The 142,979-nt window shown below is 36.3% G+C and overlaps 1 protein-coding gene across 7 annotated transcripts; it reads right to left on the reverse strand.

The window, feature by feature from the left end:
- Nucleotides 1-2,713: 2,713 nt before the first annotated feature.
- Nucleotides 2,714-121,399, reverse strand: LOC149807105 (uncharacterized). Of its 7 annotated transcripts, none has more exons than XM_089962048.1 (12): nucleotides 121,243-121,399; nucleotides 64,437-64,588; nucleotides 63,811-63,891; nucleotides 62,695-62,912; nucleotides 57,653-57,787; nucleotides 38,787-38,948; nucleotides 30,474-30,515; nucleotides 22,834-22,923; nucleotides 19,598-19,957; nucleotides 13,119-13,463; nucleotides 10,145-10,183; nucleotides 2,714-4,128 (listed from the first exon to the last, which is right to left on the reverse strand). In XM_089962048.1, exons 2-12 carry the CDS (start codon nucleotides 64,558-64,560, stop codon nucleotides 4,090-4,092), a joined length of 1,635 nt encoding a protein of 544 aa, XP_089818174.1. In that variant the 5' UTR covers nucleotides 64,561-64,588; nucleotides 121,243-121,399; the 3' UTR covers nucleotides 2,714-4,089. The 7 variants fall into 7 exon arrangements, with proteins under 7 accessions (XP_089818174.1, XP_089818126.1, XP_089818140.1 ...); XM_089962000.1 differs by having other exon boundaries at nucleotides 12,056-13,463; XM_089962014.1 differs by lacking the exon at nucleotides 121,243-121,399 and adding an exon at nucleotides 120,859-120,986 and having other exon boundaries at nucleotides 12,056-13,463.
- Nucleotides 121,400-142,979: the final 21,580 nt, after the last annotated feature.

Below are 142,979 nucleotides of genomic sequence, written 5' to 3' on the forward strand. Positions count from 1 at the left end.
GTATCCAGCTTAACTTGTCACTGTTTCATCTGCTGTACATCTTTTACCTTTATTATGACAGATTCAGTTTGAAGGAAATGTCTCTGTTGAATATATCTGACAATTTCTGTTGAACATCCACAGGAATGATGTGAAATGGTTTTGTGCCAATATATATATATATATATATATATATATATATATATATATATATATATATATTGGTAGAAAAAGATGTACATTTCAACCCGAGATACTGCCTGGACATGTGAACTGGCTTATACCAGATGAAGGGTTGGTTGTTTTTTTGTTGTTGCCATACATATTTATTGGCAGTAAACTAAACCAACCCATTTACATGTGTAGATGTTGGAACATTAGTAACATCTGAAATGTGACAAATATCCTGAAATTTTTTTCCATTACAAAATCCATTAAATGTTAAAATGTCTTCTTTGTTGATATAAGGTATGCATGATTAATCTTCAAGCCCTTTAAAATGTTTCTATTACTGAAAGCAAATGAAAACAAACATGTGTCAAGAAACAACATGTACAAATAGATAAATGGTAGTGACTGACAAAAATTGGGAATAATAAATAAAGCCCCAGATGCTGTGAATGAAAAAAAGTTCCAATTTTCAATCTCTAATGTTCATTATTATAACAAAATGTTTTTGAGTATTATAATATCTGGCATTTTCAGCATGTTGCAGCATTTTTTAAAATGAAATACCAGAAAAAAATATTTAGTACCATAAAAACACGATTCTTAAATGTAAACCCTACCCCCCCCCCCCCCCCCCCCGAGTGTTATCTGCTAATATTGGCTATTTAATGTAACCATCTACACATATGTACATGGCATGTTCAACAAATCAAACTGAAAGAACTTGAGTAACAAACAACCTGTCATCTTGTATGTTTGTATTTTAAAAGACTCCTGTAAAACAGAACAAAATGAATCTTGCATAATTATTTTGGGGGGTAAAAAAAGACAAAGGAATGTGCAACATACATGCCATAATTTGGTCACACAAAGTGGATAGCAATTTAAAAAAAATTAGATCTGATTTAAGATCAAACCAAGCTTCATATAACAAAGTATTTTTTAAAAAATTTCTGCACACAAAAATAGATCCTAAAAAAGTTCACAATACTGAAAATAGCTTTATATTTTCCTTGAGCTTGTAAATGCAACTTTTTAAAGCATTAAAAATGTTAAATTGTTAATTAGTTATATAAAAGTGCACATGTAAAGGGACATAAATGATGCATAATTTGTTCATCTCTATTTATAATCCTTTGCTGCATTAGTTGTTGTTGTTGTTGTGGGGTTTAACGCCATTTTTCAGCACGCGATAGGCTATACATGGCGGCCAGTATTAATGGTGGTGCTGCATTAGTCTGAACATTGTTCGATTTTTTGAGCTCACACTGATGGCAAGCAATTTTAAAGAATAAAGTTTTTTAAAAATAGTACTGTAGTATCAATAATTTTGTGAGTCTCATCTTTTGTGGTTCTGTATAAAAAAAATATAAAAAAAATTGTGGGCAATTTGCCCATAAAAGTTTGCATATTTGTAAGCATTTAATTTGTGGACAAACCTGTACAAATACCAAAATAAAGATACAAAAGAATAAAAATTATACTGACAGTCACCCGAATGCTTAAAACAATATTATCACATGTACAAACACGAATCAAGATCTAACATAGTGTTTTCATCAATGGAAGCTGATGCAACCAACACTAAAATAATACTGCACCTGTATGAGCAAAATCAAACACTTTGTCAAGATCAATGGCAGTCACCAATACTAAGCCAATCGGCTATTAAAGTAAATCTGTATGATCACTTATTTAACTAGTTCATAAAACTGCATCGTCAGTACTTAGATGATTTTGGTGTCAACACAATAGCTTCAGAGTGATAAAATTCAATCTATGATTTGTTATGTGGCTAATTAACTATTTCATATGTGAACCAAACATCTAGCTGCTCATTGCCTAATGCAATCAACAGGCAGTGGCATTATCTTATGTCTTAAATGCCAATCAAAGTGTGAAGCTGCTTTTAAACTGAAAGACAAAGAAATCACTCAACTGTTTGTGTCTGCCTATGTATAGACCAACTTCAACCATTAGACTTGACAGTGAAAAAAGGAAGACATCACTGATGACAGTGTGCTGTATTAGTGGACCTTGGAAATTCATTAGTCAAGCCAATTCATGCTGAATGGATTACTGCTGCTCACATAAAAATGAGTGACAGATTAGGCCCAATAATCAGTTGAGAAAATAATTTAGGATTATTTACCTGACAAGCATCTCTGTGTATAGATCAGAGTATATAAATTTCATTAATTATTGTGCTTCAAGCAATAGTTCTATTTTTTAGTTGTTTTTAGATTAAGCATGCACGGATAAAATGAGATGTGCTTTTGCACATTTTTCAACAACAGTTTCACCTCAATGAAGAATCGGTCTGAATAAATATTAAATACAGGTTTCATGTACTGATATTATTTATTATTCTTTCATTTATAGTAATACAACTGCTTGAATACATTTTGTCTCATTTCTCTTTATCCTCACTCATCTAACAACATATCAATTTAAGTCAGTGGGGGAGGGGGAGAATTACAACTACAAGACACCACACAGAAACATGTGCATGAAACAGTATCAAAAGCTTTATAATTCTTTTTTCAAAATAAAACAAACACATGCATAAGCTAATACTTTATTATTAACAATGCTGATTTATCAAACGTCTTTATAGATCTCCAACAGTGATTCACAGAATAAAAAATGGGGGCAGGGGTTCATCATATGTGGACAATTTTTTAAAATCTTTAAATTCATGGTTCATTATAACAGCAAAATCCACAAAAATTAGTGATACTACAGTAGGTTTGTACAATATATTAGTAGCATGGACAAAGCTTAAATACAGCATGTGTGCACAAAACAAAGGTAACAATGACTAAGCTTATGGGGTAAATGTTTTGTTGCCTTAAGCTTGACCATGATCACATGAACAGGTTGAAATTTCACTTCATATTTCTAGAATTTATCATCTTGTGCCAAAACATCTTGCTCTCAAGTCTTTAACAATGGAATATAAATATTCAGAGAATAACACAAATTGCAGTATTTGGTTTCAAATAAGACAGCATCTTTGTTTTTGTCTATTAGACTATCTTCTGTGTCAATATATTAACATACTGGCTTCACTTCAATAAATTACAATACAAAGTGTCCATGATAATTATTGGATTTAAACAAATCATCAAGAACTGAAGAAGAGATGTATTTTATCTGCAGACTGAAAGAACAGGATCCAAAACATTGCTGAGTCTTCATGAAATAGTTTTGGTGCTGGTGTCCAAAGAAAAAAAAACTTGATGCCACTTTTACTAGGATCACATAAACAAAAAACTTTTTCTATTTTGTTAATGATGAATTATTTTGTTCTTTATTCATTTACTAAACCCAAACAGCACATACCTGTCCATGAAGAGACTTGGTGAGTCACTCTCATGGCTGTATTTTTTTGCCATGGTTGAAGAAACTCAAAACATTTAAAATGAAGTGATATCCACTTTTGAAATACTAAAAAGTCAAAACACTGGAGAATTTTTTGGCACAAATTACTCAGTCAATTCAAAACATCATAGAAGAAAGACACATTGATGAAATGTTTGAAAAAAAAAGAGATACAAGACAGACACTGCATTGATTTCTACATATTATGTGAAAATACATAATATCTATATTCCTTCATGCTTTAAATCATATTTTGGCATGTAAAATGTATCACTGAATTTCACATAAATTCTGATGTAAATAAAAAAAATTACAACACAAAATCATGGCGGTAATTTGCATAATCACTTATGCATGAAGCTTTCAAAGATATACTGCTGTTATCCTGTGAACAAAGATTAACAGTGTTAAATCCTGCTATGAATAAAGAATCTTTTTGTTCTTCCTTTCTTTTCATCTTTCTCTTTTCCTTTCATTTCAAAGCATATAACTGTATAATTCACCAGTGCAGCATCTAATACTATCCCTCCAATCTCAATGCTGGTTTCCTCACTGGTATTACTTCTTTGGTTTGATAATAACAGAATACAGTGGATCCTGAAATTAAAAACATCAACTGTTAGAAGAGGTTTACATTTGTTGCTCTAACTTCAAGACAGACAAGAAATTCTTCCCAATGGCATGGATTCCCCTGGCAATATAATGTAATTGACAGGTGAAGGGTGAAGTCAAAAAGGGGTCATAAACGAATTAAAGTCTTTTTGGAAAAATGTTGAAAACAACTGCCTTCATAAAGATACAATGTCTGTATTTTGCATAAGTTCAGAACTTGCTGAAATCAACACTTTTTAATGGGTTTTTCACAAGTTTGTAAAGAAATAAATGTAGTAATTTACTGATTTATGCTCATGAAATTTTACTACTTTTCAATCACTTGAGTTTATTTGGTGATTTCCAAATATGCATTTAGTTGCATAGAAATGAGGGAAAAAATAAAAGCAAATACATGTTTTCAAGATATATAGCATTCTTCTGTTATAACCTGTTATTGCTATGTATCTTGCAGCCACAATTATGACTTTAAATATAAACCAATGTACTTGATTTTAATACTGCCATGAGGTGTTTTTTGCAATTTGCATTTATCTTTATTGGCCACTATTGTATATAATGTCATATAATTCCACTCCTAATGGACTATAGCACACCTGAAATTGCCCATATCTCTAATATCTCAATAGTGTAATTGGCCTGTGTTGAATATTGCATCTGGTAACAGTAAATGAGACAGTCATATTTCCTTTAGCACTAAAGCCTCTCCTGCCGATCAGTGATTTAATCCACGTAAACACACCTTGTCAATCACACAAAAGACCATCTTACTGTAGGTCATTGTGTATTACTCCTTGGATGACTGCAGATTGCAGAAAGGATAGGCAGTATGTTTTATGTACAAGCAGGTGCTTTCTGCCATCTGTTGCTCTCCAAATGTCAATAAAAAATGGCCTACAATAATTCTGTCTTTCATACTTGTCATGCAAAACTAGTGACTCATGTGCTTCAATGCTGACAGAATGTATTATGCAATCACAAGAGTGAAAGTGACAGTCACTGATAGCTACTAGTTTATGTGTAGCTAAAAATAAGGTCCATTACAACAGTTAAGTGTCACTTCGTTGTGAAATAAAATAGATTCAAGAGTGAATCAGTGTTACCTGTATTTATGAGTAAAGTAAGTCAGAACACTGTTCATTTAAATCATTTGGTTAAATAGTGAATTGCAGCATTTACTCTCTCAGTGGAGACATCCATGCGAAGAAAAGTGCATTCTTTGAAGTTTGATGTTTTAAAGCAACTTAAATCTGCCAAAATACAAAGATGCTAAGAACCAAAATTGTGAACATCTGAAATCAATTGATGATGTTCAGCACTGGATCAACTCTAATGAGGACTGCACTGCTGTTACAGATCCTGAAATCATTCAGTTTTTCTAAGGCAACATAAAGAAAATAGCAGTCCAGATAAGATTCTACAACTGACAATGATGAGGACCTGCTGGAAGCGATTTCAAAAGCCATATTTGGTTTAGAGAAAGACTGGTGTGGCTACAAAGCCATAATGGATTGGAGAAAGAACTGATGTGTCTACAAAGCCATACTAGATTGGAGAAAGGACTGATGTTGTCTACAAAGCCATATTGCATAGGAGAAAGAACTGATGTTGTTTACAAAGCCATATTTGATTGGAGAAAGGACTGATGTTATCTATAAAGCCATACTGAATTAAAGAAAGGACTGGTGTGGCTACAAAGCCATACTGGACTGAAGAAAGGACTGATGTTGTCTACAAAGCCAAACTGGATTGGAGAAAGGACTGATGTTGTCTACAAAGCCATACTGGATTGGAGAAAAGACTGATGTGGCTACACAGCCATACTGGATTTAAGAAAGGACTGATGTTGTCTACAAAGCCAAACTGGATTGGAGAAAGGACTGATGCATCTACAAAGCCATTATTGTATTGGAGAAAGGACTGATGTGAGTACACAGCCATACTGGATTAAAGAAAGGACTGATGCGGCTACACAGCCAGAATGTTGAGCTTCTAAAGATTATGTGGTTGAGAAACACCATCAACTTTGCAAAAAGCAATAATGACCAGGTCTCAATCAAAACAAACTCACAAAATACCTCAAGTAGGAAATACATATTATGCAAGTGAATAGTGATTATTATATTCAGATCAGCACTTTTTTGAACAAATGTACTTATTTCAAACAACACTGGATTTCAAATGGATTACATACCTGTATTTAAGTTTGTTATTTCTGTTATTGTTTTAAAATTGCCAAAATTGTGCTGCACATGGTGTGACCTCACTAATCAGCATATGCAACTGATGTTTTGAACTGAAGATTAGAGATTTAATTGACAAAAATTAAATGACTTTACTCATTGCCCTTTTTTTATTTTTTATTTTATTTCTTTTACAAATTGTTCATTTATTTAACTGCAAAATGTGTTTAGAGGTAGTAAAGATGCAGGGGGATGGGGGGGGGAGAAGCTAATTTTAATTATTTAATACTTTCCTATGGTATTATTTAGCTAACTTTTTCTGCAAAGGAAAATCTCATCCACACTAGATGACCATCCTCCTGTTCTAGAATTCTTAAAACATGTGCACTGACACTGTCTGACCTATATCAATGGCCCATGTGCGAAAGCACATCCTTGTTCTTTTTAAGGGATGTCTGGTAATGAGTGACATATAAGCAAGTTGGAAGGGTATCCAGTAATGACAGATAAGTGTTACATAATCAAAATTAATTTTACTTAAAACCCTTAATTTTAATATCAGTAACATGTTACCTGTCACAAATGTTAAGATGAATCTGTCAGTAAGGAGGGATGATGCTGGACTGTGAGGGAGTATAAAGTTGCTTGACTTATAGTCCATCCTCTCAACTGCTGGATCACTGTTTTTGTCATAAAAATTGGAGAAAAAATGCCTCAACTCTGGTTTGACAAGGACTGATTGTAAAATGAAATGGTTGTGTATGATCACCAAAAACTCAACCTTCCATCAATGAATAATTGAAAAAGTTCCATGAAGTAGCCTTAACTTCACGCTCTTCTATCCTCATGAATGAGAGGTTTCTCTCATTGAGAGACTGATAAGCTCTCTTTAAAGTACAAGTGAATTCCATATCAAGAAAAAAAGCTTTTTATACCTTCCTTCTATCTCAACAACTGCTAAATAAAACTTCAGTGCTCTAACAGGGTATACAGATTGTGAAATCTAATCAAGGTTACATCTGAACACACATCAGTTGTGCAGCAAAATCAAATAACCACCCTCGGTTACTTGCCACTGTACCACGCTTGCAGCTCAATCAAAGAGTTATCACGTGGGAAAACAAGCAACAGGATTATGATAAATTATTTACCGGAAGGAGCAGACCTCTGAAAATGTACATGTATTGCAGCTCAAGCAAAAGAACTGTCAAGTTGAAAACAAAGTGATTGCTGCCTTTACAAACCCTAGCATAAACCTTGTATACAGTAAATGTACACTACATTGTAATACCCAGGTTATCATTAACGGGCAGGTACCAGAGTGCCCAGATACCCATTGTCAGCTTTACATAATCTTTGGCTTATATTTAAAAATTTCACTAAATGTAGATTTAGCTTTTGTTCTTGATGCTCAATGCATGATCACCGGTGGTCTTTACCTGGTGATTGGTGTCTGGTCAATAAGTGACCACCTAAAATCAATGGTGATCTAGATCTATGTAAAAAAAACTTTACCCAGAACTAAACAAGGTAGAATGATGCATTACCCTTTTTGGGTTGCAGGAACTGCTAATTGTCTATGTTAAGTATATTTAATTTATACCGTGTGCTTGACCATTTTCCATGATTAAGGATAGAGTTTTTGCGTACCTGAGTTTAGTAATGTTTGTAAGTTATAATAAATAAGTTGTTTACTGATATCCAAGTTCAAGGTCTAGCCTTATTTACAAACTTAGAATCTTCTAGTTGTTAACTTATGACCCACATCCTGGTATTATTTTACTGTCTTAGGTTTTATATAAGTTTGTGGTAAACAAAATTATTCATTTCCATTTACTGTTATATTCAGATATAATTTGAGAGAAATCAGTTATTTAAAATGTTTAATGATTGGAATTACAAAGTCCTCATCAACATTTTGGACTAAACCACTATTTTAGGATTATTGTGAATTTATTCAAAGACATTTTGGATTATATCATTGTGAGATATCAACCTATTCTAGACTAATGATACATCAGCACATTCAATATTGGAATTCATTTGGAACATTACACTTTTGGACTTGTGACAGAACTTCTACGATTATTTGGGATTTAATTCAGAGTAATTTAAGTTCCCCATACATTTTCACTTTGTAGGTTAGAGAAAGGAATTGTTAATTTTACTTAACTTGCTGGTTTTGCTTCTTGCTGTCGGAACACCAGACCTTGGGTACCTATGTTGACCCACTGCTGAATGGGGGGAGGAGTAAACCATACTCCATAACAGGGCTCAGTTATATCCTCACCAGAGGTAAGACTGCGATTGTACTTCCTGGATAGCACGTCCCCTCCCAATTATAGCTTGGAGTGTGTGTGTGTGTGTGTTTGGATTTTTAACGTAGCTTTAACAATTTTTCAGTCATACTGCTATGATGTCTGCAGTGTGACAGTTTATAGCGATGTCTAGCACTGGGGCATCATACCGAAGACATGTAGCATGATGTCTCACCCAGTCACATTATCCTGAAACCAGGCCGACCAGTCCTAACACTAACCTCCTAATGCTGAATACCAAGCGAGGCAGCTGTTAGTACCATTTTTATAAGTCTTTGGTATGAGTCGGCCGGGAATCGAACCCATGAGCTCCAGGATCCGAGGCAGACACTCTAACCACTAGGCCACCAGAGGGGTGGGGGCCACTTTATACCAGTAAGCATATAGCCATAAATAAAACATACTGCCCTCTTCTAAGAAGACATACTTTCTTATCGGGGATGACGCTTCTCCTCTAGAAGGGCGAGTTCTTTCCTTGAAGATTGTGTTTCTCCAGCTATTGTATGTACACTTCAAGATCTAAGGGATCCAGAGGGAGAGGCTTTCATTCCTTTTATTACATACGATTGTATTGTCAGAACATGACAACCAATTGGACATCTGTCCATTTATGTACATTCTGTACATAAAATATGTGTGGTGCGAGTGTCCCATGAGGCTTTTTTTTATTTATTCCTATACTTAACTAATAACTGTGACATCTGAATAGAAACTGATCAATTTTCCAAACGATCATGTAAAATAACAACATAGGTTATGTCAGCCTCACATTTATCTATACTACTTATTCATAAAAAAACATCTTTTAATTTTGGTTACTAAACAAGTTGTAAACAGAGAACATCATCTATGAACCATATCAATGCAACAAATGTGCTCTACTAAAGTTGCTAGAGATTAATTAGATGTAAAAAAATGCACACTGCATTAAATAACAGTAATTAAAATATTATACAAAAACTACCACAAAACATGTAGAAGAAAAAAAGTGAAAATACTTTAATGACAAATTTTGATAACCTGTTAAAAATTTATACACTGATCACAATTACCGAACCCACAACAAGAAGGGAGGTAGGTTAAGTACTGAAATGTTATCACTGGACTAATAAAATGAACCTATTGATATCTAAGGACTGAGGGGCAATGTTCTGCTGATCAAGAAATATGAATATCGGCTTCTGATGCAGCATAATCATCTCTCTGGTATTTAAAAAAAAATGGATGAGCATTTTCCCCCCCCCCCCCATCCTGACATAAGATGTCATTCAGAAAATAATGAGGATGCATTAATATACATCGACTGATAAGGGAAAGTCAGACAAGTTCAATGCTCATGTTCTAAGAATTTCTAGAACAGAGGGATGGTGCATCTAATGTGGACAAGGTTTTTTCATTGTGGAAAGAGAAAGATAATAGTGACAAGTAACATATAACTAGTGTTTTATTAAAGTTTCTCTACAAAAAAATCAGTGCAATTCAACATGCAGAAGGTCTTACCTCAGGACCTATGGGTGCCATATTAAAGGGATCATTGCCCTGCAATAAAAACATTGTAAAATGTGAAGAAAAAAACATGCCATAATTTATATTTTCAGTGACACTGACATATGAAAGGTGAAACATAGTAACATAAACATATTAAAGGCTTTTGCAATTCTGTAATGTGAATATTCTGCTGAAGAGATAAAAATGTGACAAGAATATGTATGTCTCTCTCTCTCTGTATGTATGTATCTATGTATGCATGCATGCATATATTTCTTTTAATGGTATGTTAGCACAATCCTATTTATATAGTGCCAATTAAAAGGTCTAAACATAAAAAGGTCACAAGAGTCTCTCAAAGAGACTAATAATACTGATAAAAAATAATTTCCAGGAATCTAAGATAAAACTTTAACTTCTTTTTAAATGACGAGTGCGGAAACAATTTCTTCAGCGATAACAAGATTTTCAAACTGCTGCTGTGGTGGCCATATTCAACATCAGATTGACACCTTTTTCACTGAGTAATAAATACACATCATTAGAAGTTTTTGGGTCAGCCCTTTCTCATATCAAGATGACCATTTATTTAGGAGTAGTAAAAAGATTTTCTCAATGACCATCATAGAAGCCATACTGAACAGAAGAATGACACCAGTTTCATTTATGACCAATAAGATACTAAGTGTTCTGGTGAATCCTCCATGTCAATGACTGAGAGGATTAGCAACAGAATTTTTCAAGATGGCTACTGTGGTGGCCATATTGAATTTTGAGGGACAGTAATTTCATTTAGGAACAACTAGATAACAAAAGCAGACTTCTGGTAAACTCCATGTTGATAAAACCCTTCCATTAAGAGAAGTAGCAATAACAAGATTTTCAATATGGCTACTATGGTGGCCTTAGCTGAAGTCAGATCAGCACCATCTTTATTTTGGAACAACTGGATGCCATCAAAAGTCTTCTGGTGAAACCAAATGCTGATATGATTCTGTTTAGGAGTAGCGATATACATATTTGAGGTCAGATCAGCAAGAACTTCATCTAGGACAACTAGACATCATACAAAGTCCTTTGGTGAAAACACCATGTCAATAGGACCATCAGTCAAGGAGGATTACCAGGTCTGATTATAGGAATTAGTAAATTTGGTGACAGCCCCTGCCCCCCACCCTTTAAAGTTGAAAAACTGATGGGACAAATCTGGTTGAACTTGGTGCCTCTCAAGGGCATAAAAATAGGACCACAATATGGAAGGAGTAAAAGATCTCTCTTTTTAACTGCTGTCAAAATATGAAAATGAAAATTCATATTCTTTCTCTTATGGACCAAATATTTCTCAATACATTATATATACTTAATGGTTTCAGAGTTTTTTCCTGAAATGAATAAGAAAAAGACGGATGGACAGATTGATGGACAAAAAGATATATTATTCTAAAAATGAAGAATTCATACTAGCAAAACGTACATACAGACACTTCTCATGTGTATAAAGTTTATCAAAATCTCCCGAATGAGTTTAGAGTCTTGCTCTGAAAACTAAAGTGCGAAGTATGGCTGGCTGGCTAAATAGACAAATGGATGGAATGGTAAAAATATTGAAACTGAAGAATATTGAATAGCAAAAGGCACATACACCATCATCTAATAAATGTATGAAATTTCTGAGCTATCTTCAATGGTTTTGAAGTTTTACCTAAAACATGACCGTATGGAAGATAGAAGGATGGATAAACAAATGGCCAACAAGAGTACCATAAACAGAACAGTATACGTCTCTCCCGTGTTGAATAGTCCTCTATGTAGGCACTACTAGGAACCCAAATGTAAAGCCAATGAAACAATAAAATAAAAGGTAGTAAACAGTATTGATACAGAAACACTGAAAATGTGAGAAACAATGATATTGTTACTTACCACTTGGAGGTTTTAACTTTACTTTATTTGACTTTGACGAAGAAACCTTTTCAAAGTTGAAAGGGTCTGCATTACTAAATGCTTTGTCAAAGACTGTAAAAGGATCAACATCAGCAGAGGTCCCGTTATGCTTAGGTGTGGAGGGTTGATTAGTAGATGTGCTTATAAATGGGTCATTGGTGTTTTGGGAAGATAAAGCACTTTTTGGTGAAAAAGGATCTGAAGCAAAAGGGTCACCGGCGAAAGGGTCACTGGAAGAAAAGGGATCAACTGAAGCAAAAGGATCCGAGGCTTGAAAAGGGTCATGAATTACACATGATGATAAAGTTCTTTCTTGATGAGTGCTCTTTGTCTTGACAGCATTAAGCTCAAGCTTAAGAGGAAAGTCATTTTCTGTTCTTCCAACATTTTCATCACTGGTGTCTTTACTTGATGAAGGCACTGATTTTCTGGGTCGTGGGCGTGGCACATATGAAGGACTAGAGGACTGATTATTTTGGCATGGTGGAAGAGTGGGAGTGCTACAGTTAAATTCTGCTGAATCTGCTCGAGATTCTGAACTTGAATTCACTTGAGATTCAGAACTCCTTTGAGAACTAACTGTTTCATAAGTTACAGAAAATGTCTTGGAGCGAGGTGGAGGTGCAGGAGGAATATTTTGTATAACAGGTGGAGTGAGCTCTGTGCTTGGTCTAGGAGGAGGTGATGGTGCTTTATACAGATTGTCACTGACCAGATTACATGATGGGAGTGGTGGTGGTGGTTCATCTGGGGATGGAAGATCAAAACTGTCATCACCAAAAACATCTGCTCTTGAAAATTTTGAGGTTGTTTTTTGTGCTTTCACATCAAATGGATCTGTAGTGACAAAATCTCTGCACCAGGGCAAAGGAGGAGTTGCAGGGTTATTATTGGAAACAGCTGTGCTGTTGGTGCAAACAAATGTACTTGTAATGCCTGGATTGTGCTTTTCAAAGGATGTGTTGAAAGGATCGTCTGAACTTCTACCAAAAAGGGAAGAAAAGTCAGCTTCACTTTCTGTCGATTGAAAAGGATCACTTGCCTGTTGCTGTAGTGCCCCTTTGGCTGGGGCCGGCTCTGTTACTTTGTTTATTTTTAACTCATTTAGTGACCTCTTTGAAGGTTGCTTCATTTCAGCAAACAAATCTTTTGGAGTTTTGCTAACTTTATTTGTGGTTCCAATATCAACTAGGTCATCAAAAATATCTTTGGGCTTATTCTGGGCTTCCTGTTTGGCTTCTTGCTGCTTGGTTACTGATGGCATCAAGACGTCTCCAAATCCTAGTCCTACATTCTGCTGTGCTGGAAGGGCGAAAGGATCATCAGCAAACGGATCACTGGTTACTGGCAAAATTGATGACTTCTGTTGGTTTTGCTGAGCTGGAACCTGAAAATTGAATGTAAACTGTGTCAGTCAGGATAGGCAAAGATTTTGTCAACTTATTACATGTCTGAGATTAACGATTATTCGGTAATATTGATGAAATATTGGAAAGTAGATCACAGTGACTAGTTTTGACTAGAAACAGTTTAATCTGAAGACGTACTTGCACTCCAATTTTTGTGATAATAGTTACAGGTGTGCAATGCATCTTTATTTCAAGAACCTCTATACAGAAGGTTGGTCATGGTGACCCTGTTTTTGTGTGTAATGCATCTTTATTTCAAGAACCTCTATACAGAAGGTTGGTCATGGTGACCCTGTTTTTGTGTGTAATGCATCTTTATTTCAAGAACCTCTATACAGAAGGTTGGTCATGGTGACCCTGTTTTTGTGTGTAATGCATCTTTATTTCAAGAACCTCTATACAGAAGGTTGGTCATGGTGACCCTGTTTTTGTGTGTAATGCATCTTTATTTCAAGAACCTCTATACAGAAGGTTGGTCATGGTGACCCTGTTTTTGTGTGTAATGCATCTTTATTTCAAGAACCTCTATACAGAACGTTGGTCATGGTGACCCTGTTTTTGTGTGTAATGCATCTTTATTTCAAAGAACTTCTATACAAAAGGCTGTTCATGGTGACCATGTTTTTGTGCATAATGCATCTTCATTCCAAGAAACCTCTATACAGTAAGTTTAGTTTCATCAGTGGTGTATTGGTAAATGAAGACAGAATGACTGTTGGAAGTGACAGAATTAATTACGTACAGGGTCCACTTTTTGAAGCAGGGATACAATTAACTAAAAGAAAAAGTATGACAGTCATGAATTAAATTCCATACACAACTTTAGAAAATGAAAGAAACAAAAGTACTTGATTTTTGTCTGCCAAGTTCAAAAATATTTTAACAAAATGGGAAATTACTTTTGTGGCACCAAAAGCTGATCAGGTTATGCATGCAAATATTCCTAACAAATTTCATTTGTCTATATCAAGTATTTTCTCCATAACTGCACTTGCGATGTTTTCACCAACACAACTGAAGTCCAAAAAATTTAATAGGTTATTTTCGTATCCTAAGTGCAAGCCATGCACAAAGCATTATCAAGTTACTCGGTTTTGAACTAAAAGTTGTTATGCTAAAACCATTTTCTTCCTTCAGTCACACTGAGCCTGACCGGTGATCTTTTGACCCCAAAATAAAAAAGGATTTACTTTTACCCAAAGCCTAAGCCATCCACAAACTTCGGTGACAGTACATGGTTAAGAACTAAATATTTTGGCAGAAACCATTTTTCAGCCGTAGTGACCTTGACCTTCAAACCACCAAATCAATAGGCTTTTAACTTACTCCAAATGCAAGCAGTTTAGGTCTGCAATACAGAACAAATGTTTTTGTCCAAAAACAATTTGTCTTCTGTCTGTCAGTCACCTTGAACTTTGGCCCTTGATATTCTTCCTTACCCAAAGTGCAAGCCATCCACAAAGTTTGGTCCTGGGTTGTTACTGTGTGGAAACTATTTTTCTGCCTTAAAACACAGTGGCCTTGACCTTTGGACGACAAAATTGATAGACTTGTTTCTTGCTGTTAATGCAAACTATTTAAAAAGTTTGGTAATGGGAGTAGGAGACATGAGCACACATGGGCAACACTGTATGCTTGTCATGGTGAGGCATGAAAACAAGCAAACAACAATAACTTGAACCATATATAAACAATGTATTTGAGATTCTATGCAAATGTGACTCACTTTTTATATGGGCTGGGTCACATAGTAAAACTTAGTACTTCTAAACACAACACAATTCTAATGGTACTGGAGGCAAATGCAAACAAAATACCTTAGAGGCAAACTTACAACTATTGGCAATTTTACATAAAAATTCATCAAATGGTTTCTGGGCCTGCCGGTTGCAAGGAAACTGGATGTGAAGTAACAGTGATGATCATGACAAGGAAAATGGCAGAACAAAATACAAAAAAGGCAAACATAAAGGTGATGTATATAATCAGTACAATTGCTGTAATCCTTGGAGGAAGGAAAACAAGAGGCCCCGATATTGCTCGCATGGTTTACTTAACTTAACAGCTGACCATTCCATAAAGCAGGCTTATATATGTGTGTATGTGTGAGTGTGATTAGGATTTGTAATGTAGCTTTAACAATTTTTCAGTCATATTGCTAAGATGTCTGCAACGTGGCAGTTTAGTGATGTCTAGCGCTGGGGCATCATGCCGAAGACATGTTGCATGATGTCACACCCAGTCACATTATCCTGACACCAGGCCGACCAGTCATAACACTAACCTCTTAATGCTGAGCGCCTAGTGAGGCAGCTATTAGTACCATTTTTGTAAGTCTTTGGTATGACTCGGCCAGGGTTTGAACCCACAGCCTCCCACTTCTGAGGCGGACACTCTAACTGCAAGGCCACATCATATCTTTCTCCCAAACAATATCATGATACTTTGACCTATTTTAAAATATCCTGATAAAAATTCGTATTAAAGATGAAGGTATGATTAGTATGTACTGTCTCTTGCTCATAACCAAAATAATCCAAAATTTTAATGATAATAAACCAAACAGATAAAAAATATTGCTTTAAGACCATACTTAAAAGTACACCAGTTCTTTTAGCTCCAGATTTCAATCTACCATTCAAACATCTGATAATACAAGTGATGTTGGGGTTAGTGACATTAATTCAAGAAGACAAAAATGGTATGGATCATCCAGCATGTTATTTCTCTAAAAACTTGAACAAGCACCAGAAAACACACTTGAACAAACTCCACTATCAAGGAAAATTTTGCTTTAAGTCTGGCTTAACAAGATTTTCAAATGCATATAAAAATCTATTCATCTCTGATTAGTGCGCTCAGTGATCACAACCCTCATACTTTCATCATTAAATTGAAAAATAAAAATCAGAGATTGCTGAATGGACTTTGATGTTGCAAGAATACATCAACATTCGTCACATCAAGGGAAAAGAAAATTGAATTGTAAATGCACTTTCATGTCTAAAGTTTTAATTTTTGTACATTCATTATTTATCTTACTGTGTAATTTCATTATTATTATCCTTTATGTGTTTGATTATTATGGAAAAAGAAAGCTGTACTACATAAATCTATCTTTTCATTATGAAGGGAGGTGTTATATATATATATCTATATTTTTTAAAACTTCTGATATGTGATTTTGTCTAATTTTCAATATTTTTATTCATGATTTTTATCTATAGCTGGATTTCATATGTGCATAGGGTAAATTTAAGATATTAGAAAACATAAAATTGCATAGGATTTATAAACAAACGCTTACGTACATGCTGACATTTACTAATACTACAATTATTAGTAAATATGTTTACAAGATTCTGTCTTTTTCCAACTGGACAGATTGGTCAGGGCTATCTTAGCAGTGTTAAATTAATTCCTATTGGATGAGTTAGGTCACCTTAATAGTTATTTTGAAACATTATACCGAGTAGTAGAATCTGTCACAGAGGGTATACTGTGATATAGCTGTAATAAACTCTTAAACGTATATATCAGGAGAGAGCTGAGCAATCAGATTCATTCCTATTTTGGGGTCATTCTTATTTCTTGTGTTGTTGTAACATCAAGTCTGCAGACATATTTTAGGTAGAATTTAGATAGTATTTGAGAGGAAAAACATTTGTTTGGATTATTCAGTGGAAATAGAATGGGATAATTGGAATATAATATTATTTTGGAACTACTGTGAATTATTCAAAGGAGTTCTGGACACCATTTTGACGTCACCATTCTTGGCATACAAGTACATTTCCTGTCCTGAAGATTATACACAAGTTTTCATTCTTTTAGACTTTAACAGAACTTTTTCAGGATTATTTTGGATTCACTTCACAATACTGTAAGTTCTTCACACATTTTAATTTACAACTCTGAATATGAAATTATTTCTTATGTTTCATAAAACTTGTTGGTTTTGCTTCTTTCTGATACGTTTATGACCATAGTCATAACACTCATACATAGCAACACTATTTCTCTCATGGAAGATGTCATCTCTGCCTTTTTTACTAGGGGAGATGCAGTCAAGTCCAATGTCTAAGGAAGGTGCCACTCCTTGCTCTTTTGTTTGGGGAAGTGTACTCATCCATTAGAATTATCTATTACTACCTCACAGGTAGCACCAAAATCTTTTTTCGTTGTGAGATTTAATTAACCTAGAAGGGGAAGAAAATCCAGTTGTGTGCAATGTGTACACAATAAACAAGTTAATTGAGTGTCCCATGGCCCTTTCCTATTCCCACACTTACCAACTGTTCGAGACATCTGAAAAATTGATGTTCTGAAAAAAGAAACTTTAGTCTGACAATAACAGAGAAATGATAATATAATGACACAAGTTCAATGTTGTGCTGCAGTAATGTTTTATATAAAAATATACACAAACACTTAACTTAAGGGGCCTAGAATCTATTAATACACTACTTTTATGAGATTCAATATCATGACCAAATTATTGCATTAATAAACAGTAATCACAGTAATTTTCAGACCCCCGTATTATAATTGGACAATTTTCTAGAACCTAAATTAGTGAGTAATTAATGCTACTACAATGTGCCACACCCTTTATGCTCGAAGGTGAAAGGATAGGTGGCACATCGTGTGAACACTGCATGAATGAAAATTACCAAGGTAAATGTTATCAATTTCTTTCACAAATTAGACCAATAAGGATTAGATCTGAAAGTTCACTATTAGAGAAAGATTAATGACAAGTTCTGGTTCTTAGCAAGAAACCACAGCATTTGTAGACATTTTCTCTTCATAGTGTTCCCATGTGTGGACTCAATGGTGATCTGAAGACACTCTCCTGAGCACTGGCTTATAATGTAGATCAGTTTGGTTGATGTACATGTTCTAAGAAATCTCTAGAACAGCGAGTACGTGCATCTAGCATGGATAAGGTCCATCCATGTGGAAAGGTAAAGCTAACAATAATAGTGACAGATAACCTATTACTAACTGTTCTTTATGGTTGTTATTTATTATTTTCAGGTATTGTCTGTGGATATCCCTGTGTTAAAGCAAGATTTTTCACTAACATCAGCTCTGGCAAAGTTTCATTTTCTTGAATCAGTTCTTTACTGACTATAATGCCAGATTTCCTATCTGTTCCATAGTAATGTATTAGGGTTTTAAGTCCATCAGTACCACAGTCTACTTGTTTAGACAGAGGTATTTTGATGAAATAATTAACCTAACTTTTTCATTTCTTTTTTTTATTTTTATTTACTAAATTTCTCTGAACCTTTAGAGTGCTATATGGTTTCTAGCACAAGATCCCTCTGGACTGAATTGCTTGAGAAATGAAATTAAAATTGCAATCTACTTTTAAATTAATTAATTAGGTCTGGTATTCTGCCTTTTCAACATTCTGAAATACCATATTCAACATCTTTTTCAGATTCTATTACACTGGTGTTTCCAGTAACGCTTTCCAAATTCTGATAATCTATTATACTCAAAACTTGAAAAATCCTCAATGTCACTATCATCAAGCAGTATTTAGTGAACAAAATCGTCAACTACAGAATAATGGCCATGTTGGGAGTCAATTTGTTTGAGTTTTCTAGGTAGTACATACTTTAAACATGCATCTGTAAAACTTCCATGATGAATACAGGGTTAAAACTACAACAAAATGCTTATTCCATGGCCCAATGTGCCAATCAAATTTAGTTCAACAACAATTCATGTCAAACTGAAGTACCCGGATCTGTAAACAGTCACAGACCTGACAAACAAGACAGGTCACAACAAGTGCTAAGACACCTCTATCTGGCAGCATCTCGACATTAATATGCGTGGATCTTGCTCATTATCAAACCAGTTAGAGGTTTTGATTTTTAAAACTCACATTCCAAGTCTGACTGAAATCAGATCAGATCAGAAATATGGACACCAGAGGGGTAACAAGCAAATGTTGATGGACAGGTACACAACACACAACACACAACACATGCAGGGCCGTACCAAAAGCTGTCTTAGTAATACACAGACATGTGAACTAATAAAATGATAATGTGAGTTAATAAAATAATGAACAGCAGTAACAGTAACAGATTACCCCTGGAAAAGCAGAGAAACCAGTCTGGGCTGCAAGGAAAGGCAAACCAGTTCTTGGGGGAACAGTGGGGAATGGGAAAGGTGGAGCTGCAGCAGATGCTGGAAATGGTGTGAACATTCCCACAGGCTGTGGCTGGCTGAATGCAGGCTGGCCAAATGGCATCTGGTTGACAGCAGCTGGTGCAGCAAAAGGATCCCCAATGCTGAAGAGGACTGAAGAGGAGCTTGATGTGGTTTCTGCTTGTGTCTGCAGACCAGATGCACCCCAAGGGTCTGAGGTAGGCAATGACTGGCTAGATGACACATGGTCTACCTTTAAATCATCAAACATACCCTCTAGTGTGTTCATCTGCTCTATTCCCTGAAAAAAAGGCAACATATGCTCTCAGTAACTTTATAGAAAAAAGGAATACTTACTTCATGAAAAGGGTGTCAAGTTTTGGACAAAAATAGCTGTACCTTGAATGAATGGAAAAAGACAAGAAAATATTAAAGAGTACATATTACTTACTGAACTGATTTAAAATGCTTATTATCCTGAAAAACAAAATGGGCTGTGTAAGCTCAAGAGTAGACATATAAGAAACAGTTTGTAACAGCTGGTTAAACCTGACTGTTGTTAAGAAACTGCATTTAATCCCCTTTGCCATGGTTTTCAACCAATGCACAACAGAGATTCCAATGGACCACATACCAGTTTTAATGACAACTGTATGTGAAGCATGACATAACTGGGTGGACAGACAAAAGCTTGCCCAACTAAGTACAGCAAATTGATAGAAGTTATTATATAGCATACACAAATCTGAGTCCTTATAATGATGACATAGGACAAAATTTCAAGAAGGTTTCACAAGAGTCTTAATTCCCTGACTGGGAAACTTTTCCAATTAAAAAATTCCAACTTGAACCCTTTTCTGCACATCAGCTTGGAGGTTGATGCCAGCTTTAAATCTTTAGTGACATAAGATTATTTCTCCTATAGTAAAAATCACATGGGTCATGCATGAGCATTTACTGATATAAATTTAAAAATTATTTTAGTTTTAAAATTTATTCACGATATAGTTTTAACAAAGTTTATTAATTGTGATCACACACACACACACACACAAACACATGAAACCTCAGTATACCAAACTCTGCCAAGACCATAATTGCTTCAAGTCCTGAATTTTGCTTCTTCAATATCATTATTTTTACCCAGTAACCTGAAACCCCTCAACTATAAATACCAAATCAACTTTCAATCCCAAATTTTGTTTTATTTCAATAAACACTCCATAAAACTGGAACTCACTTTCAAACTTGGAAATGTATTTTAGCTCCTAAATTCCTGATATATGCTGTGTTGACATTTGTCATCATTTACATGCCAAGATGTCAAATGACCAGCTAAGTATCATGGAATTCAACTATCCTTACAGGAACCTGTGCCTAAACAGTATGGGACAAATTCGGCAAAGGAGCATTAACAGTCTCATAAAAAGCGGTCCTCCCTTCCTATTATCATGTTAACTATGTCTTTTGAATCAAATAAAAGAGGTGGAAAAAATAATTTTTTTAAAAGGCATGCAAATCCTACATGCTTAAGAAACAGCAGCCCCAATCGTATGTCAGGTAGTTTATTTCAGTTGATCAATCGAACACTGTTATAAATGTAATTGTATAAGTAATCTAATTATACTACCTTAAATTAACCTATTCAATCATAACTGTGATTAAAAATAGCAAGGCAATCAAGCAAAATGAGTACTTCGTAAAATAAAGAGCTCTGTTTCACAGATATGGACTATTGTGGGAAAATGAGTTTCAGAGAATTTCTGAATTCGCACGTAGAGATATTCCCAAGGATGATAAGAAGTTTCACTATTACTTGCAATCAAATGACAGCATCAACATTTTACTAATTGAACAATACAAAATTTGAGTTTCGACGTAGATGGTTGTCTCATGAAAAAAATGTTGCGCATTTGTGATAAAAAAGGAATCTTGTTTAGTAGTGTATCAACAGTTAGTCTGGTTCCCTGTGTCACAGTCTCCTTGTTTCACATGATACTATTATACATCACTCCATGAACCAAACTAGTCAACAAAACAAAAAGCCGTGACGTAATACATGAACGTTTCTGCATGCCATGTTGGTTGTTGAAACCAGTTGGAATTGTGTTATCGATCTTTCAGATGTTTGGACATTTTGAAAATAAATTTAATTTATAGTGAATAATGAACAACTTCATTAGAAAAAGCAAGCGCTTTATTGACAATTATTCTCCCCCCATCCCTCCAACATGCAGTTCTTTGGATGTCTAACAGATTTTTTTTAGGTCCCTCTGTAACTTGCACCCTCCCTTATAGTGCAGTCTGTGTTTTTGGACCCCGACGTGAATGAGTTATCAAGGATGAGGTATATATATAAAAGCTAAAAATTAAACTGCTTAACATATATCTGATACAGCAAAGTATCTCGTAAAGTATGATTGTCTTCGCATAGCAGATATTGCCTGAAATAGTAGAATAAAATACCATCTTCCTTTCAGAAAATGCCTGGATGACAACCCTTACCGATTTGTTCTGCAAATTGTTCATTATTTAAATTAGGCATTACAATTCACTGAAACAAGAATATTAGGCTGCTACAAAAACAACTTTGACCTACACTGTGTGCCAGATAATGCTATAGAGATTTCCAAAAAAACCAGCAATTTACCCCTTGAATTGCTTCATGATGCTTCTTCTACTAGTACTATATATATATACACTCACAAGTCAGATAAAACTACAAACAACATAAGCCCAGATCTGATATTGTTTAATTCACAGGCAGATTAGAGTCTATGTTGTTTTAATGCTATTAGTCCTAACAAACTGCACAAACCCAGACCTACTGGTGCATTATGTGATGCAAACTGCATTTGTAACTGACTTATAAATGAATATATATGGTACTAATGGAATAATAATAATAACAATAACAATAATAATGAGGACTTTGTATAGCGCCTAATCTTTAGAAGCTCTAAGCGCTTTACAACATTAGACAATACCTATAACATATAAAAACCCTTATATAATGATATTATTACACACACAAAAAAAAAAAACACCATGAAATTGAAAAACATAAAAAACATGCTAAAAATATTTAAGGTAGGGAACATTATTAGGTCTTGAAGTTTGTTTTTACAGTCGAAATAAGTGAGTGGATAACGAGAAATTCTGTGAATTTCATTATACTTGTTCAATGGTTTCCAGTTCATTTTCCAAGTCTACAAGATTACTGGAGGGTGCTTCTTCTGGCTTAACGGCGGCATCGTTACTTGGAACCTGACAAGAGAAAGTGCACAGTCATTACTTAAATGTAACCAGAGCCATGCACAGGGAACAAAATATAAATATTAAACATAAATGAGAATGATAAAGCTTTATTCCCTGTTCAACAAAGATGCCAATCCATGAGGATGCTATCAAAAATCTTTGCATCAATTTTTAAGAATCAAGGCAGCACATCTGGAACAAAATAACATATTCATTAAAAATAACAAGCCTATACATTTATGTTGCATCTAACCGAGTTATACAGGTTTACAGTCAAAACATAGCCAAGTCAAAATGTACCCAAACTGAAATGTACCAAAGTCAAAATGTACCAAGACCAAAACGTAACCAAGTCAAAATGTACTCAAGTTAAAATGTACCCAAGTTACTAGTGTATTGTGTTTATTTTGATAGTGACTGGCCTGATGAGCAATGGAAATTGGCAGACATAATGGAACTATCTTATGATGTAGTTCCAATGCACATTAAGAAATACATTTTTAAGTTAAGAAGTATTGTTCGAATATACTTACGTTGTGTTTTCCCATGGAGAAAATTCAACCAACTGAGCTGAGCCATGCTTGATGACTGCTTCACATGTTAACCATTACTCAAACATACACGTTTCATACAACTATTAGCATCAGTTTTGAAAATTAATTCCATTTTCTATTTCACAATAGAAACATATATGTATATATCTAATGGCTAAAAATGTTTGACATTTTATAACTAAAAGTTGAAAAACACAAAAATAATTTCCATCACATCTTTATTTGCATTATGTTCCATTTTTCCGTTTCGTATTTTATTTCCATCTGTGTAGTATGTTGGTGGATCAGGTACACTCAAAGATCTCTCTCTATCGAAGAAAATTTGAGATGCCTAGTGAAACCAGGACCTGAGTTCAAACTGTTTGCATTTAGACTGACAGTATATAAAAAAAGTCATTACAGTACATTCTCTCATCAAATTTGACCTTTGCAATAATGATTTTATGAATATATTTCTCATGCAATGCTATTACTGGTAATACATTTTTGTGTTGTTTCCAACTAATTTTATCAAGAGGATATTATGTTTGTATTTTTGTGGAATGCAGCTTTAATAGCTATATTTAACTTGACCTGGCTACTATATTGCCATATTCTTCTACCCAAAATGTACCATGTAAACAAATATGCAACAAATCTGATTTCACAGATGTTGCAGTCTTTGCATTAAGGATCAATAAAAGTTTTGTCACTTTGTCTTGTGTTTTGATGCAAATTGGTCTCATTAACTCCTTGTTCTCACAATAATGCATCTTTCGTGACCACATTTGTTTACATTTGTAAACACTAATCCACATGTACAGAAAATGTGTGGAAAATCCTATCATTAAAACAAAAAGCAAAGATGCATACTGTGAAGATAATACAATTTGATTAATTCACTATTTTCCAACCATTAGGTCATCATAAAAATCTTTATTAACTATTTCTCAGGACAAATCAACTTCCTGCCAAAACTGGCATTCAGTCAGCTAATGAGCACATGATAGAATACAGACTGATCTGAACACTCACACACCGTAACAGCATCTCCACACAAGTTCCAACTGCTTTACTGTATCTATCCCCTGTACAAACTGTATCCAACAACAAAACTTATAGACCTAAATCAGTCTGCTTTACTGTATCTACTTCCTGTACAAACTGCATGCAACTACAACAAGAATACAGATAAATCAATCTGCTTGCTGTATAATGTGCTGTTTGATTCGTATTCACACTGTCCGTCTGAAATTTCAAGATGATAAAACAGCATTTACCCTGATCTGCTAACAATATTATGTGATGTCAGGTCTGGGTGTATGCTAGTAATAATACAAGCAAATATTATATCAACAAGGAGACCAAAGCCTGATATTGCTCACCTAACATAAATTGGTTTAAATGGCAAATATTGTAATAATAATAATAATAATAATAATAATAATAATAATATTAAGACAGGTGCCTGGTTTAAAGACACCCATAACAGGAGAAGTTCTAGCTCTCTAGTTGAAACTGATAGCATCTGACATGTTGTTTAACTGCACACAATGAGTAACTTCAGGTACACTAGATGACATACTGGTATTTTTCGCATTAATATGAACAGTGTTCATGCTACATGACTTGAAAGATCAAAGTTTGGTAGTTTTGAACAGAAAATCATTCTATGATAAGTTTTTTTAAATTATATCTTAGCAACAAGAGCAAGGCAGTTCTTAAGAGATATAGTATGTACATCATGGATTATGGAAAATTAACATTCCCACAATGGAACTTCATTCTTTCACACTGTTTCCATCATGAACTAGATATGGTCATATGGCTTGTCAATGTCATGGATTGTAGCGGACAGGTAAGATTTATTGCCCCAATTATAAAGTCACAGCAATATAATTATGCATAGTGGATGTCTACTACATTACTTGAAACTTAACTTTTGGCACAACTACATTACACAGTGCAGAATGCTTATCTTAAGATGCACAAAATACCATTTAATATTCTGACTGGCCAACTAAAATACTTTCGCATTATGTGTATTGCGAGAGATGAAAGATACATTTCTGAGCAAAGAATCCCGAGACTTTTTAGGTGCTTAATAAAATATACCATGTTAAATGGGGGGGGGGGGATTGTGCATTTAAACAAACAAAAGGAAAATGAAATCACATGTCATCATTAGCAGGCTTTGTTTCATTAGTCAAATAAAAATTATGAGAAATGCTGTGATTTATTTTTCATTCTTCCACCCCCACCCTTCTTAACATAGTTTGCCTAATATTTTCAACACAACAGAATATACACAGAATTATCCAGCGGGGCCCCGAATGGTCTAAAGCACTTTCCGTTACGGATCACTGCCATCTCACCTCTATCTGCGAGGGTTCGAGTCTAGGATTCGGCCAATGTGGGTATGTGAGAAAGCTTACCAGTAGCTTCTCATGGGCCGGTGGATCTTCCTCCACCATTAATATTGGCCGCCATGCATAGCCTATCGTGTGCTGAAAAATGGCGTTAAACCCCACACATTTTCTCAGGAACTGGACATTTGTTAACTCATCGACCTACCATTTTCACACAGACCCTATGAAGAATTTATCTTACATTCGATAACCAAGAGCTTCAATGAAATAAACTTAGGATTACTAGTTTGGCAACATGTAAACCTCCCACCAGGGAGGGCTTTCTCCCGAGTTTAGGAGTGTCTCCCATCCATCCCCCAATTCAATAAAATCTCCTGCAATGCAAAATTATCACTTAAAATTTAATTTTTTCCATGTTTTTCACATTTGGGTTCCCTTGTAGTATATTTATGGTAATACTGTCTGTGACTGTGAACTGCTTAAGCAGGGAAAGATAATGTAGTTGCTAATTTCACCCTTTGATCCTGTCTGCATGGTTGACTGGCTTCACTGTTTTAAGTTTGCTGAGGTTGATTAACCCATTTTATCCTGAATATGACTATGGTCGTACTACCTCATTCTATCCTGAATAAGCCTCTGGTTGTAGTATCTCATTTTATCCTGATTATGACTATGGTTGTACTCTACAATGTGTGTAGTGTCTATAGAAATATGTTATACATCACAAAATATTTGTGTACATGTACTTCTTCATCAACAGAGGAAGTGGTTAAAGCACACATGCGCAGTGAAATTTCTAAAAAAATGTGGTTGGAAAAGAAATTGTTGGCCTGATAATTGATCGATAAAATGATGGACAACAACTCAGATGTAAACATGGATGCTGATAGCAAGGGTAGTGGCACTGAAATTGATGATTTGGATGATTTTGATGATAATATTGACTTAAATGATGGGTCTCAATTGAATCAAGTTGATGAAAGAGATGATGCATGGCTTCATGCACTTTTCGAGAGTGATTCAGAGAATGAAGCTGACTTTGAAGTCTTTCAAGTTGGAATGGGTCCAGGACGATTTTTCACCTCAGTTAAATTGATAGAAGGGGCAATTGTTCAACACCCAGAAGAAACCGATGCACAACATTACTTTGAGTTATTTTGGGATGATTTAATCTGGAAAAAATGTGATGAAACAAACCATTACGCTGAACCGGAGCGTAGAAAAAAAACTCTGATGATGATGCTCTGTTTTACCACAATGTATTTAGAACTGCTTCTCAGGAATCAGACAATGCAGTTGAAATTGGTAAACAGGATAAAATGGGTTAATCTATGTGTGAGCAGAAGTAATCTGAAAATGATTAAAGACATTGATTTTGGTTGGGTCACTGAAGAGACCAATCAGCATAAAACAATAAACGTTACTTGGACTCTTTCTGTAGGGTAGGTTGAGATTGATTAAAGTCTACACTATGTGTGATCAAAAGTAATACGGACTCGATTCAAGATGTTAAGTGGTTATGGCTGGATAACTAAAGAGCTCAAGTGAAACAAAACTGGATCGGTTTGACTTCAGTGTCTAAAGTTTACTGAAATGTCAAAGTGTACCAGTGCCAAAACACCAAAATCTAAGCAATAAAATATCACATGAAATTCAATGATACTGGAATTTAAATGATTTCAGTCAAGTTCAAAGGGACATGAATATTCATTCTGCCCTTCCATTAAAGCTAACTTTGAAGTCATATGATGGCAAGATTGACCTCATGCATTATGCAGAAATTCCATCTCAAAAAAACCATATTAACTGAGCCAACAAATATTTTCATTTAACAGTTACTGTGCATTTTGAAACGTCAATGTACGACTGAATGGTAGCTAGTATTAATGATCCTGACTGACTGCTGTCGACTCACGGTAGGAAGCTCTAGTAACAGGCATAGTGGCTGACTTCTAAGTAAGAATGCAACTCCTCAGCCAGGCAGATTCACATAGTCATTCATACAGCACATGAGTCATTACAGTGTACACAATTCAGTGCATTTTTCAATAATGTGTCATACTCGCTGATACACAATATTTATTTTCAATGTCAAATGGTATAGCTACAGAAGAATCTTTCTGTATAATAGGTCCTGTTTTTAATTTCAATATACAATATCAAATTACACTTGCCGAATAAACTTTGGAAAATTTATGACATATGTCATGATGTTTCAGTGTTCTTGATCATATAAATAGTATGCGATTTGTTTGTAATCCATTTCAAGTTTTATCTGTATTACTGCTTTCAGTAATTTCTTCAAAATGGGTCTTGGATGACATAAATAATAACCAGTACACAAAAGACTTTCATGAAATATCACTTACTGAGAAAGAACATCGAAGTTACCACTTGATGCAGAAAAGTATGCAAGTTACGACATATATATGCTAGCAGGTACATGTACATGTAATCAATCAACAAGGATGTATGTTGTAGCAAGGAAAATTTTCTCTCATGGAAAGACATCCATGAAATATTTTACAACTTGATCGGATGTAAATAGTCATGCGATTTTGTGGACTACTTTTGGTTCCATTTCCAGGTCATTTTATGTGAAGTTTTATCTAATCAATGCTAATAACAACAACAATCCCCCCTCCCCATGTTTCCGGTCGAAATTTACCAACTCCAGATTAAAATCTTCCATTAGAAATTAAAACCATGTACCGGTACTTGCATAAACCTTCCTGTGCTCCAATACTCTCTCCTTTTGCCAAAGAAGGCACATGGCAGGCTTCACAAGCCAATCTTTAGAATTTATTGCATTCTGCATCGGTAACATGTTCCTGCAGCCATTAAAGGTTAGGGTCATATAACGAGTTGGGTATCTCACTAAAATGGACACAAGTTTACTTTTGAACGATCGAAATGCACAGAAAGCTGGAACAATGAATGCTATAACAACACTGGCCACACACAAGTGTGTTGTTAAAAACAGCTGGAACAATGAATGCTATAACAACTCTGGCCACACACAAGTGTATTATTAAAAACAGGAATAGCCTGGCTTAAACAGCATCAACCATTTGTTTTTAATTTTTAAAAAAAAGATTATAAAAGCTCCTTAGATAACTGGGATGACCTGTTCTGACACTCTACCATATATTACTACATAAAAATCAACCACTCTAGGATAACAAAGATGGGGCTGTGTATTCTGTCGCAGTGAAGAGGGTAATGAAAGAAAACTTAGATCAGCAAAAGAGTGAATTCTTCATTAATGAAATCTGCTGATATGACAGAATTTAAATTAGAATTATAAGGATTAAATGACCATGGTTGGGTATTTATCAGTGTGTAAATTTTACCTAATCACTCACAAAGTAAACAAAGTCCCAAGGAATTTATGTTAACTTTGTGAGTGATTAGGTAATCACTCACAAAGCTAACTGAAGTCCTTTGGACTTTATTTACTTGTGAGTGATTAGGTAAAGCTGACACATTGATAACTACCCAACCATGAACATTAAAATCCTATAGTACTTTTTATGTTTTATGCACATTTGTCTGTATGTATTTCTTGTGAGGACACTAATAAATATCAAAAGAAATGTTACACTGTATTGATTGTACATGTAAAGGTCGGGCCCTAGGTGGCTGAATAGTCTAAAGCGCTTGCCTTTATCAATCACCTTTGTCTGTGTTTGAGTCTCTGGCTTGGCATATGTGGGTATGTGAGAAAGCTTGCCAGTAGTTTCCTGTAGGTCAGCGGTTCTTGCTGTGGTTTTCCCAGGTTCTCTCCCCCCCCCCCGTTATACTAGCCGCCATGTTTAGCCTATCTTGAGCTGAGAAATGGCGTTAAATCCAAAACAACAACGACAACATGTAAAGGTATGAAATTGACACCCACCGTTGTCAGATTTACCACATCAGGGTTTCTCACATCTGCTTGTCAGTGTGTTGATTCACAGAGTGAATACAATAAAATGATCAAGGGGTGCCATAAAATCCACTATGGCTCCAATAATATCCATGAGGGATTCCCACTAGACTTGGGGGATATCCAACAGACTGAGTGGACATCCACTACTTGTGAAGAACACTTAATCCCTTGTCATTGTGTTCATGTCTACTAGACTGAATGGGCAAACTGTAATCCATGATGTGTGTAAAGTAATAAAAGCAATATCTGATAGTAGAGGATTATAATCAGTAGGTTTGTCCTAGTTGATTACAGAACCCACATATCAATGGGGAAAAGTCCTATATAGCATATTATAACAATCAAAATAGGCTGAGCAATTCTGGAGAAAAAATCAAAATGGGTTTTCTACCTGGCTGCTATGCAAGCTGCACAACTTGGGAAGCCACCCTAAACATAATTTTCGTACAGCATGTCCTGAGGAACATTCACATCTGCTTTAAACTGGCTAAGCAGCTGAGAAGAAATTTTAAAAGCTATGGTGATGGATGACACACAATGATGGCAAGTCCCTACCATAAACGTTTGGCCCGATAGCCTGCAGAGCTAAAAACCAATCAATATATGTCACATCTTTATATAACGGTGCTAGAAACCAATTAATATGAAGTCATATCTTTTTACTATCTGCCAAGGTAATCAGATTTTTTTTAAAAATTAGCAAAATTAATTACACCTGAATTTACTTACTGGGTTGGTCTGATCACCAGTTTGTTTTTTTTTCATTGGTACCTGTGAAAAAAAGGCATACATTTTGCATCAGATACAGAACACAAAATGACAATATTAACTTGTACATAGATGGCTCTATACCAGTGATTCCCAAAGTGGGCAGTACCACCCCCTGGAGGGCAATGGGATTACTGGGGGAGGGGCGCAAATGCTGAATAAAGCTTCTTACAGGGTAAGGTAGGGGGCCCCTAGGATAACCAAGGGGGCAGAGGCCCTAAAAAAGTTTGGGAACCACTGCTCAATACTGTCTATATACTTTATTTACTTGGATACAGTCAAAACTGTCACAGGTCACGTGTACATAGTGGTTACAATAGCCATTTCTAATTACCCTCTTGTACATTTCCTACATAAATGTCCTGTGTGTAATGATCACCTGTTTTCTGCGATCAGGCAGCCAGGTGTTTAATAATGCCTAAAGCAGGCACTACAGCAGATCACAAGTGACCCCTCTAAGTATGCAAATTAAGTTTTTGCTTGATGAGCAAGGTATTGTTTAAATGTGTGTGTGTGTGTATGTATATGATTTTTACATAGCTTTAACAATTTTTCAGTCATATCGCTACGATGTCTGCAGTGTGGCAGTTTATAGTGATGTCTAGCACTGGGGCATCATGCTGCAGACATGTAGCATGCTGTCCCACCAAGTCACATTATTCCTGACACCAGGCTGACCAATCCCAACACTAACCTCTCAATGCTGAGTGCCTAGCATGGACTGTTAGTATAATTTTTTATAAGTCTTTGGCATGACTTGGCCAGTGTTCGAACCCACAACCTCCTGCATCCGAGGCGGATGCTCTAACATCTAGGCCACCAGAGTGGTCCATTGTTTAAATAAAGGCATATCATGTAAAATGATGTGTGAACAGTTCATATCTTGCTGGTACCCACCACACTCCAGTCACACTAATTCAAAGGTGTCACTATGTTCAGTTCAAAAGCAAAGCAGTTTTTACTCTTATAGTACAGTCACAGTAATTTATCTGCTGGACAGTGGAAAAGGCAGTTGAAAAGTCACAGAAGAAATGGGAGTTGGACAAACTCAGATCCAATGCATTATAATGCATGAAATATGCAGATGAATTTTGAGAACAATGTTCGTCTCTGAAAAGAGATATGAGCTCTATCCCATTTCATTTAGTTCTGAGGACATTTAATATCTAAAATGTGTCTGTATAGGTAGGAAAAGTTTCAGTTCATGGATCACAAAAGAATAGCCATATATGACTTCTTCAGATTCCCTATTCATCACTGGCCTCTCACATAAGCTGCCTGACTTTTGATCTTGGCAAGTTAAGCAACTTTCAGAATCTAGATATTGCTTCCAAACTGTCCATTTCCAAGTCTAAGGGATCAGTTCTCAGTTGTGGAATTAGTTTTTGTATGAAAATGAGCATGACAGAGTAATCTTGTGTGGAACATAAATTTGAGACAGAACAGTATATATGCATATTTATGATTTTGTTGAATAGTGCACGTAAAACAATCTTCCTATCCTATAATAATAATAATAAGAATAAGAATAAGAATAATAATAGTGAGAGCATAGTAGTTGCTCAAAAACCAATTGTGAAAGGTGAACCTGTGTGCTGAGGTCACCTGTGTACAAAGACTAGTTTTGACTTTTCCCACTTGTCGCTACATGGAAATGCATATGAGAAAATTTTAGCAGTATGAAATTTGTACAGACACGATTCATAGACCCTGGAACATAATGAACCGTACAGGTGCTTCATCTTCCTTAACCTAATTTTGCTGTTAATTTTTCCCATTGAATTCAGACACATAATGATCTGTGACAAAATGGCTGAATAGTTTAAATATGTAAGCAATTTTTGCAATGGAATTACACATATTATGGATTAACTGCATGCCTCAATGGTACAATATCAGACAGCAAGTAAATGGTGTTAATACTCTGTTCATGCTATTCAAATGCAATGATCTGTGACAAAATTATTGAATATTTTAAATCTGTGTGCAATTTTTCAACGGAATTACATGCATTATGGATGAATTGCATGCCCCGATGGCACGAAAGTAAATGGTGTTGATACCCTCCCTATTCATGATATACACTGGACATGAATAAACGTATATGTGCCAATGCGTTGTTCTTTGAAAAAAGTAAAATACTGTAAAATCCTGAATTAACGTGACCCCACTATCAACGCAATCCAATTTTGTGGCCACCAATTACAGCATTATAGGAGGGTTCCACTTTATATGCTGGAGAATGATTTCATAGAGCCCAGTGACTGGAGTTCACCATGCATACTCGTTCCAAGACCAGATAAAACTTTCTGTATGTGCACTAATTATAGGATGGTGATCAGTGTGACAGAAACTGATTCATTTCCATTACCAAGAATCGATAACTGCATTGATAAGATTGGAAATGTCATGTCACCTCATTTTACCTTCTGAAAGGATTTTGGCAAATTCCACTAAAGGAAAGAGCAAAGAAAATTTCAGCATTTGTGACTATAGATGGACTTTAACAATTAAAGTATCGCCATTTGGGATGAAAGGGTCACCAAATACTTTTCAATGTCTCATGAATATGATCACCTCTGGTCTAGACAACTATGATGCTTACATCAATGATGTCATCATCTACAATGACACCTGGAAAGAACATTTAGCAACAATTCGGAAATTCTCTGACAGAATTCCCAGTGCCTTCTTAGTAAAAAGCAAATGATGCAATTCTTAGGTATGGCTGGACACTATCAGATAATTTGTTCCAATTTTTCTATGATTGCTGAATCCCTGACAATTTATTGAGCAAGAAAAGCATGTTCCTTTGGAATGGAAAATGTCAGGAGACTTTTGTTAAGTTAAAGGCCATACTTAAAAGTGTGCCAGTTCTTACTGCTCCAAATTTCAGCCAATCATTTAAACTGTCTGTTGATGCAAGTGATGTTGGGGCCAGAACAGCATTGATTCAAGAAGACAAAAATGGTGTTGATCATCCAGTGTGCTATTTTTCTAAGAAATTAAATAAGCACCAACGAAATTATTCAACAATAGAGAAGGAATGTTGGCTCTGATATTGGCATTACAACATTTTGAAGTTTACATTAGTTCAACTCCTTCGATTATTTTGTTTAGTGACCACAACCCTCTTACTTTCATCGGCAAGATGAAAAATAAAAATCAAAGAATACTAAGGTGGAGTTTGTTGCTACAGGAATATTATATTGACATTAGGCACATCAAGGGAAAAGATAATTTAGTAGCAAATGCACTTTCCCGTGTATAGAAATGTATTATTTCATATACACTGTGTAAAATTCATAAGAGTTCTTATGTTTTTTTTAACCTCATGTATAATTAATCTATGGTAAAAAGAAAGCTTTATTATACAAATCTTTCTTATTTTATATGGTGGAAGTGTGTTATGTATACTTGATTTAATTTACATTTTATTTAATTTATATTTGATTTAATTTAATTATCTGTAAGTTTTTAAAAAAAATTATTACGTGTTAAAGTAATGTAATTTTGTTTACTGGAATTTGATATTTTCCAGAAATTAGCTTGATCTGAATGTTCTCTGGAAAACGTCTAAAAATAGAACTTTGTATCCTTATGCTGACCTAGTTCCTGACCTTGATTGTGAATCAAGTAAACAACTTCATTTTATTATTCATTTGTAACTTTGGATTGTTAATAGTGAAATCGAGGCTGACTGGGACTACATGACTTTGGACGTAAATAGTTTCTATGATGTTCTAGAAATTCTGGTTTTACTAGAAGGTTGACCCTCATCTGGGCATCTGTTTTGCGCAGTATTCAGGCTTTATACCAATGTCTAAAGAGAATTTAGTCAGTTGGGCCTTTAAACACTTGATGTCAAGGTGTTTGTTTTGTTGTGACCAGTTTGGAGTTCCATTTTAATATTTATTCAAATTACTTGGATTCTAAAAGATAATTCGTTTCCCTGGAAATACTGTAGTGCTCATACAGAATTCTTGGACAAAAACATTTCTTTAAATTTTATTTGGAATTCAAACACTGGAATAGTATTGGCTGTGGAACAACAAAGAACTATAGACACAACAGCACTATACTAGCTATACCATACATCATCACCTTCCATTTTGGATTTTCGTTGGGACCCAAACTCAAATTTCATTGCAACATTTTATTATAATTTAATAATTCTTAATAATTTAAATAGTCTTGGATTATTTTTGGATCTGATTCTTAAAACTAAGTTCTTTTCTTCATTTTTACATTGTGCTTCCAGGGAAATAAATTATTTGTTAAATTTTACAAAGCTTGCCGTCTTCACTTTTTCTTTGTTACTGTTTATTAGAGCCTAAACGCATAACAATGGAAATTTGTTTCATATGATGCAGGATTCTCCAGCACTTGAAACGATTCTGGCTTTGGTAAAATGTTTTATATAAGATGCACCACAATGGGTACAAAACTGTCTTTGGAAATTTCTGGAGGCTCCATTGTGTGAGGTCATGGTATGAACAACTGTAACATATTGCTTGTTACATTTCTTTAACAAATCTGGAAAGTCATGTGACAATGTATTATAAAAAAAAAATTGTTTTAGAAAAAATTGGTTTTTCCTATAAATAGATGATAAACTTCTGCTCTAGATGAGTGTGTGTGATTTGGATTTTTTAACGTAGCTTTAACAATTTCTCAGTCATATCACTATGATGTCTGCAGTGTGACAGTTTATAGTGATGTCTAGTACTGGGGCATCATGCCGCAGACATGTAACATGATGTCCCACCCAGTCACATTATTCTGACACCAGGCCGACACTAACCTCTTAATGCTTAGCGCCAAGCGTGGCAGTTGTTAGTGCCATTTTTATAAGTCTTTGGTATGACTCGGCTGGGGATCGAACCCACGACCTCCCGCATCTGAGACAGTCTGCTCTAGATGAAGGTACTCATATTATCTATCAAATGAAAGACACTTAACATTTTATGGTTGCTTATGTATATATCTGACTTCAAATACACTAAATCATTGCTATCTAAAACCATAGCAAGTACAGTTACATTAAGGAACATTCGATGCTATTTATTCAGCCCCTAGTGGTCTGGAATATAACAGGCTTTTACTGCAATTCAACAAGGCTCCAATGATATACCTTATCTGCCATCTCATTCATAGAAGCTTGTATTGTTTGCAAAACTAAACAATTCTGGAAGCTTGTGCTGTCTGCAAAATTAAACAATCTATTGTATATAATGTTCATTTTCGTACTCCCCAGCTAGTATACAGGCATTCATTAATGTAATAGTGTACATGACAAAAGTGGAGTTGATAGAAATTAAAATACAATTTCAACTCCTGAAAAGAACACATTTTAAAAAATACAAAAGTATGAGGCAACCACCCATGTCTAAGAGACCAACTTGTGACACAAGCGTAAAACATTTAAGATCCATCACTAGTGATGAAACTTACATTTGTTTGTGTTGAGCAATAATTGGCAGAATAATTTTACAAGCTTATCATAAAGCAGGCATCTGACAGTCAACTGCAAAAGCCATTGGCAAAATCTATTATAAGCTTATCATAAAGCAGGCATTTGACAGTCAACAGCAAGAAGCCAATGGCACAATCTTATAAGCTTATCATAAAGCAGACATATGACAGTCAACTGCATGAAGCCATTGGCACAATCTTATAAGCTTATCAAAAAGCAAGCATCTGACAGTCAACAGCAAGAAACCATTGGCACAATCTTATAAGCTTATCATAAAGCAGGCATTTGACAGTCAACTGCAAGAAGCCATTGGCACAATCTTATTATAAGCTTATCATAAAGCAGGTATCTGACAGTCAACAGCAAGAAGCCGTAGGCAGAATCATTTTACAAGTTGATCATACAGCAGGCACCTGACAGTCAACAGCAAAAAGCATTTGTAACAATCTTGGAATTTGTAACAATGTGGAATTAGTTCACTAATTTACCATGTACATGCTCATCACAATTCCCTGCTGCACACAAGACTAACCAAACAATTTTAATCCACCAAAGAGACATAACCATACCTGCCATAACGTGTTATGCTAAAATTATGATTTTTGACTCCCAAACCTCCTGACATGACTTTGTTACAAAAAAAAAACAAGATTTTCAGTGATCTTGGAAGAAAATAAAAAGCAATATTTCTTGACCATCTTGATATATACCCGTAACATGTGATATGCATAAAGAGTAAACAGTCCTGCTTAAAGCTTTTGTAAAACTATCCTTGGTGAAGTTTATACAGCTATACGTCAGAGAGGCAAATGAAAGATATGGTGGTCAGTTATCATGAATCACAATTCGACATAACAAAGCTAGTGTGATGTGTCACTGTCATTGAAAACTGCTGTGGGGGAACCAATTTAGGCGAATCTGTATAGGCAAAGAATACAAAGTAGAACAACCCAATACTTTTTTAAGTTAGGTAAATCAAAGAAAGGTGTACTGAAGTTGGAAAGTTATTACACATCATTGCCTTGTTGCTGTTACGGGTTCAATGCCATTTTTTTCAGTGCAAGATAGCTATACATGGCTGCCAGTTTAACTGGCAGAGGAAGAACCAGGGAAAACCCAGTAAGAACAAACGACCCAGGGGAAGCTACTGGCAAGCTTTACTCACATGCCCACATTGGACAAGGCCAAAACTTGAAACTATGTGGACTGAGGTGAGATGGTAGTGATCATTAAAGGCAAGCAATTTGGACCAATTGGCCACCTGGGGCCCCCAACATAACTGCCTTGAAGGAAATTTTTTAATCCATATTTTTAACGATTGGTTGCAAGTTCACAAACAGCTGCAATGTTTCTCTACATCTGATTTTATTCCATATAGAATGCAAAACATTATTTTTTCTAAATAGTTAGAATAATGTACAAGTACTCAAATTTTAAGGCAAAATGTAAAAAAAAAAAAAATTCAGGGAAGGATGCAAAATGACCAATGCCTAGCAGAACTATCATATCTACTTGTTTATAAGTCGAGTCAAACCATAAAAAACAAAGATCCTGATCTGCTGCAGCATAATGCACCTGCAGATCAGGGTCTATCTTGTTTATCCTACTTATTACTCCAAACAAACTGCACATACTTGATCTACCTGTGCATTAAGCAATGTCAGATCTTGATTTGTGCAGTTATCAGATGGTCTCAACTTGTAAATGAGTATATATGGTAAACTTCAGAACTTCTGGTTGACAGAGTCTGACTTTGTGAAGCATGGCATGAAAGGCAAGTATGTAATTCTGTACACATACTGCAAATACCACATCAACATAATTCATTCTAGAGTGTATGGCATTGGTCCACATAGCAACATCATCTGTATGTAATACTGAGACAAGCAGAACATATATGACACACTGAATGGAACATTCAAGCTAGTTTTGTTTATTATTATTCATTTTCTTAATCTTGTTAAAACTACTAAATATTAATCAAACTATGCTTTTCAGGATAATTTCAGTAAAGAAATAGACTGAAAGACTATAATAAGCACATGCTCATGTATACACAGCTGATTTGTGTTGATAAAAAGATCCTTACTGGACAGAAACATTTAGTATATCTGTATTACTTATAAGACACCGTTAAATCTTTAAAATGTGCACCGACCCCTAACTGAACCTCAAAATACTTTTTGAGTCTCAAAAGAAAGCTAGCACTGTCTGGGAATACAGCAGGTGTGCTTATCATCCTTAACTGGAATGCAAGATCCATGCGTGTTAACAGCGTGAACTCGTATATGACTGACAGAAAAAGCGAGATGGGTGAAATATGATGAGCAAGCAGGGATGATGCTTGTGTTTTTGTGCAGACATCAATAGTGCTCATAAAAGAAGCTCTCGTTCCAGGTTTGTTACAGGCACTTGTGTATTTAGATCTGATTCAATCAAATCACACGAATTCAGTACTACTCACAAGTCTTCACAGAAAAAAAATGGCATTCACAGTCTGAAACAGAAGAAGACTATCTACTGTCCTCCCATGGAGAATAATGAATTATCTCTCTAGCCAGCATCGGTAGCTAATCTTGAATGTGCACAAATAGGTCTGAGCAAGAAACAACTTGGTCAGGGAAGATGATTTTGTGAGTATAAAATTAATGTCCAGCCCTGTCTCACACGACTCCATATGTAATTATCTCCAAACATCATATCTCATTGTCCCAACAGTCTTTCTCACTACTGTGTATCATGCATATGTGTGTGGTGATTCATGATGTACAAGAACAAGATTAAATGGTGTTATATACCTGATATACAGGTTCCTCCACATCTTGTGTAGTGGTGTTCTCTGGAGTGGACTCCACAGCTTTCTCATCTTCCTGTTTTTTCTTGGCTTCTGCCATCTCCTCCTTCTTCATTTCAAATACAACTTGGAACAGATCGCGTAGTGACAGCACCAGATTCTCAGCCTAAATGAAGAAAAAATCGTGGTACACTAAGAAGAAAGGAACGTTAGAAAAATGGGTCCTAATAAGTGCCAATAATGGAAACCTTAAACAAATCTCAAATTTCTATTGAGAATTTAATTCCCTAAGAGAACAAAATCAGTACTGAATACCATCCAAGATTATTAGAAAGCAAATTTATAAAGTAAATTATGTTTCTCAGAGAATACTTATGCAATCACATTAAGTTAGGAATATTAGCTTGCTTCCTCGTGAATCTAGTTCTACTAAAAGACAAAAGTTGTCTTATTGCCTATTTTTAGATAAAAACGGACAGTAACTCTTGCTCATTACCTCCCCTTGATACCACAGTTTTTAGATGAGCAAGACATTAACGTGGATGCTCACATGGCAGGGAGGTTGGGAGGGTTTTTAAGTAATGTGATTGGGTAAGTATTCTCAGACAAACATAATTTACTTAAAAATCTCCTTTGAATACATTCCTCAATCATGTTATGTTAGAATAAGTAACAGGAGGAATAGATGCTGAGCATCCGGCCTCTACCTCGGATATTATTCTGTAGATGAGTGGCTGGATTCCCCATATGAAAGATAATCTGTTCTCCTAATGATCCCCTGGTCTGTGACGTGTGTGTGTGAGTGAGTGAGTGCGTGTGTGTGTTTGCATATATATATATATATATATATATATATATATATATATATATATATATATATATATATATATATATATATATATATATATATATAGACACACATACACATGGCTGAGAAGATTTTCACTGGTGAATTTAGCAAAGGTAAAGGTAGCGAAGGCTGTGTTGATGGGTCTAGTTGGGTCTGGTGGCTGTCTGTGCTGCTGCCACTGGCCCTACCAGATCCAGTGTTTGTCTCTGTGACGCTAATCTCTGAGGTAAAACCTTGAGAAGGTTGACTATGCCTGCCAGCCAATGGCTTTTATAATGTCTCATATCAGAATGTTGCATTTGAAAGCAAGGCTCACAGTAATGGCTCTAATCTCATGATCTGTAATCCTCAAGAGGCGACTCTGATCTCGAGATAACTTAAGAGTAAACCCACTTCAACCATGAAGCAAGGGCTTGAGGTGTGATGCCTTGTTTTCTGACCTTGACCAGGAGGAAGGATATTTGCACATCATGACTTGTCTCTGTGTGTATCAAATAGTGCTTGAGGGTGCAGAAGTGAGGCTACTTTGATCTGGTGAGATGTCCAAGTACACCTAGCATATGACCCCTTCAGCCAGGACTAAAGGGTGTGAAGCATGATATACTGTGTTTTGTCTCACTGAGATTACTCAAAACTTCGGAGCAGTAAGCCACACGAGATGAGATGATGCTTGTGCCAAAACTGGTCCCTGCGTGTCTCAAGTACTGCTTGAGTGTGCAGACAGGATCTTGCATGGCTGCCTCTCTAAACTTGTCTACAGACAGCAACTGATTCTTGGCAACTAGGCCTGGTTGTGTAAGGAGGACTACTGAATGATCCGAGCTGAAAAGGAGATAGTTCGGATCGACTGAAAGGGCATGGAGCTCACTGATCTGGCATGTGAAAGCTAAAGCTATCAGAAAGGATGTCTTGTATGATAGAAACTTTAGTGAAGCATGAGCGAGAGGGTCAAATTGCTTGAGTTGAGCCATGTTAAAACCCAATACAAATTCTATTTTGGAAACAATGTTATAGATTTGCATAACAGATCTGAAAGACCTTTATCATGCCCAATGTCACATCTGCCATGATGTCAGAATGTGTCCAGTATCATTGATCTGTGTGGGTACAAACATAATCTTGCATGGCTGCTGTTCTCAACCTGGCTATGGAAAAAGTGAGCAGGGACACTAGTTGACTACCAGTAGATGGTAATCTGTTCTGGGTTGCAAATCCTGATGGTATCTCGAGAACCACAGAACCCTCCAATCTGAATTGAAGAGAATTCTGGTGAACATAAAGGGGGATGCAAACCTCTTACCCTGCATGCTGAAGCTAAATCTATCAGTAAACATTGTATGTTAGTGACTTTAGCTATGTGTAGGCTAGAAGTTTGAAGGGGTTTGAATCTAGCCATGTTAAAAAACCAAGATGGAATCCCCTTTGGAGACAAGTAAGCGATATTGGTCAAGGAGACCAATTATCTTAAAGATCCGATGGGTCTCTATCCCACACAACAAACATGTTGTCATAATGCCGGAATGTGTCCAATATCGTAGGGCAGTAGCCTTTGGTAACAATTGGGGTCCAACTGTTTCTCCTCCAAGAACAGAGCCAGAGTAAGTAAAGTTGGCCGGTTGAGGGATAGAGGCATGCAGAAGGGCGATATAGATGGTTACTCTTGAGATTCTCTCTACAAATGAAGGTTTTAATTGTCTGACTTGCAAGGCTGTACTGGTAAAAGCTCACCATGTAGGAGAGGGCGGTTGATTCAGGTTGGTCGGAATCTTCCTGGGTGTATTATTGTTGGGAAAAATAGATTGGTGATACAGGGTCATCTTGCCATTCTGACCCTGTAATTATAACACCGTAGGAGGGTTGGTAAAGGCCCACAACCCCTCCCAGATGGCTGACAGTGCATCTCACTGCACAAACTGCTGTGTCTGGAATTGGGTGGATGAAGGTGGGTAGCTGTTGATTCCACCTCGTCATCAATCTGGATGCCCTTGAAGTGTGTGAATCTGAGTGACGACCAAGGGATGGAGGGGACATTCTTGTGTTAAGGACATGACCCCTTCTGGATTGATTCTCGGCGAAGCCACTGATGCAGCCAGAAAGTGTCTGAATCTCATGTTGATATGGAGATTGTTACACCCACGTAGAAAAATGCCAAATCAGAACACTGGACAAGTGGTTTGGTACCTCCCTGTTTGAGGATAAAGGTCACCAGCACAGTGTTGTCGAATTGAAAGTGTACAATTTTGCCCCAGGATCAATCTTTACAGAAATGAAAGGTACTGATGAAAGCCTCCCTTTCTAGGATACTGATATTTAGAGGCCATTCCCCAGGTGTCACTAATGGTAATGAAGGTCAGCAACAGGTGGGTACTCTCACCATGTACATTGGCAGTGGTACTTTATGTTATTTCTGCCTGGGGTTCTTCAGCAGGATTCCAATGGTCAGCCAGCATGGATTGCGCCACCGACGTGGGAATGATCAAATTTCAGGTGTGATCATGACTGCTCAATTAAGAGGACATAAAACAGGGAGCTAATGTGCTGGCAAGGCCCACATAACAAGATGGCCGAGCAGGATCAAATCCGCTGCTGTATATTAGGTGAGGAGTTGAAAGAACTCTCCCAATGAAACCCAAGTCTTGATGGAAACAGACTCAATGAGTTCAACGATTCTGGGAGTGTGAACACAAGGGATGCGCCAGATTCCGGTTGGTTAAGAAGTCCATGCCCAAATGGATGAAATTCTGGGATGTACGAAGGTCTGAATTTCCCAGACGTGAAAAGGTCTGGATGATCTAGCAGAGAAGGGAAATCGTTCTGCCTTGGAGTAGGATAGAACTTACCATGTGTTTCTTTCAAGATGCTGCCCTGGTATGCTGCTGTGAATGTAGATGACCTTTGGAATGGGGAGACATCAATACCCCTCTGACTGACCTGGACCAGACCCCTCCCCTTCTGAAAAACAGGGAGGTCCAGTAAGCTCAGATAAGTTTCATACAGCCACAATACTACTGCATGATAGGGGTTGATGTGGGTGCACATGTGACTATCGATGACTCATCACCCTTAATGTGTGCCGTGTTCTCATCTGGCTCAGCTTCAAGTTCAGCATAAGTCATGCCAGGTGGCCTTAACAACTCTGCTCAGTCTTATCTGTGCAAGACAGGAGCTCTCTCTTTAGTATAAACCATAAGTACTCTAAAATGTTCTGACATGTGGAGGCTTACCCCATCTGGGTGGCCTAAAAAAGGGGAATATTCCCCATATGTTTTGCTTAGAGTGAAGAGAGTGTGGCTTCAACTGTTGTACTGAATGACACGTCTTATCCAGTGCCTGATGGTTCCCTCCTTTATCCTCTCCATCCCCTGACATAATGGTATGTGTTGGTGAGGCTGATTTGGGGTGGAGACTAAGGATGTCTGAGGTATCCTGCCGTGACCTCGGATGTCTCTCTTTCCCCTTTGACACTTTCTGAAGTACAGCAGTGCATGTGTTTTCCAACCAAACACTGCATATTTAGCTCCTTTCCTTCAATGACAGAGAGGTCGATCTTTGTGCATGTGCATGTCATGTGTGTAGCAAACATTCCTCCTGAAACGACACAAGATTAGAGAAAACATATTATAGATGCTGTATATCAGAAACAATATATACATAACATAGCAAAGCTGGAGTCATAGCTGACTTCCATGCTTTGAAACTGCATGAAGATCGATTCAATAAATATTCTGCAGAAACGACACAAAATACAACAAACTAAATCAGAAGCTAGTGAAGGGTTGAAATTGTTAGGATGCTAAAACACTGCCAAACAGACCCATAATCATGTCATATCATAAATGTATGTCCTATATTAAGCTTTATTAAGCTTGAGCATGGTAGGCTACCATGCTCTGATACAATAAACACACCAAAGTAGAAAATAGTTATATGCTGAAATTACTAGGTCGTTGAAACAAAACACCGTTGTGACCACATGTTATAGACTTTGCGTAACAGAAACCAAGAATACATAACATAAACAAAACAGAAGTCATGGTGGACTTCCAAGCTCAAGTGGCCTGTGGAAGGCTTAATTGACATATGCTAAAACAACACAAGACACATAAACTAAAGCATAAACTAGTAATGTGTGAAATTATTAGGTCGCTAAAAACACTGATGAAACTAACAGATTGGTGAAGTGTCATATAAAAAGTCTATGGCCCTTTTTAAAACTTATGCTGCCTGCTTGGTTAATAATAATTTTATCAAAACAGCATGAAATACGAGTAAATTAAGTATAATTATCAAGCAGCAATTCAGAATTTGCTATTAGAAGCTCAGTAGCAGGTGGAGTAAGTGAATAAAGTCAAATGTATGCTAACAAATAATGATCTTGCATAAGGTCAACAATAGTGTGGTGGGATGGTGGTCCTACAAGAAAAGTCCCAACAAGTGACAATTCTCTCAAAATATTGGCAGAAATTGTAAAATAAAGCATACAATCTGCAGTAGAGCAGTAAATCTGCATTATAAATGCAAAATGAACATTGGATGGGTCCATATGAACACAAAAAAGGGCTGGCTTGTTAGCAACTATTGCAATGCGAGTGTCTCTGGACACAGCGAATCTAAATACTGATGACACCTGGTGTTATCAAAGGGTAGTAATGGGCAAGAGTTACTGAACTTTGTCTATCTAAAAATAGACAATAAGACAATTTTCATCTTTTAGTAGGGCTGGATTCGCGAGGAAGCAGGCTAGTATTTCTAACGTAATGTGACTGGGGAACGTATTCGAAGGAGAAATCCATGAACTTGAACACAATTACTTTTCTCCATTATCTACAGGTAACAGGCTTACTATTCTCAATTGTATAAAGTTACCATGCCTATTATTCTTCACCATATTACCATATTATCTACAGCTACTAGGTCCATTAAACCCCCAGTTATTATCTACTACAATCAGACTCGCTATTCTCCACTGTATTATCTACAGCTGCCAAGAAAATTATTCTCCAAAGTATACAGCTACCAGGCCAATTATTATGCACTGTATTATCTACAAATAGCAGGCCAATCATTCTCCACTGTATTATTTACATCTACCAGGCCAATTATCCTCCACTGTACTATCTACAGCTACCATGCCTATTATTCTCCACTGTATTATCTACAGCTACCATGCCAATTACCCTCCACTGTATTTTTTTTTTACAGTTACCACGCAAATTATTCTCCACTGTATTATCTTCAGCTATGATGCCCATTATTCTCCACTGTATTATTTACAGCTACCATGCCAATTATTCTCCAATGTATTATCTACAGTTACCATGCCTATTATTCTCCACTATGTTATCTACAGCTAGCAGGCAAATCATTTTCCATTGTATTATTTACAGCTACCATGCCAATTATCCTCCACTGTATTATTTACACCTACCATGCCATACATTCTCCACTGTAGTATCTACAGCTACCATGCCAATTATCCTACAATGTATTATCTACAGCTACTATGCCTATTATTCTCTACTGCATTATCTGCAGCTGCCATGCCAATTATTCTCCACTGTATTATCTACAGCTACCATGCCAATTATCCTCCACTGTATCATCTACAGCTATGATGCCTATTATTCTCCACTGTATTATATACAGCTACCATGCCAGTTATCCTCCACTGTATTATCTACAGCTACCATGCCAATTATTCTCCATGTTATTATCTACAACTATGATGCCAATTATCCTCCACTGTATTATCTACAGCTATGATGCCTATTATTCTCCACTGTATTATCTACAGCTACCAAGCCAATTATTCTCCGCTACCAGGCCAATTATTATCCACTGTATTATCTACAGCTACCAGGCCAATCATTCTCCACTGTATTATTGACAGCTAGCAGGCCAATTATTCTCCACTGTATTATCTACAGCTACCATACCAATTATCCTCCACTGTATTATCTACAGCTACTATGTCTATTATTCTCCACTGTATTATCTACAGCTACCATGCCAATTATTCTCCACTGTATTATCTACAGCTACCAAGCCAATTATTCTCCGCTACCAGGCTAATTATTATCCACTGTATTATCTACAGCTACCAGGCCAATCATTCTCCACTGTATTATCTACAGCCAGCAGGCCAATTATTCTCCACTGTATTATCTACAGCTACCATGCTAATTATTCTCCATGTTATTATCTACAGCTAACATGCCAATTATCCTCCACTGTATTATCTACAGCTACCATACCTATTATTCTCCACTGTATTATCTACATGGTTCCCACACTTTTCTAAAGAAAACTTTATTTCCAAGTCATTTCCAGGGTTTTTCCAGGATGAAATTACTTTCTTAAGTTTCACATATGACCATTACTGAATGGAATTAAAGAACATTTTAGATTACAAAACAGACATTTTCTAAATCTAAAGATGTTTCTCTTTCATGACATTCCAAAAACATCAAAGTCTGAAGAGATGATCATGTACAAAACCACAAAATGTATCAGACAAAACAAATTTGATTATATTCCTATAAACTGGTATGTAGTGTCATTTCAATGTAAAGACTAAAAAGTCTAACTTTAGTTTGCTGCATTATGTTGCTAAGTAGGAACAACAAAATGAACACAACTTATGTTTTGTTTCCTTTCAAACCTTTAATTTTAAAGAGTTCTACTGCAATATATATATATATATATATATATATATATATATATATATATATATATATATATATATATATATATATATATATATATATATATATATATATATATATGATGCATCTCACAGAAAGTAAAATTTCCTATTACAGTACATAATAAAAACTATAAACGCAAATAATTAAATAATCAGAATCAATCTTGTAACGAAAAGTGTTTAACACTAAATTTACCTGAGCTAGTAGAAGCCCCAAAAAGATTTTTCAAAGAACCTAATCTTCTTAAGACAATCTGGTTAAAAATCCATAATTTAAAAAACATTTTCAAATGGGCTGATTTTAATTTTGACAAAACACTTTAAAAACTATATACATATACTGCTGTATAAACAAGGACCGAATTTTTTGTAAAATTAACTTGCTGTCTTGTACTTTGTTAAACCAGTCCCCAAACCTGTACTGATACAGGGGCTCATATCCCTTTTTTAATATGTAATACAAGGGACAACACTTTCTCATTTCAGCTCCGAGATACAAATTTGGCTGAAAACGAATAGCAATTTGACTGAAAACGAATAGCAATCCGTTTTCTGATTTGAGTTTCCTCCGAATATTCCCACCCCATTTGTCATATTTGTACATTTATGTTGGGGTGTGGGGTCACTGCAACTGCATATCGAAAATTTGGAATTCGCCGCCACCGTGCAGTAGTGACATCTGGTAGTCGCTTATTAGCGGGCCTATAAAAATTTAAACTTATTATATATCAACTCATACCTGCATGAAATTGATAAAAAGTGATTTATTTTCTCAGAAATGGCAAATATTATAATCGATATGTCGTTAAGCCCCTGACAGACAAGAGAAAACTACGGAGTAGATGAAACCTGACCCAGTACTCGCCATTTTCATTACTAGTCTCATGACTTCACAAATTTCAAATGACAACATCGGAATTCCAATAGTCACGTGATATCAACAACAAACTCCTTTATAATTTTGTTGTACAGAAATTCAATTATATTAAATGAAAGTCAGATACCTTGTAAAAACCAGCAATCTGTCCAGTCTGATTTATCGAGCACAGAGCATATGTCAACGTGGTAGTCACATGATACAACAAAACTCCAGAAGTTGTTCTCAGAATATATAACTATGGAGAATTTTGTTTTCTTTTGTTTTTGTATTTTTACTACGAGTATACGACTTTCATTTAATATGTTTTTTTTCTTTCTACAACATTTGAAAATGTGGGTTGTTAGATTTGTGTACTCATCATGCAACTAGCAATGGAAATTGAGAGTACCAGGTCACATTTCATCAGTGATGTAGTTTTATCTTCTCTTTCAGCAGATCAAAGACATAATGATTTTAATACTCACAATTTCTTAGAAAATAAGTGATTTTCATATCGATTTCATGCATGCATCACTCAATCTTACAACGTTTAAAGTTTGCAACTCCATCCGGTGACCAGCTAAGCTTTGCCACCACCATGTTGGCCTCTTGTGATGCTAGACTGGTTTTCATACTTTAAATGTAAGGAAAGATAAGGATATCGAGCTGACTTTGAAAATAAAAGTTTTCTAGATGAATCTAATCCACTGGGCGTCTGGATTGACTCAGCATATATGTTTATTGCAAGCTAAATGATTCATACTGCACCCTCCGAATATTCTGGTTAGAACTCGATAAATTTAACTCATGGTCAGTTTTTTTTACGACTCAATTACTTGATTGCTTCAGGCGTCAAGTGGTGGTGGACAGTTCCCGGGTTTTTCCAGACTTTCATCAATATTTGAGAAATTCAAGGACTTGTCACAATCGGGAAATAAATTATAATTTCTCCCGATTTTCTCCTGATAGCGTGGGAACCCTGTATCTACAGCTATCAAGCCAATTATTCTCCACTGTATTATCTACAGCTAGCAGGCCAATCATTCTCCACTGTATTATCAACAGCTAGCAGGCCAATTATTCTCCACTGTATTATCTACAGCTATGATGCCAATTATCCTCCACTGTATCATCTACAGCTATGATGCCTATTATTCTCCACTGTATTATCTACAGCTACCATGCCAATTATCCTCCACTGTATTGTCAGCAGCTACCATGCCAATTATCCTCCACTATTATCTACAGCTACTATGCCTATTATTCTCCACTGTATTATCTACAGCTATGATGCATACTATTCTCCACTGTATTATGTAGTTATGATGTCTATTATTCTCCACTGTATTATCTACAGCTATGATGCCAATTATTCTCCACTGTATTATCTTCAGCTATGATGCTTATTATTCTCCACTGTATTATCTACAGCTACCATGCAAATTATCCTCCACTGTATTATCTACAGCTACCATGCCAATTATCCTCCACTTATTATCTACAGCTACTGGGGCCCTGTGTGGCCAAGTGGTCTAAAGCGCTCTCCGTTACGGATCACTGCCACCTCACCTCTGTCTGCATAGGTTCGAGTCTCGGATTCGGCCAATGCAGATACAGTGGAACCCCGCTATAACGCGCCCCGCCATAACGCGAATTCGAATATAACGCGGTCGTAGCATGGCTCCTGAAATTTCGTATATTCATTCACACATGGAGAAAAAAAATTTGGAGAAAAGTAAAAAAAACAAAACAAGAAATTAACTTCATTTTGGGCATGAGATTAGTTGTGACTTTTAAAATAATATGATCGTGGCATGGTTCCTGAAATTTGAAATTCATTTACGTGTATTTTTATCGGACCGTGAAAATATTTGTTTAACGTACGAGAAATAGTGTGTAAAACGTTTATTATAATTTGGTGGAAGAATTCGCGTATGACTTTTAATAATAAACGATCGGAACTTAATTTATCCAGGTTCTTTAAGTGATTTTGGAGAAGTGATCGTGTATGAATTCTAAAATAATACGATATATATAACGTACGAGAAATAGTGTGTACAACGCTTGGCTTCTGAAATTTATCAATTTGAACAGGTTGTGGTGAAGCTCCGTATTCTACTCTAGAAGAGAAAACTGGTTTCATTAGGTTTTTGAATTGTTAAGCCGAAGTAAACATTATCGGAAGAGTTACCTTTTACGGATCCATGAGTAAAGCCAGTAAATCGTCTTTGTGAGAGACCAAGACTGACAGTCACAAACGAGAAGGTTTCAAGAAGAGGAAGGACAGAGTGACTCTCTTATTTTGTGTTAACAAGTCTGGCAGCCACAAAGTCAGACCTCTGATGATTGGAAAATCGAAAGCTCCCAGATGTTTTCATCATGTAAATATGAAGGCACTTCCATTTCAGTACACTAACAGCAAGAATGCTTGGATGAATAGCTCCATATTTGACGACTGGTTTCACAAAACATTCGTTCCAGATGTTCGGGCTCATTTACGAAAACTCAAGCTGGAGGAAAAAGCTCTCCTCCTGCTGGATAATTGCCCTGCCCACCCCCCAGCGGAAAATCTTGTCAGCAGTGATGGCAAGATCAAAGTTTCGTACCTCCTGAAAAACACTACGTCAGAAATCCAGCCACTTGACCAAGGCATAATTTCCGTATTTAAACAAACTTATCGCCGTCAAATGATAAAGGGAATGGTAGCAGATAATAACGCATCCTTCGACACATCATTGGCATTACTCAACTTAAAAGAAGTATGTCACCTTGGAGGTAAAGCCTGGGATGCTATCACTGCACGCTGCATTGAACGATGCTGGATAAAGGGTCTTGGGCCAGCTTTTACGCCCTCGACACAAAATGATAGTGACGATGAGCTTGAATTTACAGGATTCACTGAAGACGACGTACGTTTAGCAGAAGAAGCACTCAAAAAATACGAGCACAGTCATCATGATATCCTTAACTGGTATTCAGTAGATGACATCTGCCCTATATACGAACACAGATCAGATGACGAAATTGTTACAAATGTCAGCAGGAAGAATGAAGCTGCACAATCAGAACCTGAAACCAGTGACGATAATGATAACGATGACGATGGCACCCCAACTCCCCCACCAAAAGTGTCTGAAGCAGTAGTACATTTAGAAGCAAGTTTAAGGTGGCTGGAAACACAAGATGTTGACAGCGTCAAAGTCCTTCAATTAAGAAACATTCTTGACTTTGCTAGAACCCAACAGTTCGCGGCAAAGAAGCAAACGTCATTGGATATATTTTTCAAGAAATGATGAAATTTAAATTTGGAACCACACTGACTTTGCACTTTGCGCAACGATTAATTTAGCAGTTTTCACATGTTTCTTTTGATGTTCACAAAATCTGAAATAAAAGTTATTTGCACGCTGAAATCATGCGCTGATTGTTAATTATTCTTGCAGTTGTCGCATATGATAAAATTTTAGCGGTATGAAATTTGTACAGACACCGTATGTAGACCCGGGAATAGCTGCATGCAATGATTGTACGATATAAGACGGCAAGTAACTGGTTTCAATATTTTGTTCATCCTATATTTTACACGACGAATTCAGACTATTACAAAATTATTGAATATTTTAAATCTGTACGATTTTCAATGAAATTACATCCATTATGGATGAACTGCATGCCACGACGGCATGGTAGCATACGGTGTTGATACACTTTTCATGATATAGCGATAGTCTGGTATTATCGGTCAATCTGTATTATCGTTCAAACAAATAAAAATTAGTAAATGTTTTTAATGCACAGTAATAACCTATAAATATATTAGCCATCGATTATTTTGAATATATCTTAATTAATGCATTCCAGTTAATATTCATCTGATGATAAGCCGACTTTTGATCATTATACATGTATACACGTATATGTTCTCGGAAAAAAAGTTAAATATTGTAAAACCCCGCATTAACGCGACCCTGCTTTTAACGCGATCCGATTTTACGGACCCCGATCATCGCGTTATAGCGGGGTTCCACTGTATGTGAGAAAGCTTGCCAGTAACTTCTCGAGGGTCAGTGGTTCTTTCCGGGGTTTTCCTGGGTTCTTCCTCCACCATTAATACTGGCTGCCATGTATAGTCTATTGTGTGCTGAAAAATGGCATTAAACCCTACAAGAATAACAACAACAACAAATCTACAGATACCATGCCTATTATCCTCCACGTTATTATCTACAGCTACCATGCCAATTATTCTCCACTGTATTATATACAGCTACAGTGCCAATTATCCTCCACTGTATTATCTACAGCTGTGATGCCTATTATTCTCCACTGTATTATCTCCAGTTATGATGCCTATTATTCTCTACTGTATTATCTACAGCTACCATGCCAATTATTCTCCAATGTATTATCTTCAGCTACCATGCCAATTATTCTCCACTGTATTCTCTACAGCTACGATACCTATTATTCTCCACTGTATTACCAGGCCTATTATTCTCCATTATATTATCTACAGCTCCTATGCCCACTATTCTCCACTACATTATCTACACCTACCTGTTCTCCACTATATTATTGACAGCTACCATTCCTTGTATTATCCTTTGCCTTATCTACTACTTCTAAGTCTAATACCATAATTTTGGATCATCATGGAACTGCTTCATTTACTGAATGTCTTTTGCCTCTTCCTATGACAGGATTCAGTTTGTAGATATTTCTGTGTGGATATATCTTAACTAAGACATCCTAGAATTATAATGTTGTATCTACTACATTAATCAAAAGTTCTGTCAACAGACAAGCTTTACAAATATAACTTAAGTATGTTCTTATCTGCATTATTAGCAAATTGACCTGATGTGTAATGTTGAGTACTGTACACCACAACCAATTCTCTTCATCGCATTTTCTTACTATTGCCACATTCAGTGTTGCATGAAGTGTATTTGAAAAGAACTGAATATTTTGTTAAAACGTTTTGTTTCTCTGAACCTGTCAATCAATCTGATGTTACTCAATACAATACAAGACTGCCTTGATCTCCCTAACTGATAAATGGCTTCAAGCACTTGACCAAGGTAGAATAATAGGAACTGTATTTGTAGATTTCAGGAAAGCTTTTGACATGGTGGATCATGAAATCCTTTTGAAGAAACTGAAAACCTACCAGTGTGATGAAAGAACAATTAGATGGTTTACTTCGTACTTAAATGAGAGAACACAACATGTTTACATAAATAATGTTCTGTCTGAACCTGAAACAATTAGATATGGAGTACCACAAGGCCCAATTCTAGGTCCACTACTATTCATTTTATTTATTAATGACCTACCACTTTTACTAAGAGACTCAATATCATCTACAGATCTCTATGCAGATGACACAACATTGTCAAACATCCAAAACACAAAGTATGAGCTCGAAATTTCTTTACAGAATGCACTAAACAAACTGGAAAACTGGTGCACATGTAATGGCATGGTGGTAAATACTGGTAAAACTAAAATATTACTGATCTCAACATGGCAAAGAAGGACAAATCTTGATAGTGATGAACTATGTCTGACATGGAAGGATACAAATCTGCAAATAGTCTGTCATGATAGGCTACTTGGTGTTCTGGTAGATAATAACCTATCATGGACTCAACATATCAAACATACCAGTAAAAAAGTCAATTCAAGTTTATGCCTTCTCAGTAGGATAAGACATTTTCTCCCTGAAAGGCACAGGAAACTATTTTATAACAGTTACATACAACCCTATTTGGACTACTGTAGTACAGTATGGGGTAATTCAAATGATAAAAACATAGCAAAGCTGGCACATCTTCAAAAAAGAGCATTTGGGCTAATATCAATCCAGAAAGAAAGCAAGGAAAGTTTAGCTGGTAGGTTAGAAATATTACCTATTAAAGACCGAATCTGTTTGAGAAAAGCCAAATTAATGTACAGGATATCTCAGAATAGTGCTCCTGAATATTTACAATCACTATTCCAGTATAGGCTACCTGGTAATACTCCCCACCTGCGATCCATGTCTACCAAACAGTATAAAATTCCCAAACCAAATAAGGAGTTATTTAAAAAAAGTTTCCAATACTCTGGAACTCTGCTCTGGAATAGTATTCCAGTTGAGATTAGAAATGCCCACTCTATTTCCTTCTTCCAATCCCAATATATCCAGTGGCTTCAGAGATGCAGCTTAAATAAATGAATTCCTTTGTATGAGGGCCTCAAGGTAGATTAGTTTTTAGCTAATTGTGTTACCCTCTTCAAATAAGGTCATTATTTATTTATTATTATTTATTATAATACACAAAATAACATTCTACAAAATGATATGCAGACAGAAACACAGCATACTGGACACCTGCTGATATATTATGTGTCTGACATACAGGTAAATGATGTGAACAAAAAGTCAGAGAAAGGAGAACAATTCAGCTACTGAGTAAAAAACACTATAAAATCTGAGCACTCTTAGGTATTCTATGATTGATATCAAGGACAACTTGGATCAAATTTACTGAGCACTCTTAGGTATTCTATGATTGATATCAAGGACAACTTGGATCAAATTCACTGAGAACTCTTAGCGTGCTCTATGACTGGTATAAAGGATGACTTGGATATTGTTACTGGGAACTCTTAGGGTACTCTGATATCAAAACTGACTTGGATAAAGTTTACTGAGCACTCTTAACGCACTCTGATTGATATCAAGGCAAACTTGAATAAAGTTTATTAAACACTCATATGGCACTCCCTGGCTGACATCAAGGCTCACTTCGATCAAGTTTACTTAGCACTCTTATGGCACTCTCTTACTGATATCAAGGAAAACTTGGATAAAGTTTGCTAATGTAATTCTTTGTCACATTTAAAAATTTTGAGGTAGTTTCATTGCTTTAAAGATGATTGCCAAGCCATAGAAAATGATCCACATTCAGGAAGACTGTTGTTTATGACTGGTGAGCAGGAAGTGGATGTTGTTAAGGTGGCAAATGATGAAGATGCTTGATACACAGTGGAAGATATTTCAATTAATTTGTCAGTTGATTTCAGTATATGGAAGAATCATTTGAAGCTCCAAAAGGTTTGTCCAAGATGTGTCCTGAATGTGTTAATGGCTGATCAAAAACATACTTGGGTTGAACAGCTACAGTCCAATTATGATAAGAATGAAAATGACCATAGAATGTAATGAGATTATCATATATGATGACATGGATTTAATTTTCTGAACTGTACTCCAGTTTGACTCTGAGAAATCGAGCAGAGACCACAATCATCGATGTAGTAAAGCTGTTTTATATTCATTATTTTTTTAATGTAAAAAAGATCTGGTCAGCAAGATATCTTTGCTGAATTTTGCTCATGTCACTGGACACTGCTTTGCCTCCAATGTATTGCAAAAACTTGAAGAACAATACCAAAGCCACCTGTAGGCACACATGTACCTGCAGTATCCATGTACTCCATGACAACATGCTAGTGCATAAATCTGCCACCATGATATGCTTCCTGCAGGAGAACAGCATCCAAACTTTCCCACATCCACCTTACAGCTCTGATTAGTTCCAGGTAATGTTTGGCTGAAATCTGTAACCAAAGATTCACTGAATGGCTGATGATTTGAAAGCTTGGAAGTGCAGTTTTCCGGTGTATAAACACGATACCAACAAGAGAACACAAAATGGTATTTAATAATTGGATAATCAGATGAAGAAAGTGTGGATAGGTCAATGGAGAGTACTTTGAGGGAATGCACTGACATGCTGTTCTACTAATCAAGAACTTTGGTGGACAGCGCACTAATATTCAGGGCTTCCTAAAGACTCCTCATACATCGATTAAGAAGTTACTTTAAAATTACACTAAACAGTCCTCTTAAAGAGAGAGATGGGAATAAATAATTCAGCTGAAATCAACAGTTACTAAGTCACTGGAACGTTTGCTAATTTTGTAAACGTTTACAGCAGCTAAATAAACAAAGCTATTTATACACGTACATGTTAACAAGCAGCAATCCAAACAAAGCCATTTACACATTTAAATGTTTACAGGCAGCAAACTAAACAATGCCACTTATACATGTTTACAGGCAGCAAACTAAACAATGCCACTTATACATGTTTACAGGCAGCAAACTAAACAATGCCACTTATACATGTTTACAGGCAGCAAACTAAACAATGCCACTTATACATATAATGTTTACAGGCAGAAAAACCAAACAAAACCATTTATGCACATAAATGTTTACAGGCAGCAAACTAAACAAAGCTATTTATATGTGCAAATATATACAGGCAGCAAACAAAACAAAGCCATTTATACATGTACATGTTGCAGCCTTACTGCATGTACAGCTTCACTATTTCCTTTTGTCTAGCCGCTAGTTTTGTGCAGGTCCATCACTCCAAAAAAGAAAAAAAAAATGCAAAAATTTTGATGAACCATTGTGATGATACAAGCCATGCAAGGCTTTTCATGATCATTATCGAAGATGTATATTTAGTAAACATAATCATTTGATTCAATGAAAAAATATGGAAGATAAAGTAAAACACTGTCATGTTAATATCAAAAGCAGGGTTGGAACCATTTGCTTAGTTTTAACTTGTTATTAGTGGAAATGACAAAAGTTTCATTTGGGCAATAAAGAAATTAGTAAACACAAGCAACAAGATTGTTTTAGTTTATGGATTTCCCTAATAAACTTTCAAGATCATCCAAAATAACCACTCAATAGGGACTGATACTAAACTGAAGTGATGACATGTTGTCCATCATTTCATGCAGAAATGCCAATTCCTACTAATGTCATATAGGAATGTGAGTGTTCAAACATCGGAATCTGAACATAAAATAGAAGCACTTCAAATCTGTATCCAACAATTCTGAAGCATTTAATCTTACTATTCAAATAACATTATTTATCTGAAACAGACTTCTTACAGTCTTCTTTCACTAATGCATCACCTGCTTGGTCACAATACATATGATCATACTTGAGCGGTGATACAAAACATAACACAAAATGTATCATATAGTTTGCAGGCAATACAATACATATGATACTTTGATCATGACATAATAAAGGGATGATTTTGTTACTGCTGTACACCTTTGCAGTTATCTGATCTCTAAAACATATATTTTCAAATGGGAGCCATAAACATACCCAAGAAGTTCAAGATTTTGTCTACCATTAAGCATAACATTACAAGATCTGAGATTTTTTGTCGCGGCATTAAATCTACAAACTATCTTATATGCCTGAATTTGAAACAGGAGCCCCTCGAAGAGATGAACACTCTACTGACTCAAAAAAGCATTTCCAAGATGTCAAGACAAGAACAAGTCTTCCTTTCAACAGCTAGTGTTGAAACCATCCTTGATATTCTTCAGTTATCACATGATTTTCAAATCAGCTGCTGTGGTGGACATATTGGAATTCACCTCTGCACCATTTTCATTTAGAACCAACAAGGCATCATAAAAATTGTTCTGGTGGAAATTCCATGTTGATACGACATTGTTTTTTGAAGGAGCAATGATAAGATTTTCGTGATGGATACCATATTTGATAATAGACTGGCACCATTTCTATTTAGTACAACTAGACATTATAAGAAGTCTTTTGGTCAAAACACAATATCAACATGACAAGCCGTCTATGAGAAGCGATGACAAGATTTTCAAGATGACCATTGTGGCAGTCATATTGTAAGTCAGATCAGCACTAGTTTCATTTATAACAAACTAGACATCACAAAGAGTCCTTCAGTGAAAATGTTGTACTGATATCACCATTAAATCAGGAAAAACAGTGATGACAACATTTTCAAGATGGATACTTGATTGCTTCATTGATTGTGGATTTTACAGTGAACCAGTACTGTAGGGCTATACAATGCCACAAAAAAGTTGATATGATAAAAATGTATGCATCAAATTTTTTAATTACCAATGAATGATACAAGCAAAGCAACACAAAGAGGAGATAATAAAAATATATGAAGGTTCACAGCAACGGAGGCTCTTCCCAAGGCTCTGCCAGTATTTTGAGAGTACATGCTGAAGAAGGAGTCATTTTTAAGAGAGGTGATGTCAGTATCTTTTAAAACAGTTTCCTACAGACACAGCACTGAATATCACTGCAGTTGGTTTTAAGTCCTCAACAATTCCAATGTATGATGATGTTCTTCATTATGAATTAAAACAGTGGTGAAAGCAGTTAGGTTAGACCTATCACAAGGGAGTGCTTTTATGAGCTTAATTATCTGGAGGAAGAAATTTACAATTTTTAAAAACTTTAAATCTGTGACTAAAAATCTTAATGTTGATGCTGTAGTTTCCAGCAAAAAAAGAAATAGGTATGCTTCAGTATGTAATAATGTTGGAAGAATACAATTCAATGATCCTTTCTTTACCAGTACTTACAGCTTTCTCTGTTTTAATGGCAAAGAACTTGTGAGTGCCATCTCCAACACCATAAACATATCCGAAAGCTCGAGAGTCTGTCATATCCCGGGAGATGAAGGAGATTTTATGAACAGCATGAGTGTGTTGGACAGCCTGCATGAGAAAATAAGAAACATCCATTAATTGTTGGATTTAATAAAAATTATGTACTGAGCTGAGACTGGGATAAATTGGCAATTCCACGGTAATGGAATTACATTTTGGAAAAAGTACTGCATCAAATACTATTTCTGCTCTTTGAACTAATACCTTACAAATATAAAATTATTTTTGCAATATTTCCTAGAACCATTGTTTATTTTCACTGGCATATTACTGCCAATTATAATGAAATTAATAACTATGGTAACAGAGTTACGTAAAATGGACAATGATATTGGGACATGTTGAAATTCATAGAAGTTCTCTCAATGTATAGTCTGAGCAATTACAGTGTTGTAGGCAATATATGCATCCAATAATGACCTGTGTAAGTACTTCATAATATTGTGCACAGCTTAACAGATCTGTGCAATATTAAATTTAAACATTGGTAATGGAATTACAATATTCAGTAATGGAATCACATTCACCAATTTAGAAAAAAAAACATGTCAAAACACAATTTTACTGAAAATGTTCATGTTCCAATACAATTTTTACGTTAACCAGGCAAAAATTGTATGTAATTAATATTTTCTATAATGTAATTAATCCCTCTAAATGTTGCATTGACAGTCACATTAAACTGAAAACGTCTTCTGCAAATTATTCAACTTTTCACAAAGACATGGTAGGCCAGAGTGTCAAATGTACAAACTGTGACTGCCTCAGGCAGATATAAACAAAAACTATTCAACAGTGAAAATATATATCAAACTTATGTCAGACACTGAATATAACATTCACAAAATCTATAGCAAACACCAGTCCACAAAGTTTGAGATCAAGTTTGAAAGTGTGTACTGAATATTCTCCTTAGGTACCCAATCCACATTTTTTTTTTTCAGGACAAATAAAGAGGTCACTGCTGGTTTGCTTCTTGACAAACCTGACCCAGACTTCACCTTGGCATTTGTCTAATATCTGGCTAACATAGCATTTCACTGAAAACTTTCCAACATATTTTACAAGTACCCTTGAACCAAACTGTAATTTATACGAAACAGTGTTTTGATTTTCAGGCAGGTCATTTGGGAGGTCTTTATCCTCTCAAGCTTTTAGAATACCAATATTATATAATTCTGCCACATCAGATGATGTGGTTATTCATACTTCAATTTCATTGGCTACAGTGCTCAGACACGATGGATAGACTGTGTCCCAGGAATTCCTTTAATACTGATTCACTAAATGTCACGGATGGTAATGTTCTGCTCTATGAATTCATCTGAGCAATAAATCAGCTGTATCTCTGTGCATTTTTCCCATGCAACCGTCATAAAGTCTTGCGACTTCTGGACTTGAGCTTGACCACAAGTACTTGATGCTATACAATTCTCTTAACTTCACCATCTATGCCATCCACTGCAAATTTGCTGTGAATATTAGCAACAAAATTCCAGCTTATGTTTCTTTTTGTACGTGTCAAGTGACTGAAAACAAACTTCTGCTTAAACTCGATAGCATATCCATCTCAGAACACAACAATTTTTTGAAATATATGCATTTTTCTTCAAGATGTTTCAGAATCATATCCAGGACAGTGCAAACAGCAAACTTAGCATGGGTTAGATGATCAGAAACAATCACAATTGAATGGCACTGTCTCTGCTCCAGGCACATATAGTAAAACAGTGAAATCTGACTGCAAGCCCAATATGCTGACTGGATTTTATTCAGGCTTTCTGTGGTGTAATTCTCAGCAAAATCCACCTGAAGAACCAGTCTGTGTGGCTCGGTCTCAACAGACTCTCCTACTTATCTGATGGCTGCTGTTTGTCATTGCTTGATAAAGTGTACATTAAAAAGAAGGGTACCTGACACTTCAGCTCATTCAGGGAGTCTTCAATATTGTTAAATAATTATGTAATTGGAGTGTTTAGGCCAGTGACATAACAAAAGTGTGTATTAGATCTGTAATTCTGTTACCATAATTCCATTGCTAAAACTTTAATTCCATTACCAGACATTTTTAAAAAATTAAAGCAAAAAGCCATAAATATAAATTTTGTGTCATCTGACATCTTAAGTAGTAGCTAGAAAATATATATTTACTTTTTTTTTAAAATTAGCTCTTTCTGCCTTTTATGTGATGTATCCATTTTTTTTAGTAATGGAATTACAGACCTGACAGGTGCTAATAATTGTTGTAATGTTAATTCTATATGCTACTAAATATGTGTTACAAAAATCACATAAATTATTTTACACATGTTGGTTTTCATGTCTCAAAAATAACTGAAGTATCACTTTTCTTTGAAACTTTCTGTCATTAGAAAATAAATTGAAAGTTTTTCATTAATAAATTATCAATCTGGCAGAGTGTAAAAAACTGATTTTTCATCAACAAATATTAAAATTTAATAAAAATTTACATGATTTTCAGTTGCAGCAAGCTTTTATACATTAGGAATAAGTCTTGAACTAAGAATATTTTCCTGGAACTGCCCAAATCTGCAATTTATTTATGCAAATATTAGTATAAAAACATGATGGTGCAATCAAACTTTAGGGAGAACAGGTTCTTTTCTTTGATTCAAAAGTAACAAGTAGACACTTATTAATTATTGTTGATATGTACTAAAGAAACCTAAACTTATTTTGGTCACAATTCTGCAGCTTTAATACAGTTCTCAGCAATCATCTGAAATTCACTATGCTGGTTTGTTTATAACCATCATGTGCCCAACCTAAAAGTAAGATAACTCAAAGAGGTGTATTGTTTCAATCATCTTCAACATATATCATCAGCAGAACACGATTTTTATAAACTCCTTTAATTAACAATTTATTTCCAAAGTCAGACCAGCCAACCCTCACAACAAGACTGTCTCAGTAAGGCAGATGATTTTATTCCATAAATTTGTTCAGTTTTCAATAAGGTGTAACCAAATATCATGTACTGCTATTGTTAAGTTGGAAAACATGAATTTAAAAAATTCAGTATTCGAAACTGATGAGAAAAAATTAAACAATATGTTCAACTGACATGTTTGAAAAGTACATGTCAACCTTATTACCACATGTACAGCTGCACAAACTTCAGTTGCAAAACCAATGCAACTCAATGGCTTGTTGCTATCTCTTAGCATGACAGAGTTCTTGGATTTTTTTTTTATTTCACATGAAGACGGCAATCATATATCCTGCCACAAATCAATGAAGGTAATTGTGTCCATTTCTGCTTTTATTCACAAGAATCTGAATATTAATTTTTATTTTTTTGTACTGATAATTATCATATTTAAGAGGCCTATTTTCTCATTCATCTTCAACATGTATCGCTTGCAGAACACAATTTTTATAAACTCCTATAATCAAATGTTTTATTATGCTGATGCTCTGCATGAAATAATATGTGCAGTTTAAAGCGTATGAGGTACTACAGTAAAGTTAGTCTGGTTCCCTGACTATGGGATCTGACCATGAATTGAATATTGTAAGCCAATCAATTTATCACTTTCATTTTATTGGAATCTTTTGATCAGTAATATTTCAATCATAGTAACAGCTTTAGTTAATTTAAAGCTGCAGATGATTATAAGCTTTTGTGGGCTCTCAGAACCAAAAAGAAAATGATTGTGTGTGTGTGATTTGGATTTTTAACGTAGCTTTAACAGTATTTCAGTCATATTTCTATGATGTCTGTAGTGCGAGTTTATACTGATATCTAGTACTGGGGCATCATGCCGCAGACATGTCGCACGATGTCGCACCCGGTCACATTATCCTGACACCAGGACAACCATTCCTAACACTAACCTCTTAATGCTGAGCACCCAGTAAGGCAGCTGTTAGTACTATTTTTGTAAGTCTTTGGTATGATTTGGCCGGGGATCAAACCCATGACCTCCCACATCCAAGGCGGACACTCTAACCCCTATGCCATCGGAGCAAACATTAGATATGCCATTAAGTCAGAGGTATCAGAAAAGATGCACTGCAAAGGGCTTAGTCCACAACAATTTGCTCCACACTGCTTTAAATTAAAGAACCTGTATTGGAGGAAACCAAAGTTAAAAGACTGATATTCAGAAGCTGTAACTCCTCTAAATAATGATATGGAAGTCTTGAAATAATGTTCCTTCAAGATTACATAAATACAAGCAAACTTCCCATGTTAAGAAAAATTGTCTAATTGATAGACAAAAGCCAAAATTTAATCCAAAATGGAGATTTGACGCAAAGGCCTATGAAATAATGTTCACATCAAATTACATCAGAATACATTAATGGTTCATAAGCTATGCTGATTATAAACAACATCAGACAGGAAGTAGATTGAAAAGGGCTGCAACTCTGTCCAAAATGATGTGGATGACACAAAACCTATAAAATTCACATTTAGGTCTAAAGGACAATATTTTTACCATATTTAATATTAAAAAAATACTGAACAGATCTTCAGCTATAGTGACTAAAAACAATATTACATAATTCCTGTCAAGACAAGAATATACCTGACAAGGGACATAATTCTGTACTAAAAGACAAGGTCAAACATTTAGAAGGACCATGCAAATCTAAGAAACATTGTTTACACCAAATTGCAACAGAATAAGTTGAATGGTTCATGACCTATGCTGGTTACAAGCAACATGCCAAGCAAACATGTGAAGTTACAAGTCAAAAGCTATCTGTCAGATTGGAACCATTTTTAATTCAAACCAACTACTGGTATACATCATTATTCAGTGAGAAACCCCATGCTGATATGACCATTCACTAAGGTAAAATAGTGATAACAAGATCTTTTATAGATAGTCACTGTGAGAGGCATATGGATAATGCTATGTGGTATATCAAATTTTGTTGTCTAAGTAATCGTCATTTCTTATAATACTAATAATATTCCTCACCTGAGTTCTGACATCAATTATCTTGATCCCTTCTAAAGACACGTTGATGACTATCTTCGATTTATGTACTCCTGATATCTTTATAGCTATTTTTAGACGGTGCATAGATTCCTGGCACATCTTGTCACCACGAGCACTTGGTACATTGTCAATACCAATTAACTTGGCATTAAAGTTAATTCCAGGATTTTCAAAGCGAGCAGGGTCATTTTTCAGGTCTGAAAGAAAAAGATAATGAACTTTGTCCAAGAATGATTACATTAACCTCTACTACATGTACAAAAATCAACAGCGGAATAGATGACCCAGACCGGGATTTCATGGGCAAAACCTATGTTTGGATTTAGGGATAAGACTTGAGTACTCAGGCTGAATGAAACTGAAGCCTACTAGTATTTGAGTTAAGCCTGTCAAATGTCCAAACCTAAGAATTGGACTCGATGAATCTAGGAAGAAATGAAACATTACATCAGTTATTTTCAAAAAGCAAATTTACAGTAAGTTTAAGTCTGTCAATACCAAAATGTGACCACCCCGATCTTGAATTAATAAAGTAAAACTGACTCCAACTGAACTCTCTTTCTGTTAATCATATATACACTGTGGAGCCTCATTAATCTGGATACCTTCATTCCCAGTAAATGTGTCCGGATTAGTGAGTTTTTACTTTACAATGTGCTCATGCCATGTATTTGCTAGCTGTACAGGTATATTCAATGACCTTTGAAATAAATAAATACAACTATTGACTTATATTTATTTCACTTTATTATAACATGCACTTGTACATAAAAATAAGTTTAAGCAATTACTGGCAAATCTTTTTTATGCAGGCTGGTACTTATATTCTTCAATGCTTGCTCCAGGGGCACCAGCAGAATCGGAGGAGTGGGGCAAATGTAGTCAACCAACGATTTTACATATGTGCACCTCCAGGCATTCTCCTGTAAACTACAGGGATAGCAGTTTCCATTCTGTTGTGTGTGTGTGTGTGTGTGTCTATCTATATATATATATATATATATATATATATATATATATATATATATATATATATATATATATATATATATATATATATATATATATTAAAGATACAGTAAGTACATTACTTACTTTTCACACTAACTGAAGTGCTGCTGAGAACACTATTAGCTCCCTGCCAGGTTTGAGCCGCAAGATAATGTGGTGTAGCACCTACAAACAAGTAGGGTGCTTACAGTCAAAACTCTCAGGTCAAACAGCAGATAACCACATAAAAAAACTGAACAACTTTAATTATAATCAAGCTGATTTATTTGACTTTTTTTATAACACCTACAAGAGGCATAATCATAATGTAATCCTTGGATTCATTTATTTTTTTGGAAGCAGCATTTAAATAGTTTTGCAATTAACTTTTATGAAGTAATGCAGGCATGTGAAACCTACAGCCCATGGGTCACATCTGGACCCCAGTCGAGTTTTATCCACTTATTTATATCATAAAGTGTTGCTTTAAAAACTGTGTATCTAGCCCATTCCTGGAGGAAGAAGCACATGGCTGATGTAATGTTAAGGTGTTCAAAAGTAATGTTTCTTGCTTTTGTTTTTGTTGCTGTATAGGTTTATTTAGGTGATACACCTGTCTTGACAGACCACAATCCAATTCCCAGATAGTGGCTAACCAAAGATGTGACTACCTGATTGCTGACCTACTTCAATATCCTTGTAAAATCACCACAATCTCAACTAGCACCCACCTTTCTTGCTCCATACTTTTTTCATAGCATTGTTATTTGTGGTGGAAGTTGTTATGGTAGAAGTGGTGGAGGAATCCCCATAGGTGTAACTATCCAATGAACTGTAAATGTCTGAGGATGACATGATCACTAGCTTGAATACTGCTTAAATTCTGCAAGAAAAAAGAGGAACAATTAAGTAAACACTTCAAGTACAGGGTTAAACTGCCTAAATAAGATGCAGAAAACAATTTCAGAACTTTTCAAAAAATGTTTAAAATTGGGGAGGGGGGTTTAATTGCTAGGGAATAGTCATAAAAAAAAACAAGGATGGTCAGCCGACAAGAAATACACATTTTGGGGGCCTTAACCAATGAGGCTGTGCAGCTTTAATAGGGTCAAAGGGTGATGTATGCACTATATTGGGTGTTCTTAAAATTAGTTCAAAATGCGTAAAATTTAAATATTTAATGCCAAAATGTAATATCTTAGGATTTAACTAGTACATGTAATTTCATTAGTTAAATTTGCATTTCATTCTTTCGTTTTTCAATAAGTCTCGCTTTTATACTGCCACCTTTTTGTACATGTCATCTCAAGAAATACATAATGATTGGTGAAGCTACCTGTCACACAGAGAAAGTCAATATCTATGGACCAACTACTTTAAAGCTGACCTTTCAACCATCAAACCAAACATGATTTGTATCCATTTTGTTTCCAAAATGCAGAAATTATAACATGCCACGAAAGATTCAACATCAAGGTCTGAACTAATCCAAAACATTTTTAAAAAAGGACTAAATCTTCCATACAAGAAGTAAAACTTGACAAGATGTTTTTGCTTAACTTTAGACCTTGAGACCCTAACCTGAATTGATAGTGCAGCACAGAAAAGTCTCCTTCCATAAGCTAAACTGTATATCAATGTGGTCATACAGGCGCATTTATTCGAATGAAATTAAATAATTGTTATAAAATTTAATATTAAAATAGTCTTTAAAACAGTCTATTTGGTCTTGATTGTTGAATGCTCTGTACCTAAAATTTCACTGAAGAATGTTCAGATGAAAATTACTGATCACTGTGGACTTTAACTATGGCGTCATAGCAACAACATTTAATCCGGTTTGTACTGGATCACAAATTCAGGTTGACCTCATCCAAAAACAAAAACACAATTTAACATTGATTTTTCCTGCATTTCTTAAGAGCTTACTGATAATGATCTTCCTAAGGAATCTGTATATATAAGGATCCAAAGAAAGTGAATAATTGCCATTTAAAGGTACAGTGTGACCCACTATAGCAAGCTCTTATAACATGAAATTTGGATATAACATAATTGTGACTCACTAAAATTCCATATGCAGGTATCTTTCTTGTACATGAAGAATATTTTTTTCTTCTTAAAATTATGAGAGAAAAAAGAATGTGTAAAAGTTGACTATCGTTTTGGGGACGAGATCATGTAACTCTAATATGACAATCATGATGTGGATCCTGAAATTTCGTACACATGTACTTTTCCCATACATGAAAAAATATTTTGTCTTTTTAAAAGTATGAAAAATAACGTGTAAAAAGCTTATGCAGGGATTGGGTTGGGCTTCACCAATGTTGCAAACTGCTTTTTTCCCCCCTCTAATTGGCAACACCATATGGCAAGTTTCGTTTTTTGTGACAACATTGTTGGCTGTATAAACTTTTATGTACAACTTGGGCTTGGAATGGAAAACTTCAAATGTACCGTGAAAGGAAGCTGCAAACTTGGATTAAAATGCATTAGAATCTATCTATTGTTACTTAATATCTTTGTTCATATTGACAAACCATCTTAACAGTGCACTGTTACGACATAATCCACTTACGCTGACATCTGGCCTGTAGTATGCTGTGATATACTCAAATATTCATGTTACACAACAGGACTATCTACAATCAACCAACCTTTCAAGGCAAGATAATTAACGACTACAATTGACCAAACGACATATTTTTATTAAAATACACCTAAAGAAATACTTTTGCTGAAACGTCAAAGAAAACTTACTACCTTGGAAACACTTATCATTCTGTATAAATACTACATAAAAAACAAATGTCAGTCTCAATCAATGTTCAACAATTACTTGACATTGCCACCAGAATAACAAACAAGCATTTGCTTGGTCTTCCAAAATTGTTCTTAAGTAGTGACTTCAACATACACCCTTCATGAAAACAAGCCTACTACAATCATCAATATAAAATGGCAGCTTTTATCAAAAGAAGACAGCATCAAACTTAAATAAATGCAATGGAATCTGATAGTTGCATTTTCCAAAGTTACTGGAAGATGTTTATTTTGCCATAAAAGTATTCTTTTTGCAGGAAAAAGTATATGCTTATGATCGATACAAATAGCTGCTTATAAGTGCAAATTAAATTTCCGATCTTTCGAAACCACAGATATCTAACTGTCAAGTTACTTTTTAATTTGTTCATTTCCATATGAATAGCCTCATCCTCAGGGTAGCCTCGGCAGGATGATAGTTGTCTCCAACAGACCAAAATCTAGCTCAATTTAAGTACATGTACATGTAGCACGTAAACAACTATAGCTGTGTGCTACTGATGACAAAATATTGTAGTGAATTTTTTAAGTGGCAAATGTTTGTGGACAATGGGATATATCTCAAATGAGGACTATCACTTTTACGTTATTTTTGTTTTCTAATGGGATGCAACTGATACATGAATTTTATAATGTGATCTATACTAGGCTGCATGGATTTTATCATTATACATGTACAGTACTAAATGCATTACGGACTGTACTACACAGATGTAAGTTGTCAATATGAAAGTTATTTTCAACTAGTTTTGTTTTCATTCATTCCAAAGCACATATTTTTACATATGCATCATTTTCTTCAGATAGGTGACTTGGTTGGTTATAACATGCTTCGGTCAATAACATGGTCAGGTTCTATGGACCCCAACCATCATGTTATAGCCAGGGGGCACACCATATGTGCAATCAAAATTCTCAAAAAAGGATGGCCATTACTGACATAGCTCTAAATGCCTACATGACCTGTAAGACTTGCTATATATTAAAATGCAATAAGAGCAACAATGAAAGGTTCTTTGAAACTGACATAATTACAACCCTTCAAATGTCACCTAAAGTTGTTAAGTACAAAAACCTAGTAATTTTGTTTCTTGACTTCTGTTGGTTTTAATGACACATTTAAAACATTATTGACTATATCATACCAACCCTTCATATGATCACCTGATACTTTGGGAATGACCAAGAGATAAGACTGAACAATCTGAATTAGTTTCTACTTGGATCTTGCATATATTTACATAATTTCCACTTCCTTATATTCTCTTTCATTTGTTTATGTACAAACAAAACACACAAGTTTCTTATTATACAGTATTTTATTTTTTAAATATAAAGGAACGTAGTAACACAAATCAATATAAAACAGAACTGTGGATACAGAATATACATTGTATGACTAGTGGCATATACTGCCTGCCACATGGCTGGCTACCCTTTTATGTTTGGGAATTGAGAATGGGCCTGATGTGCCCTCCTGCATCTCGTGAGCTGAAAATTGGACCTTGTATCTACAGATCTGACACATTTCTGTCTTTGTCTTTGTTTTCTTTGTCCTTTATAGGCTACCTAAACTTATTTGGAACTGCACAGTCAGGATTGTGCTGATGTGCAATACATATACTGCTGGCAAAATCACCACACACCTTGGATTTCACTCGTAAAGTTCAAAACTGTCAAAGGCATGGATATTATGAAGAGTCCAAGCATTCAAAAAGAAACATTCAATTAACATACAATATTTCATCGAACATGGATGCTCCATCAAACCTGGCTGAAATCAACCAAGTGCAAAACTTAACCAAGGTGAGATAGACATACAGTTATGTTCAACACTCAAAGCACCTACCATTTTTCTGGTGCAGCATCATGACAAAATTTTGCATTTTATCCCAAAATGTGGATGCAAACACAGAAAGAATATTTTTATTGTATTCAATATACACAAACATTTTACAAAGTTAGTCAAACATTTTCAATACGTCTTGCATTTATTATGAAGACAGCATAGTGTTACGTCTCTATGGTCTTAAACTAATTAACAGAAAAACTAAAATGTTTCTCTAAACTTCACACAAAATTTATTTCCCTAAAGTTAACATTTAAAAAGAACTTACAGTATTATGAATTAAAACTAAATGTCCTTATTTCAGAAGTGTGGAGTGTTCCCAAAAAATTCCATGTGTTGAATGTAATGTTATACCAATAGCCCTGAATAAATTGATATGCGAACAATCTTCATGCATCAAATATACAATCAAGAATGTCTCTGAACGAATTCACAATAATACCAAAATAGTGTTTTGTCCAAAATGTCAATGTGCACTTTGGAATTCCAATGAATAATTTGAACAAACGACTCCTAACAGATTATAATTGAACACAACTAAAGTACTGAAAGAGAGGAGTGAAGAATTTTTTTTTACATCAGAACCATATATAAAAACCCAAGACACAACAAAATGACCATGATGTTGATCATTTTCGCATCAAATTTATAAACAAGTCTGCGTGGAGCACATTCTAAATTTTGTCAAAAGGGATAGATCTTTAACTCAAATAGCAGTAAAACACCTATTTATAACTTACAAACATGGCAAAAAGTTGGTAGACCATTGAATTTCCAAGGTAAAATCCAAGGTATTGAACTTAAATCCAAAAAATTCCCTTGGTCAAGTGGGCCCAAACTCTAACCATCAGTTACAGACAAAAGTTAAGCACACAATACAAACTAAATATATGTCACAACAGTGTATACGGAAGTGCATTTCTGCTTAATATTGACTCACCAAAAGATGCTAAATCATTACAATCTATGTGATCAGATACACGCTGAGTGCATATTTAGAATGATAGTAGATTTATTCAATAATTACTTGAAAACTAAAAAGCAGCTTTATCAAATTTATGAATCAGCAGCAGAGGGGGCGAATCCGACATTTTGTCCAATCGTCATTTGGCTTAATTAATACCTTCTGCACTCAGCGGATCCAGCGTCGTCAGCGCCTGGTAAAAAAAAACGACGTCGTCGTCGGGGGGGCAAATCAAACGTCATTTAGTTTAATATACCTTCTGCACTCAGCGATCCCAGCGCTGTCAGCGTCGGGTAAAAAAGCGCGACAACCGCGTCGATGTCATCGCCCCCTCTGCTGCTAAGGGGCTATTTACAATAAAAGTCTTTATGATCTTACAATTTAACCGAATATTTGGTCAAGTCCGATACGATATCGTGTCCGAGGATCATGTAAATTTATCGTCACAATACCATGTGGGGTCGACTGAGCATGACTAAAAAAGTTTCGAAAAACATTAAAGTCCATGTCACCGCCGCACCATGTCTGCCAAATATTTCGTAGCGTGTGTGTATCAATGCCGTTGAATACAGCAAGAATATTACAGTTGTCTCTGATTACTTTTGGAATCTGAGTGTATCGTTGAGTGACATATATCACGTCAGTGTTTTTATGCCTGCCTCTGGAAAATATCCTAGCTGGGTTTTTTTGATTGTCCTACATAACATCATCGTACACGACTAGATTGTTAACGTCGCCATCAATATCATCGATACCTGGTGCATCATTGATATCTGTAATAAACTCAATAACATTTTTTTCAGCGATCGCTGATGCATTCTCGTTAAAATCTTTCAACACCTCGTAGCATCGTTGATCATCTACGCTAGGGGCGATTAAATACAACTTATCCCATTCATCCATCTCATTATTAAATTAAGTAACGATTGCGTCTTGCCGGATCCAGATGGTCCGATGATAATCATCCGAATCGAGTTTGGTAACGCTGCAACATGCTTAACTGGTTCTCTTGTTTTAGTCGCCGAAAAATCAATTATATTCATATCTCTATACATAAATTATGGATCTATATTGTGTAAAGTGTAGAGTGCGTACTGGCACAAATGATATGACAACCGTTACAACAAGAAATAACAGATCAGCACTTGCTGGTAAGTGTGTACAATGCGGTATAAAGAAATTTAGATTTATTTCTATTAGACCCGGGGATGTTTTAAAAAAAAGCGAGGAGGTGATATTGCAGCCAAATTGGCAAAACTCCCCGGAACACCGTGGGCAAAGTATCCAGGAGAAAAGCACCTCCCAGGATATAGCTACTGTGGCCCCGGAACACGATTAGATATCAGACTCGATGATCAAAATCAGCCCAAACCCGGTGAGTATCCAATAAACGCTATCGATAAGGCGTGTCATGCTCATGATGTTGCTTACTACAAAAGTAGCGATCTGCAACAGCGTCATATCGCGGACGTAAAATTAATTCACGCGTTAAATGCTATTCCTGATAAATCCTTCAAAGAAAAATTGGCCTCATGGTTGGTAAAATCGGCTATGAAAGGTAAATTAATGATGGGCGCTGGTAATTAATAACAACATGGAATCCATCTATTATTCTCCGAGAGGATACTGGAAGGGGAAGGCCGCAATTGGTAAGCTTGCAAGCGCTGCAAAGGTAACAAAGACCACTGCGGCTAATTGGTTATTCAAACAGGCTATATGGCAAATTTATCTACCACCGCCTAAACAAATCAACTTCTCGCGCTTTGATGTCAGCGTACCTAATGAAGTTCATCAGGCTGATATACTATTTCTGCCGCATGACAACGGTTACAAATACGTGCTAACTGTAGTTGATGTTGCGAGTCGATACAAACAAGCGGAGACGTTGAAAACAAAGTCAGCAACTGAAGTAGCCAGTGCGTTTGAAAGAATTTATCGAAGAGGTCCTCTGCGCTGGCCAAATCTATTACAAGTTGATCCTGGTAGTGAATTTCGCGGCGCTGTTTTATCAACGCTGAAACATCATAGCGTTGCGATACGACGAGGTCATACTGCGCTACATCGTGATCAGGCAATTGTTGAACGATTCAATCGGACTCTTGCTGAACGGTTATTTGGATATCAATACGCAAAAGAATTTATCCAAGAAAAACGATCTCGTGAATGGGTCAAAAGGTTGCCAGGCGTAATTGCAGCGTTAAATAACGAGATTACCCGAGCAATCAACATGAAGCCCAGCGACGCAATTAAAAAAAAGTATATACCCGGAAGATCAAAAATAAATAGCGTTTCCAAGCCGATTCTTGGCGATGTCACTGTTAGATATCTATATGAACCAGGAGAGCTTGAAGGCGGTAAAAAAAGAGCTACTGATCCTATCTGGAGTGTTACCACACATAACATATCAACGATAACACGATCAACTGGTAGACCACCGATCTATAGACTGGATTCAACTGCCCCACAGCGGGGGTTTACACGCGAGCAACTACAAGTGATACCTGACGATACTCAATTACCCCCGCGTGGTCTTAACTAGCGCCGTTGCGTCTATTGCACTCAAGACAGGTCAACCTCACATTGTTTTTGACATGACTGAGACTGTTATCGATCCTGTCCACGGTAAATTGGCGAGCGTCTTTATCCGAATAACGCCAGCGCATTACACAATTACAACTTGCGCAGTGATTATTCTGTTGTTGTCGTAACGCAATTATTAATTCGGCATCAATATCAAAACGCCGCTGTTTTTTTTTATCCTGTTGGCGGTAACCTGAGAGTTTTCTATCAATGACGCTTGCATCGATGATGTCGTTGGTGACTTTGTCGGTGACTTTGTCACTGACTCCGTCAGCAACAATTCTTCGAAGCTGATTTATCCTCCGTACTCGGGACACTGCAAGATAGACTAGATTTGACCATTCGATGCGATTATCAACTATCCAAACAATTGTGTCCGTGATGGTTAGTCCCTGCGAGGAATGTATTGTCGTTGCATATCCTAGCGTCCACGGGGACTTATCAGCACGTAGCGCGTCCTCGACGACGCTGATATCAACGAGCACGATATCATTCAGCACAAGAATTTGTTTTTTTGTCCCTGACGCTGTTGGGCCTGGAATTTCAACTTCAATGTTTTGCCGCCGTGTATCCGCGGGTCTATAACATAACGGCACTGGGCGCGTTGGAAACTTTTCCTTATGCAACGTAAACAACTTTTGCTGAAGTGTGTCTCTGACTATCTTTCTACTCGCTACAATCAAATCGTTTGGTCTCCATGTTTCCCAGAATTTATTTAACGGCGTTTCCGGAATCACCTCGCGGATTATTTCACATTGAATTCTATCCGGCTGTAATCTGATTAATTTTTTAACCTCGCGCAGTTGTTCATCAAGTGCTCGGTAATCAGTATCGGTTTCTTCATAACAGTCCACAAAACCCTTTAACCAATCATGTGGGCCCTCGCCGACAAATGGTGGTGGTTGACCATGATCCCCGCACATTATCACCGCTGTATTCGCGCGCAGCAACCACTCAAGAAACATTTGTAAAACATCTAACGAAACAGTACATATCTCATCCCAGATGATAACCTCAGGAATAAATTTTTCACCCATTCGATCAGGAGTCCACTCACCGCCGCTGTATCGAAAAAAGCTGTGATAAGTAACGGCGTCAACATTTCGTTGTTTTATCTCTCGCGCTAGTCTATGGGTCGGTGTAAGCACGATTATACTTGCCCGCGTTCGAAATAATTCAATTGCCCGAGTCGTCTTTCCTGACCCGCCACAGCCGCTTAAATAAACTGTTTTATGTCTACAAATTGGATCAGAACACGGTGGTGCATTAGACCACTCTGACAATTTATCACCGCGTAGGTAGTTGTTCTCAACGGTGACATCTGCTGACGGGGAATAATCGCGTCGTATTTCATTTTTAATTCTCCATGTACCCCAACTCTCGTCCGGACTAGTAAACTCGGCTATGTTTTCCTTATACTTCACGTCAATATAAAATGAATCAACGGCTACTCTAACCGCGGTGTCGGGAAATCTATTTATCATCGAGAATAAATTGATAGCGGCGTAACCCAGCATAGACGCCCTCAAATGCGGGTATGCTGGGCTGTCTCCATCGCTGTAGGTAACAACTGTACCCAACCTTGTTCCATTGGACAAGAAAGCTGTTTTGCAGTTTACGTATCTATTTTTCGCCACTGCGTCCTTGATTACGAAATCATATTCTGCGTCATCTATAACCAGCCGTGAGCAATATCGTTTGTAGTCGCAGTTTTTTCCACCTTGTGTGAACTTACCAATTATTCTTCTACCGAGATCTTTTGCCTCTCTGTTTCGTTGGTTAAATATCTTTTTGGACCATTCAACGATATATTCCTCGTCGGCATCAATGTGTTTTCTGGACTCGTCAATTATGCTATCTAGACGCTCCGGTTCTGGTAACCAGACTTCAGTCTGCGCCCGGTATGATATAATCGCGTCACTGACAATTAACGAAACCAGCATTTTACAATCAATCATATACCGTAGCAGCGCTATTGGCAACCACTTCTTTTCAGACATGTGTCTACCGCTCCAAATATAGCAACAGCGATGAAGTCCTGCCGCGAATTCAAATGATACTATGTGAGCGAATCCGGTTAAATCAAAATCAGGCAGTGGTCCATTAATAGCAACACGAGTCATTTCATGTCTGGGGTGTCCAAATCGTTTAAAGTACTCAGCGGTGGATCCATACCCGAGAAAACTCGCTGGATAACAGGCAACCATATCAACGGAAATCATAGCGTCGCGGTTGTATTCAGTGTTCCATAGTCCACCGTGATAGTATTCCAAACAACTGGATTGTACATCCGGTAGAAATTCCTTGCGCGTTGGTCTCCACGCATTTTTCCTTGCTGCAACATGAGCCGCAACCGATGGAATCGTAAAACAATTTGTTAGCAGTTGTTCATCATGCTCTTCAAATTCCACGGCGGTTTTTTTCATCTTGTTGTGAAACGCTTCAGTGCGATATAATTCACCGTTTGGTCTTACAAACTGATCAAAGGTATCCGCATCGTTTTCAGCGCTGCGAAGTAACCACACTGATACAGGGTCGTTTTTACACAAGTAGGCAATAGCATCAAATAGTTTCCTCTCCGCGAGAAAACCGTCCTTGGAGAATTGTTCTCCAAGGAATTCTTCAGGTATATACTTTACTGTTCTATCCCGTGGAAATATTGTGATCGCGGACATCCACGCGTGTTCGTTATGATCAATAATTTTGATTGGGGCTCCATTTGATTTATACTTCGATTCGTATAATACTTCACCGGTTATCGTTGTAACGGTTATTGGAAATCTCAACGACGTTTCTAATCTCGCTATGTCGCTGATGGTTGCTCCACGCTCGCGCACGGTCTCCTCCCACTGGTTGATTTTGCTACGTCGTAAATCGGTCAGTTTATTTCCTCGACACGCATTTGTAAAATGCTCTATTATTCGTTCTGCTACACAATTTATCCCCGTTGACTGTTTCATTGGCGCTAGTTTTCCGATATCAGGTTTCTTATTTAACGGGTATATTCCATAAACAACTGCTGTTTCAGGATACGCTCGTTCATAGTATGGTCTGTCAATTCCGGTTAACAGCCCCGGCTTGGAGTCGCGGCTAACAATAACTGTTTTCTTGTCGCTGAGAACTGGTTCAAATTTATCACGTATGATCCAATTACCTGATTCCACCCGGACAATGAATTTTACTCTGAAGAAATACTTGCTGGAGCCAAGTTGTGATATTATCGTTGCTGCGCGGTTGTCGTTCATGGTAGCATCAACAACACCATCAATTCGAAATGTTGACCAACTATGAGATGCACCATCACGCTTGAATTCATTGATACAATCGCGTATTTTATTTAACAGGGTTCTATCGTTTACTGCCGTTTTTGGTGCGTCTTTGAGGGCTCTATCGAGATTGAACTTAATATTTTTCCAGGGCTTAATTGCTGCTAATTTCTTGAACTCCTCCTCCATATAATTAAAACAAGTATTTAAATAAAAGAATATAGTATAATGAATCACTGCAAATGGTTGATGATTGGGTCGACAACCCCGTGCAATAAATCATGTAGAGGTGAATTCTGCGGGTATCATTTACAAAGCGTTCGTAATGGTTCTCTTGGTCCCCTCCCGTGCTTGGTTTGCCATGTTGGTGTAAGAGGAAAATCGCAGTTGTGTATCAATTGTGGCGGAAAGCGATACAGAGAGTTAAAACGTTATTACGACAAGCGAATTAAAAACTCCACCGTTGACTCCAACAACGATAAAATTATCAAAACTCCTCAAGACTACATTGAAAGGTTTATAATTAAACCAAATAATGAATTAGATAAGTAGTATTATTATACAAATGGACCAAGAGTTCAGACCTCACCCTGAAGAAGCCGGTTGGTACTGTAAATAATCACGGGTATTTGACATTTGGTGCCGGGAAAAAAATCTATCTTATTCACAGGATGGTATATGAAGCGTTTAACGGATTGATCAATGACGGTCTCGTTATTGATCAGATTGATGGATGTCCTCGAAATAACAGACTGTGTAATCTACGAGCTGTTACACCGAGTCAAAATTCCAAATTTGGAAAAACAGGAGGGATGAGAAAGGCAAAACCCGTAAAGTCATTTGATACAATAACGCACGAAGAAAAAATATTTCACTCTATGAATGCGGCTGGTAAATACTTCGATATTTGTAGTAAATCAGTTCGAGATGTTGCAGAGAATATAACTAAAACAGCGATCTCAAAAAAGACCGGACACAGAATTCGATTTTCATATGTAACATCAAGGGGAATAACTCGTGATGGTATATCACCGAGTGACGAAGTTACCGACAGTGTGAACGCTACAGTCTATTACAATTAATAAATTGTTTGTTTTAAAGAAAACTGATGGAATAAATTGTCTTTACAAACAACTGTAATATTCTGTTTTATGTTTCATCGAAGTATTTAGTGTTGTTTAAATGCTATTGATAGCGTTTTTTAAGTAATTTAACGAAATACAATAACACACCTTGTGACCTGACGCGGTTGTATTAGTCATCTTATATATAAGACGACTTGTTATAAGCCCGGGCGTGTGGTTGTCTTTTATTCACAATCATGCAACCGGGTTAATTTAATTGGGTTGCTTTTGATTGGTTGAATTGACCGTAGAGTTCCGCCCTGCCGTTTTATGTTTGTGCTGTCTTGTGCCGTCCCATCATCCATCAATCATTTCATTGTAAATATATCCATCCTTAATTAAGTACATGTAGTGATGTCCCCCCAAGCATATCTTCTGGGCGGTCTACGATGACGTTTGTCACCCTAGGCCTCCCTCCCGGAGATGTATGTTTTGGGGTTCCCTTGGGCTCAGATGGATGCGAAGGCACCCAAGGGGTTCCAAGATGTGTTGTTGATGGATGTCCTTAATTAAGTAACCGATGGGCCTCTCTGACGTCATAGGGCGCCAGCGGGGTTGCCAAACGGGTCTTTTATGTATGTGCCGTCCAATCATAATACTCTCTGTTAACACAAAGATGCGGTGGCAACTTTATGTTATACGAGTGCATAATCACGCACATATTTCTCTAGGCAGTAAAGATGTTAACAGCACCTTTATGTGCCTAGAGTTCATTTTGTAAAACATTTTTTTTTATATTAGAAATAAGATGTTTATAAAAATATGAATATTGAAGACATCAATAATATATTAACCGAGATTTCAAAATTAAAAAATCAAGGAATTAAATTATCTGATAGTCTCAACAGCGAAAGAATATTATCCGATTATGAAATTATTAACGAACAATCGAAACGGGGGCATTTTACCCTGGCCCGCGAGTACGCTTTTATAAAACGATTACAACATACGATTAATGAAAACCTGTATGGCAATGACGTAAATGCATTCATTGGACTATTCACTGCCGTTGAGACAGTACGAAAAAAACTTGGACGTGTTTATGAACGACGCCGGGAGATTTCTAGTAAGATTAAAAACATTAGAAGGGTTATAGACGAAACCCCCGTGGAGCCCCCAGCGTAACGGAAGTGGCGCATCGTTGTATACATTTTTTTTTTCCCCCCGATAGGTCGTGGTAACGATACTAAAATAGTAAGACGATTGCGTCTGACGCGACAAATTCCTGCCACAGGGAAATTAGAAATTGCGGAGCAATTTGCAATAATGGTAGGTGAATCACTTACTACTCGGCTAGCCAGAGAGCGGCTAGCAGCGCTTAAAAAGTTCATACCGTTACGAGACAGGGTCCGAAAACAACTTCAAACGCGGCAACAACTACAAACTGATTTTGCTGTTGGAAGCGAACAACTCTTTGCCCCGGTAAAAAGCGCAACTGTGCCCGTCCTCGGTGCGCTTGAAAAGATAGCGGCTCAGAACGAGCAAACAAAAAAGTCTCTGGAAACACTTCCTGCGAAAATAGCGGTTGCTACAACACACCAACGGAGGGAGAGGCCACCACCACTCGCTATAACCGAACCACAAGAACCTTATGTTACAATGGCCGATGAAGAAGAACTAGGCGCCACCGCAAGAGAACCAGAAGAAGAAATACCGGAAGAAATACCGGAAGAAAAAAAGAAAAGGGAGAATACACCCCGTAATGTACTTAAAAAGAGCACAATAGATAAAATTAGAGGCTTCGACAGCGAGGAAGAATTGATCGATTTCACTGTTGCAAATTTTGCTAAGGGCTTACGAGATGAGCATGTCAATAGCGGTTACAAGAAAAGTGTAGGGGAGTTGAAGGATTGGGCAAGAATAGTGTATTTAGCAAGTATATATAAAGATACAAAACCACGTGGTGATACCAATTACGACGCATTCCTCGATAAGGTTAAAAGTAGGAAACCAAAAAAAGGAAAAGGATACTCCGTTGGAAACTCTTCTGGTAAAGAATCATACAGTTTCGTTACTTGTCCTGGTAATGTTCTTAGTGATATATCATGGCTGGAAGTACTAATCGGAGGAAAACGAGTAGGAAATAACTCTCCGGAAATAATCAATGAGGCCGCTGATATTTGCAGGCGTTTATTTGCAGGCGGTATCATGGACATTAATGTATATCGAACGCTCATAGACGAACTCGTGGACGGTTTTGATGACCACGGTCATTACAGCGATTGACCAATCAATCACTGGTGATCAATCACTAATTGGAAAACACTGGTGTTTTTATAATAAAGATGATTATACACTACAACCATGATAAACCAGTCAGCGTCTACGTGGTAAACTCACGATTGCCTGTATACCGCGCGTGGTACGGAGATGGTCTCGGTAGCACCATTGCGGGGTTATTTACAAGAATGGCCCCAAAAGTGGCGCCGTTAGCTAAACAATTGTCTATGAAGGCCATTGACGTTATTCGTGATAAGGGAATTAGCGCTATTGGAGATGTTGCTGGAAGGGCGTTTTCAGCCGCGCGGGACAAACTAATGTCGTTGGTGAGAAGAAAAAAACGCCGTTGCGTTCTACGACAGTGATGCCTGCAAATGTCAGCAGGGTAATAAATAACGCGGTGGAAAAAAAACTAGCATCGATGGCTTCGCCGATGATGGCGACTCCGACGATGGCTTCGCCGATGATGGCTTCGCCAACGACCCCGTCGTCGTTGATGGCGGAGCCGTCCACTGATGCGGCAACCAACGCGCTCATGAACGCGATAGCGGGAAGTGGTCTTAAACAAAATTCAAAGAATTTACGACGAAGACGACGTTAATGAATTGCAAAGCAATTTCAATTGAAAACATCAACATGATAAATAATAAAATGTTTGCGCGAACCGCTGATCCCGCGTTTGATATGGACACCCCGGTGCGCAAGGATGATTCTGTCTGTGATTATCAATTTTATTCCTATCAACCACCACAAGCCGATCTACGATCGCGAATTGAACTTCAAGTCCAAGATACCAGTAGATACTTTTTGCCGTGTGAAGCGTTTATCGAAATCGATGGGGAACTTGTAACAAATGCTGCCGATAATGCACCGTACGCAGATGACCCTCGTGTTCGAGCTGGTTTCGTCAACAACGGTATCATGGCGTTATTTGAGAGTGTCAGATATCTTATTGACGGGCGAGAAATTGAATCAATAGAACGCGAGGTTGATGTTGCAACGACGATAATTGGGCTAGCAAGATACTCCGATGATTATACAAGATCGGCGGGCCCATCTATGATGTTCACAAAGGATACCACTAATAACGCTGATCATATTCAGTACATTAACGTGCTGACGGCAAGAGATAACGCAGTTGACCCACAGGCTGAAGCAGCCAATCCAGACCGCAGGGCAAGACCAGGCGCTGATTTCACTGTTATAAGAAGTGTTAACAGTGATTTCAATCTAGGATTTGCAACACGATTAGGGATGTTGCAAGGACAACGCCGACGTTTTTCATGCGCGATTCCGCTCCATCACATATTTGGATTTTGCAGAAATGTCAGAAAAGTTATCTATGGGGCCAAGCATACAATCGCGCTAACGCGAAGGGGCGATGATAACAATGCAATATGGCATGCTGCTGGCGTCACTAACGGTAAGGTCGTTTTAACTAAAATAGCATTGTGGATGCCGGTGTTGACTCCATCAGTTACCACGGAAGCACGATTGTTATCATTTATGGAACAGGGGGGAAAATCGTTATTGAGTTGGCTAGCGGTAACAACTGATGCTAAAGAGGATAATGTCGCTGATACATTTACATGGCACTTGGCATCAAAACAAGGCGTTTCAGCCCCGCGTCATATATTTATAGCGCTACAGAATAGGGATTGATTGGGCAATCAAGAACGCAGTCATATGATATTTGATCAATTAGGAGTCAGGGATGTTTCGCTGAGAATAAATGGACAACAGGAACCATCCGAGGATATACAGCTTAATTACGGCGACAACCATATTGCACGTGTGTACCATCGATTGCTGTCATATATGGGTCGTGATCAAAACGTCGACACTGGTTTGCAAATATCACAACTTGATTTTAAAAACCTGTATCCGATTTATTACTTTTCGTTGGAACATCTTGATTTAACGAGACAGTCCGTCGTTGATATACACTTCCGAGCTCGTATAGCCCCCACGGGTGGTGTTAATTATAGAGCGGTTGCTGTCATTCTCAGCGATAAATCAATGCTGTTGGAAGGCGTCGGTGGACGAATGAGAATCGTTGATGCGCCAGTGGAAAATATGTAATTGAAAACACAAACGCGTTTACAATAAAATGTCGTATAGTGTTGTCGGCGTTACACTAACTGATGGTCAAGTCAAGAAATTACGATCAAATTCGGCTAAACAATGCGGGACCACAATAACGCTGAAGCCGTCACAGATGGCAGGTGGTAATCATAAGATATCGTTAACGGCGCGTCAAATAAAACATTTCAATGATGCAATGAAGAATAAAAAGGGTGTTCAAGTAACCTTCTCAGCCGCAGCAATCAAAAACATGGAAAAGACCGGTGGGATATTTCCGCTGTTAGCTGCGATTCCAGCGTTGATTGCCGCGGCGGCCCCAGCAGTGGCGAAGGCGGCGGCGTTAGGAGCCGTTGGTACCGCGGCGGGAATGGCATTGAAGACGGCAACCGGGAAAGGCTATAAAAAAAAGAAACGAGGATGACCCGTAGCCGGAAAGGGTCTAAGACTACCGGGAACCCCGTATTCATGGTACTCGGGGAAGGGTCTAAGACTACCGGGAACCGTTTATTAACGCAAGAGTCAATGACTCCTATGTCTAATTTTGATTTAATAGATGCCGCAGACGCGTTAGCGATAAAAAACTTCAGAGGTGTTTTTATGAGGGATCAATTACCGACAAAACCAAGGAATATTGAAACCGGTATAATTAACCTCGATAAATCCTCCGGAGCGGGAACTCATTGGGTTGCATACACGATTGATCCGCGTGCGATCGTCTATTTTGATTCATACGGGTTAGCCCTGCCAAACGAGTTCATGCGGTATATCCGGGCGTGTTCAGCCCCGGTTTTTTATTCCACGCTGCCAACACAGCAATTAAGTGACCCACCGATATGCGGCCGTGAGGTATTGAACGTACTCGCGGCGATTTCATCATCGCGGAAACCACCTCATGTGGTTGTAAACGAATACACTAGTGGGAAATTTAGAGACATTTACATTAGATAATAATGATTGATATCTGGGGACGACCGGTTTTGGCGCTGAAAAAATCCACGGAAACGCTCGCCACCGATGACATAAAAAAACTAATCGAGGATGAAATCGCTGATACGTTAAATCTAACCAGTGTTGACCCGGGCGAAATAGTTGTATTTCAAGACCGCCAGGGTAAATTAAAATCCAGTAATGTGTCACTCGACGTTGTTTTAATACGACAGCGTGATGCCGCCGAGGACACTATCGCGTTGTATACCGGCGACGGACGACTCAAACCGGGTGAACATCTATCGACGATAACGGATAGGGTAACATTAATCCAAGACGGTTTTATAAGGTTAGATAGATTGGTGACCGAACTTGACGCGCAGGTGAATAAATTCGCCGAGGTGGAAAAGTCTGTCACAGGTATGCAACTCACTACCGCTAGTTTTTTTGGGACCCCGACGTTAACCGAACCAAATCTTGCGGGGATAAAAAATACTATTTCGGAGTTTACAACGCTGTCGGGCCAATTTTACGCGTTACGAAAAAATGTTAACAGGATCGATGACAACTTTGATAAATTCTTTGGTAAAAAAAATACCAAGCTGGATGAAATTACAACAACTATAAATGATATCACTGCGTATGGACAGGAAATAAAAACAATAAAAACTGATGTTGCAGCGAACAAAGGGAATATAGACGCGCATGGACGGAGAATAGAAACAATCGGCGTTAGTGTTGCATCGATCATAAATAATGTAGACGCGCATAGACGGAGAATAGAAACAATCGGCGTTAGTGTTGCATCGATCATAAATAATATAGACGCGCATACAGAGGAAATAAGAACGATCAAAACTGATGTTGCAGCAAACAAAAGGAATATAGACGCGCATACAGGGGAAATAAGAACGATCAAAACTGATGTTGTAGTAAACAAAGTGAATATAGACGCGCATACAGGGGAAATAAGAACGATCAAAACTGATGTTGCAGCGATCAAGAATAGTGTAGACGTGCACGAACAGGAAATAAAAGCAGTCGACAATAATATTACAGCGATCAGGACTAACATAGATGTGCACGAACGGAAAATAAGAACAGTCGACAATGATATTGCAGATATCAGGACTAATATAGACGTGCACGAACGGAAAATAAGAACAGTCGACAATGATATTGCAGATATCAGAGACAGACTACCGGAGGTGACAAGGCGATTTGAAAAAATAAAAATCACTCATGAAAACACCATCAACTCGGTATACACAATTCGGCATGGATCATTCGCTTGGACATCTTCTACACAGAATATAGTAAATATTACCGCAACTGTTAAGGGCATTTATCGATTGACACTGGTTTCAATGATGCAGTTTAATATATATTCGTCGAGTTCATCCGGGTTTAACAATACAATATCAACAATTATAGACAAGGACGCAACTGAACCGTTTACAATTAGAGCCGTTGATAGAAATTTAACCAGGGCAAACATTACATGGTATGTGGAATTTGTAGTGGATCTAAGTAATTAAAAACACTAGCTCTTTTAAAATAAAATGACCACCAAGGTAATTGAATCAGAGGTATCACTGACGTCACATCAATATCGATTCGATACCGTAAAAGAATTCTCTGCGAATTTGAAAACGCTTTCCGAACAATACCGTGTAAAAATAAAAAAATACCGTCGAAAAATAACCGCCATCGACGCGGCCGTGTACTCGGTGTCCGGTATAGTAGCCGGTACCGGTGTTATTTTATCCACGGTGACCATGATGGCCCCGATCGCTGTTCCAATCGCTATCTCCGCGGCGACAACATTTGCTGGAGTCGCCAACGCAATCACTAGAAAGATATCATCGTGTTCTCAGAAAAAACTCAACGAGTATACAGTAAAACATCAAATAGTATCCGACGCGTACTCGAAATTATCCGGGTTGATCTCGTTGTTGATCGATAATTCGTTTATATCCGATGTTGAATTCTCCACGATGGTCCAGTTGTATGACTCCGCGATGTCAAAAATCGAGGATTTTCAACTGGAAGCTGGAAACCACGTCGCTGAAACCACTTCAATGGGCTTAAAACATTCTCCTGAAAACAAGCAAGTTGTTAATATTCGGTGTTGAAATTGAACACTAGAAACAGCGAATAATAATAATGTCGCTGAACCCCGAAGGGTTTCAATTACTTCAACGGATCGCGGAGAACACCACTCCGGTACAAACAAGTATGATATCAATAACGTCAATGAAACCCGAATTCAGTGTGAACTTGCAATCATCGGTTCCAGTGAAGGAAATAGCGCTGACAAAATTGCGAGTATATCACAGTTGGCCTAATATCTGAGCGGACGCATTTAACGGACAACAACCTAATAACTCGCTGGTTTTTGCATGGACAAATAAACCCGATGGGACCCCAGACTGGAAGGAGGTTACAATACCAACTGGGTCATACCAAATAGAACAAATCAATAAAGAATTTCAACGCAGGATAAAATCGATTACAGAAAAAGAATCAAAAATAGCTATTACGGTTCATGAACCGACGTTATCGTCGACGATTGAAATAAGCACACCGGGGTATATGGTTGATATTTATAACAGTTCAATAAGAACCATACTAGGTTGGCCCAAGAATCCACCTCATGAAATCCCCGCGGACTTGCATACGAATGCGCAATCGTATCACGAGATTAATCCCGGGTATCGAGATGATTTGTCTATTATAAAAAACACGTTATTACCCAGCAGGTTTATATTTCAAAACAGGAATACCATGCAATGGTATTTTCCGTATAAGGAAACTCCTGAATCGTCCGCCGTGGTCACAATTAATTTAAATGATATCGCTAGTGCTTTTATCGAGATTAATCGTAATTACCAATTACAACTAGAACAGCTACGGAAAACAAAAGCACGAAAACACGTTGAGGTGTTAAATCAACTTATATCAGACATGGAATATATTAATGAGCGAATCGTTAAAACAATATCTGCTAACAGCGATAATAATAAACAAAAATTCCTAACCGAGTATAATATCACAGAAGCCGATTTCCCGATTTCAAGTTTCCAGGATACAACGCGCCAGAACTAAGAAAATCTCTTAATGATTTTCTCGGTCCATCAATTGTCCTCAGACACGATAACGGAGAGGGTGGTAGGCATATTGCTCCATACAACGTAAATATTGCATCGGTGATAGCAATCAATCTAGTGTGTGATGTTATCGAAGGGAGTTACCAGGTGGATACCAAGCAATCAAATCAGGCTCAACAGGGGTATATCCTTTATTCATTTTCACCAACAGCCCCTCCGGGATTTTTAATCGTTGAGAGTCCAATTAATCCGGTCTATATGCGATGCCATAATCGGTTTTTAACGAGAATTAATTTCAGACTTACTGATCAGTCAAATAACCTGATTGATCTACAAGAGGAGGAGTTAGTGATCACTCTGTTTGTAAGATCATAAAGACTTTTATTGTAAATAGCCCCTTAGCAGCAGAGGGGGCGATGACATCGACGCGGTCGTCGCGCTTTTTTACCCGACGCTGACAACGCTGGGATCGCTGAGTGCAGAAGGTATATTAAACTAAATGACGTTCGATTTGCCCCCCCCGATGACGACGTCGTTTTTTTTTACCAGGCGCTGACGACGCTGGATCCGCTGAGTGCAGAAGGTATTAATTAAGCCAAATGACGATTGGACAAAATGTCGGATTCGCCCCCTCTGCTGCTGAATCACGTGTATTTGGCAACATCTTTGCCATTTTTTGTATTGTAAAACAAAGGCTGATATTCTCTCAAGACTGCTGTACATCTGGTAAACAATAAGTAGTGTTATATAGTGTCTAGAAAATACTCCATTAGCATTTAAAATATGTGATTAGTTACTGAACCAAGGCTGAACCACTGTGGCACATGTTGTAGCTGTGTGGGGTGGGCAACAGCTACATTGGGTAATTTGCTGGCAGAGCAAACAAACAAACATCTAGGTTACATATTTATTTAATTCAAATTTCAAAAGCTCCCTCTAACCATTTCTACCTCTGTATATATATCAGCCTAGCGGACTTCACAGAAGACATCCTGATATCCTATTTCTTTAACTGGCTTGAGTGTTTCTGGTACACAGATCTGTGTTTCCTACATTAAAGTAAACATTTGATATCTCACTAATGAGTTGTCTAGAAGTTGATTTTAAAACATATAAATGATTATAATATATTTGATCAGACTCACTCATTTTCAACCTCTTCATCAAAATACAAATGTTAAATGTAGTTTAAGTGTAAGGGTTGGTAAAGATTGTCAGAGTTCAAGTATAAAATATCTATTTCTTTAAAATCTATATATAAGATACTCTTGCTAATTAGAGAAATTTAATCTACTATCTTGTCTCTAATATCATAAGCATTTTCAAAATCTAAAACTAAGTGTAAGTCCTGTAAGTAATCATTTAATTAATTTGAATAAACACAAATACCTGTTCTCACTTACAAAGACCATAGAGCTAGACCTGTTAAACCAAGTGATTAATGTCCATAAGGCCATGGGGTGAGTGTGCGGTAAAGATTCTGCTTGTATTGTTTTGGAAGATGTGGATTCTATTCAACATGACTACATACAAGACTATAAAATTGGAAAACAGTTAAATCATATAAAGTCCCTATTACATACAACTGCTGATTATCTTGGTCAACAAATAAAACCCATTTCAAAAAAACTGTGACTCTTTTTCTAAATGGACTCGGAAGAAGGTCTTGCAAGAAACAAGTCATGAAGATTCTAGTCAGTGATCAGAAAGTCATCTTACCCAACCATATCAAAACCCATAGAGGATTCATTTAGGATAAAAAGCCAAGGTCTTAAGGAGTCACGGTACTAATTCAACTCCCATAGTAAACACCATCACATTCATGTTATCTTTCTATGGCATGCATGCTACACAAAAGAAACACAAACATGCTGACATCGGCAAGTATGACATCACAGGGTATCAAATTACATGACGCATTGTATTTTCATCTCTCACTGGCTATAAGACACGTTTTAAATGTTTTAAATTTCAAAATTGCATTTCTTTTCTTGCTGACTCTCACAGAAATAAGATGCAGTGCATCCCTATTCATATCAATCAAACCAAACAAATAAGTGTGCCATATGACAGGTCAAAATGAAAAGAGGCCATTGCCCTTTTGTGACTAAAATACACACACCCATGAAGCATCAAGAGATGCTGACATTCCAAACTTATTTAAACTATTATCACATGTGGTTCATCACCCCCAAATCTTAATAAAAAGGTATAAAAGCCAAAGAAAGGTTCCATAAGTTTTATTATACCTTTATGCTACTTTTTAGTATAAAACTAAGGGGAAGGGTGAGGAAGCAAAGAATAGAGTAATTTCTTCAAGCCTGGTAATGTTCCCCACAACAAGTGGGAAAATGTGCATCACCCCGAAAGATACAGCCACTTGAGGTCTGTTACATAAGGACAACAAGAGACAAATTTGAAAAAACCATCCAAAGTTCCTATAATGCTGACATTGATGTTGGAGACAGAAAGCCCATGTACAAACTGCTGCGGCCCAAGCTAAGAAGTAAGCTGGAGGTGGAAAAATATGTGGAAAACTTTGTGAAGCCAAGGCAAATCCATGTTTCTATGCAAAATTCAGGCACTGATAAAACTTGTCACTGCATAAACTACTTGTTAAATTTAAGTAATAGAATTGAATTGCATGTTAAAGACGTTTAATACATAAATCTATACCTACATTTACCCAAAACTCAAAAATCATTATTGTGACTACTTTCCACTATAGGCAGCGTTAAATTACTTTTTAATATAAAGCTGAATAAAATGCATGAATTATTGAAAAAAAGAGAAACAAAAGCAAACCTTGCAATCACTCAATTACAGTCAAAGGGGAGGTAATATACCTTGATTTGGCATACCAAGTAGCAAGCTCTAATTTACAGCTAAATGATACCTTACTATCACTTGAGAGTAACTGCAGAGCAATTTTACCTTTATAAATAGCTTTTGTTTCAAATCTGAAACCATATTTCTGACATGAAGCTTGTCTTCATCTATTCACAACAACAGATCTGGTGAACAAAACACTTATCGTGTTGGGCACACAGGAAAAAATGCCGAGATGTGGAACAATGTGTTCCGAGAGCACCAGTTTCAACACCATGACTATAAAGGTTTTCTATCATGGGACTTGGTACATGAAGAGAAAAGAGGTCTGGTGTGGCGGGAGAGAGCAATATGTTCAACATGCAGTTGTACATCAAGAATGTTTTAACTGTATGAAGAGATGCCAAAGAGAGGTTGGGGAAGAAAAACTTCCTGTGTAAATAATGCAATACAGATAGGGCTTTCGCAGACTTTTGTTGGAAATGAAGGGTTAAAAACGATTCTTTTAAGTGAAAATGTCCCTCCCTGCTCCCTCAACAAAAGGGACGCAGAAACGTTCCAATACTGTTTGCCAATAAATTGAATGTACCAATGTGAGAGACATGGCTGAACACAGAAAAAGTGTCAAGGAGTTTAATTCACTGATAGGAAATAAGACAGATATAACTGATATTCAATGTGACTCAACATATAATAATGCAATCTACAGGTTGAGGCAATGCAGCATGTGCAGTTTTGTGCACAGTCCTTGATTTTTAAATGCTCTCTCTTTGATTTACTAAATGTGTCTCTAAAGTTAATGATCAGTATTGATTGTGACATAAGTGGCTTACATTTAAAATCTCTCCCCCACCCCCTTATGGGGAATTGATGCATGTGTTAAATGGTATTTAACCATATAGGCCAATCTGTGGGCACCATCATATGAAATTCTGCCATCAGGCCATACTATGCTCTTTTCCCCATGGCCTGAGGTATCTACTGCCACTGTCCAGTGTATAAAACCCTTCCCATCTGTCTTTTGTATAGATTTTTTCTCCAAAATCACATGCAAACCATGAAAAAAAGACTCCATTATGATTATCATATGTAAAAACCACCAAAATGATACTCTGGATGCACATGGTAACCATGGAAACAACAGGCTCCTATTATAGTATAGGTCACAAATAGGAGTCACAGTACTAATTCAACTCCCATAGTAAACATATGGAAACACCATCATATTCAAAATTCAACAATTTAAAATTTCTGGGTGCTGACGATCAGACTTATATTTCTCCATGCACAACTATTCTTGATGCAAGCTTCTGTGTGGAGAACACCATATGACCCATGGCATTTTTTAAATCTACATGTGCATGAAACATATTATTGATTCTGCACCAAATGACTCAGGTGCTACTTTCATTATTGAGTACTCCTAAGTCAAGCCTGTAAAAATACTAAAATTGCATCAATAGAATTTTGTCTATTATTTTAAAAAAAATTACAGATACAATAAGCTCTCAGAAGATATTTTTACTAAAATTATAATTTTCATTATTAACTAATTATGGACCACCAAACTCATATATATTCTATTATTTGTTCACCCATTTCTAGACTGGTACACAGTTCTTCCATAGAATTAGTAGTGTGTCCTTAAAGGACACACAGTACTAATTACAGTAAAACCTGTCTTGAGAGACCACTGCTATGAGAGACCACCTGTCTTGAGAGACCAGGTTCTCCATGTACAGATTTAGAGATTATATAGTGTTATAACCTGTTATGAGAAATCACCTGTCATGAGAGACCATTATGTTTTGGCAGAAGGGGTGGTCTTTCAAGACAGGTTCCAGTGTATATTGAAAAAATGGGAACCAGTCTGGAAATGAGTGAATATAAAACGGTATATATGGGTTTGGTTGGCCAGGATTGGTTGATAATGAAAGACAGAATTTTGGAAAAAGAATCCTGTAAAAGCTCATTCTAGTATTAACTGAAAAAAATATAGACATTGTTTTATTGATGGAATTTCAGTCCTTTAACAGTGTTGAGTTTGGAACACTCATTACTGAAATTAGCACCTGACACTTTGGTGTGGGATTGAAAGCATATGATTCCAAGTCATATAGGTCCAGAAAATGTGATGGCTCATATCCTTTTCTCTGCACAGAAGCTGTCATCCAGGTTTCACCTATACTGATAAATACAGGTTTGGTCATGAGCACTCAGAAATTTAAAGTTACTGATTTTTTAATATCCTACTATTTGAAATGATTTACTATTGGTGAATTAGTACCATGAGTCCTATAGTCAGACAAGTCAAAATTTGCAACGAGGCCATACAATTATTGTGAGAACAGACTGTATTTGAATTACGCTGGTGACAGGGCCATACAATTATTGAGAGAACAGACTATTTGAATTATGCTGGTGACAGGGCCATACAATTATTGAGAGAACAGACTGTATTTGAATTATGCTGGTGACAGGGCCATACAATTATTGAGAGAACAGACTATTTGAATTATGCTAATGACAAGGCCATAAAATCACTGACTTCATTATTACTGCTCCAATTACTCACTGATGATGGGGCCATAAAATTACTGAGAGATACACTATTTGAATTATGCTGATTATGGGGCCATACAATTGAGAGAACACACTGTATTTGCATAATGCTGGTGATAAGGCCATACAATTATTGAGACAATAGACTGTATTTGCATTATGCTGGCAACAAGGCCATGCAATTATTGAGAGAACAGACTGTATTTGAATTATGCTGGTGATAGGGCCATACAATTATTGAGAGAACAGACTATTTGAATTATGCTGGTGACACAGCCATAAAATTACTGAGATAATAGAGGCTTTAAAATTATTGAGATAATAGCCTGTATTTGAATTATGCTGGTGAAAAGGCTATACAAGTATTGAGATAAGAAACTATATTTGAATTATGCTGGTGAAAGAGCCATAAAATGATTAACCTACCTCATTACTACTCCATTAAGCAGAAATGGAACCTCTCAACTACTGAGAAATATTAACAAGTATGCCCCCATTTTCATGCACTATAATGAAGAGTACTGTCTCTACTGTGGAGAAACTGGGCACATGACACAGGTATGCCATCATGGCAAACAGATTGAGTGCTTCAGATGCTATAAATATGGACACAAATAAAGACTTTGTCAATCAATGTGTTATACATGTTAGGAAGCTGGCAAAGAGGAGAATGCCAATGCTTCATTTACAACAAATCTAAATGTACCTAGTGAGACTCTTGTCTCTAACTATTCAGTGGACACTACTGTAAATGAAAAAGTTTACGGATTTTCAGGGTCTGTATGTGACTTTGAAGACAATAATATATATTAACATTTAAATATAGAAATAGGATGTCAGAATGATAAAAGTAGTATGGAGACAATATCAGTGAGTACCCCACTGCATGATTACATACATATAATCGATACAAAACTAAATAAAATGGTTTTAACATAGGTCACTTAAATGTACAAGGTATAGTGGGAAAAGTAGACCAGATTAAGTTAATGTTGTCTTCCAAGGAAAATAATATACATGTTTTAGGACTCACTGAAACCAAATTAAATGCTAACCACAATGACGATCTATTTCACTGTCAAGGCTACATTAAACCATTACACAGGGACAGAGACAGCAGGGGGAGGTCTTGTATACATTAGGGAAGATGCAAATGCAGAAAGACTTGACTTGGAGTCACATGAAATTGAGAGTATCTGGGTGGGAATTTTTCAAAATAATGTAAAATCATTCCTAGTTGGTTTCATTTATAGACCACCTTCCTCCAAAGCAATTTGGAATGATAACTTTTTGAAACAAATGGAAAATGTTCTTGCACAGGAGAAAGAAACATATACATGGTGATATAAAAAAGGATTTTCTCAATACTCAAATAAGGAACAAATGGATCAAATTTATTGAATCATTACGCCTAGACCAGCTGGTAAATAAGCCCACAAGGGTAACAGAAAAATCAAGCACTCTTATTGATCACATGTATACCAACCTACCAATGTGGCTTGTGTTAATGTACCGAATGTTGGTCTTAGTGACCACTATCCTACTTTTTTTGACAAGAAAGGTTAAATGCAAGAAAAATAAGAAAAATACACACAAAACGATCACTTACAGATCATTCAAAAAATTTAATGAAGAACAATTTCTCAATGACCTATATAAAGTTCCATGGAATATGATTCAAAATTTGATGACATAGATGAAGCTCTGAGGGTGTGGACTGACTTATTCGTGGATGTAGTCTCTAAGCATACACCACTGAAAGTACATTGAGTAAAGACTGAAATTAAACCTAATTGGCTTACTAATTGGCTTACTACTGAATTCCTAGATGCTATGTAAACACGAGACCAATTCAAGGCTATGGAGAAATAAAATAACAAGTATGATTAAAAAAGCTAAAAAAAAGCTTATTATTTATCATTACTTGAAAGCAAAAAGAGCAACACAAACTCCATTTAGAAAGTCTTCAATGAACTCACTGGAGGAACACACAAAGATCAGACAAATAAAATTCACTCACTTCTGGTAAATGACACCATAGTCACTGATGACACTGACATTGCAAATGTTTTCAATGATTTTTTCACCAACATTACCAAAAAGTTAAAAGAACCAGTGATAGAAAACAACTTTAATGAACTGAAAAAGGTCTGCAGCAGCAAAATCTCAAAGGACATATGTTTCTCTATCCCACCAGTATCAAAAAACTTTGTTAAAAAATGTCTCAGTGAACTTGATACCAAGAAAGCTACACGACTTGATCAGATTAGTCCATGACTCATTAAGTTTTCTGTCTCTGCTATTGTGGATAGCATAGCATTCATAGCCAGTTTAAGTATTGCAACCTCATCTGTTCCCAAAACATGGAAAACTGAAAAAGTATTTCCTTTTCACAAATCTGGTTCCAAGGATGACGCTGATAGCTACCGACCAATTTCAATACTATCAAACTTGTCAAAACTTGATTGAAAAACATGTCCATGACTCAATCATGTCATATATTTAACCAAACACTTGCTGTTACATCCTAATCAAGCGGGCTTTAGACAGAAACATTCCTGTGAGACTGCCTTGATCTCCCTAATGGCTTCAAGCACTTGGTCATGGTAGAATAATTGGTACTGTATTTGTAGATTTCAGGAAAGCTTTTGACATGGTGGATCATGAAATCCTTTTGAAGAAAGTGAAATTCTATCAAAGTGACAAAAGAACAATTAGATATGGAGTACCACAAGGCACAATTCTAGGTCCATTATTTTTTATTTTATTACTATTTATTTTATATATTAATGACCTACCACTTTTACTAAGAGACTCAATATCATCTACAGATCTCTACGCAGATGACACAACGTTGTCAGACATCCAAAACACAAAGCATGAACTCAAAATTTCTTTACAGAATGCCCTAAATAAACTGGAAAACTGGTACACATGCAATGGCATAATGGTAAATACTGGTAAATTAAAATATTACTTATCTCAACATGGCAAAAAAAAAGGACAAATCTTGATAGTGATGAACTATGTCTGACATGGAAGGATAAAAATTTGCAAATGGTCTGTCGTGATAGACTATTTGGTGTTTGGTAGATAATAACTTCTCATGGACTGAACATATCAAACATATCAGTAAAAAAGTCAATTCAAGTTTATGGCTTCTCAGTAGGATAAGACATTTTCTCCCTGAAAAGCACAGAAAACTATTTAATCACAGTTACATACAACCCTATTTAGACTACTGTAATACAGTATGGTGTAATTCAAATGATAAAAACATAGTAAAGCTGGCACATCTTCAAAAAAGAACATTAGGGCTAATATCAAGACAGAAAGAAAGCAAGGAAAATTTAGCTGGTAAGTTAAAAATATTACCTATTAAAGACTGAATCTGTCTGAGAAAAGCCAAATTAATGTATAGGATATCTCAATAGTGTTCGTGAATATTTACAATCACTATTCCAGTGTAGGCTACCTGGTAATCTCACCACCTGCGATCCATGTTAACCAAACAGTATAAAATTCCCAAACCAAATAAGGAGTTATTTTAAAAAGTTTCCAATACTTGGGAACTCTGTTCTGGAATAGTATTCCAGTTGAGATTAGAAATGCCCACTCTATTTCAATCTTCCAAACCCCAATATATCCAGTGGCTTCAGAGAAGCTGCTAAAATAAATAAATTCCTTTGTATGAGGGCCACAAGGTAGATTAGTTTTTAGTTAATTGTGTTACCCTCTTTAAATAAGGCCATTATTATTGTTATTATTAACTCACTACCAAATAGCAATGCAGCATATTAGTGTAAGGAGAATATTAGAAAGGGACTCCATAAATTTCTTACCAGACATTCAGCATGGTGCTGGAGGCTCCCATCTTCATACTTTAAGCACTAGGACAAAACAAGTCCCTAATAAATCAATCATCCAACAAGACAAAAATGGAGACAGAGAAACACCTCTGGCAGCTGACAACTCTGGCAGATTGTCAGCATGTCAACAACACTGAGGTGTTGTCCTATAACTATGCACCTATGTAACCTTACAAAGCTGTTAATAGATGGTAACTCTGATGAAATTCTGTGAGAATGATGAGCAAATTTTTCTTCTTCTTCAGGATGTACTAATTCCTGTGTTTCTCTGAAACCACTTGCATATTGTGACAGTCTGTCACTTCATTGCTATGTATGATCATGTAACGTCTTTTAATACCTCTTCCATTACTACAGCTAGACACAGGAAACATAGGTCAATGAAAGTCATATGGGTGTGGATTGTGCCAATACTTTTGGTATTTTGGGGTGATTTTACTTAAATTTCAAAACCCTGTAGGCTCAAGTGTGCAAAATAGGTTCGGTAATCTTTCTGAATGTCCCAAAAGGCAACTAATGAAGGCAGAAGCAGCAGTGGGTTGGTCATTAGGATGCTGAACCTGTGACCAGAAGGCATAGGTTCAAGTCCTACTATTGTATCAGCCCAGGTTAGCTACTATAGTGCATCACTGGGCATGGCACTTACTCCAATTGCCTTCATACTTGACAACCTTGTGTTGGATTGCTGTAAAAGACCAACATCCAACTTAAATTTCTAATAAATCATGTGTTCTCTGTCTCACATGTCTGAGAACAGGCATGTGTTATCAATGACCCAGTCAACAAATGTCAAACTGTGAGCCTCTGGATCTTTCCCTAACTACTCCCCCCACCCCACCCCAACCCAGGCTAGGCTCCCTTGATTAAAACATAGAAACCAACAAGATCCATAGTGTAATCCTATCACTATATAAATAACTACTGGGCATAAAATGGTAATCGGCAATGTAATTCAGTCCATACTCCTAGAAACTCTGCTCTGCCCCACCTCCATCCATGTCATAATTAGGTGTCAAAACTAGGAAATTATAGATTCCAACCCTATAACCATATATAAACTTTTCAGGCAAGAATAGACAGAAGAAAAATTTTAGATATGCAACTAGATTTAGGAGGTGGGTGAGACAATGTGAGGAAGATGAGAATATTATTTTGTAAACACTCTACCAGTACTTTATGTTTCATTCCTGGTCATGTATCAGCAACTATTGTCAAAGAAACTACTGCCTGTACTCAAAGCCTATAAACTTGAGATATAATCACGCCTGAGGTCTCATAAAATATAGTTATATTTCTACATAGATGATACTGTATATACATGATTTTGTTTTAAAGAATGAACTCTTTATATGACATTTTAATAGTATAAGCAGTCATGGAAAACTTTAAATGAATGTATATAAACCAATTTACTTACAAAATAATTTAGTATATCTATAATACCAGACCATACCCACATCATGTGGAATCTAATTTTAGGATAACACTAGAAAAAAAAACATGGTACTTAATAAATAATGTTATACTTTATGGGCTAACCTCTCCTTCACAGTTAGGTAATTTGGTTAACTGTGTATAGCATTTTAATTAGCAGGTCAACACATTTTGTATGAAAGCATACATCATCTGACAGTTAATATGAACCCACTCCCACCTTTATATAACCTCTCTTTCAGTGTTAGGAATCTTGGTTAAGTTGATAAAGCTTTTTAATTAATGAATCAATAAACAGTTATATTTTTTTGTACAAGCCCCCAGACTGACATTTAATACAACTCCACTCTCACCTTCACATAACCTCTCTTTCATACATGTTGCTAGTTAATTCACTTGACTACCTATTTTAATGTACATAATACAAGAAAGAACTAATAAAATGGATAAGAATAACAGAATGAATGGGATGAATGAGAACAGAAAATGAGAGATTTAATACATGAAAGTAAACATCCTCTAGATGGAAATGTTTCCATCAAACTGTGTTATTGTCATTATGTTTTATTTTGAATTTCTAGTTTATTAAACACTAACCTATGCAATTCGTGCAACTGTTGCCATCAATTGTGGTTGAGCAATGGCGTCACTCTTGTCAAAAATAAAAAGCTTGATTGTTTTAATTTACATACATTGCCATCTGTTACGCACGTAAAGAAACAAACCTGCCTGCCACAGTGCATTACTTTCATAATTGACAATACAAAAAAAGAAGACTGCTCCATGCTGTAAATAAATTACAATGATTTATTGTATCCTGCCCAATGGAAACTGTCCTTTATGTACCAATGCCCTTGGGATGTAGGGTCTTAATTATAAATGTCCATTTAAGGACCTATGTCCTTAAGATGACGTGGCGTATAAATGTATTTTATGGATCTATGCCATTAAAATGTAGGGGCTTATAAATGTCATTTATAGACCTGTATCCTTAAAATGTAGGGGCTTATAAATGTCATTTACAGACCTGTATCCTTAAAATGTAGGGGCTTATAAATGCTTTTTTATAAACAGGTATCTTTCATTTAGACATGTTTGTTAAGAAAGGTTTTACTCTATATAAAGTAGAGCATTTTTATATCCCCTAAATTTCTCCTGATTCTTGCAGGAGACCATTAGTGATAAAAGAAAATCGAGACGACTTATTGCCTACAAATACGGAAAACACGCCATGACCCTTTTTAAGAACTATTGATCCTATCTGTGGATTGAGAAACAAGTGTCATAACTAGTTTTTATCATGTTTGTGGATGGTATATACATGTTTCATATTTCACACAGCAACATGAGCAGCTGTGATGTTTCACACTGATGAAAGAGCAACTCAAATTTTGCATGATTTTGTTTCAATATCCTTTATCTTTTACCTCTGTGGCTGTACTTGACCCAGACCTGTAGAACAATATTGCTAATATCCAAACAATTTAGCCATGTAAGAATATGTCTTGCCTGCTAAACACTATTCACAAGGTAGATCCCACATTCCACAGAAACTGTGTATGATTTAACAAACTTTTGTTGAGGTTGAGACCAAGACAAGAAAATCAAAGTTGAGGATTACATTATTAACTGGTTTCAGTAGATGGCAGCATTTTTTTTCTTATACATTTTGTACAGGAATCACTGAATAAAATTCAAGAATATTAAAACAAGTTCTTTTCAAAAGTTTTATAATACATCAGTATATTCTGCTGGAGACCATTATTCCAGTTATGATTGGCATATTTTTCCTATCAATACCAAATGGTCTAAGTCTTGCAGGTGCTTGTTTTTCCAATTCGATATCATTAAAAAAAAGACATGCCTGAAATACAACTGAATGTATGTCAAAGAAAACTATAAAAGTGCAGTCTCTCTTCTTTCGCATTCAACTGATCATCAGGGCATGCTAATAAGGCAAAGAGAGCATACATACTTAATTTTTGCCAGATATAAATAAATCAAAAAGTGGTTTGTAATAAATGATCAAAGTTGTATTAATAATGCAGCACCATATGTGACAGCATGAAAAGGACACATGATAAGACTGACTAGAGGATACTTACTAAATATATGCAATCCCAGTAATGATCTACATCTCAGTTTACTGCAGAGTGGTCTAAGGTGCTTGCCTAATTACAGATCACCAACATCTCACCTGTCCATGTGTCATGATGTGGGTAGAGTTTTGGGCTTGGCCAATGTGAGTATGTGAGAAAGCTTGTCAAAAGCTTCCCATAGGCTGGTGGTTCTTCCCAGGGTTTTCCTGGGTTCTTCCTCCACCAAATATACTGGCTGCCATGTAAAACCTATCAAAATTAAATGCAACATGAATACATCACACATACAGTGACATATATTAAACATTTATTGCATGTGACTCCACTTTATACAATGTGTTCATAAACAATCTTTACTTATAGTAGCATTTTCACCACATAAACAGTATTTTCGAGGAGGCATACATATTGGTACCATTGTTGTTTGAAATTTTTGTTAGGAATAAAAAGAACAAACCACATAAACATCAAAATTGTACTGACTGAGGATTCAATTTTTCTTGTGGGCCACAACCAAGAAATTCAATCCACAGTAAACTGTAATGCTGTACTGTGTGTTAAGATAAAAAATAAAATCCCACTAAATACTGATCCCAAAACTGTCCATTCACTCCCAGTCTATCAGGTTTATCATTGACAAATATTTGGATTTTGGATAATACTGAAAGACTATTGTATGTGGAGAATAACCTGCTCCACCTAAGTGTAGCCTAGTTATGTTTGTCCCCATTGTACTTCCTGCACTCTTTATGCTCACATTAACCATTTAGTTACAGACCTCCATTTTGTACAAGCATGTACTTATGTCAAAACTATGACACACAAAAAGTACAGAAAAGGTCATCAGAGTTTAATGGATTTTATCACATACATACCGCCACCATCACCTTATACTGTGGTACAACAAAATTAAGGGCTGAGTTGACTTCATTTATATTAATCTTGAGTCTTGTAACAGTGAAAAGAAAGATCAGTAAAGAAAGGAAACTGCATTGTTTAAAAATAACAACTTTTTTCATTTATTATAGTTCGTGCATATAACTGCATTTATACTGAATTTGATGTTCTTCACAACAGCTCTTCAACTCTTTATGTGAATGTTGGACAAGGCTCCCTCAGAGGATGACAGGTCCTAGACCTGCAACCCACCAACACTATATTCAAGCCCTGAGGAGTCACTCAGAGGGGCTGGTGCTGTACTGGGTGATAAAGAACTGGAATTCAAGACAAGACCATTTCTTCCTTTCAATTATCTAATTTTTAAAACCATATATGATTTTCTTCAGCTATTACAATTCTTTCAAATTAGCTTATGTGGTATACATAATAAATGCCAGTTTGGTACCATTTTAATTTTGGACAAAGTAGACATCATTATAAGTGTTTTGGTGTCAAAATGATCATCCATTCAGGGATAGTGGTGACAACAAGATCTGCAAGTCAGTTGGTGTGGCAGCCATATTGGATGTATGACTGGCACCATTTTCATTTACGAACACCCATTCATGGGCAGTAGTGACAACAAGATTTATAAGACTGTCATAGTGGCAAAAATATGTGATGTACAACAATCACCATTTTCATTTAGGACAAGTCTATTAGCGAAATGGTGAAAACCCTATGCTGATATAGACATATAGTTGGAGAGGAGTAGAGAAAATATTTTCAGGACATAACTTTCCATTCAGGAGGAGCATCAGTAACAAGAATTTCAAGATGGCTGCCATAAAGGTTATACTGTCTATCAGATCAGAACCATTTTCATTTGATACCAAATGGACATCATAAGAAGTCTTCTGGTCAAAACCTCATGCCAACATGACGTTTTGTCCAAGTAGAGTGGAAATATCATTATTGTTAAGATGACTGCCATATTGGATGACACATTGGCACTATCTTTATAAAGGACCAGCTAGACATCTAGTCCAAGTTTCCTCTGACCCTTGCTACCCCGTTTTTGATATCTGAACATTTATGATGGGGTACAGAGTCAGAGTCCATTCCCCATCAAAAAGATGGAATTCGCCAACACCATTTGCTTGAGGTAGCCGCCTACTAGCTGTTAATGACCTTTCATCGAGATACACCTGCATGAAATCGATAGTAATGTCAATTATTTTCTCAGGAATTTCGATCATAGCATTTGTTCTTTTTTTTAAATCTGCTGATGGATGAGACAAAAGTACATCGTTGCTGAAATTTGACCTGGATCTGGACATTTGAATTCCTAGTCATATGACTATACAACTCTCGCAACCTACATGTCAATGACATCAGAAGTCATAGAGTCACATGATATCAACAATAAACAATTTCTAGTGTTGCTGTAGGAAAACAAATCAAACATATAAATGAAAGTCACATCATTTTTATAGAAAAATGAAAAAACTAAGTTCTCAAAATATTTATTGTGAAAACAATGACCGAAAATCTGTAATAGTGCAGCAATTTGAAGAAAACCAGATTCACTATGCAGAGAGCTTATGTCAATGTCATAGTCATGTGACACCAGCAAAAACATTGCTGACACATGCTTGGTACTTCTTGAAAATGGTTTTCTCCACCCTGCTGCGATACAGACAGGTTTATGGACGTTGTTCTCAGAATAAATGTTGTGAATTAAGTGTGCATTATATTTATTTACAAAACATTAAGTGCCTTCTATATCATATGCCCAAATTGTATGTACAACAACTTTGGAAATTTGTTTATAGTCAACATCATGTGACTATATGATCCCTGACATCATTGACATGTTGCATGATCATGTGACTCAGGATGCAAATGGCCAGATCCAGGTCAAATTTCAGCAACTATGTACTTTCATCTTGTTTGTCAGCGGATCAAAGACATGACAAATGCTATGCTATGCAATGCTCATGATTTTTGAGAAAATAAATCATTTTCATATTGATTGCATGCAGGTATATCTTGATGAAAGGTCATTCAAGTTTGCTGGGCTGGCTAGTAAGTATCTACCCCATGCCAACACCAAATGGTGTCGGCAAATTCCTACTTTTCGATAGGAATGGACTACACCCCAACATAAATATCCCAATATCAAAAATGGGGTGACATGGGTCAGAGGAAACTCGGACTACTAGACAGCATCAGACATCTTTTAGTTGTTGTTGTTGTTGGGTTTAACGCCATTTTTCAGCACACGATAGGCTATGTATAGCGGCCAGTATTAATGGTGGAGGAAGAACCCGGGAAAACCCCAGAAAGAACCACCGACCCACAAGAAGCTACTGGCAAGCTTTCTCACATACCCACATTGGCTGAATCTTAGACTCGAACCCACGCAGACAGAGGTGAGATGGCAGTGATCCGTAACGGAGAGCACTTCAGACCACTTGGCCACTCCGGGCCCCTGACATCTTTTAGTGAAAACCCAATGTTTGTATAACCATTGATTGAGAATAGCAATAACAAGATTAACAGACGAGTCCATTGAGCTCATACTGGATGGCACATTGCACTATTTTCATTTAGCGGCAACTAGACATCGTAAGAAGTCTTTTAGTGAAAACTCCATGCTGATATATACATATCCATTCAGAAGGAGTTAAGATAGTAAGATTGTGCCATACAGGATTTCTGAGCAGCACCATTTTCATTTTAACTAACTAGGTCATGGGATGAATGTGCATAAAGTTTCAAGGCAATCCTGCACATAACTTAATATCATGTAGTGATAACAAACTTGTGCTAATGGACAGATGGATGGGATGTCAGATCACAGATAAGAGACAATTCCATAAGCTCTACTATGACCAGTACCCCTAAAAATCAAACTAGCTAAAGAAATTGATATTTGAGCAGTACTGTGATTTTATTTAGTCAGATATAAACAATGTGCATGGTACAAGGATCCCAAATAAAACAATGGTATATAAAATAACTACTAAAAAAAATTCAAATCTAATCATAATCACAAATAAAATTGCCATGTTTTAGTGACTAAAATTCTATCATTTTTCCTTTCCTGAACAGCTTCACCAGTCACTGTCAAGAGAAATTTATTATGCTTGGACATAACAGATCATTTGATAATTGCATACTCTTATTCAGTAGCACTTGTTGCACGAAAGAAGCAGAGAAAAGAAAAATGTTTCAATTGTACATTGTGACGAGAGATTTTTATTTTGACCCCTGAGATCATGGGTTCACTGGTCAAATGATTTCAGTTTTGAATACTGTTATGTATTATACTGAGTTGTAATAGATCATTTGAATAAGTTTCTCATTTATTAGCATTTCCCTGTCAGATCATTTGATAATTTCCAGTGTAGGACAAAATGCCCCACCCCTACCCCAGCAGCAAGACAAAAGATAGTACTCCTACCACATGGTCTAAATTATACGTCTTTGTGTGTATGCTTGGATTTGGACCCTTGGAGGTTTTGCATTAGCTTCCTTTTATTAGTTTTAATGGATAAAAGATGTACAGTGTGCAGGTTAGAAGTTAGATCTAAAGATTAATCGCAAGTGCATGTGCTTTGTCATCTTTCTTTCACAAGTACACCACTCCCTCGATAACTCGGGCCCTGATAACTCGCGAACCCGTGTCATATGAACAACGTTCTTTTGCATACCAGGACCCAGCAACAAGGAATGAATTGCCCACTGAACTTAGACACAAAGAGAGTGATCCCATTCAAAAGTGCTCTTAAAACTCACTTATTTTGACTTTAAGAACAAACCTAAAGACCTAATAATGTTCCCTACCTTAAATATTTACAGCATGTTTTTATGTTTTCTAATTTCATGGTGTTTGTTTTCTGTAATAATATCATTATATATGTTTTTTTTTATTATATGTTATAGGTGTTGTCCATTGTTGTAAAGCGCTTAGAGCTTCTAAAGATTAGGCGCTATACAAAGTTGTCATTATTATTATTATTATTATATTTTGGGAAGTACTTAAAAGCTAAGCCATAATTTTATTGGATAAACATGCAATTCCATAATTTAATTAAATATGGAATATATTGATGACACGTCACATTTGTTCTTCTTTTCTGCTAGGGTGTAAGTACTTAAAAACTAAGCCATAATTTTACTGGATAAACATGAAATTCCAGAAGTTAAATTAAATCTGAGGGATACTGACAAAATATCACATCTCCCCCCCCCCCACAATCCCATTTCAAAATAGGCCAGTATATTTTTGGTTAAAAAAGTTTTAAAACTTGAACTGGGGGAGAGAATTATGTCCTTTCATTTTGCTGTGGGGATTTTATCCTATACAGATTTTATCTTGTGGGGATCTTCTCCTGGGGATTTTGTCTGTAGCCAGATAATGGAATGCTCTTGTTTGTCAGGTCTATCTGCACAAAAAGAGGTGAGAAAAGAAACACCAAGCTGTGTAATAATATAAATACATTAAATAAATTTAGCATGGTGTTATCAATGACAGGGATTAATTATTCTGTCTGAAAAAAAGGTGCAACTGCCACAGAGCATTCAAAAAGAAATCTCAGTAAAATAATTGTTCTCCCAATCTATAAATTGATTTCTACAACATTATATTTTTACAATCTTTGTGTTTCTATTCCAACTGTTTTGACTCTATGCATGCTAGTCTATGTTTTTGTTTCAATGTGACTAATATGTTCAGAGTGATGTAAAAGTCAAATCACTTAATGTTCCTTTATTAAATGCGGTAACCTCTTTTTCCTGCACGCGTTATTAGTACAATATACATGTTCATGGATCGTCCTGGGCTTCGCTGATGTTGCAAATTGCTATTTCTTTTCCTTATTGAAGACAAAATATACCATCTGGTGATTTTTTGGGCAACAACCTTTTGGGCTGTTTAATTTGTACATACAATCATGGATTTGGAGTCGAGACATTCAAAGGGACCACAAAAGGAAGCCATAAACTTGGATACACAATATGCTGGAACATATCTGTTACATAAACAAATCCTTTGTTCGTATTGACAAACCCATCTCTACCGTGCATTTGTTACATCATAATCTGCTTATCTTATCATCTGGTCTAAGTACTATATGCTGTGATACACTCAGTCATGCTACTGGACTATACCTACAATCGACCGACCTCTGAAGACGCGAACATTGCTGAAACTTCAGAGAAAACTGATTACATCTGAAGCACCGATTGCTATGTATAAATACAAAGCAGATGGAAAAAATCTCAATCAGAATTATATAGTCAACAGTGCATATTTATCATGGGTAAACATAAGTTAGACGTTGCATGTTCATCGTCACATCCAAAAAAATAAGTTACCAAAAATAACAGCATTTGGATTTAGTGCAAATTCATCAAACAACAGTCACTGAACTTGATGTTATACCTGACAGTCCAACATCATCTACATGTAGCTATGATAGTAATATTTCAAGTACAACATCACATCATGATGAACGTGTCAAAAGTTCCCAAAAATTTCTCAACTGCTGGAAAAATGGGCATCTGTGGCTGAGATATAATGCAAAATAAAAGCAGATGTTCCGTGATATATGTATCAAGGCATCAATTCATTTACAACTGGTTGTAATAATTTGGAGGAGTGTGTCACCAAATAGGAATGAAGGCGGGGTAAGTAATATATGTTAATTTTGTTCATTGATCTTTTACTTTGCCATCAATCCCATGTTACAACTCCAGGACTTAAACTACGCAACAAGAAATAGCAAAACAAACAAGTTTTGTATAATTGAAAATAATTTATTTCTCAAAATATGTGTGTGAAAGAATTCAATTAACTTGCAGCATGGCAAATGAATTCCTATTTCCTAAATGTTCTTTCAATTCCAATAGTTCCTAGAAATCCGAAGATGTTCCCATGAAAAATGCCCCTTCTTTGTTGAAGTTTCAAATATACAGAAAGATTTCCAAAGAAATCAAATACATGTAGTCGTTGAAATTTTTTAAGTTAATTTTACTTAATACCGATCAGTTATTCTAGTGTGTCATGCAAAAAATAAATCTTTTCAAGAACCCAGTTGGGAGATTGAATCCAAAAACACGCAGATTGGGACCTACCATGGGAAAGTTTTTTGTGGCATATTTAAGCATCGTTCCACTAAGTATTAATTGATTATTCTGGTCCAATACACATAAAATTCTCAAAAGACATGACGTTTCTCCCTGTGGCAGACCTGCCAACACTGACGAGTCCGTCTCAGTAAGGCAGTTGATTTTTTGCCATAAGATTGACCAGTTTTCAGTAAAGTGTAACAAAATATCAATAACTGCTATTGTAAAGCTGGAAACATAATTAAAAATGAAAAGTTTGTAAAGTATGCATAGACTTTATTTACCACTAGTACAGTTACACAAACTCTAGTTCCAAACCGTATGCAACTCAATGGCTTGTTGCTATCTCTCAACTTGACATAATTCTTGGAAATTCTTTTCTATTTCACATGATGAAGGATATCACATGTCTTGCCACGAGACATACTCAAATTGGCACATGATGTCCAATAAATGTAATTGTGTCCTTTCCAGCTTTTATTCACAAGAATATGAAAACTCATTTTTATTCTTCTGTGTTGATTATTAAATCTTTTCAATAGGCTTATTTTCCCTTTCATGTTAAACATGCATCGCTTTCTGGACGCCATTAAAAACATTCTATAATCAACAGTTTGATCATGCAGACACTTTGCATGAGCAAATAGGTACAGTTTAAAACATCTGCGGTGCTGTTGTACAGTTAGTCTGGTTCCCTGACTAATTTAGCTAATTCTAAGATGAAACCTGGATCCGAATAAAACACAGATGAACCAATTATCCTGATTTTTTGGCAACGATCATTTTTCTGTAGTTTTTGCTAGTATGCCCTAATTTGGTATTTTAAGAGCAATTTTCGTAAGACTTACAGCAAAATCGTAAGAGTTGGCAGGTCTGCTGTGGAATGCATTATTTCCCACCCCCAATGTGCCCCCATTTTATATTCTCGTCAGCTGTGCCCAAACTGCATACTAGCTAAAGGTTAGACTCAAGCCTCTTCAACATACATGGACTTCAATGAAACTGCCTGATCTACAGTGAGTGAAAGCACTAGCAACTGACTGACAAATAAACAGTGCCCATTTTTGTTATAACTAACAATGCCTAAAATGGGTGTGAATTTATGTTAACAGTTCAAATGTGGTCTCAAGCTACCATTCATGTGATAACTATTTCCCCCATCTTAAATCCCACCTTATTTCCTTATTGGTAACTCATATATGCATGTAACACTGCTTACTAAATAACACATTTATTCCGAGTTGGGGGGGGGGGCACATATGCTCTGTGATATGTTTCTTCATTCCTTCATTTAGTTTAATGATGGTACTTAATGCTTATATATACACGGTACATTAATACCATGTACTGACTCATTTAAGTTTTACTGGTGGGAATGGAGATCCTAGTTTGCTTGTCGAGAAAAAATCTACAGCATTCTGTAATCATTCTTGGGATTTAGGAAGCAATTCACTACAAGCAAAGCACGTAAAGCACAGCAAAAATAATTTTCTTATTTTGTAGTATTATGGCTGTATTGCTTGTTGTCAATAATGTAATATCTACCCCATCTTTTTCAATTTTCACTACCTAGGTATTACATTAATAGATTTGGAAAAATATTCACTACTTGTTCTGGCGACATTTTTTGAAAACTGGCAACAAAATGAGGTTGGAGATTTTTTGGTGACAACTCTTTAAAAGCCAGGACCATCCCTGACTAGTGATGTGACTAAACTTCTTCCAAATTTTACCGTCACATAGATTAGAACCAAATCTATGTTTCAAGAAATTTGCAGCTTCTCCAGTCTAACAGGAGCAGAACCTTTAATGCCCACTCACCCAAAACCACCCAACTGATATAAATTCTTTGCTTCTCAGGTCAAGCTCTGGCCTATGGAGTAGATAAACATCAGGTATGTGTGTTTATTATAGTTTTAAACCAAATATAGACTTTATACATAACCTTTAACAACTTCTACACCTAAAGCACATTTATTTCACATTTATAGTTTTCTGCAGAGTTTGTGTAATGTATATTTCATTTTCATCGAGTGTTTAATCTTTTTGACTGAGGGTCAAGTTGATAACATTAAGGGCCTTTTTTCTACATGGGCAAATCATGATTGCAAAATCATAAAATATAGTAAAATTAACTACAAAACACAAAGTGACTGTTTACATTCACAGGAAACTATATGAGCCACTGAGTGGACACACTGCTGTGAACTGAGAATAAATAAAGACCTTCCCAAACCAAAATGGATGCTTACCACAAGCTTGCAGCAAGCTTGCTGAAGTTCCACAAGCTAGTAAGGGCGCTTATACAAGCTTGCAAAAAGGAATTTTTCCAAGCCTGCAAGCTTGCAAAATCTAAACTTCAAGCATGCGCAAGCTTGAAAAAGGAATTTTTTCAAGTCTGCAAGCTTGCAAAATCTGAAGTTCAAGCTTGCAAAAAGAACTTTAAGAAGAAAAGATTTATAAGACTGTCATAGTGGCAAAAATATGTGATGTACAACAGTCACCATTTTCATTTAGGACAAGTCTATTAGCGAAATGGTGAAAACCCTATGCTGATATAGACATATAGTTGGAGAGGAGTAGAGAAAATATTTTCAGGACATAACTTTCCATTCAGGAGGAGCATCAGTAACAAGAATTTCAAGATGGCTGCCATAAAGGTGATACTGTCTATCAGATCAGAACCATTTTCATTTGATACCAAATGGACATCATAAGAAGTCTTCTGGTCAAAACCTCATGCCAACATGACTTTTTGTCCAAGTAGAGTGGAATTATCATTATTGTTAAGATGACTGCCATATTGGATGACACATTGGCACTATCTTTATAAAGGACCAGCTAGACATCTAGTCCAAGTTTCCTCTGACCCTTGCTACCCCATTTTTGATATCTGAACATTTATGATGGGGTACAGAGTCAGAGTCCATTCCCTATCAAAAAGATGGAATTCACCAACACCATTTGCATGAGGTAGCCACCTACTAGCTGTTAATGACCTTTCATCGAGATACACCTGCATGAAATCGATAGTAATGTCAATTATTTTCTCAGGAATTTCGATCATAGCATTTGTTCTTTTTTTAATCTGCTGACGGATGAGACAAAAGTACATCGTTGGTGAAATTTGACCTGGATCTGGACATTTGAATTCCTAGTCATATGACTACACAACTCTCGCAACCTACATGTCAATGACATCAGAAGTCATACAGTCACATGATATCAACAATAAACAATTTCTAGTGTTGCTGTAGGAAAACAAATCAAACATATAAATGAAAGTCACATCAATTTTATAGAAAAATGAAAAAACTAACTTCTCAAAATATTTATTGTGAAAACAATGACTGAAAATCTGTAATGGTGCAGCAATTTGAAGAAAACCAGATTCACTATGCAGAGAGCTTATGTCAATGTCATAGTCATGTGACACCAGCAAAAACATCGCTGACACATGCTTGGTACTTCTTGAAAATGGTTTTCTCCACCCTGCTGCGATACAGACAGGTTTATGGACATTGTTCTTAGAATAAATGTTGTGAATTAAGTGTGCATTATATTTATTTACAAAACATTAAGTGCCTTCTATATCATATGCCCAAATTGTATGTACAACAACTTTGGAAATTTGTTTATAGTCAACATCATGTGACTATATGATCCCTGACATCATTGACATGTTGTATGATCATGTGACTCAGGATGCAAATGGCCAGATCCAGGTCAAATTTCAGCAACTATGTACTTTCATCTTGTTTGTCAGCGGATCAAAGACATGACAAATGCTATGCTATGCAATGCTCATGATTTTTGAGAAAATAAATCATATTCATATTGATTGCATGCAGGTATATCTTGATGAAAGGTCATTCAAGTTTGCTGCGCTGGCTAGTAAGTATCTACCCGATGCCAACACCAAATGGTGTCGACAAATTCCTACTTTTCGATAGGAATGGACTCTGACCTACACCCCAACATAAATATCCCAATATCAAAAATGGGGTGACATGGGTCAGAGGAAACTTGGACTACTAGACAGCATCAGACATCTTTTAGTTGTTGTTGTTGTTGGGTTTAACGCCATTTTTCAGCACACGATAGACTATGTATGGCGGCCAGTATTAATGGTGGAGGAAGAACCCAGGAAAACCCCAGAAAGAACCACCGACCCACAAGAAGCTACTGGCAAGCTTTCTCACATACCCACATTGGCTGAATCTTAGACTCAAACCCACGCAGACAGAGGTGAGATGGCAGTGATCCGTAACGGAGAGCACTTCAGACCACTTGGCCACTCGGGGCCCCTGACATCTTTTAGTGAAAACCCAATGTTTGTATAACCATTGATTGAGAATAGCAATAACAAGATTAACAGACGAGTCCATTGAGCTCATACTGGATGGCACATTGCACTATTTTCAATTAGCGGCAACTAGACATCGTAAGAAGTCTTTTAGTGAAAACTCCATGCTGATATATACATATCCATTCAGAAGGAGTTAAGATAGCAAGATTGTGCCATACAGGATTTCTGAGCAGCACCATTTTCATTTTAACTAACTAGGTCATAGGATGAATGTGCATAAAGTTTCAAGGCAATCCTGCACATAACTTATATCATGTAGTGATAACAAACTTGTGCTAATGGACAGATGGATGGGATGTCAGATCACAGATAAGAGACAATTCCATAAGCTCTACTATGACCAGTACCCCTAAAAATCAAACTAGCTAAAGAAATTGATATTTGAGCAGTACTGTGCTTTTATTTAGTCAGATATAAACAATGTGCATGGTACAAGGATCCCAAATAAAACGATGGTATATAAAATAACTATAAATTGCCATGTTTTAGTGACTAAAATTCTATCATTTTTCCTTTCCTGAACAGCTTCACCAGTCACCGATGTCACTGTCAAGAGAAATTTATTATGCTTGGACATAACAGATCATTTGATAATTGCATACTCTTATTCAGGAGCACTTGTTGCACGAAAGAAGCAGAGAAAAGAAAAATGTTTCAATTGTACATTGTGACGAGAGATTTTTATTTTGACCCCTGAGATCATGGGTTCACTGGTCAAATGATTTCAGTTTTGAATATTGTTATGTATTATACTGAGTTGTAATAGATCATTTGAATAAGTTTCTCATTTATTAGCATTTCCCTGTCAGATCATTTGATAATTTCCAGTGTAGGACAAAATGCCCCACCCTTACCCCAGCAGCAAGACAAAAGATAGTACTCCTACCACATGGTCTAAATTATACGTCTTTGTGTGTATGCTTGGACTTGGACCCTTGGAGGTTTTGCATTAGCTTCCTTTTATTAGTTTTAATGGATAAAAGATGTACAGTGTGCAGGTTAGAAGTTAGATCTAAAGATTAATCGCAAGTGCATGTGCTTTGTCATCTTTCTTTCACAAGTACACCACTCCCTCGATAACTTGGGCCCTGATAACTCGCAAACCCGAGTCATATGAACAACGTTCTTTTGCATACCAGGACCCAGCAACAAGGAATGAATTGCCCACTGAACTTAGACACAAAGAGAGTGATCCCATTCAAAAGTGCTCTTAAAACTCACTTATTTTGACTGCAAGAACAAACTTAAAGACCTAATAATGTTCCCTACCTTAAATATTTACAGCATGTTTTTATGTTTTCTAATTTCATGGTGTTTGTTTTCTGTAATAATATCATTATATATGGTTTTTTTTATTATATGTTATAGGTGTTGTCCATTGTTGTAAAGCGCTTAGAGCTTCTAAAGATTAGGCGCTATACAAAGTTGTCATTATTATTATTATTATATTTTGGGAAGTACTTAAAAGCTAAGCCATAATTTTATTGGATAAACATGCAATTCCATAATTTAATTAAATATGGAATATATTGATGACACGTCACATTTGTTCTTCTTTTCTGCTAGGGTGTAAGTACTTAAAAACTAAGCCATAATTTTACTGGATAAACATGAAATTCCAGAAGTTAAATTAAATCTGAGGGATACTGACAAAATATCACATCCCCCCCCCCAATCCCATTTCAAAATAGGCCAGTATATTTTTGGTTAAAAATGTTTTAAAACTTGAACTGGGGGAGAGAATTATGTCCTTTCATTTTGCTGTGGGGATTTTATCCTATACAGATTTTATCCTGTGGGGATCTTCTCCTGGGGATTTTGTCTGTAGCCAGATAATGGAATGCTCTTGTTTGTCAGGTCTATCTGCACAAAAAGAGGTGAGAAAAGAAACACCAAGCTGTGTAATAATATAAATACATTAAATAAATTTAGCATGGTGTTATCAATGACAGGGATTAATTATTCTGTCTGAAAAAAAGGTGCAACTGCCACAGAGCATTCAAAAAGAAATCTCAGTAAAATAATTGTTCTCCCAATCTATAAATTGATTTCTACAACATTATATTTTTACAATCTTTGTGTTTCTATTCCAACTGTTTTGACTCTATGCATGCTAGTCTATGTTTTTGTTTCAATGTGACTAATATGTTCAGAGTGATGTAAAAGTCAAATCACTTAATGTTCCTTTATTAAATGCGGTGACCTCTTTTTCCTGCACGTGTTATTAGTACAATATACATGTTCATGGATCGTCCTGGGCTTCGCTGATGTTGCAAATTGCTATTTCTTTTCCTTATTGAAGACAAAATATACCATCTGGTGATTTTTTGGGCAACAACCTTTTGGGCTGTTTAATTTGTACATACAATCATGGATTTGGAGTGGAGACATTCAAAGGGACCAAAAAAAAGAAGCCATAAACTTGGATACACAATATGCTGGAATATATCTGTTACATAAACAAATCCTTTGTTCGTATTGACAAACCCATCTCTACCGTGCATTTGTTACATCATAATCTGCTTATCTTATCATCTGGTCTGAGTACTATATGCTGTGATACACTCAGTCATGCTACTGAACTATACCTACAATCGACCGACCTCTGAAGACGCGAACATTGCTGAAACTTCAGAGAAAACTGATTACATCTGAAGCACCGATTGCTATGTATAAATACAAAGCAGATGGAAAAAATCTCAATCAGAATTATATAGTCAACAGTGCATATTTATCATGGGTAAACATAAGTTAGACGTTGCATGTTCATCGTCACATCCAAAAAATAAGTTACCAAAAATAACAGCATTTGGATTTAGTGCAAATTCATCAGACAACAGTCACTGAACTTGATGTTATACCTGACAGTCCAACATCATCTACATGTAGCTATGATAGTAATATTTCAAGTACAACATCACATCATGATGAACGTGTCAAAAGTTCCCAAAAATTTCTCAACTGCTGGAAAAATGGGCATCTGTGGCTGAGATATAATGCAAAATAAAAGCAGATGTTCCGTGATATATGTATCAAGGCATCAATTCATTTACAACTGGTTGTAATAATTTGGAGGAGTGTGTCACCAAATAGGAATGAAGGCGGGGTAAGTAATATATGTTAATTTTGTTCATTGATCTTTTACTTTGCCATCAATCCCATGTTACAACTCCAGGACTTAAACTACGCAACAAGAAATAGCAAAACAAACAAGTTTTGTATAATTGAAAATAATTTATTTCTCAAAATATGTGTGTGAAAGAATTCAATTAACTTGCAGCATGGCAAATGAATTCCTATTTCCTAAATGTTCTTTCAATTCCAATAGTTCCTAGAAATCCGAAGATGTTCCCATGAAAAATGCCCCTTCTTTGTTGAAGTTTCAAATATACAGAAAGATTTCCAAAGAAATCAAATACATGTAGTCGTTGAAATTTTTTAAGTTAATTTTACTTAATACCGATCAGTTATTCTAGTGTGTCATGCAAAAAATAAATCTTTTCAAGAACCCAGTTGGGAGATTGAATCCAAAAACACGCAGATTGGGACCTACCATGGGAAAGTTTTTTGTGGCATATTTAAGCATCGTTCCACTAAGTATTAATTGATTATTCTGGTCCAATACACATAAAATTCTCAAAAGACATGACGTTTCTCCCTGTGGCAGACCTGCCAACACTGACGAGTCCGTCTCAGTAAGGCAGTTGATTTTTTGCCATAAGATTGACCAGTTTTCAGTAAAGTGTAACAAAATATCAATAACTGCTATTGTAAAGCTGGAAACATAATTAAAAATGAAAAGTTTGTAAAGTATGCATAGACTTTATTTACCACTAGTACAGTTACACAAACTCTAGTTCCAAACCGTATGCAACTCAATGGCTTGTTGCTATCTCTCAACTTGACATAATTCTTGGAAATTCTTTTCTATTTCACATGATGAAGGATATCACATGTCTTGCCACGAGACATACTCAAATTGGCACATGATGTCCAATAAATGTAATTGTGTCCTTTCCAGCTTTTATTCACAAGAATATGAAAACTCATTTTTATTCTTCTGTGTTGATTATTAAATCTTTTCAATAGGCTTATTTTCCCTTTCATGTTAAACATGCATCGCTTTCTGGACGCCATTAAAAACATTCTATAATCAACAGTTTGATCATGCAGACACTTTGCATGAGCAAATAGGTACAGTTTAAAACATCTGCGGTGCTGTTGTACAGTTAGTCTGGTTCCCTGACTAATTTAGCTAATTCTAAGATGAAACCTGGATCCGAATAAAACACAGATGAACCAATTATCCTGATTTTTTGGCAACGATCATTTTTCTGTAGTTTTTGCTAGTATGCCCTAATTTGGTATTTTAAGAGCAATTTTCGTAAGACTTACAGCAAAATCGTAAGAGTTGGCAGGTCTGCTGTGGAATGCATTATTTCCCACCCCCAATGTGCCCCCATTTTATATTCTCGTCAGCTGTGCCCAAACTGCATACTAGCTAAAGGTTAGACTCAAGCCTCTTCAACATACATGGACTTCAATGAAACTGCCTGATCTACAGTGAGTGAAAGCACTAGCAACTGACTGACAAATAAACAGTGCCCATTTTTGTTATAACTAACAATGCCTAAAATGGGTGTGAATTTATGTTAACAGTTCAAATGTGGTCTCAAGCTACCATTCATGTGATAACTATTTCCCCCATCTTAAATACCACCTTATTTCCTTATTGGTAACTCATATATGCATGTAACACTGCTTACTAAATAACACATTTATTCCGAGTTGGGGGGGGGGGGGGCACATATGCTCTGTGATATGTTTCTTCATTCCTTCATTTAGTTTAATGATGGTACTTAATGCTTATATATACACGGTACATTAATACCATGTACTGACTCATTTAAGTTTTACTGGTGGGAATGGAGATCCTAGTTTGCTTGTCGAGAAAAAATCTACAGCATTCTGTAATCATTCTTGGGATTTAGGAAGCAATTCACTACAAGCAAAGCACGTAAAGCACAGCAAAAATAATTTTCTTATTTTGTAGTATTATGGCTGTATTGCTTGTTGTCAATAATGTAATATCTACCCCATCTTTTTCAATTTTCACTACCTAGGTATTACATTAATAGATTTGGAAAAATATTCACTACTTGTTCTGGCGACATTTTTTGAAAACTGGCAACAAAATGAGGTTGGAGATTTTTTGGTGACAACTCTTTAAAAGCCAGGACCATCCCTGACTAGTGATGTGACTAAACTTCTTCAAAATTTTACCGTCACATAGATTAGAACCAAATCTATGTTTCAAGAAATTTGCAGCTTCTCCAGTCTAACAGGAGCAGAACCTTTAATGCCCACTCACCCAAAACCACCCAACTGATATAAATTCTTTGCTTCTCAGGTCAAGCTCTGGCCTATGGAGTAGATAAACATCAGGTATGTGTGTTTATTATAGTTTTAAACCAAATATAGACTTTATACATAACCTTTAACAACTTCTACACCTAAAGCACATTTATTTCACATTTATAGTTTTCTGCAGAGTTTGTGTAATGTATATTTCATTTTCATCGAGTGTTTAATCTTTTTGACTGAGGGTCAAGTTGATAACATTAAGGGCCTTTTTTCTACATGGGCAAATCATGATTGCAAAATCATAAAATATAGTAAAATTAACTACAAAACACAAAGTGACTGTTTACATTCACAGGAAACTATATGAGCCACTGAGTGGACACACTGCTGTGAACTGAGAATAAATAAAGACCTTCCCAAACCAAAATGGATGCTTACCACAAGCTTGCAGCAAGCTTGCTGAAGTTCCACAAGCTAGTAAGGGCGCTTATACAAGCTTGCAAAAAGGAATTTTTCCAAGCCTGCAAGCTTGCAAAATCTAAACTTCAAGCATGCGCAAGCTTGAAAAAGGAATTTTTTCAAGTCTGCAAGCTTGCAAAATCTGAAGTTCAAGCTTGCAAAAAGAACTTTTTCCAAGTCTGCAAGATTGGAAAATCTAAAATTCAAGTTTGCAAAAGGAATTTTTCTCATTAAGTCTGCAAGATTGCAAAATCTAAAATTCTACATAAGCCTGCATGCAAGCTTGCAGTGTAATTTAATCAGTCATGAAAGCTGAAAGTTGGCAGCTAGCTATAGCTCATTCATGAGATCATGCAGTACCTGTTGAAATGTTGAATATATATTCTGACTATATATCATGTGCAGTAAGAAACGAGTCATCTTAAAATATTTTGTTTTTCATTCATAGCATCTAATAATGCACTCTAGTTAAATATATTCATATATATATTATCAATTCTTGCAAAAGTGCTAAACAGTTGTACTTAGCTGCTACATAAATAAAATGTTGTTGTTGCTGTAGGGTTTAATGCCATATTTCAGCACACAATAGGCTATACATGGCGGCCAGTATTAATGGTGGAGGAAGAACTCTGGAAAACCCCGGAAAGAACCAACAACCCACGAGAAGCTACTTGCATAAATAAAATGTATTATTCCAACATTTTTTTGTCTGAACTTAAATAGGAACATCATTAATATATATTTCAAATTAAACTGATTTCTTGTCCTTGTTTAATATAAATGTAATTTATTTCTACAAATATCTTTTTTCCAATTTAATGATATATCTTGTTTAAAATATCAGCCAGGTTTGATAAACAATTGAGCTTTTTGCATATAAAAGAAATTCTTTAAGTGATTGTACACTTATTTGGCTATTTTGTCAGTGAGTGACATGGATTATAATCATAAAATAACTACTGGTTGTCTTTAATCTGTTTATGTTCCTAAAAATACAAATATTTCAATCTACAGGTAAAACAGTTTTAAACTATACAAAAACTTGTTCTTACAAATACACATGGGGCCCCGAGTGACTTAGTGGTCTAAAGCGCTCTCCGTTACGGATCACTGCCATCTCACCTGTCTGCGTGGGTTCGTGTGTAGGATTCATCCAATGTGGGTATGTGAGAGAGCTTGCTAGTAGCTTCTCATGGGTCGGTGGTTCTTCACGGGGTTTTCCTCCACCATTAATACTGGCCGCCATGCATAGCCTATCGTGTGCTGAAAAATGGCGTTAAACCCCACAACAACAACAAATACACATAACCAGTATATTATCAAAGTCATCCCATACAATGTTTACTATATAATTCAGTCAATTTCCACAGTGTTAGGTCTTAGTATGATACAGCTCTTATCTTGTAAAAAATTAATAAATAAACCCAGACCAACAATGTTTTCAAGAGGTATGGCTACAAAATGATCTGAAAATTTCCCCGTATAAATGTGAATCAAACATGCATGAACCAATGTGGTTTCATCTATAACGGCACATTTTTCATCTTTTGTTAATTTATTTACAATTGCAAAGAATGAAGGAGTACATCTGCAGTCATTCATCAAGCAGCAGCACAGTGGATAAACTTTAACGTAGAACATATATGGAAGACTGAATAAAGAATTCCATTTAGTAAAATCCTGTAAAATTGATAGTAATTGCTGAGTGCAAAGTTATTTACAGACTAACTTAATAGAGCAAGATATTTGATATTGAGTACTTGTAAATGCTATTTACTGACCACATCATCAAATATAGTCTCAGTAACTCTTGTAATATTAACTTCTGGCATTGAGTTTATTAAAGACTTGTCGTATATTTGTTTCAATGACAATCTGCTGTCAGTTATTTACTTACTAAATAAAACTGTAAAAATATATACAATATTTGTTTTTCTTTGAGAGAGAGAGAGATGCATCCCATTCTGCCAACATTCTATAAAGAATTGAGCTTTGTGAATTTTGCTTGTTTAAAAAGAAATCAATTCAAAAAAATTAACCATAGAAGATGAAATGTGGTTTTACCGACTTAATTTGGTATTGAGCCATGAAAGACAGTTACTTCCCCTGTTTACAGTCAGCAGACTGGTTTACAAACTCTAAATATACACACAACATATTTGAGTTGCAAGAACACAAAACAACCATTGTAGCATTGCATAAAAAATTAAGCATAATTTTCAAAGTTGAACCGTCACAATTTAGCACGTTAATTCTGTAAATTTTATTGCCTGCTGAAGCAACATTTGTGCAGCAACCGATCCTATAACCCGAGAGATAATCTGAAGTCATGGAGTTGTCATGTTGGTGAGTAAACTCAAGAGTGTGTTGTATTTTGCCAGTTTTCGGGACTGTAGATTGGCGGTAGTGTTCTGCTTCACTTTTGCAATTTAAATATGTCAAAAAATGACTTTGTAATGTTGCTTCATCCAATGATTGACATGACAACTCTGAATATCATTATTATTTATTGCTGCGCTTGCCAAACTGCAGTAATTGACGCAGTGCTGTCAGTTATCAACAATAGGGTTATAAGATTATAAATGTTCATTTCCGTTATTCTTAGGGTCTTTCTTTCCTCTCGCATATCAGATTCGACAATTGTTTAGAGGATGTTACATTTAATTCTTTTCAGTCTCAAAGAAGATGGCAGTTATTTGATTTCAAAATTCCACAAGGTACCTAATCAGTTTCATAAGATTTTTGCTGTTGTTGTTTAAAGCTCTGAAGTGCCATTCGCTTGACATGTACCTTTCAAAATGGATGATAAAATTAAAATTTAGGAGCTCATTAACACATTAACTCCTGCCGACGAGTTTACGTGGCAGGATGTAGCAGAATACTTCTGAGCCCTGTAGCGTCATGGCCATGTAGGATACACTAAAGTGGGTGGTATTATAGAAAGGTAGACAGATGTAGCTCTACAATGATACCAAATAATCTGGAAGTTCTAGCTGCACGGAAAAATACTGAGAGGAAAACCTCATTTTTTGGACCCAATTTTTTTACACCCAAAATTTGCATATAGTCAGAATCCGATTTTGTGTCCGGATTTTAGACTTTTTGGTCTCAGATCTAAGGCAGACCGGTATGAACTACAAATAGACAGATGATCCTTTGCAAATAGTAGGATAAGATGGGCATTTGGAATAAAGAGTGATCTCGATACAAAAATAATGGGTCCTTTAAGGAACAAAAAAAAAAAAAAAAACTTTTACCCTTCTGCTCATGTGCGAGCCAAACAGACAATGAAAAACAATGTTTCTAACACAACTAGGCATTAGGTTATTTGAAAATCACCTGGAAGTTGATGTATTAGGATATATTCAGAAATAGCTTTCAAAATGTGATTCCTACTCAAATTTCAGGCGAAAACGACAAAAGCTTCCAGCGGTTAATGTGTTAATGGTTCCAATTTGATGACGTCACCAAATTTTAATATTCCTTGTGCATTTAATCACTTATGCATCTACGTTGCACATAAATTACAAATTTAGCCATTCCTTGACGATTTGTAAACAAATTAAAAAATCCTTGTTAACACATTAACCTCTGGAGCTTTTTGTCATTTTCGCCTTAAAATCCAGCAGGAAACACATTTTGAAAGCTATTTCTAAATAGACTCGAAAACACCAAATCCCCGGTGATGTTTCAATAACATATTGCCTAGTTGTGTTAGAAACATCGTTTTTCATTGGCTATTTGACTCGCGCATGAGCAGAAGGGTAAAAGTTGGAGTTCTTTTTTTTTTGCTGTGTTGTGATGTGATTTGGATTTTTAACGTAGCTTTAACAATTTTCCAGTCATATCGCTACAATGTCTGCAATGTGGCAGTTTATAGTGATGTCCAGCACTGGGGCATCATGCCGCAGATATGTAGCATGATGTCCCACCCTGTCACATTATCCTGACACTGGGCCGACCAGTCCTAACACTAACCTCTTAATGCTGAGCACCAAGTGAGGCAGCTGTTAGTACCATTTTTGTAAGTCTTTGGTATGACTCAGCCGGGTTTGAACCCACAACCTCCCACTTCTGAGGCGGACACTCTAACCGCAAGGCCACATCATATCTTTCTCCCAAACAATATCATGATGCTTTGACCTATTTTAAAATAATTTTGGTCCTCCAAAGTTCTCCTTTTGCTGCGATTTCAATTATTGCATGCAGTCTTCATTACAGCAAGCCAGCTACAATCTTCAATAAAAATAATACACACTTCATCAAAGGAAGTCATCACCAAACTTGAATAAAACCAAATGAACCTGACCAACTGTTGCATTTTTTTTGCTAAACGGAGCCATTATTTTTGTATGGAGACCACTCTTTATTCCAAATGACCATCTTTTCCTACTTTCTGCAAAGACTCATATGTCTGTCTGCAGTTCATACCGGTTTGCCTTAGATCTGAAAACAAAAAGTCTAAAATCCGGACACAAAATTGGATTCAGACCACGAGCGAATTTTGGGTAGAAAAAAATCAGGTCCAAAAATGAGTTTTTTTATCTGTATTTTTTCGTGCAACTAGAACTTCCAGATTATTTGGTATCATTGTAGAGTTACATCTGTCTACGTTTCTATAATACCACCCACTTTAGTGTATCATGCATGACCATGACACTACAGAGCTCGGCAGTAGGCTAATACCTCCTGCCCCGTTAAGTCATCGATAGGGGTTAAGTGTTAACACATCAACCCCTAAGGCAGACCGGCATGAACTGCAAACAAACAGATGGACCTTTGCAAAAAGTAGGATAAGATGGGCATTTAAAACAAAGAGTGGTCTTGATATGAAAATAATGGGTTTGTTAAGCCAAAAAAAAAAATCCACCTTTTACCATTCTGCTCATGTGTGAGCCAAATAGCCAATGAAAAATGATGTTTCTAATACATCTAGGCATTAGTTATTTGAAAATCACCTGGAAGTTTTATGTATTAGGATGTATTCAGAAATAGCTTTCAAAATGTGTTTCCTACTCGAATTTCAGGCGAAAACGACAAAAACCTCCAGGGATTAATGTGTTAAAGGATTATCTTGAATAACATTTACTGATATTTTTGGGACTTGATAAGTGATTTTGGAACTAAAAATGAAATGCTTTTGCCAAAGAGGTAAATATTCATTCTTTTTCTTCCTGGATACATAGTATATGTTGCTGTAATACATTTCAGTAGATGATACCCAAATCGCACCAGAAGCAGAGGAGGATGCAGAATTTTATTCTGAGGATTTTGTTTAGAAAAGGTTGTTCAGAGTAATTCAAATGGCAAACATTCTTGTTTTCACCTAATAGTTTATCATTTTGACAGATGAGAGAGGGAACCTAACCATTTGACACCAGCCTCCCCCAAATGGATTTCGTCATGGAAGTAAATTAGTAGAACATTTCTAAAGCCATACAGAACAAAAGCATAAAGAGTTTCCTCACATATATTCATATGCTCTTATATTTTTTATCTGATTAAATATTAAATGATTTGATGACTTCATTCTTTTCTTTCATTGTGACAGTAAAATCTCACGCTAATTAATGTTCACCATATATTATTTTCATTTTAATATTTAATATTACATACTTTTGGCACATCAAGGGCTAGAAAAATGTAGGTATGTGACCATGTATAAAATAATTTATGCCATATCAGTTCTTCCGATGCAGCCTGCTAGGTGAGCTTTGTTTGCAAGCTTGTGCATCTGCTTCTGGCTGTCTGTCAATTTCATACCGTGAGCAACCATGTTCCATGTGTACTATTAGAATGGTCAAATAATAGTACTCTCTACACATTTTCAATTACAGACTGCTGACAATCTGTTAATTACTGCACATACATAAAATCAAACTGCCTGTGTGTTCCAAATTTTTAACTACATTTGCCATACATGTGCATACTAAAGTTTCAGATTTATTCAAGTGGAACATCAACTTTGGGACTCTGCCATAAGCCTGACACATGACAGCATTATCCAGAAATATGCCCAATTATAATGTCATCAATATTTTAAAGATACCACACATTTTTCATGCTCTAACCCAACATTACTAAACTGATTGGGGAAGAGGAAATTAATTTTTAGTTTTTATCTCATACTGGCTAATGAATTATCAATGTAGGAATACATTATAAATCAAAATCTAATTAAAAGCGTCGCTACTTACATGTATTTAAGTTACTGCAAAAAGAAGGTGTAAGGTACAAATATCCCAAAGCACCCTGGTACGAAGGTCGATGGTTAAATGGTTAGGGGGCGTACACCTCTTATCACTGATCACGTTTTCTGGATGCAAGCCGGTTTCACAACACAATGACAACTAAACTTGGTGTAATTAGTCATAATAAAAATTTAATTTGATTGTCGCTATGATTTTTTTTAATTAAAAAAGTTAATAAAAAACCACCACTATTTGATGGTAATTTAATCTTTACAATCCCTCAAGACCAATCAGCATCCGCCATTTGCAACCGATTTTGGGTTATCTTCTGTTGTTTGAAATATGTTACTAAGAAAATAATATTGAAGGAAAAGCACTTGAAATACTTACTCTTATACGAAAGCTTTGGCCTCTTCAAAGTTCTCAAATCATGTCAAAAAGTCAACTCCACTTTTTCTAATTATGCCCGATCTCATCGTAAATCAAAACATAACAGTAACATGCTGAAGACGATCACGTGACAGAACAATTTTGTCCTCAAATGCTTGAGGTCACAAGGGAAGCAACTCAGCCAATGAAATGCTTACAGCTTGTGATGATATCACGGTACCAATTGTTGTTACATAGACCTCAATGGTGATGTTTTGTCACAACTGTCATAAAGAACAATGTTTGATTGTCAATTTGCCAAGGATAGAACCAAGTACTACATTGGATTTAAGAGATAACTCTGCTGGAAATAAACAGGGGTAAGAGTTATCTAGTCACACCAGATAAATTTTCCGTCATGTGTACCACATTTAAAAAAAAAAAACACAAAAAATGCAAAATGTGATCTCGATATGATTCAACATAATTTCACATGTTGCCAAGAGGCTCAACTTTTTTTTATAACCCTAACAGAAAGTACAACTCTTACATAATGCACCAATCACAGCTAGTTATGTTGTTTATTTCTGAGAACAATGTTCCTACACCTTAAGCTCCGCCCACCTGGGGTTGTACAATTCGTACCGTTATACCTGATGGATAATATATCAGTATCTCAATAATACTGGTCGGACATTGAAATAGAGTATCGCGTCCAGTAATTGAAGTATTGATCCTGATATATTGCCACCACCACTATCAACAAAAAGTAATGATGAATACAACTAGCGCATCTGTTTAAAATTGTCAAGTACTCTATCAGCTTGTTGTATGTATTGTTTCTTCTCATTTCCGAAATGAGAAATGATTTCGTTATAGACATATAGCCAAATATTTTATTTCAAGTCCGAGTTGCATTACATAATAAAAAATATTAGCTCAGTGGAGCCACTTTACCGACTGTAAATAGTAATAGAACAATTAATTCGATAAGTAGTCATATAGTACTTACGATTATAATATTGTATTTCTTTTTTTAATGTTGCGGTGGGTGAGTGTTAAAATAATATGCGTCCTATAAAAAATGTAATCAATCATGCTCAAACAATAATAATCCCAACATAACTTCCAAATATAGTCATTGTATCAACCTACTTTCTTGGAATAGGCAGGACATACGAATATGTGAAGTATGGAAATATGTACAGTATATACGTATATGATCACTACGTTTTTCCGGACTGCGTATTTAGTAAACCAACATGCTACTGGTGATCGTGGTGGTGTTGCAGTGCTCGTGCAAAAACGCATTTTTCAATCACGTGAAACATGTTTACACTGAGTATAGGGCCTATTTCTATTTTACTGAACAAGCAATTATTCGAGGTTAAGTATCACGTCACATCAACTATCTCTCAATTTGCTTGATTTGTTTACTGTGTAAAACCGGCTTGGTGTATAATTTTAAAAATTCTACTGAGTGCGGCCACCATCATCACCAATTAAAATAGAATAAAGGAACAGGAAAATAAGAGTAAAGAAATAATACCAAGAAGAGGAAACGATTAGCAAACCGCCAAGCCGTGAACAAAGGAATTGAACAGAACAAAGGAACTATCAAACAAAGGAACGATATTAACACGTAACAGAAAACAAAGGAGAGACTTCTAGCGGAGGAGCAGACTGGGTTAGGACAAAAACAAAAGATAAGTCATCATTCAATGCTATACGCAGTTTAAGTAGAAGAATGCAAACTAGGTCCAAACAAATGGCTCTATTCAATCCAAACACGCAAACACACAAACCACCAAACAACCCTATCAATAAATCAGTAAAAATATTGGATGTATCACAACTCCAAACAGCACCAATAAAGCATGTAAAACAAGCAAAATTAATGCAAGTAGTACCAACCACAGCAAACTCGAATTCAACCAACATCACACTGGGACCCCAAATTCTGGTCTCAAACACAGACCAAACAAACCACAAACCAGCAGACATAATTAACACACCCCCTCCCCACCAACAGAAACTACTAGAAATACAAAACTACACTCCAGGTAACAATATAAATACAATGCCAATACTATCGCCAATCCTCTTCAAGGAAGTGGAAAAAACAAACACAAATGAAGATATAGACACCACTATTCCAAACCTAACAAATGAATTTGACAGTAACCTACATACCTCAAACTCCCCACAATTAGACCACATAACCATAACCAGCACCCCAAAATTCACCAAAAATGAAATAACCAACTCTAGAAGCATGCAAACAAACCAACAAGAAATCAAGCAAACAACAATAAATCAAAACATTAGGAAAGAAACTAGACACTCAAACCAAACTCCTGGACCATCTGGGATAATAACAGCAAGGGAACCACCAACCTATGGGAACAAATCCAATGAATTAGACACTACAAAACGACCCAGCAGCATCACTAATATGGCAACCCAAAGACCCCAAACAACCCAAAACACATACCTAGGTAATGGCAAGGGCCCGCTAAAACCCCAAAACAACCCCAAAAAACCCACAAGTAAGGTTAACTCAAAACAGGAAATAAAACAACAACATAACCCCCAAAACAAAATGTACAGTTATCATTCCATCGAACACACCATATACGTAAGCAGCAGGTGCAACAGAATTACTAGTCTAAGTACCAATAGTATTATGACAGTACTGGCCAAAATTCACACTGGACAATTCAAACTGATAAGACCAAGGCGAAACTACCTCATTGTCCAATGCAGCACAATTCAACAGGTGGAAAAATTCATCCAAATTGAAACTATAGGCCCAATAAAGATCAAAGTAGAGAGACACCATAGCACTCAGAGGAAACCACGAGTCACTTCGAACTCCAAACACAGTGAAACCACAACTAATCTGGCTGAACCCACTAAAACCACTATCTTTAAAAAAGTAATAGCACTAAACGGATACAACAAGGACATAAGCAATGAACTCCTACTTCATAAACTCACAGCAAATGGAACACAGACCACCAAAGTAAATCGTCTTAAAAATCACAAGGGACAAGGAACAAACAAAGCAGTTATAGAGGCTACCGAGCCAATACCCTCAATAATAAAACTAGGACAGTCAGGAGTGTACCATAAGCTGGAAAACTACATAAATAGGCCAAGATTTTGCACCAAATGCCTGCACTGGGGACACTATGCCCTCAGATGTAGATTCAATCCAAGATGTAAGTACTGCGGAGGTCAACACAAAGGAGAATGCCACACAATTAAAAAAAAATGTGCTAACTGTAAAGAAAACCATTATCCTAGATCGGCAGAATGCAGATTTGCAATAAAAGAGAAACAAATAGTGGACTTAATGAACGAAAAACACCACACCTACCATTCTGCCAAAAACATTATTTGTAAAAACAACCCCAACACACCAAAATCTACCTCTGAAACAATCAATGAGCACCAAAACTCTCCACGCAGAATCAGAAGGGAAAACATTGCACCACAAAACATACCCTCGAATCAGGAAACAAAAGAACCAAAAACTACAACCCACATTGTAACAAACCATGACCACCCTGATAACACTCCAGATACAAACAAAACTGTCACCCCAATCATCCCCAAATCTAACACACACCCCAACACAGAATTAATACAGGAAGTAATGAACCTAACAACACGAACCATAATGCAAGATCTCAGTAGCATAATCAGAACCCTCAAAACCATTTTCACCATACTAGCTGATTGGACCACAAGACTAACAGATAAAGACAACGTCAAAAATGAATAGTACAAAAAATAATAAAATCACCATCTGGCAATGGAACTGCAGAGGAATCTTTAAAAACCTATCAGAACTGCAGAACAAACTGAATAATACGGCCATAAAACCAGACGTAATCTGCCTACAGGAAACCCTCATAACACAAGAAGACAAACGCCTGCCCAAACTACAAGGCTATACCCAGGGAATCTTTAAAAACAGACCCATGGGGCAGAAAGGGGGTGGACTAGCAATTTTTTTAATAGATACACTAATCTACTATGAAGTAATAGAAGTACCCCCTAACCTAAACATCAATAATAGCATCGAAATAATGTCAGTAATGATAAATATAGGAACCACAAACATTCAAATAATGAATGCATACGACCCAGGGGGTACCTTCTGCCCTACCAACCTAATCTCACTAAAGGCAATCACTAATAACAACAACAACAATCTAATGATCTGTGGCGACTTCAACGCACACAGTGAATTATGGTGAGGTAAAAAGAAAGATCAAAGAGGAAAAATGGTTGAAAAATGGATAACTGAGAACAATCTGGTCATCTTAAATGACGGGTCGAACACTAGATTAAACCCTGAGGATGGCACTCTCTCAGCCATAAACCTAACCATCACTACCCCAAAATTGGCTCAAATCACAAATTGGTGGGTGGATCAGGAAGATACGTTAGGAAGTGACCATTTTCCCATCACAATCAATATTCAAACAAAAACTCAACACATTCCTAACGAAACCCCACCTAAATGGAGGTACCAACAGGCAGACTGGGACCAATTCCAATTATTACTAGCTAGAGTAAATCCAGATAACTTAGAAAGCCCAAGTATTGACATGTATTATGATAACATAACAGACACAATTATAGAAGCAGCTAACCGATGCATACCAAAGACAACTAATATCCAAAATAAAAACCCTGTACCTTGGTGGACTAAACAGTGCACTATAGCACATAAAGACAAAAAAAGGGCCTTAAATAAATATAAACGCACCAAAAATTCTATCTACTTCCAGCAATATAAAGATAAAGAAAAAGCACTAAAACAACTATAAAAACTGCTAAAATTAATCTATGGCAAACCTTTTGCTCTAATCTGAGTCTAAAATCAAACTCAAAACAAATATGGGACAAGATAAAATCCATAAAAGGGAAAGCAACTACCTCAGCCCCAAAAATTAAAAATGCCATAACAAATAAAGATAAGGCAGACCTCCTAGCGAAGCATTTTTCGAACATGAGTAGCAACAATAATCACACCAAAAACTTTCAAGAACACAAAAAACTAATGGAGGGAACCCAACCTCAAATGTTTCAAGACCAAGGAACAAAAGAATCTCACCTAAATAGCGACATCACAGTACATGAATGGAAGATAGCCCTATGATCCAAAAACGAAACATTCCCTGGTAAGGATCATTTAGGTTACATTACCTACAAAAAACTACCTATCAATATAACAATAGCCATAATCAAACTCTTTAATAGGATATGGGATAAAGGCCAACTACCCACCAAATGGAAACAGGCCATAGTAATACCAATCCCCAAGCTAGGTAAAGATCCCAACAACATAAATTCGTACCGACCCATCTCCCTTACAAACAATATTTGCAAAATAATGGAGACAATAATCGCAAATAGGTTAAAACACCACCTAGAAACCAATAACCTACTCTCCATAAATCAATGTGGCTTTCGGAACAAACGGTCCACCACTGACCAACTTCTCAGATTGGAAACAGACATCAAACTCGCTTTTAACGCACATAGGAAAACCGATCGCAACCTCATAGCGGTTTTTTTAGACCTAGAAAAAGCGTTCGACCTAGTATGGACCAATGGACTAATGGCCAAATTAAACCAATTTGGAATAACTGGACGCTTGTTCAACTGGATTGGCGATTTCCTCACAGGCCGGAAAATTACCACAAGAATAGGCAACACCCATTCGGAAGAATTTTCACTTGAAAATGGAACACCGCAAGGCAGTGTAATAAGTCCGTTACTATTTAACCTAATGGTAAACGACCTTGACCTCAATGTAGCCTCCACAAAAATAAACTTGTCACAATTTGCATATGATAGTGGCATATGGAGGAATGGAAATCCTGCCAATAACACAGTAGTTAAAGAAATCCAGCAGAGCCTAGGCAACATAGGGAGATGGGCGGACAAATGGGGTTTCAAAATATCTCATGAAAAAACTGTGGCAATCATATTCACCCCCAAACGAAATAACAACCTAGTCTATCCAAACTTCTATATACAATATCAATTAATCAAATACGTAACAGTAGTAAAATTCCTAGGAATGTTCTTTGACAACCACCTCACATGGAAACAGCACATTGAACAACTCACCCAGAATTGTAACAAAGATCTCAATTTACTCAGGAACATCACAGGGACTGACTGGGGATCCAACCAGGAAACCCTCTTCACGATATATAAAAGCCTAATTAGATCAAAACTGGATTACGGTTGCCAAGCATATAACTCGGCTAAGCAGCCTGTACTACAAAAACTTGACACTATCCAGAGAAAAGCCTTGCTATTATGCACAGGACACTCCCCTCAACATCATTAGAAGAACTACAAACACTAACAGGAGAACTACCCTTAAAATTACGTAGGCAAGAACTGCTCCTCCGATACTCCATTCGATTAGATACCCACCCAGACAACCATCCCACCAAAATAGCTATAAATAAGTGCAAAGTTGTCTTCAAACCCAAAATCATACCTATCACACCAAGTGGCAAAGTAATCCTTGAACTAAGAGAAAAGATACCTCTACTAAAAAAAACAGGTAACAAACAATACAGACCAGAACAAATCACCATGGTTACAAAAACCACCAAGGATTAACGTTGAAGCTACCAAATTAGGCAATAAAGAAGGACAAGAAAACTTACTAAAACCTGTACTAGTAAACGAAATCAACCAAAAATACCTGGACTATGTTAAAATATATTCCGATGGATCAAAAACAAACAACCCACCAAGAACAGCAACATCAATAGTCATCCCTGAATTCAATATACAAACGGGATCCAGATTACCTGACTATTGCTCCATTTACACCACTGAATTCTGGGCTATACTTGAATCACTACAACGGATCAAAGACAACCAAATATATAAAGCAGTCATTATAAGCGATTCCCTAAGCGTTATCAAATCGATCCAAAATCGCAATACACACTCTAGGGAACAATTGCTCGACAGAGCATGCCAATTAATCGACGATATCACCACGGCACATCAATTAGTCGAGCTCATGTGGATACCGTCGCACATTGGAATCTCTGGCAACGAAACAGCAGACAAAGTTGCAAAAACCAAACTAGGAGATCAAAATTCTATCAAGCTTAACTATAGCTCTACAGAAGCAGTAAGCTTCGCACAAACATATATAGACCAAACATGGCAAGATTTTTGGAACTCCTCCACAAAAGGTAAAAAGCACCATGAAACCCAAGAAAACGCAGATAGGAACATACAGCTACCTAAGGGTACCTATTTAGAACAGAAAACCATAAACAGGATAATAACTGGAAAAACTAAACTAGCAAGCAGTTTTGGAAGGTTTATAGGACCCAAACCAGTAACCATTAACTGCTTTAACTGCCACACCACCAAAGATCTACACCACGTATTTAATATATGCCCAAAATATCAACCCGCTCGGAAAATATTTATCAAAAACCAAAAAGAGATTGGATCACCACACACATACCCAGAGTTACTTATGGACTCTAATAAAAATAAACAATCAGCATATAAAAATATAAATCAATTCATAGACTCAGCAGGACTTATGAACAAAATATAATTACTATCCCCACAAAACCAAAAGACCCAGTAACTAGCTAAATAAATTTAGAAGCCACCACATAAAAAAAACATAACATATCATTCAATTTTATAAAAGTATTAATAAATAATTAACTTACGAAGCACCTATAAAAAATTAGGAAACCGCAAAATCGGATGTCCTAGATGTCCTTAACGAACCGAGTAATCAGCTAGGATTCCTGTCCTAGATGTCCTTAACGAACCGTGTAATCGGCTAGGACTCCGGTCTCTTGCTAAATAAAGTATAAATAACATTCAGTCTCTAAAAACATCAATTAATAAATAACTTAAAGAGGTAATATCTAAAAACTTATAAATAACATAACGTAGGAAACACTCCCAAAACACCTCGACTAGTAATCCCATAATAACCTTGAAAATCTCTCTTGATACATGATATCTACTAAGAACCTCTATAAACAGCATAGAACATCCCCCCTCCTTTCAGAACATTTTGAAAAAAAAAAAAACAAAAAAAAAAAAAAACAAAACAAAAAAACAAACAACAGGCAAATGCGACAAGAAACCAGCGATGTAAAGCAAGCAGGACCGTTCCCGAGCTCTCCTTCCCACTAATGACAGCCAACCATTCAACTGTAGGGACCTTTATGGACCCACAGATTGAGGCCAAACTATCAGGGTTCCTTGAATCCATAAAAGCCTGGGGGAGGTGGCACCATCCCCTTCCCCAGGAACAACTAGCAGGCTGCGGTGCAGTCAGAAAAAAGTGGCACATGCACAATTGTGCGAACGCTACTATAATTAATTAAACTCAACAACAACAAATCACGTCACATTAGGTTGCATCTACCTGTATATGAAGACAGGTCCTCTAATGGCTTTGGCGTGTTAAATATAAATATGACTGAAATTTTAAGCAACACTGAACATTCAATATACTGGTTACATACTGATTTTAATTATACAACTGTTTGTATAGATGACTATCTAACTGAAATGATTTGAAGTTCGTTCAATCACTCGGTTTGGTACATTATAAGATCTACAGCTTTAATAAGCGTAGAAAACCGAAAGATACGGATCGTGGTGAATGAATTTGGTAAATATTTTATGTGTTTATGCTGTACATTTAGAATTAATTTTCTAAACGGTGGAGTAGATTGTGATGAACAGAGAGATTTAGCAAGCGGTAGATGGCGCTCAGCAGATTATATAACACTAGTAATTTGTTGAACAGCTTACGAACAAGTTCTAACGAGAACTTAATCTGATTTTTCAAAGATGTAAATTTCAGTCAAAATATTTTATGAAAATAATACTGCTCTGGATGAGATCAATTTAGGTACAAAACTTAATTATCGTTTAATTGGAATGAGAATGCAAACAATTTATATGTGACTAATAGAGGAAAATTACTCGCGGAGTCGTTTTTAATTGATAATTTTAAACACTGTCACAAAAAATATCGAACAAACTCTTGCCATGCTCCTAAAAATGTTACATAATATTTCAGATAGTTTTAAAATAGATTGTAGAAAATCAAATAGACCTAAAGCGCCTTGGTACGATTTGAAATACATGGATTTTAAAAAAAAGAAGAGGAACTACACTCTCATTAAGCAGTTTAAGAAAACAGATATGCAGGAACTGTTTCAAACGTTTCTGGAATTTAGAAACAAATATAAATATAAAGAAGTCTGCAGGAATAAAAAGGAAACGTTGGATCAAACCTCTGTATAACAAAATTAGAGAATTCATGTGATGAGGCAATGTATTTGAGGAATCTTGTTAATTCAACATCTAAGACTACATCATTTGAAATGCCCCAAAAGGTATCAAATCTGGAACAGTTCCAGTATTTTTAAAAGTGTGGTGCATCCATCTAAAGGCGAATTTACCCATATTCTGTAGTATTTATTAGAAATATTATGGAAAATCGTGACAATAATATCTGTGATATATCAGTGACGATGAAACAATCAGTCTCAACTCAGAAATATCTGAGGATGAAGTACTTAAAGAAATTAAATTTGCTCAAAAGTAGCAAATCACCTGGATCTTTGGTGTTAATTAACCATCGCAATGAGCTGTGGCCAGTCATAGTCAAGAAATTGTGACCATAAAGGTAAGTATACTGGCTGATTCGGACCGTGGCGATTTGTCCCAAATTATGGGCCAATTCGGCCCAAATGCGAGGCTGATTCGGACCATAAGATATATTGCAAGACAAACAATGGAACTCATACACAATTTATTTTTGTAGTTATTACTGTTTTTGCATGCACAGTAAGAGAATGTCAAAGGTTCATATTCAGCTCTTAAATTTACATCAGATAGTTATTAGTAAATGAATATTCGACATCAGAACAAAATAGATATGAGCCATCGCATTTAGATTTTTTACCAAAATTACGTTATAACGTTTCAATAAAGAAAATCTAAAGTTAACTATTCATAAATCAGGCCAGTATCAACACCATGAAACAGTAATCCAAATAAATTGACCAAGTGTATTTATTGATTTCTCATGCAAATCGTGCATTTTTCGCATTGTATGTACCAAACATTATTATAAGTCATTGATAAGTAAAACAATAACATAATTGTTAAAGGTACGTTAAAAATCCAAGTCACACACTTAAAGGTATTGCCTGAAGTATTTGCATTACAACTAACAACTCTTTTGTTTTTGTAATACAGTAGCACCTTTCCCGCTTTGTGAAAGAGCGGCTGGAATAGCAAAACATTTTATACTGTCCCTCGGAGTTCTTCGATAACACAATGCTGTAATGTATATTTAATTTGCATTGTTTGTAAATTAGTTTTGTTTTTTAGTATTTGTAATTTCATTACATGCTATTGTTATGTAACACTGTATGCTGGACTTGTCCAAAACTGAGATAAGTTCTACTTTATCTGAAATTAATTTTTTTCTGTAAAATATCAGTTTATAAATATGTTGACACAGCAACACTTAACTATTAAGCAACGGGTGGTGCGTGGTCAAAGATAAAGTAAAGACAGAAGTGATAGGACAGTCAGAAGAGTAACGATAGGAAAGGTAAAAATAAGTAAAAGAGTGTCAGTGTACGCTTTCGTCCCTTCATACTCAGATCAATCCGGCTACCGTAGTGGCGATGAGATAAGGAACCTCAACTGGCATAGTCATGAGAATCACTAGGTCTTACTTGTTGCTGACTAGTTCATTAGAATTGATTTTGGAAAGTTCCTGCTTCTGAGATACCGTGTCAGGAGCTTTTGTATTATTGATGGCAATTTGTTCCAAGTCCCTATTGTACATGGGAAGAAGCTGAACTTGAAAAAATGTGTCGACATTGACTTTAACTGAAACATTTTCATGTGGTTTGTCCTAGTTTGGCTATATGCCAGGGTCAGGTATTTATTTGTCTGCTAGTATGTCCACTAGTTTGATCACAAATCTTGTACAACATGGTCAGCTGTGCCTTGGTTCGCCTGGATTCGAGTGATTCCCACTGGAGATGGTTCAACATTGCACTGACACTGCTTGTGTTACGATATTTATTTGTGGTGAATCTAGCAGCTCTCCTCTGAACCATCTCTATCTTATTTATTAAATCTTTATTATGTAGGTTCCACACAGTTGAGCAATACTCATGACCTGGTCGAACCAGAGTGAAATATGCTGCGCTTTTTACTTTTTCATTGTTGATTTGGAGGTTGCAGTGCAGGAAACCAAGGTTACTGTTCCATTTTCTCACTAAATTGTCTATTTGCCATTTCCATGAGAGGTCTCTGGACAATTCAACCCCGCGATATTTCGTTGTCTGTTCATTGGTTAACTTGTGCCCCTTAAGAGCATATTCGGACATGATTGGTGATTTCTTCCTGTAAACTCTGGGGATGCTGCATTTTGCTGGGTGGAACGATATACCCCAAGTTCTTTCCGGGGCCAGTTGGTTGAGGTCTTCTTGAAGGATGTCACAATCCTTGGAGGCATTTATTTCCCGGTAGACTATACAGTCATCTGCAAAAAGTCTTGTGTTGGATTTGACACTCGCAGGTAGATCATTGATGAACACCGGCAAGAGGATGTGACCCAAAACACTCCCTTGAGGTACCCCACCAACAACAGGTGCTCGGTCTGATGTTGCAAATGATAATAGCTAAGCTATTCTCTATGTGTATGGGTTTAAAATCAGAATTATTATTAATATAAGTAAATATGTTTATTTGGGTCTAGGTTTAGGTTTTGTAATTTCCTTAGTGTATTTGACCGAGTCATGTTCTGTTTTCTAATAATAAATAATATTTTAATTTTGTAAATATCATGATCATTCTAGAAGGTTATTTTCCATTAGGTAATAGTTTTTTTACATAGAAAATTCTAATTGTGACATGAGGTCAAGTAGAGAACTATATAATCCTGTCATTGAGAGGATTTTTCAGTCATGCTGTAAGTTGCATTATATGTTGTGTCCAGTTGGTCTGGAATTTATTTCTTCCAATTATTGAATATTTTCTCTGGAGATACGAAAGTCTTTGATAAAATGATTGGATAGAGACACTCACTGGAAGTTATAGTGAATTTAAACCTGGAATTACATTATTGTGATTCAACAAAAGACTGTTGGCACATCAGTAATCAACAAGCTATCACAGGCACATCATCACCTTCAGCTTTGGATTTATTTTGGACTTCTACTGAATTTTTTTTAAGGACTTTAAATTATTTAGGACTTATGTCTGCAACTCAGTGTCCAAATAAAAAATGAAAAATGTTAATAGAAATGAATGTCCCACCCACTGCATGAAAAAACATGAGATGGAGGGACATAATAATGATGGAGTGACAACTGTAATACCAACTATATTGCCAGAGACATCATTGATTCTGGATAGATTACTAGTTCCTTGCACTTTTTTGCCTGTACGTTATCAACTGAATAATACATCACTCCTTCATTATAATTCTATCTATAGGCAGTACTTCCTTATAATGCTATCTCTGCACACTGCTTCCTTATAATGCTATCCCTGCACAGTACTTCCTTATAATGCTATCTCTGGACCGTACTTCCATATTATAATGCTATCCCTGCACAATACTTCCTTATTATAAAGATATCCCTGCACACTGCTTCCTTATAATGCATACCTGGACATTACTTCCATATTATAATGCTATCCCTGCATAGTACTTCCTTATAATGGTATACCTGCACAGTACTTCCTGATTATAACGCTATCCCTGCACAGTACTTCCTTATAATGCTATCCCTGCACACTGTTTCCTTATAATGCTATCTCTGGACCGTACTTCCATATTATAATGCTATCCCTGCACAGTACTTCCTGATTATAATGCTATCCCTGCACAGTACTTCCTTATTATAATGCTATTCCTGCACACTGCTTCCTTATGATGCATACCTGGACATTACTTCCATATTATAATGCTATCCCTGCATAGTACTTCCTTATAATGCTATCCCTGCACAGTACTTCCTTATTATAATGCTATCCCTGCACAGTACTTCCTTATAATGCTATCCCTGCACACTGCTTTCTGATAATGCTATCCCTGCACACTGCTTCCTTATAATGCTATCCCTGCATAGTACTTCCTTACAATGCTTTCTCTGCACAGTACTTCCTTATTATAATGCTATCCCTGCACAGTACTTCCTTATAATGCTATCCCTGCACACTGCTTCCTTATAATGCTATCCCTGCATAGTATTTCCTTATAATGCTATATCTGCACAGTACTTCTTTATTATAATGCTATATCTGCACAGTACTTCAGTATAATGCTATCCCTGCACACTGCTTCCTTATAATGCTATCCCTGCACAGCACTTCCTTATAATGCTATCTCTGGACTGTACTTCCATATTATAATGCTATCCCTGCACAGTACTTCCTTATTATAATTCTATCCCTGCACACTGCTTCCTTATAATGCATACCTGGACATTACTTCCATATTATAATGCTATCCCTGCACAGTACTTCCATATAATGCTATCCCTGCACACTGCTTCCTTATAATGCTATCCCTGCATAGTACTTTTTTATAATGCTATACCTGGACAGTACTTCCATATTATAATGCTATCCCTGCATAGTACTTCCTTATAATGCTATCCCTGCACATTACTTCCATAATAATGCTAACCCTGCACAGTACTTCTTATTATAAAGCTATCCCTGCATAGTACTTCCCTATAATGCTGTCCCTGCACACTAATTATTATAATACTGTCCCTGCACAGTGTTTCCTTATAAGGCTATCCCTGCACAGTAATTATTATAATGCTATCCCTGCACACTGCTTCCTTATAATGCTATCCCTGCACACTGCTTCCTTATAATGCTATCCCTGCACAGTACTTCCTTATAATGCTCATGCTACATGTCTGCAGCATGATGCCCCAGTGCTAGACATCGCTATAAACTGCCACATTGCAGAGATCGTAGCGATATGACTGAAAAATTGCTAAAGCTACATTAAAAATCTAAATCACATCACATCCTTATAATGCTATCCCTGCACAGTACTGCTTATAATGCTATCCCTGCACAGTACTTCCTTATTATAATGCTATCCCTGCACAGCACTTCCTTATTATAATGCTATGAACAGTACTGTCTCATTATAATGCTGAACATGGAAAACACTCCCTCATTATAATGCTGTACATGAAGAGCACTTCCTGATTATAATGCTGTACATGGACAGCACTTCCTGATTATAGTGCTGTTTTTGGACAGTGCTCCCTTGTTATAATGCTGCATATGGAAAGCATTTCCTCATTATAATGCTGTTTGCAAACAGTATTTCCTCATTATAATGCTGTCTATGGACAGTTCATTGTTATTATAATGCTGTATTTGGAACCATAGAGGATAATATACAGTCAGACTACCTTGTAGAGAAATACACGATACATATAATTTTACAGCCACTTACCCATCCTCTGACAGGAAGCATGTTATAATGAAGGGCCTTATAGTGAGGGAGTATTGTATACAGGTCTATGATGTTATGTATGTTTAATTTGCATTGGTTGTTGTTTTTTATATTACATTACATGCTATTGTAATGTAACATTGTATGTTGGACTTGTCTACAATTAAGTTCATCTCTGCTTGACCTGAATTGACTTTTTTGTAAACAACTAATACATAGCTAAATTATTCACTATGCATATAGGTTTAAGATCAGAATTATTATTAACTGAAGTAAATATGTTTATTTGGGTCAAAGTCTAGGTTTTGGAATTTCCTTAAGTGTATTTGACATAGTCCACGTTCTGGTTTCTAATAATAACTAACATTTGTATTTTATAAACACCAGGATTATTCAAGAAGGTTATCTTCCTTTAGGTAATGTTTTTGTTTTTTTTTAGAAAATGCTAATTGTGACCCGAGGTCAAGTAGAGAACTATATAATCTTGTAACTGAGAGGATTTTTCATTCATGCTTTGAGATCTAGCACTTTCAAGTTTGATTTTATGTTGTGTCCAGTATTTCATTTTTTGGGCTGGAATTTTATTTGGTCAAGTTATGGAATTCAAGTGATTATTTTCTTTGGAAATACAACAATGCTCTGATAAAATTCTTGGACAGAGACATTTACTGGAAGTTATGGTGAATTCAAACCAGGAATTATATTACTGTGATTCAACAAAAGACTTTTGGCGGATCAATACTCTACAAGCTATCACAGACACATCATTACCTTCAGCTTTGGATTTATTTGGGACTTCTGTTGAATTTTATTCATGACTTTAAATTATTAGGACTTGTGTCTGTAATTCTACGATTATTTTACAAAATATTTTTGCAATACTGCAAATTCTTCTTTTTCATTTTCACTTTGTATTCAAGAAAATAAACTATTTGTTGACTTTTACAATGCTTGTTGTTTTTCAGTCTTTTCTGTTACTTATTTTAAGAGCATACACTAGTAACAGTATTGATTGCAAAATTGCCTTCATCTGTCAAGCACGAAAGGTTTTGAAAAGTCAGGCTGAGACAGTACAGTATGGTGTCCAGATAAACCTATTCCCTTTCTCTGTCAGCTTGTCTAAAGGCTTTGCCATGTCCGCAAATTATTTTGGTATAAAATGCATGTAGCAGTTACACAAACCCAGGAAAGATGTAACATTGCTGTGATTGATGAGAACTGGCCTTTTGTTTATGGCGAAAACCTTCTTTGGGTCAGTCAAGACACCATTAGCTTGGTCTATTGAAACACCCCAAACCTTATTTGGATCAGTCAAGACACCACTAGTTTGGTCTATCGAAACACCCATAACCTTCCCAAATGTTCATTGGGTCAGTCAAGACACCATTAGCTTGGTCTATCGAAACACCCCAAACCATCCCAAACCTTCTTTGGGTCAATCAAGACATTATTAGCTTGGTCTTTTGAAACACCCTAAACCTTATTTGGATCAGTCAAGATACCATTAGTTTGGTCTATCGAAACACACCAAACCTTCCCAAACCTTTTCTGGGTCAGTCAAGACACCATTAGCTTGGTCTATTGAAACACCCCAAACCTTCAAAACACCCCAAACCACACTAAACCCTTGAATTACTCCAAACCCTCTTGTGACATATATTAAGAAGTAATAAATTAAATAAAGAATACTTTTTATTTATATAATTTACTGGAATTGTCAGTAAAAAAAACTCAAAGTGCTGTACAATAAATTTACATTGAAGTACATATATAGATACGAACATAGAAAGAAACTTCAAAACAAAAAAGAACAAAATGACAATTGAACTATTAATTTGTTTTCTTTTTTAGCGAATGTATATATAGAGGAAAAAGAGAGAGAGAGAGAGAGAGAGTGTGAGAATGGTGGTATGTAGGAAGGCACTTATGTGACCAGGCTAGCACATACAGACAGACATACAGACAGACATACAGACATACATACATACATACATACATACATACATACATACACACATACAGGTATGAATGTATGCTTACACTCACACACACATACATACATACAGGCATACATACATACATACATAAATGAATGCACACACTCATGCATATGCACATACATACATACATACATACATACATGTATGCTTACACTCACACATACATACATACATACATGCATGCATACCTACCTACCTACCTACACAAACACACACACATACAGGGCTCACTTACCCATTAAGCACACTAAGCACATGCTTAGGGTACCAGCCCAAAAGAAGCACCAGAAAAAAATTCAAATTAATTGTTGATGATTAAACTGAATGAATTATATATAACTATTTCAATCTGCATGTAAGAGTATTTTGATTTGGAATGATGGCAACACTGGTATTTTCCCACCTCTGTAGCTTTTAACATTGTTTTTTTATATAGTGTGTCCTATTTAGGGGGAGGGGCCATATTTTCAGTGCTTAGGAAGGCCTTAATCTGGCACTGTATGGATGTGTTTCATTTGTAACTTGTTTAAATAATTAAGTCCATCTTTGTCATTATCATGGAAGTAGAAAAATGAATTAAGTTATTAGATGTATTTATCATACAGCTCATGGCTCTCAGCCAATCAGATAAAGAATAAATATTATTTTGATTTTCTTAAAGGATGGTTTTTTAATAATTTCATAAAACATGGCTAAGCTGATGTCAGTCCTCTTCTGCTATGATTTACTGACCCTGCAAGTCACAGACTCTGCAGGTCTCACTCATTTTCAAAAATTAAAGTAGTTGACCTAGTTTGCATACTAAACACCTCAATCAAATGCATAACCAAGGACAAGAAAATGAATATAGGCATTTTAATTATGAAATTAAAATTTAAAAAAAATAACACAATAAAATGTGTTTTAGTTACATTAATTTGCAATATCATCACAAAAGCAAGTTCCCCAAAAGTGAAAATGCATTCATAGTAAATAATTTCATGGAGATATAATAAAATTGTTACAAATGTCCCCATTCATCCAGGCTTTTTAGTTAGGAGGTACAGCATATGATGAAATTTTTAAAATGTCCCCATACAACTGGGCTTTTCATTTACTGCTTATCAAGAGGTCAAAATAAATAAAAGTCCAAGGAAAATCACACGTTTCCTTTATGCATAATCACCAACATATAAAGTCATTGCCTTAGCCTGTTATCCATCTATTAAAGGAACTCTTATGAGGTACCCACTGACCCAAATCTTTACCACAACCTGTTATCCAGCTTATAATGAAACTCTTTACATGATTCTGCTGGCAGATCCAGCTTTTAAAGAATCACATACTGTTATTCAACTTCTAATGAAACTCTTGTGAAGATTCTGCTGGTGCAGATCTTTACTGCATAGTTATCCAGCTTTTAATGAAACTATTTTAAGAAAGAACCAGCCGAAGTCTTTACCACAGCCTGTTATCGATGTTTTGATTAAACTCTTCAGAGGAAAGCACAGGTCAAAACTTTGATAGTGCTGTTTATCCCAGCATAAGAAATTTTGTATTATATCTGTGCTATATGAATCTAGTGAAAGGTTTAAAGCAATGTTAGATCCAAGTGTGTTAAACGTTTAAAGCACAGCCAGCTCTGTGTGTGTTAGTTTGTACAGAGCTATTTTAACAAATAACCTCCAGTTCAGGTCACTATGCAGACAGTAACAAATAACCTCCAGTTCAGGTCTGTATGCAGACAGTAACAAATAACCTCTAGTTCAGGTCTGTATGCAGACAGTAACAAATAACCTCCAGTTCAGGTCACTATGCAGACAGTAACAAATAAACTCCAGTTCAGGTCACTATACAGACAATAACAAATAACCTCCAGTTCAGGTCTGTATGCAAACAGTAACAAATAACCTCCAGTTCAGGTCTGTATGCAGACAGTAACAAATAACCTCCAGTTCAGGTCAGTATGCAGACAGTAACATATAACCTCCAGTTCAGGTCTGTATGCAAACAGTAACAAATAACCTCTAGTTCAGGTCTGTATGCAAACAGTAATGAATAACGTCTAGTTCAGGTCACTATGCAGACAGTAAGAAATAACCTCTAGTTCAGGTCTGCATGCAGACAAAAACAAATAACCTCCAGTTCAGGTCTGTATGCAAACAGTAACAAATATCCTCCAGTTCAGGTCTGTATGTAGACAGTAACAAATAACCTCTAGTTCAGGTCTGTACACAGACAGTAACAAATATCCTCTAGTTCAGGTCTGTACACAGACAGTAATAAATATCCTCCAGTTAAGGTCACTATGCAGACAGTAACAAACAAATAAACTCCAGTTCAGGTCTGCATGCAGACAAAAACAAATAACCTCCAGTTCAGGTCAGTATGCAGACAATAACAAATAACCTCCAGTTCAGGTCTGTATGCAAACAGTAACAAATAACCTCCAGTTCAGGTATGTATGCAGACAGTAACAAATAACCTCCAGTTCAGGTCACTATGCAGACAGTAACAAACAAATAAACTCCAGTTCAGGTCACTATGCAGACAGTAACAATTAACCTCCAGTTCAGGTCTGTATGCAAACAGTAACAAATAACCTCCAGTTCAGGTCTGTATGCAGACGGTAACAAATAACCTCTAGTTCAGGTCTGTATGCAAACAGTAACGAATAACGTCTAGTTCAGGTCACTATGCAGACAGTAACAAATAACCTCTAGTTCAGGTCTATATGCAGACAGTAACAGATATCCTACAGTTCAGGTCTGCATGCAGACAAAAACAAATAACCTCCAGTTCAGCTTGTTATGCAAACAGTAACAAATATCCTCCAGTTCAGGTCTGTACGCAGACAGTAACAAATAACCTCTAGTTCAGGTCTGTATGCAGACAGTAATAAATATCCTCCAGTTCAGGTCACTATGCAGACAGTAACAAATAAACTCCAGTTCCGGTCACGATGCAGACAGTAACAATGAAACCTCCAGTTCAGGTCAGTATGCAGACAATAACAAATAACCTCCAAATCAGGTCTGTATGCAAACAGTAACAAATAACCTCCAGTTCAGGTCTGTATGCAGACAGTAACAAATAACCTCTAGTTCAGGTCACTATGCAGACAGTAACAAATAACCTCCAGTTCAGGTCAGTATGCAGACAATAACAAATAACCTCCAGTTCAGGTCTGTATGCAAACAGTAACAAATAACCTCTAGTTCAGGTCAGTATGCAGACAATAACAAATAACCTCCAGTTCAGGTCTGTATGCAAACAGTAACAAATAACCTCCAGTTCAGGTCTGTATGCAGACGGTAACAAATAACCTCTAGTTCAGGTCTGTATGCAAACAGTAACGAATAACGTCTAGTTCAGGTCACTATGCAGACAGTAACAAATAACCTCTAGCTCAGGTCTATATGCAGACAGTAACAGATATCCTACAGTTCAGGTCTGCATGCAGACAAAAACAAATAACCTCTAGTTCAGCTCATTATGCAAACAGTAACAAATATCCTCCAGTTCAGGTCTGTATGCAGACAGTAACAAATAACCTCTAGTTCAGGTCTGTACGCAGACAGTAACAAATATCCTCCAGTTCAGGTCACTATGCAGACAGTAACAAATAAACTCCAGTTCCGGTCACGATGCAGACAGTAACAATGAAACCTCCAGTTCAGGTCAGTATGCAGACAATAACAAATAACCTCCAGTTCAGGTCTGTATGCAAACAGTAACAAATAACCTCCAGTTCAGGTCTGTATGCAGACAGTAACAAATAACCTCTAGTTCAGGTCACTATGCAGACAGTAACAAATAACCTCCAGTTCAGGTCAGTATGCAGACAATAACAAATAACCTCCAGTTCAGGTCTGTATGCAAACAGTAACAAATAACCTCTAGTTCAGGTCAGTATGCAGACAATAACAAATAACCTCCAGTTCAGGTCTGTATGCAAACAGTAACAAATAACCTCCAGTTCAAGTCTGTATGCAAACAGTAACAAATAACCTCCAGTTCAGGTCTGTATGCAGACGGTAACAAATAACCTCTAGTTCAGGTCTGTATGCAAACAGTAACGAATAATGTCTAGTTCAGGTCACTATGCAGACAGTAACAAATAACCTCTAGTTCAGGTCTATATGCAGACAGTAACAGATATCCTACAGTTCAGGTCTGCATGCAGACAAAAACAAATAACCTCTAGTTCAGCTCATTATGCAAACAGTAACAAATATCCTCCAGTTCAGGTCTGTACGCAGACAGTAACAAATAACCTCTAGTTCAGGTCTGTACGCAGACAGTAACAAATATCCTCCAGTTCAGGTCACTATGCAGACAGTAACAAATAAACTCCAGTTCCGGTCACGATGCAGACAGTAACAATGAAACCTCCAGTTCAGGTCAGTATGCAGACAATAACAAATAACCTCCAGTTCAGGTCTGTATGCAAACAGTAACAAATAACCTCCAGTTCAGGTCTGTATGCAGACAGTAACAAATAACCTCTAGTTCAGGTCACTATGCAGACAGTAACAAATAACCTCCAGTTCAGGTCAGTATGCAGACAATAACAAATAACCTCCAGTTCAGGTCTGTATGCAAACAGTAACAAATAACCTCTAGTTCAGGTCAGTATGCAGACAATAACAAATAACCTCCAGTTCAGGTCTGTATGCAAACAGTAACAAATAACCTCCAGTTCAAGTCTGTATGCAAACAGTAACAAATAACCTCCAGTTCAGGTCTGTATGCAAACGGTAACAAATAACCTCTAGTTCAGGTCTGTATGCAAACAGTAACGAATAACGTCTAGTTCAGGTCACTATGCAGACAGTAACAAATAACCTCTAGTTCAGGTCTGTATGCAAACAGTAACGAATAACGTCTAGTTCAGGTCACTATGCAGACAGTAACAAATAACCTCCAGTTCAGGTCTGTATGCAAACAGTAACGAATAACGTCTAGTTCAGGTCACTATGCAGACAGTAACAAATAAACTCCAGTTCCGGTCACGATGCAGACAGTAACAATGAAACCTCCAGTTCAGGTCAGTATGCAGACAATAACAAATAACCTCCAGTTCAGGTCTGTATGCAAACAGTAACAAATAACCTCCAGTTCAGGTCTGTATGCAGACAGTAACAAATAACCTCTAGTTCAGGTCACTATGCAGACAGTAACAAATAACCTCCAGTTCAGGTCAGTATGCA

Source organism: Sinohyriopsis cumingii, chromosome 1, assembly GCF_028554795.1.
Source record: "Sinohyriopsis cumingii isolate HCF-2022 chromosome 1, ASM2855479v2, whole genome shotgun sequence".
In the NCBI taxonomy this organism is placed as follows: Eukaryota; Metazoa; Mollusca; class Bivalvia; order Unionida; family Unionidae; genus Sinohyriopsis; species Sinohyriopsis cumingii.

Coding starts and splice junctions, on each gene's coding strand:
- LOC149807105 (XM_089962000.1), bottom strand. CDS start 64,560: ATGTCATCCTCAGACATTTACAGTTCATTGGATAGTTACACCTATGGG. Junction 22,924..30,473: donor CTGGTGATCAGACCAACCCA/GTAAGTAAATTC, acceptor TTCTCTTGTCAG/GTTCCAAGTAACGATGCCGC. Junction 13,464..19,597: donor GTTTCTCTGCTTTTCCAGGG/GTAATCTGTTAC, acceptor TTCAATTTTCAG/GTTCCAGCTCAGCAAAACCA.